The sequence below is a fragment of the Bubalus bubalis genome, chromosome 7 (assembly GCF_019923935.1).
Source record: "Bubalus bubalis isolate 160015118507 breed Murrah chromosome 7, NDDB_SH_1, whole genome shotgun sequence".
Classification (NCBI taxonomy): Eukaryota; Metazoa; Chordata; class Mammalia; order Artiodactyla; family Bovidae; genus Bubalus; species Bubalus bubalis.
In genome coordinates this window covers 15,035,481-15,157,606 of record NC_059163.1, presented here as the reverse complement: position 1 = coordinate 15,157,606, position 122,126 = coordinate 15,035,481, and the positions used below count along the sequence as shown (strand labels likewise).

The following is a 122,126-nucleotide window of genomic DNA, read 5'->3' as shown; positions in this document are numbered from 1 at the left end:
TTTTTGAGACTCACTGTTAACATTGTCCTTCCTTGAGGAAAGGAAAGAGTTGGTATTCCAGGTGTTCTTGGAAGCAGGGAAGAGGAAGGAAAATAACATTGCCTTGTCTCAGTGGACCTATCACCTTCTGGTCTATATATCCATTGGGAAAGTTGCATAGTACTAACACCTATCCACCTGAGGGGGGGACGGTCATAATTCCATCCTCATTCCACTTGGACTATAGGTGGTTCACTTGAAGAAAAGGTGGTTTAGGGAATAGAGGCATGGTTGTTTTCTTCAGATATTTGATAAAGGTATTAGGCTAGAGAACAAAATGAGGGCTAAGATAAATTAACAAAAAAAGGTTTTGTTTTTTTTCCCCCTTGTTTAGTGTCAAAGCTCTTGGTGGTAAACTTTAACTGAACTGACAGGAGGCTCTTTCCCCCTCTGTTTTGCTGAGAAACTTTAGAATGTTTGATTTCAGGTTGTTGCCTCAGACTCCTCGGAAAGAGTTATAAGGTTTATATTCAGTATTAATTTTCTAAAATCCATAAAATCCTGGTCCTTGGGTGTGTAATACGGGACTTGTTTTTGACAAGGTTGTGCTTCACTGAGTGAAGGGTAGGACGATCTTGACCCAGCGTGAAAGAATTTGATTCTGCTTTCACTGTTTGGCAGGAAGAAATTGCTTCTTACTGACACTGAATAGGATTTTCTAAAACAAGCTGCTCACAACATTTCTCAAGAAAGCTTGAGTACTTGTCTGAAGAATGACATTTACTTATGTTTTAATAGTTTTGATGCATCTAAACCGACATTAGTAAAGATTTTAGGTTGTATTAAAAATTGTCTTTAAAGAATAACTAAAGCACATGATCCACATGTTGCATTTTAGAGTTTTCATTGGAACGTTTACAAAGTATGCAAAATGATACAACTACCATACACTGTGGATAGGGTAGAAGTAGGTAATCTTCTCACTGTAAGTATCCAGCACCATCTATAATAGAGAAAAAACTGATTAAAATTTTAGTTTAAGACATTTCTGGAGGAATATCTGCTCCTACAATAGGTGATATTGCCTTCACATTTGCCTTTCTTATATTTTAGATATAAGGAACATTTTTGTTTTTTAGAGACATTTAGTCAAATAAATAGTATGGATACCATTTCTTGAATATCTATGTTATAGCTCTCAATCCTCAAAAGAATCCTGTGAAGTTAGGTGGTATTATTCCCACTTCACAGATGAAAATGAAATTTAGAAAGGTTGCCCCAAGGTTTATTCAGTAAGCAACAGAACTGGGTTTTGCGAGGTCCCAGAAACAATTCTCTGTCTTTTGTGTTCCTTACTAAGGTTGTGAAGCTTTTATTATTTCTTACTTTAAGTTTGTAGTTTGGTAGATTCTTTATTACTTAAGCAATATTCAAGTTATCCATAGCACATTTATGGCTTGTTACTTGAAATTTAAGAGCCACATCTGATTTGGCTAGTGTTACTGAGCTTGTTGGCATAATCATGGCCCACAGACGACTTACTGATAATATCTTAACCTACGGATGAGTGGTTACGCCCAGTGTTTGTCTTGGGAGCAGGTCGTTCTTAAGACTTTAAAGCATTTCAGAAGCAAATAGAAGCAAGATACTAAACCTGCCAAAGAGGGCGCCTAAAATTTCTAACCACTTTCAGAGGCTAAATGCTCCTCTGTCTTACAGTATAAGGACTTACGGTGGTTGCTGTTATTTTCTAAAATATTTGTGAAGTTTTAATAAATATATTGATTTTAAAGTACATCATCTGAAGAAGCATGTGTAATTTTTTTGGTCTTGTTTACATCTATTTTAATCATATTATTAACATCAGTATGGGCACAATCTGAGGCTATTAAACTCTTAGGATAAAAGTATTTAAAATGTATGCTGCTGCTGCTGCTAAGTCACTTCAGTGTGTCCGACTCTGTGTGACCCCTCTGTGTGACTCTGTGTGAGCAATGGACGGCAGCCCACCAGGCTCCCCATCCCTGGGATTCTCCAGGCAAGAACACTGGAGTGAGTTGCCATTTCCTTCTCCAATGCATGAAAGTGAAAAGTGAAAGTGAAGTCGCTCAGTCATGTCTGACTCTTAGCGACCCCATGGACTGCAGCCTACCAGGCTCCTCCGTCCATGGGATTTTCCAGGCAAGAGTATTGGAGCGGGGTGCCATTGCCTTCTCCGATTTAAAATGTATAGTAATGCTTAAAAGATACTTGGAGGGACTTCCTTGGTGGTCCAGTGGCTAAAACTCCATGCTCACAGCACAGGGGACCTGGGTTTGATCCCTGGTCAGGAAACTAGATTCCTCATGCTGCGACTAAGAGTTCACATGCTGCAACTAAAAAAGCACCCTGCAAGCCACAGCGAAGATTAAAGTTTCAAGGGCCACAACTAAGCCCTTATGCAGCCAAATAAATTAATTAAAAACAAAAGATATTTGGAGATTTTACTCACCGTGTAACTTCTGACATAGTAGTAAGAGAATTATTTCTGCCAAAATATACAATACAGATTATAGTTAACTAGGTATTTTTGCCATCATTTTTTTCTTGCCTCCTCCCATGTCTCCCATATTTATTTAACATTGATGGATTAGTATTGGTACAGTCATGTGTGTTGGGAGAAGGAAAATAATGTGGTTCTTTTATACCTAAATGCTGATAAATTGAACCATTAAGTGTCTTTTCTGCAACACAGAGCTTAATTCCTCTCACTTCACCCTTGGTGGCCTGATAAGATCATTTGAAGTGGTAAGAAACATAGAATACGTACTCTGGGGCAATGAAACTTTGTCAGAAGGAAAACTTGGGTGAAATCCAGTTTCTTTCTCAAAATTCAAATTGAGAATATTTTGATTCATCAGTTTCTCTTGAGATAAGTTAAGATAAATGCATACTGTATATAATCTTCAGTTAGTTCAGTTGCTTAGTTGTGTCCGACTCTTTGCGACCCCATGGACTGCAGCACGCCAGGCCTCCCTGTCCAGCACCAGCTCCCAAAGTTTATTCAAACTCGTGTCCATTGAGTTGGTGATGCCATGTAACCATCTCATCCTCTGTAGCCCCCTTCTCCCGCCTTCAATCTTTCCCAGCATCAGGGTCTTTTCCAATGAGTTTGTTCTTCGCATCAGGTGGCCAAAGTATTGGAATTTCAGCTTCAGCATTGGTCCTTTCAATGAATATTCAGGACTGATCTCCTTTAGGATGGACTGGTTGGATCTCCTTGCTGTCCAAGAGACTCTCAAGAGTCTTCTCCAACACCACAGTTCAAAAGCATCAATTTTAATTTTATTTGACATGAATTCAGATATTTAAAAGGAATATACCTTTTTGGTCTCTTTCTCTCTTTTATATATATTTTAAATGAAAGCAAACTTGGGTGAGAATCAGAGTAGAAGTCTCAAAGTTTGCAGAGTTTCCATCAAGAGTGCTGATGCTTTTGTGTTAAGGAGATTTGTTGCCTTGCCTGGAGATGAGAGCATTTCTAGATTTGGTAGTTTCAGAGCGGGTTTTTCTCACTGTTAACTATGAATTGTCCAAAAGACAAAAATAAGCTTGAGGTAAAATTTACTGTTTGAAATTTCTTAACCTAATTTCTGTAAGCTGAAATTTTTTCAAATGCTATGGGCATTATGAAAAGAATACCTTTTAGATCTGCTGAAATTCTGATCTAACGATCTTGGAGGAAAATGAGTTTATAACTCATGAGTTTTACCTTAGGTCGATTACTTGGGTTCCATTCTGCCATAAATTTTTATGGTTCAGTAAGAATTATTCTTACCTTTTCTGAGATTAAATATCACTTGCTTTTATCAGTATAACCATAGCAAAAAAGTCTTACCCAAAGAAGCCCTAAAAAAAAATTATTGGGATAGCTTCAGCCCATTAAGTAGATTTGTAGCTTATAGTAGCTTAAAAATGAATACTTACCCCAAGTTGGTTCAAGATAGAAATTATTAACTGTGGAAGAAAAAAATATCAAAGATCAGTGAAAACAATGGGTTTAACTTTTAGCTTATTTTTAACTTAGTATGTATATAAGCTAAAATATTTTCTATATGAAAATCTTTGTTTTTGCTGAAAAATGAATTCCATTTTGCTGCTTATGTTTTATTTAGGTGATGTAAGATTTTAAAATGAATATGCAAGATTTAGATTTGAGCTCCCTTAATTCATAGAACTGTTTTTTTGTAACTGCCTTGTAATGGTATTCACTATATCTGAAATACAGAAAATTGATGTGAATGGCTGAGAAACTGGCTGTATACACTTATATACAAGTGCTATCTTTCTTAAATTATGTGTGAATTCCCTGTGTGAATGATACTTGAACCAGAATTTTAGGACAGCTATGATTTTGCTTCAAGGGTTTGCTTATACAGGCAGTTTCATATTGCTGTGTAGCTTTCATGTGGCCCTGCTCTAAGAGACTGACAGCTTGCTTGAGGAATTGACCCGTGTGTCAAAAAGGCAAATGCCTCTGTTTATAGTGCTGTCCTTCCCAACATATATGCAAGAATGTGTAAGCTAAACACTGGTCTGCTTATTCTTAGGCAAGAACAATAACCTTAAATAAAGTTCAGAAAAATAAAGTATAGTATTATGAAATCAGATTTGGTAACTTTTGAATAAGTTGTATGTGGAGGAGTCAGTATTTTCACTGGAAGAGACTTTGGCAGCAAATCAATACATCTACCCAAGGTCACACAGCTAATTTAAAGATGAGCTTCGAATCTGGACTTGCCCACCACAGGCCAGTGCTCTTTTAGACATGTTTTGATGTGAAGGTGAACTTGCCGATTTTGGAATCATCAATAATTAATTGTTGACGATAGTTTCCCCAGACATTTTCAGAATATGTATTCATATATATATATGTATATATATAAATTCTAACATGATTAGGAGTATGCTAGAACTTCTATGATTCACAGTTGGAAATGGACTATCATAATGCTTAGAGTGGATTGTAGAAAGAGCACTAATTAAAACTTGGCTTGTGCTCTTATTTAGTTTGACCTTAAAGTTTTTGGAACACTTAAATATTCCTCAAGATGATTGCCTTTAAATAATCTGTGTAGACAAATCCTGAAAGGTTTTACCCCAGGCACACAATAATTTAGGCCTGACTTTCTGCCATTTTTATGAAATACTGCAGGTCTCTAATTCTAAGATGCCATCAACTATAAAGTATACCATTTAGTTAATGATGCGTCTTAAAGAAAAAGATATCCCAGGTTAAACACATCTGCTGTGAGATGTATCTAGATTTCAGAAAATGTTTGTGCACAAAGTATGTGGGAAATGAAATTTTTTAGTTTTCTCTTTTTTAACTCCCAAGTGTTTTACCTGTGTTTTCATAAACTGAAACTCAAAATAACTATATCAATATAGGGCCTCATTAAAAAGTTGAACTTTGTGCAGTTCAGTAAAAAATTATCTATTGGGATTTAAGTTTGATTATAATATGCATTTATGCAAATGCTTCATTAGTGAAGAAATAGTCAAGTCTATTTCATCTCTCCTAAAGTAGTTTCTTCTATAACTCTTAAATCTTTTGACTCTTCACCTTCATCCTCATCGATGATAGAACAGGTTGTTTTGTCAGTTTATAGTTTGGAGAAGATGAATAAGTGAATGTAGAGCTGCTTGCATGCATTGAGATAGTTTTCTGGCTTTGAACTTAACAACTGTGCTTTATTTCATTTCCAAATGAACTGGATTAATAAAGACAGTAATTTGTATGATGAACTGGCTCATCTTAAATGTAATGTGTTGTTGTAGGTGTTGAATGTAGTATTTTTATAAACTTTATAGATTAACAGGGCAGTATTTACCGCTATACCTGGAATAAAGAAGATACAATCAAATAATCAAGAAGTTATAATTCAGCATTTTATCTTTTGTATGTTATATATTTTATAATAACTTGATTAATGAAAACATGCTTTTTGGAATTCTTAGCTTATATAAAAGTACATCAGTAGGATTGACATTCACTAATATTTTAAGGCTTCCCCTCCCCCCACCACACCATGGTACCCACCCAGCCTTCACACCTGCTATCTCTGGAAACATATAGTCCAAATTTTTTATTCTGTGGTTGTTGTTGACTGCAAATGTAGCTGGGATTTCTTGGAAAGATGATGAAACTTACGCTTACAATGTTGGAAAAAAGACTATATTTGGGAATCTTTCTTTTTCTTTTTTTGGGCAAGACTCACAGCTTGCAGAATCTTAGCTCCTTGACCAGGAATGGAACCTTGGCCCATCAGTGAAAGTGCCAAGTCCTAATCACTGGAGACCAGGAAATTCCCAATAACTTCACAACTTTAATAATATAATTTCCTATAATTATAATAGAAGTATTGTTAAAAATTTGGAATTAATATGCTGTGTTATACACTATTTTTTGGTTTGTGACTTTGTCATTCTGTGTAATTTTTCCTCATCCAGTAAAGTCTTGTCAAAAGTAAAATTTACATAATCCTTTTATACCATAACCATAACCTTAAATCTAGTTCAAAGGCTTCACTAAGGGTTCCCACTAATGGTCCCCAAAGGATAATGAGAACCATTATTTTTGGTATCAACTTCCTTTCCAAATGAATCTCAAGAGTTTTCAAGGTTTTTGTACCCATTTAAATACTTTCTTAAAGGAAAACTTTAAGTATAATTACCTGGTTTGGATTATTAGGAAATGGAAAAGGAAGAGGAATTGGAATCTACAAAAAAAAGGGTGGGGGAGGGGAAGTGAGTTGTGAATAAAACAAAGTGGAACATTTTGTTTTAGCTTTTTTTTCCTCATGTGTTCATTGATTACTCGTCAGTCCATCCACCCACCCAAGTATTTATCGAGCAATTATATGCTCTCATGGAGCCCACCTTCTAGTTGGGCTAGAAGGTGGGATCTTCCTGACCCAGGGATTGAACCTGTGTCTCTTAGGTCTCCTGCATTTCCACCTTCTAGTTGGTGGAAATTAGACTCTAGAGTGAACTTCAAGTCATATTTTTCTTTTAAAAAGTATGTTTATTTTGCTTAATTAGTCAAATCTAAAGCCCAGAAATCTGCCTTATGCATTGATAGTTTTGATAGGCCATCTTTGCCTGATTTTTAATACTGTTGTGCCATCTGGTGGAAGGAAGAGCATCTGTTTCAAATACTAGTAATTCTTTTTATCGCCACATGTGTGTGCTAAGTCTCTTTTGTGGTGTCCAACTCTTTACGATCCTATATACTGTAGCCCACCAGGCTCCCTCTGTGCATGGAATTCTCTGGGCAAGATTTACACATAGATTTACATAATTTTAGGCATATGATTTTAGTAGCAATTAATAAATTCAAATTATAAACCAAGACTCCAGGGTTTTGCATCAATTTAAAACAAATCTTACTGGATTTCAGCCAAAAAAAGAGAAAAGAACCAGTGTACCTGACTGGAAACAAATAGCAGTTAGTTATAAATGCAAAAACTTAGAAATTTAGTGTCTTAAGAGTCCATTGCATGCAGGCTAAGTCCTTATGCTTCAGTTGTGTCTGACTCTTTATGACCCTATGGACTGTAGCCTACCAGGCTCCTTTGTCCATGGAATTCTCCAGCCAAGAATATGGGAGGGGGTTGCCATCCTCCAGGGGATCTTCCTGACCCAGGGATTGAACCTGTGTCTTTTAGGTCTCCTGCATTGGCAGGCAGGTTCTTTACCACGAGTGCCACTTGGGAAGCCTAAGAGTCCATTAGGTCATGTGAAAACATTAAAGGGAAAGAATGTTCCACTGAGGACAGTCACTAGTGACAGCTTCCAAAAGCCTACTTAAAGCAGAGAAACAGTTTGAAATTAAATATAAGCAAAGGGAAGGTGTTTTGTTACATTTAAATATGAAAAAAAATTATGCAAAGTTGTGTTTCTACTTTAAAAGTATTTAGATGATAGACAAGCAATTAAACAAGATGCTATTTTAAAATGTGTATAAACTTTTCAAAACAACATTGCCTAGCTATTGTTTATGTTACGTGTCCCAGCCTGTGTTGTAGCCTCATTGTGCTGGTTGTTCCCTGAGTTGCCACGTCCTCAGCACTGACTGTTCCCTGTGCCTGGAGTGCCTCACTCACTCCTCATAACCTGGCTTGGCTGCCTCTCCTCTGTGAATGAACTCTGACGCACAGCCTAAGTCAGTTGGATTTGTATTTCCGTCTAGAAGCACTTAGCAAATTATTGGGTTGGCCAAAAAGTTCATTGGAGTTTTTCCATTAAGATGTTACAGAAAAACCTGAGCAAAACTTTTTGGCCAGCCCAATGCATTTTTTTTTTCCATTTATGAATCTCTTTTCTTTATCAGATTGCAAGCGTACTCATATTTTTTGTTTTTCTAGCGATCACTATAGACCACTTTATCTGGCAGACAGTAAATATTAGCCAAATGAATCCTGTCTGTCCCAATAAAGGTGTTTCTGTTATGTAGTTAGCGTTGTTCTGGCCTTTATTAAACAAGATGTTGTAAGAATTCAGATATTAGAGATTGAAGAGGGTACAAGAAGAGCAAAATAATTATATTGTTTGACCTGTGAGAAAATGTTAGGGGTGGGGGGAAAAACTTGTTAGAGAAGGCAACAAGGTGATTTAAAAGGAGAAAAAGAACAGGTAATATAGACAAAGGTTAGCATTCCCTTCCTGAAAGTATGGAGAAGGCAATGGCACCCCACTCCAGTACTCTTGCCTGGAAAATCCCATGGACGGAGGAGCCTGGTAGGCTGCAGTCCATGGGGTCGCTAAGGGTTGGACATGACTGAGCGACTTCACTTTCACTTTTCACTTTCATGCATTGGAGAAGGAAATGGCAACCCACTCCAGTGTTCTTGCCTGGAGAATCCCAGGGAAGAGGGAGCCTGGTGGGCTGCCGTCTATGGGGTCACACGGAGTTGGACACTACTGAAGCGTAACTAAGCTCATCATGGTCAAGGTAATTCAGTATAACCACCTCTTCGATCGCAAGTGTAGTGAGAAATTGGAAGAAGTCACTGAAGCCCTGGAGAGGCACTTGCTCCCCTGGTCACACTCTGCAAGCTGTGCAGGGAGGGAAGTCTGAATAGCTGCTGCCTGATGGTTTCTTAATGCCTTTTATGTCTGTGTCCAAATCTGCAAAGTGTTATAACCATCATCCGACTAATAACCACTTTTCGTAACTTGAGATTTCCCCAAACCCATGCTTGCCAGGGGCAGTTGTACAGGTGGGGGAAATGGGATCTGAGGGGAAAATGGTGCTCCTTGGGGTGGGTAAATGTTAAATCTCTGTAACAAGAGACATGATGTCAGTCATTTCAAACATTTAAAAACTTAAAATGATGAACGCATCATTTGAAAATACAACCAGAAGGTTACCTGAGCACTGGAACTTCCTCTAGATTGTTCAAGCTTGTAAAAAACAACAGCAACAAGGTAAAACAACATGAGGCAATGCATTATTCATTACAAAGAGATTTGATTCTAAATGAGAACGGGCCTCAAGCCACTATCAAGCATTATACTCATTGGCGATGTACCTTTCCCTCTGGAATAAAAAGCAGTTGAGTCTAATGTATAAACTGTTATATTTAAAATGGATAACCACCAAGGGTCTACTGTGTTGCGCAGGGGACTGTCCTCAGTGTCATGTGGCAGCCTGGCTGGGAGGGGAGTTTGGGTAGAATGGATATATGTATGTATGTATGACTAAATCGCTTTGCTGTCCACCTGAAACTATCATAACATTGTTAATTATACTCCAATATAAAATAAAAAGTCTAAAGAAAAAAAAGCAGTTGAGTCTAATAGAGAAAGATTGAATTAATTTTGTCTAGTAATTTAGACATTGTACTTTTTACCTTTAAACTGATTTCCAAAGAATATTCTTCTATACATTTCATACGATTAGCTACATATTGCATATCTCTTTATCTGCAAATCAGCAGTGTTCTCAATTTAATTCTCAGCACTTAGAAGTTCAAAGTAGAGAGAGTATGGAAATGTAAACTTAAATTTGGTATCCCCAAATAAAAATTTGAAAGCTGCCTCGCTTCTCTGAGAGCTCCTTTGTTAGAAAATGTGCAGGGAGCAGGTGTTCCTGCCTACTATTAATAGCTGTGCTCAGTCAGCTCAGTCCTGTCTGACTCTTTGTGGGCCCCATAGACTGTAACCCACTGGGATTCTCTGTGCGTGAGCTTCTCCAGGCAAAAATACTGGAGTGGGTTGCCATTTCCTATTCCAGGTGATCTTCCCAACCCAGGGCTCGAACCCACGTCTCTTGTGTCTCCTGCATTGGCAGGCAGGTTCTTTACCACTAGTGCCACCTGGGAAATCCTCCTGCTTCCTAGGTGCCCTACATATTCAGATCATAATAAACACAGCTTAAACTCATAGATCTCATTTGTGTAGATGAGGAAGCATGTCTATAGTCAACATGAGACAAGTTGGGGTGAGGATACTGTAAATGAAACAATTTAAACTGCCTAATTAAGACTTAGGTCAGTGTGGAATACTTGCTCTATATTGCAAAGTTCGTTTGAGAGCTTCCTATATTCCAATTAGGACTCTTAAGTGCATTGATGGATTTTTATCATCCTTGCACAGCTCTGAGGTGGTTCTTATAACTCATGAGACAGGCTAGGAAGCCATGGGTTATTTCCTTGCTCAAGGTCATACAGCTTGCAGGACTTCCCTGGTGGGCTGGTGGCTAAGACTTTGTGCCCCTAATGTGGGGGACCCAGGTTCGATCCCTGGTCTGGGAACTAGATCCCATGTTGGAACTAAGAGTTTGCATGCTACAAATAAAATATTCCACATGCCACAGTGAAATCAAAGATCCTGTGTGCCACAACTAAGACCAACTCAACCAAATATATATGTATATATATACATACATATATATTTTAAAAAGGTCATTCGGCTTGCAAATGGCACGCAGAGCTGGGATTTGTACTGGGAAGACCTTTGGACTGAAGAAGAGTGGTAAATTCCTGGTTCTACAATTTTCCTGGGGTCCACTTTCCTCTTCCATGAAATGAAAAGATACAGGAAGTGCTTTCTAGGTACTGTCTCTAGGACAGAAATGGAATGGAAAATTGAGGGCAGTACTCACAGGGATGGGCAAAGCAGTGGCCATAATCAAAAGGCCAGCCAGAAGAAGACATTTCATTCTGAAGAAGGAGTCTGGAATTGAAGGGTTAGGAGATCATTTTTTTAGTTTTTTTCCAAGTCCTATTCCTATTATTAATAGACTGTTTAGTCAGAGGTGTTGAAATAGTGATGAGACTAAATTCTGCCCCTAGATCCAGGTTTTGTAAGCCTACGTCAGTGCTTTAAAAATGGTGTTTAGACAAGACATGCATTTCCTGGTTCATAATGTTACTCTTACCACCCTTCGTTGTAATCTCACAGTTCAACCTGTACTGCTTGGTCCCTGAAGTTATTCAAATTTGTGATCTCTACCCACACATCAAACATCAGTGTCATAGCGTGCTTATTATTGGAGATATAGTACCACTGGCTCAAGTGAGATTTCTTACATATGCAAATAAAGTATACAAATAAATCCACCTTGAGCTTCTACCCCCATGAGATTTGCCAGGTCTTCACATGGTATGGATGCTATTACTGACAATTATAATTTCTCAAGAAGAAAATGATACGGGAAAAGTCTTGAAAGGCATTTTGGATTGGTAGAGAAAATGCACATTATGAATAAAGTCAATAAATCAAGTCAATGTGGTCTTCACTGGCCAGCAGTTTCTGAAAGTAAACTTTTTATGATCTTAATTCACATTTAATTCAGATTAACTTACCTTAGGAGTTTCAAACCAAATCACTGTACTCTGAAATTGAATTTTGGAAGAAAAATCAATTTCATCATATTCCTATTAAGACTTGTCCCCAGCATCTGAAGCAAGTTATATCTCTTGATACGCAAGTCACTCTTCAACTATTTTACCACATATGTACTTGAAACAACTCAGATTTATCTTTGTGCCATTTCACTTTGCCTGAGTTTAGGCAGCCCATCTCCCTTTCCCCTCTTCACGTTTCTTCTTTGTGTTTTTCTTCTTTCTGCATTCAAACCCTCGGCTTTTTTTCTTCCTTTGAAAAGTGGACCTATTCATTAAATTATCCAACACAATAACTTTTACCAAGTGCAATAGGATCAGTCCAAAGTATACTGTGTCTTTTCAATTACCTTCGCTTCAAATGGTCCTTGGGCAACAAATTCAAAGAGCTGTGTGATCTAGAATCTCTATGCCCATCTCATATTTAAGCCATATTGCTAATGCCTTTGTGGTCATGGGTAATATGAGTCACAGAATTTGAAGCTAAATTGAATAATTGGTTCTACACTAGGAACACCAATGTCTAAAGAATTTAAATTACACAGAGATAGGCTTAAAGACTGATTACTGAGAAATAACTTAATCTCCTTGGCTGGGATTAATGTCTTTATCGCAAACAACTCACAATCAAAAATTGTGATTATTAAGGATATTAAAGTGCTTTTACAATATATCATCCAAGGCAGTTATACCTGTGGGAGCCTTAACTAATAACATGTTTTAAAATTCTAAAACTCTCTATCATTAAATAATATTTTTATTTCAAAATGAAAGTTATTTTCAAATAAAACATTTTTAGTGAATATTTAGGTAGTGTCCTTAGCATTAAAATCACTTTCATTATTTAAAAACATTTAAAATACTTAAAACATTAAAAATAGTAAATCAGGTCTTTTAATATTCTGAGCAAGTGCAATTAGAAACTTGGTTTCTAATTAGTTAGGACCTTCCGTGATATTTCTGTGTAGGCACGCATAAATAACATTTTGAATTTGGGGATAATTTCTAAATTTATTTCTGTAGTTGAAAGAAATTATAAACAATGCTTAATTAGATTTTTTAATGTATTCTTAACTGAAGAATAATTACTTTATAATATTATGTTGGCTTCTGCCATACATCAACATGAATCAGCCATAGGTATACATATGTATCCCCTCCCTCTTGAACCTCCCTCCCACCTCCCACCCCATCCCACCTGTCTAGGTTGTCTCAGAGCCCCAGTTTGAGTTCCCTGAGTCATACAGCAAATTCCCACTGGCTAGCTTAATTAGATTTTGATTAATCACAGTGAACTTAATTATTTAGACATGACCTGGTGTGATGTGGTCTGATTAAGAACAAGTGAGTCATTGAACTAAGAAAAGAGATAATAAATATAATTTTGATAAAAAAAAACAACAAAAAACTCTTCTACAAGTATCCTTCAGATAAAACACCCATGGGAATATTCTTTCAGTGACTATTACAAAAAGTCTCTAAATAACAACACATTTTTGATTATTTGAAAAAGACAATTGCGTTGACATTCCATTACAGATGGGAAATGCGGGGAATTCCCTGTGGTCTAGTGGTTAGGACTCTGCACGTCTGCGGCAGGGTGCAGGAGTTCAATTCCTGTTCAGGGAACTAAAATCCCAAATGTCAAGTTGCATGGCCAGAAAAAAAAAAAAAGATAGGATAATACGTAAAAGATATTTTATATTTAAAAAATATATGGTAAGTAGATATTTAACTGGGTGACAGTTTTTTTTTATTGCCTTGTTCCAGCCCTTGTTAAACTTTATTTTGGTATCTTCTTTGTACAATCCGGCTTTTACTGTATTAATAGTTCCCAAAGAAGAGCTCAAATAAAGATACCAGTTTTCTCTTAGGACACATTGTCTTGCTATCAAATGACTAGTGGTGTTCATCTCTGACTACAATGGACATCAAGACTCCTCAGGGCTCTTCACTGTCTGTTCTCTTTACAGTCTCTTTATTTTGAGGACATGAAATGTGGAGAGATTTTGCCGGGCCTCCCTTTTATCAGACACACATGCATACCGGCACAGAAGCTAAAATTAGTTGTATCAAGCAGTGTATAATCATCCTTATTTTAAACTGACTTTGGTGAAGAGTGCTTGACTTTAGTTTTTTTCTGTTTAAACTTAAATTATGACAAAAAACATTGATGAGCAGCTACCATTTAACAACTGAATATTTGTTTGCCATAGGAAACATCCCCCTCAACCACACTCACACTTTTTGTTTTTAATTTATTTATTTTTAATTGGAGGGGAATTGCTTTATAATATTGTGTTGGTTTCTACCATACATCAACGTGAATCAGCCAGAGTTATCATGTGTCCCCTCTCTCTTGAACCTCCCTCCCACTTCCCACCCATCCCACCCCTGGAGGTTGTCTCAGAGCACCAGCTCTGAGTTCCCCGTGTTACACAGCAAATTCCCACTGGCTCTCTGATTTTACGCATGGCGATGTATATGTCTCAATGCTGCTCTCTCAATTTGTCCCACCCTCTCCTTCCCCCAGTGTATTTACAAGTCTCTTCTCTTATGTCTGCATCTCCTTTGCCGTTAGAGTCACTTCTTTTTTTTTTTTTCGTTAGAGTCACTTCTAATGAGGTGGATGAACCTAAAGCCTATTACACAGAGTGAAGTAAATCAGAAAGAGAAAACAAACTAGAAATCTAGAAAAATGGTACTGATGAACTTATTCTCACTTTTTTTTTTAAGTAGTAGGTTTTAGAAAGTGTGATTTGATATGAACTATGAGCCCTGGCTTGGTCATTCATGTATAATTATTTAACTAAATGACTGTAAATAAACTTGAATAAGCGTTGGATGTATATGGATTTTTATTAGGATATTAAGATATTGACAATAACACACACCAGTAACAAAGAGACTTATTTCACTTTTTTGAAGTGCACATGATACTATGGACAAAATGAATGTATTTTTTTAGCTTTATAATCTTTAAGTATATTAAAAATGGATGCAGAGAGTAATGAGTTAAACTCCTGTTCACAGTGTACAATATTTTACATATATTGACTCTTTAAGTTTAAAGTTTTATTTCTAAAGCTAATGGTAAATGCCCGGTGCCTATACTGTTATCAAGCAGTTACTCTCATTGTCTTCTCAGACATGCAAGCGTTTTGCTAAATATAAATCTACAAGTATCACATTGGATATACTTCAGAAGTGGTCAGAACAAAGGAGGAGGCTGGGTATTTTGAGTTCTTTCAAATCTTAATTCAAAACAGGAGATTTTCATCTATGTCTTCTGTAAAAAAACAAACATAAACATGCTTTTAGAAAGTAGTCAGAGCAGTAACATAAACCATGTTAGAACTAGGGCATCAGAGAAGCCATGAATAAGGCAGTACGACAGTGGTTCTCAGTCCTGGAAGGGTGTTAACCCATGAAACTTGAAAAAATACATATCCTTGGGCCTAGCTCCTGGCCTCCTGAATCAGCATCCCTAGGGGTGGACCAATGACATGTATACATTTAGGAAAGCTCTGCAGCTAGTTGTGACTTCCTTGGTGGTTCAGCAGTAAAGAATCTACCTGTAATGTAGGAGACACAGGACACATGTGTTCGATCCCTGGGGCAGGAAGATCCCCTGGAGAAGGAAATGGCAACCCACTCCAGTACTCTTGCCTGGGAAATCCCACGGACAGAGGAGCCTGGTGGGCTACAGTGCATGGGGTTGCAAAGAATTGGACATGACTGTGCAACTGAGCACACGGGTAGTTCTGATGTAGTGTGATAACCAGTGATAGAGCAGGTTGAGGGGAAACCTAGCCAAGAACTGCCAAATAGTAAGTCTCCTACATACGAAGCTTCAAGCTGCGAACTTTCAAGGATGTGAACATGCATTCTTAAGTCCAGTCACATAAGTTCGTTCATATCTGGTATACATTGTCACATGTGTGCACCCTCTACAATTAGCTATGCTTTTGTGTACTTTACAGCACTGTATAGAGTACAGTAGTATAGTATCTTTATTTCAAACCCAGGATGTCCAGAAGCAAGCGTAAGAGCAGTTGTATGTAGCTGATTGTATTAGATGGGTACCTAGGCACACGTTGTTGGACTTAACGAACCAATGGAACGTGCTCTGGGAACGGAACTCATTCGTATGTAGGGGACTTACTGGACTAATCTATAAGGGTTGCTGAGATATAACCCAAATAAATAGAAGTATACATGAGTTTGGACAAGCTCTGGGACTTGGTGATGGACAGGGAGGCCTGGCGTGCTGCAATTCATGGGGTTGCAAAGAGTCGGACACAACTGAGTGACTGAACTGAACTGAAACCTGTCTGGAACACCAGGCAGTTTCCCTGCCTGATGTTAGTCTTCATCTTGCCCCAGAGAGGGGAAGAGTACAGACTTCTGGTGTATTTCTCTTGAGCACTGGCTTCATTTGTAAAGTAGGGATAATAGTCTGCTTACTCATAAATTTACTTATATTTGCACTCATACTTTTTGTCTTCTTTCTGTTGTTTGGATGAGAGATGTTCCTCCTATTGTTTAGTCGCTCAGTTGTGTCTGACTCTTTGTAACCCCATAGACTGCAGCGCACCAGGCTTCCCCCTGTCCATCACCAACTCCCGGAACTTGATGAAATTCATGTCCATTGAGTTGGTGATGCTCTCTAACCCTCTCATCCTCTGCTGCCCCCTTCTCCTTTTGCCTTCAATCTTTCCCAGCATCAGGGTCTTTTCCAATGAGTCATCAGGTGGCCAAAGTATTGGAGCTTCAGCACCTGTCCTTCCAATGAATATTCAGAGTTGATTTCCTTTAGGATTGACTGGTTTGATCTCCTTGCTGTCCAAGGGACTCTCAAGAGTCTTCTCTAGCACCACGCTTCTCTAGTTTGAAAGTATCAATTCTTCCGCACTCAGCCCTCCTGTTGACTTGGAAGCTAATCCTCTGCCTGTGTTCAGGGTCTCTTCACCCCCATTTTCCTCTTTTTTTCTTATATCCACAGTCTTTCCTTTTCCTTCTTTTTTTAACCAGGCCCTTCCCATTAATGTTTAACTATGCTGCATATCCAGCCTTGAGAGCAGTGCCTGGCACTGTGCAGACTGCCAGTAAAGATTTCTTGAAGGAATGAATGAATGAGTGAGAGCTCAAGCCTCTTTTATTCTCAGAAATGCTTCCCTCAACTCTGTATCCCTCTCTAGCTCATTCCTGCCTTCAAACCTCCTCCCTTTAGCCTTTCTCATCACCTCTTCTTTCTTACTGTGTCTGGCTTTCATCTTGACCATTTCACAAAAACAGCTCTTCCAAGGTATCCTTATTTCTACATCCACTGGAAATTCTTTTTAACTTTACTTCTCAGCAGCATGTGGAACTGTGGTCTCTTCCTCCTCTTTGAAACACCTCCAGAGATGTGGCCCTCTCCTCTTTTCTTTTTCCTTGCAGGAGCCTCTTCATTCTCCTTCACGAACTCCGTCCTCCTCTGTCCATTGTCTGGATGTTGCTCCTTGGTACTCAATGCAAGACCCTTTCCCATGTAACTCAGCACCTTTTCCTTAGGGAATTGATTTCCTTCCCTGGTATCTGTTATTTTCTGTATGCTGGCAATCCCCAAATACGTATTTCAACTTCCCAACTCTGTCTTGAAAAGCAGACCCATATATTCAACTATCAACTATATGCTGTCAGGACTTGAAAACTCAATGTGTCCCAAATGGGATTTAACATTTTCCCCAAACCAGCTTCTGTTCTTGTGCTTACTGTTTCAGTGGAAAGTACCTCTCCTTGGTCTGCCCGGCCTGAGCCAGGAACCTGGGCACTGTACCCCTCTTCTTCTCAGGCTCTCAACTGCTGGCTTCCCACCTCCACGTATTTCTTATCAAACATTGTCTTATTATTTCTACACACTATACATATTGAATATGTTTATATTCTCAACTATATCTTGAATATGTTGATATTTAAAAATATATTTAAGGGGACTTCTCTGGCAGTCTAGCGGTTAAGACTCTGTGCTTCCAACACAGGGGCCACGGGTTCAATCCCTGGTAGGGGAACTAAGATCCCACATGCTGCGTGGCCAGGCCAAGAAAATATATAAATAAATAAAAAATAAAATAAATATAGTTGAACTATGTTTACTTGTCTTCCCCCCCACTGCTGCTGCTGCTGCTAAGTCTCTTCAGTCATGTCCGACTCTGTGCGACCCCACTATAACTGCCCTAATTCAAGTTCTCATCAGTTCTTGCCTGGATTTACCACAAGGGTTCTCTGGCTTTTCCACAATGTAACCAGAAGAATCTTTCTTAAATACAAATTCAGTGAAATCACTGCCCTGTTTAAAGCACTTTGGTGATCCTCCAGTACTCTGAGGATAATGTCTTTAACTGGCTTAGTAGGACCTGCATGATGTGACTTGTTTCTCCCGTTAGTCTTACTTGGAAGGTTTTCCTAAAGATTCACGTGGATATGTGTCAGTCCATGGTATGTCATAGGTATTCAATAAATAAGACTCCTCACCTCTGCATTGAATCCCATTTTACACACAAGGAAGATGAGACTTGCCGAGGTTAAGTGGCATGCCCTAATCCACAGAGCTCGTTAATGACAGAGCTGGAATATTTGAGCACATCTAGTTCAGAGCAAAGGGAGTTAAAATTCAGGACAACACTGGCTAACATGTATTTTGCCCTGTGGATTTCTCAGTCCTAAGGGAGTAAAGGGTATGCCTTCAAATCGCCTTTTTTTTTTTTTTCCCTAGCTGCATCCCAAATCAGTACTTGTTTACATGTTCCGACTGAATATTTAATATCTGCTTTATTGGCTTACTCTATGATAAATCTTTCCTTTCTTCTAAATAACATAATCATGGCCAAACCACAGTGAACAAACAAGATCATTAGGGGCTTTGCTAGTAGCTGAATTTGAAGCTCTTTCTACTTCTCCCAGACAACCAGCCAGCACAAGGCCTGAGTGGGCCCACGTGCTGAAGAGCTGCCAGAAGTTTCAAAACGAACAGTGAAGGGCAACTGGGTTCCTGAAATGGCCTCTGTTTAAATTTGCCTTTGGATCTCACCCTTAAAATTAAGAGGGCGTGCATAAATATGTCCTGTCTCAGCTAAATTTTTCTCTTGATTCTGGTGGAGAAGAGGGGGTGGGGAAGCTTGGGTATATTTTGTTTTTTTAACATGGCAATTGGAAAAACTGTGTTAACCCTTTTCAGGGATGTATGTGAGTGTGTAAGATAGATGTTAGCTATCTATGAAAGTGAAAGTAAAGTCACTCAGTCGTGTCCCACCGTTCAAGACCCCATGGACTGTAGGCTACCAGGCTCCTCCGTCCATGAAATTTTCCAGGCAAGAATACTGGAGTGGGTTGCCATTTCCTTCTCCAGGGGATCTTCTCTACTCAGGGATCGAACCCAGGTCTCCCTCATTGCAGGCAGATGCTTTACCTTCCGAGCCACATAGATAACACATATTCTGTGTTTACAGAAGAGATGTTAGAAAGGAAATTGGCATTATTTGCTTGAGTCTCATTCTTAACTTCCCGTTAACTTCTTACTGCTGCTGCTGCTGCTGCTGCTAAGTCACTTCAGTCATGTCCAACTCTGTGCGACCGCATAGACAGCAGCCCGTCAGGCTCCCCGTCCCTGGGATTCTCCAGGCCAAGAATACTGGAGTGGGTTGCCATTTCCTTCTCCAGTGCATGAAGGTGAAAAGTGAAAGTGAAGTCGCTCAGTCGTGCCCGACTCTTAGCGACCCCATGGACTGCAGCCTACCAGGCTCCTCTGTCCATGGGATTTTCCAGGCAAGAGTACTTGGGCAAGAGTACAGGCAAGAGTAAGTGGGTTGCCATTGCCTTCTCTGCCTATTGATGCTAATAGGGGGCAAACAGTATGTGGTCGCCAGTCTCCATGAGGGCCCCAAGTGATTCCCATCTCCTGTGATCTCCTCCCGCACTGTGGCAGGGTTCAACTGTGTGACAAACAGAACATGGCATAAAAATGTCACTTCTGAGATTAGTCCTAAAAGACATTGCGGCTTCTGTCTTGGACTCTCTCTCTCCTTCCATCTCTCTCTGATCACTTGCTCTGGAGGAAACCAGATACCATGTTATGAGCAGCACCGTGGAAAGGACCACATGGTGAGGAACTGAAGGCTCCTGCCGACAGCCATGTAAATGAGCTTAGAGCGGATCCTAAAGCATGGATCCTCAGCGTGGATCCCAAAGCAGATCCATCCAGGTAAACTACCAGGGATTCCTGATCCTCAGAAACTGTGAGAGAGGTTTTAAACTTCTAACCTTAGGGCAATTCGTTGTGCAGAAACACACAACTAATACACAGGGTGAGGTGCTTCTTCATTGTTTGCTCATTACAATTGTGCTTATGTTATCAGGCTTCTCCGGTGGCTCAGACAGTAAAGAATCTGCCTGCAATGCAAGAGACCCGGGTTCAATCCCTGCATCGGGAAGATCCCCTGGAGAAGGGCACGGCAACCCACTCCAGCATTCCTGCCTGGAAAATCCCATGGACACAGGAGCCTGGCGGGCTACAGTCCATCTGTTCTCAAAGAGTCAGATGTGACTGAGCGACTAAGCTTTCACTTTCAGGTGCTTATTCATTCTTGGCTCACTACAGTTCTGTTTATTTCATAGAATAACATTGTACAGAGATGCTTATCTGTTTATCCATAAATGACTAAATCCTCATATTCCAACTCTTTCTTTCCAATGTCAAGGCATCACACATGTGCATGAAGAATATTTTTAAAGGGAAGTTCCCACAGATTCCCTCTTTTGGGGAAACTCTGACCTTTGATGAACTTACTTTTCTTTTACTTTTTGGTTGTATATTCACCCTACATGTATGTATGTTGTGAACATATGGGTCAAACCTCTGCTCTAGAGATTTGATGTTCATTGTTGATTTATATTCTGCAACTAGATTTGATTGCTCATTTTTGACTGTGTTTCATATCTTGATTATTAAAAGCATGGTTGCTCAAAAAAAAAAAATTGACTGTAACTTAGGAAAAGAAAAGGAAGTAGATTAAGACATAGCCTAGCAAAATAAATGTCTAAATTTAAATACCTCCACTGCAGGGGGAATTCCTTTTGGATTAAAGGAGTTATATCTGGGCACAACTGGTGAACATCTTTTGTGTTTGGTAATAAATTCTAAGATTCTTCTGGCATCTCCGATTTTCAGAATCAAGCTTGCTGTTTGATTGACAACACACTGTGGTTGTTCAGTGTTGTTGTTCAACAATCACACTGTTTTTGCTCAGTCACTAAGTTGTGTCCACCTCTGTGATCCCATAGACCGCAGCACACCAGGCTTTCCTGTCCTTCACTATCTCCTGGAGTTTGCTCAAACTCATGTCCATTGAGTTGGTGATGCCATCCAACTATCTCATCCTCTGTCACCCCCTTCACCCTCAATCTTTCCCAGCATCAAGGTATTTTCCAATGAGTTAGCTCTTCGCATCAGGTGGCCAAAGTACTGGAGTTTCAGTTTCACATACAATTTTTAAAGTTAGGCCCAATATTCAAATTAAGGAAGGATATAAAATCCTTCCTTCCTTGCTCAGAAGGGTAGCCTTCTGAGATTTGACTGAGCTTTTGGAGTTCACATCACTTTCTTAGGTTTAACCAATTTCTGAGACCTCAGTGCCTTTATCTCTTAAATATTCACCCTTGCTACCCTTTAGAACAGGTGGCTCAGTGGTTAAAAAAAATCCACCTGCCAGTGCAGGAGATGCAGGAGACCTGGGTTCAATCCTTGGGTCCGAAAGATCTCCTGGGGAAGGGAATGGCAACCCACTCCAGTACTCTTGCCTAGAAAATCCCATGGACAGAGGAGCCTGGCGGGCTACAGTCCAGGGGTTCACAAAGAGTCAGACGTGACTGAGTGACTGAGCACCCTGGCACAGCCTTTGGAACAGATTAAGAAATGACCTTGCAGTGGCAGCGGTTCTGCCGGGGACTCTGCCAGCCTGTGGCTTCTGGGTTGCAGTCTAACACGCAGCAAGCAGGACCTCTCTGGGAACTGCAGGGCTTAGGCTTGCCTGAGGGAAGAGAGCACCCCTCTCCCTGGGCTGATGATCAATTTACCTTCTTTAATTTCAAAGCAGTGGCCCCACTCCTTCAGGGTGATGTGCTTATCCTTGTTGGGGTCACACTCTTCAAAGAAGCGTGTTATGCAGTGTTCCATGGGCACGAGAGATGCTCGCAAAGGCGCGAGCTCAGAGTGGGTCAGGACCCTGCGACGAGACAAATGGCAGCCAGTTAACTGAGTAATTGATGTATGAAAAGTGGACTCTTCAGATCACCAAGGGCTTTTTTCTTTCACAAGGTTACCGAGGATGGCAAATACATAGTATGTTCATGAAAAGCTACAAATGAAATAAACTGTTTATGGGTAAGATGCAGCTTTTTGAGTGTCAATGCATAAGATTTCCTTCTTCACTAGGAACTGTCCTCCCTCCACCCTAAATTTATTGGGATGCACCCCAAGAATCATGTTTATGCAACCTAGCTCTTACCACTGGCCTACCCGATTGTAGGCATCTGACTCAAGTGGGGTCCATCAGAGCATCTTGGAAATTTAGGATCAAGAATGAGAAAGAGGGCTTCCCTGTTGGGTCAGTGGTAAGGAGTCGGACTGTTAGTGCAGAAGACACGTGTTCGATCCCTGATCTGGGAGGATCCCGCATGCCGGGAAGTAGCTAAGACCGTGCACCACAACTATTGAGCCTGTGCTCTAGAGCCCGGGAGCTGCCGCTACTGAGCCCACAAGTCCTAGAACCCGTGGTTTGCAACTAGAGAAGCCACCACAATGAGAAGCCTGTGTATCACAACTGCAGAGTAACCCCCGCTTGCCGCAACTAGAGAAAAGCCCGTACAGCAACAAGACCCAGCACAGCCAAAAATATGAATACGTAAATAATTTGTTTAAAAAAAGAATGAGAACAAGTTGGGACTTCCCTGGTGGTCCAGTGGCTAAGACTTCGAGTTTGCAGTGCAGGGGGCCCAGGTTCAATCCCTGGTCAGGGAACTAGATCCCACATGCTGCAACTAAGACTCAGTGCAGCCAAATAAAGAAATATTTTTTAAAAAATGAGAAAGAGTTGAAAGAGTCTCTGTGGGGGGGCTGGACCCTAACAAGTGAACTAGGGAGCAGAGGCATGGCCATATTCTGTTAGTTTCAAAGCAGCTTTGTATGTAGACTCCTAGCCATATTTGTTTGGCATTTCTGTGTTCTCCAGTGGATAGCGGGAAGTTTCCTAAGTCTGTTTAGAATTCTCTTGGTATAAGCAACCAGCCATTATATCAGGGGCATGACCTAGTGATGGGAAGGTGGACAGCTCTTACCTGTCCCGAGGATGCTGGTCCAGCTCGCTGAACTGCCAGTGCACAGGATACACGTACATGTGGTAGTTTTTCTTAAAGTCTCTTAAGAGAAGGTCGATGGAATGGTCTCCAGCCAAGAGTCTCTTTTCATCCAGGTAAATTTTCTTGACCTTCGAAAGGGAGAGGATCATCAGAGAATCAGACAAGTGTAATGGAATTATCATAATAAACTTTACTTGAAGAGTCATTGTAACATAACAGAGGAAAACAAAACCAGAATGTTATTTGAGAATAAATTACACGCCTTCTAATTAATCAACACTATAGCCTCTCTCCATAGAATAATAGCTAACAGTAAAAAATCCTGTGGTTTTTGAAGAAATTTAAATCTTTTTTTGATCTTTTAACCAAATAATGTCCATCATGTTTCTTAAAACAATGAGAAGGTTTGAATGAAAAGGGCTGAACTGATCTAGGCACTTAGTTGGCAAAAAGTCCTGCTCTTCCCCATTGGCATGCTCCATTCTCAATCCTCTAAGTCAGTGGTCCCCAGACTTCATGGCACCAGGGACTGGTTTCATGGAAAACAGTTTTTCCATAGACCCAGAGGAGGGAAAGGTTTTGGAATGATTGGTGGCTCAGAGGGTAAAGAGTCTGTCTGCAATGTAGGAGACCTGGGTTCGATCCCTGGGTCGGGAAGATCCCCTGGGGAAAGAAATGGCAACCCACTCTAGTATTATTGCCTGGGAAATCCAATAGATGGAAGAGCCTGGTGGGCTACAGTCCATGGGGGTCACAAAGAGTTGTACACGATTGAGAAACTTCACTTCACTTTCGAGCACATTACATTTATTGCACACTTTATTTCTAGTGTCTTTACATCAGCTCCACCTCAGATCATCAGGCATTAGATCCTGGAGGTTGGGGACCCTGGTCTAAGTATTTCCATCCAGTGCCTGTTGCATCTCAGGTTAGTCTTGGTTTGATGCCACGTAGTATCTTCACTGAAATGTCCCTGTTTTGTATCTAATGTTCTTTACCACAAGCACCACCTGGGAAGCCCCATAATTATGTACACATACATGGGCTTCCCAAGGCTTCCCTGGTGGCTCAGAGGTTAAAGCATCTGCCTGCAATGCGGGAGACCTGGGTTCGATCCCTGGGTCGGGAAGATCCCCTGGGGAAGAAAATGGCAACCCACTCCAGTATTCTTGCCTGGAGAATCCCATGGACGGAGGAGCCTGGTGGGCTACAGTCCATGGGGTCACAAAGAGTCAGACATGACTGAGCGAGCAACTTGACTTGACTTGACTTAACATGGGCTTCCCAGCTGGCACTAGTGGTAAAGAACCCACCTGCCTATGTAGGAAATGCTGGAGACAAGGGTTTGATCCCTGGGTCAGGAGGATCCCCTGGAGGAAGGCATGGAAACCCACTCCAGTATTCTTGCCTGGAGAATCCCATGGACAGAGGAGCCTGGCAGGCTATTGTGTGGTCCATGGCGTCACAAAGAGCTGGACACGACTGAAGTGATTTAGCATGCATGTTTATAACTATATATTGTCTCTTTGCTCAGAATATAAGTTCATGATGCCAGAGATTTTTTTTTGTTTGCTTCACTGCTGTATTGCGCATGCTAAGTCGCTTCCGTAGTGTCCGACTCTTTGCGAGCCCATGGACTGTAGCTCGCCAGGCTCCTTTGTCCATGGCAAGAATACTGGAGTGGGTTGCCATGCCCTCCTCCAGGGGTGTCTTCCCTATCCAGGGGTCAAACTTGGGTCTCCTGCGCCTCCTGCATTGCAGGCTTGTTCTTTCCCTCTGAGCCTCCGGGGGGTTCCTCGTTGCTGTATTTCCAGCATGTAAATCAATTCCAGGTACCTGGTATACACTCAGTAACTATCAGATGATAGTTTTCCCCTGGAAACTTCTAGAACCAATATTCTGCCCTTTTTCTTCTTAATATATTACTGACATTGTTAATAATGGATTTATCAGAGGATGAGATGGTTGGATGACATCACCAACTCAATGGACATGAGTCTGAGTAAACTCTGGGAGTTAGTGATGGACAGGGAGGCCTGGTGTGCTGCAGTCCATGGGGTCATAAAGAGTCGGACACGACTGAGTGACTGAACTGAACTGATCTTATATCATAAATCTGTGTCTGGCCTATGAGGGCAAGAAAGAGGTTTAGATTTAAAGAATATGTCTGGGCCTGAAGATATGAACACTGAATTGAGGTCAGTAGAGCTTGCTGTGGGTCTGAGTTCCAGAGCCCTTGCTAAGGCCCCTGCCCTGTGTGTAGAAATGGAGGGGGCGGGGGTTGGTCGTGTCCCAAACTTTGGGGCATGAACAATGACCTCTACTATTGTGTTCTTCCATATGTATCAACCAGGTGTGGTTTTACAGAGGAAGGTAAGCCTTCACCATACCTCCCTCCTGCCCCATACCTTTTTTCCTGGTAGACAGACTGGGTAGCTGACCGTGGATAACTTACTTTATTTCTCTGCTTCTCGTTCAGATATCCAGAGTGCTCAGGGTTAGGTTCATAAAGCTGCATAAGGATATTCTTGAGCCAGTCTCTCATCCTTAGAGGAAACTGGGTCACTTCGAAGTCCGTACAAGCAGGAATAGCTGTTCCAAACAGAAAGTACACCGATTTTAATTTTGAAGTTTTACTCCTGTCCCAGGAAAAGTCTTCATAACAGGATGCTTAACACCTTCCGGTGACTGATAGCAGCCTCACTGGTCCTCCGTCACAACAGTGGTCCTTTATCCTGCTGCCGAAACACAATTGCCAGAAGCATTGTAAAGCCATACCAGATGCCAGCAGCCTTTCAATGATTTGATTGGTCTGGCATGGAGCCTAGGAATCAGGATGCTTTAAAAGCTCTGTAAGTAACTGTGATGTGCAGCCAGGACTGAGAACCACTGCTCTAGAACCAGAGAGTCGGAATTCAGAGGTGGAGGTCACAAGAGTTATTTATTAGGAGAAAAGAGAAAAAGGCAGAAGTCAGCTAATACTGTGATAATAACATTAAATCTCGACTTAAAGGAACATTTTTTTTTTTTTTCAGGTATAATTGACATACCACCCAGTAAGTTTAAGGCGTATAGCATAATGACTTTACATACATATATATTGTGTAATGGATAGCACAGCAAGTTTGGTTAACATTAATAACCTTGTATAGTGACCTCCATTTTTTATTTCCTTCTGGTGAGAACTTTCAGAATCTACTCTCTTGGCAACTTTCAAATATATCAGACAGCAGTGCTGACCGTTATGTTGTGTATCACATCAAGCATTTATTTCTCAGTCCTGCTACATGTCCCATACAAGTTGGCAACTGAGCTCTGCTCATCTCAGTCTCTCTGGGGTTCAGGGTAGGGGAGACACCACCATCTCAACACCAGGTGAAGGGAGCATGGAGAGCCATACACCAGTTCATTTATTTTTTTTTTAAAGTCAGATCAGATCTTTTTTTTTTTTTTTTTTAGAATTTTTGGAGATGTGGTCCATTTTTAAAGTCTTCACTGAATTTGTTATAATATTGCTTCTGTTTTATGCTTTGGTTTTTTGATCAAGAAGCATGTAGGGTCTTAACTTCCCAGTCAGGGACTGAACCCTCACCCCCTGCTTTGGAAGGTGAAGTCTGAACCACTGGACCACCAGGTAAGTCCCCATACACCAGCTCTTGAATGCTCTGCCCAGAGCTCACAGGGATGATTTTTGCCCAGATTTCACTGGACAAAGCAACTCGTGTGGCTGCGTCTAACATCAAGGGGATTGAGAAACGGACTCCTTTCATGTGTCCGGAAGGACAGGAGAGGTTAGTGAGCACTGCTCATGTGGAGAATCATTTAGCGACCAGCAGATGCAAACACAATTGAGAGTATCCTGGGGAAGGAAGACAATTTTTCAAAAAGTCTGGAAGAATAAGTTGTCATTAAACTTCTTGGCAGACTTTAACTTGGGAAGAGGACAACTAATTTAACAAAATTCCAATGATTCATCTCAGTTATTAAGTGGATAACATTATCATAGTGGTTTGGAACCCTGGCTGCACATTAGAATTGTCTAGGTTACTTTGAAAACAAATGAAAGAACAATGCCAAGGTTCCAACTTAGTCCAATTAAATCAGAATCACTTATGGTTAAAGCCTAGGAGTTCTTCTTCTAATTTTTATTTTAAAAATTTATTTTATTTCATTTATTTTGGCTGCGGTGCAAGGCACATGGAATCTTAGTTCCCCAACTGTGGATGGAGCCTGTGTCCCTGGCATTGGAAGCGTGGCGTCCCAACCACTGGGCCACCAGGGAAGTCTCCATTCTTCTAATTAAAAAAAAAAAAAGCCTTCCCAGTTATCTTAATATACAGCCTGAATTCAGAACTACATTAGATTTTGTTGTTCATGTTGTCTGCATATATATGAGTGCTGTGCTGTGCTTAGTTGCTCAGTCATACCCAACTTTTTGAGACCCCATGGACTGTAGCCCACCAGGCTCCTGTGTCCATGAGATTCTCCAGGCAAGAAGTGGGTAGCTATGCCTCCTCAAGGGGATCTTCGCAACCCAGGGATTGAACCAGGGTCTCCTGCATTGCAGGTGGAGTCTTTATCAGCTGAGCTACTAGGGAACCCATATATATATATATATGAATACATATGTATTATATATTTTATTCAGGTTCACCCCAAACTCTTTTGGCAACGGCAGATGGCAGTAGTGATGGACTCTTACATTTGCAGGCTCCAAAGTAATCCAGCTGCAGTTGGTGCCCCTTTTTCGTCCTCTCCATTCTGCACTTAGTAGCAAAGAGATGACAGGAGCTGGCATAGGTCTGATTGTCAGTGCCACAAACCTAGGAAAGATAAGCACAAGAAAAACCTCAAGTTGACGAATGTTCATTGGGAAAATACTCTGCTCTTTAAAGGCTGTTTAACCAACTACTGAGCCAAAAATGTGGTCAGTTAGGGGATGCTATTAAAACCGTAACTATCCCATCTGACGCCCAAAATCAACTAACTTATACCCATGGTGATGATAATTTAGCTGATAAACGCAGAATAAAAATTGCAGATGATTCCAAGGATAGAATGAGTTTTAAAATGAATTCTACATAAATGCCATTATTATTTGAAGGCACAGTTGAAATTCTTTGATTTTGTTGGTATTTGTTTCTCTTGGCTATTATTTAAATATCAGATGATAACCGGGACATTTACTTCTTTTTAAACTTAATTTTTAAATTTTTGACTGTGCTGAGTCTTCATTGCTGCATATGGGCTTCCTCTAGTTGCACGGCGGAGGCTGCTCTCTAGTTGCAGTGGAAGGGCTTCTCACCATGGTGGCTTCTCTTGTTGATGAGTTTAGTTGCTCTATGGCATGGGCATGAGGGATCTTCCCCGTTCAGGGATTGAACCTGTGTCCCCTGCATTGCCAGGTGAATTCTTAACCACTGGACTGCCAGGGAAGTCCCTACATTTTTTTTTTAAACAAAAATTTCAATTGCAAATTACTTCCATTCAAATCAAATCACCCAATTGTTTGATGTTCCTTAAAGACCATTTTGTAAAATACTTACTTGGTCAAGGAGTTTTGTAGGAGGACAAGATGCTGGATCTTGGCAGACACAGTGGGGTTTTCCATGTTGATCAGCCTTGCAGATGTGTCCTCTTTTGCACTGGAAGCTCAGGCAAGAATCTAACAGAAAAATTTGGACAGGAAACATGGACAAAGCTAAATTGAGTACATAAACTCAGATTCACCCAGATAGTTCCATTTTCATGGGTAAGAGAAAATTTGGGGAAACATTAGAAATTAAAAAAATTTTTTTATTAGAGGAGTATAATGATTTTACAATGTTGTGTTAGTTTCTGCTGTACAACAAAGTGAATCAGCTGCATGCTACATATATCTCCTCCCTTGTAATGAATGTGTTGGTTTTCAAGTGGGACTCTCTGGTATGAGGCTATTTTACACAATACGCTAGATTTCTGTACAGTTTGGATTGGGGATTTAAAAAGAACAAACAGTTCTTCTTGGCCAGCCTGTAATGGTCATAGTCTGACACCTATAGTGCCAGGCTGTGCAAATTGGTCAAAAGGTAAATAAGCCACGAGAATTTTATTGGTTGAAATTTAAAATTTTGTGATTGGGGTGTGAGACTGAGATTGAAAGTGTTAGTCACTCAGTTGTGTACGACTCTTTGTGACCCTGTGAACTGTACTTCACTGGAGTCCTCTGTCTATGGAATTCTCCAGCAGGAATACTGGAGTGGGTAGCTATTCTGTTCTCCAGGGGATCTTCCTGACCCAGAGATCAAACCCAGGTCTTCTACATTGCAGGCTGATTCTTTACCATCTGAGCCACCAGGGAAACTCAAAGATTGATATTGCTGCTAAGTTACTTCAGTTGTGTCCGACTCTGTGCGACCCCATAGACGGCAGCCCACCAGGCTTCCCCGTCTCTGGGATTCTCCAGGCAAGAACACTGGAGTGGGTTGCCATGTCCTTCTCCAATGCATGAAAGTGAAAAGTGAAAGTGAAGTCGCTCGGCCGTGTCCGACTCTTAGCGACCCCATGGACCGCAGCCCACCAGGCTCCTCTGTCCATGGGATTTTCCAGGCAAGAGTACTGGAGTGGGGTGCCATCGCCTTCTCCGAAGATTGATATTAGATCTTAATTAAATATGGAATCTAAATTCTTAAGTTATGGGTTTGAGTGTAAATAAGGCAGAATTAATGCTTTTTCAAAGCAAAACGATTTTGAGAAAAAGAATTCTACCAGTAATATTGCAACTGGACTTCCAGTTTGTAAACACAGTTAACCATAGTTGTCTATCAGATATGCACAGGAGAATGTTAGCAATTTATGGGAGTATTTCCTAGGGGAGGAATTGGGAGAGGAAAAATTCTGATGAAGAGGTGGGGATAGCCCAGCATGGCCCGTTCCATCTCTCCCCTGATACAGTCACAGACAGTGGGCTTAGCCCATTCTCACCGACACTGTGCAGCCTCGTGTTGTCTTCAGTTGAACTCTCATCTTCTTTCGGTGAGCTCTCTGCTTTCTTGGCCTGTATAATAACAAAAGCAGAAGTGGAATTATGTTTAGAGGAAAGCTGTGCCATTATTTATAGTTTCACTGTGCATCCCTTCACAGATCTTTTCATACCTCAATCATTTTATTTTACTTCAATTATTATTAAAAATTTTTTTTCTTGGCCACACTGCATGGCATATGAGATCTTACTTCTCTGACCAGGAATGGAACGCATGCCCCTTGCATTGGCAGCACAGAGTGTTAACCACTGGACACCCGGGAAGTCCCTATCCCAATCATTTTAGATCTCAGAGGGAGACACGAGCCACAGGGGTAGAAAGAGACAGTAGCCCTTTGAAAACAGGATTTGTTATCTCTATTAACTGGGCTCAGTGGTGTATGTCTGGGTTTACCCAGTAAAAGTTGGAACCAACACCAGAAGCAAAGTTGGAACCTCCCTGTTTGGTTTGGGAAGACAGTAGAAATGTGGTATTACCATGCAATCCTCTTAAGACACGATTACATCAGTAATCTCTATGAAGCTGTTGGGAAAAGTTTTTTAGCAGGTTTCTCAAATGTAAGAAAACTCTTACCTTAGAATGGCAGCAGAGTTCTCAGGAATCAAAATGACTGTCCACCTTGCCTACCAAAAAGCTATATCAGGTTCTTCTGGTGGGTTCCTGCCAGGGTTTTGCTTGAAAGCTCCAAATGATTAAACAACCAAATAACAATGTGTTTCTTCCTTTCCCCCACCCTGTTGCTGTTCCCTGATTATCATTTTGGTGCATGTCTGCTGAATAAAGTTGTGGCTGAAGTCTTTGTTCGTTGCCTATAAGCTGAGTCAACAAACATTGCTGGATCTATTATGTTAGAGGCATTTTGCAAGATATTGGTGATTCAGCCTGACTGAGCTGGTGTCTGCTCTCAAGGCAAGAAAGCAGCCGTTGTCACAGCTCCCAGCCTCATATCTGTTAGAATTTACCTTTCTAGTTAGCACCAGGAACTTTCTGCTGCCAGTATCTGCGTCCTGGTGCCTGGAAAACCATGATACTCTAGAAGGCCTTCTCAAGGATAGATCAGAAATACTTGGAAATTGACACCTCTCCTAGTAGCTCTCAGCTTATGTAAAAGCCATAGCTCCTTCACTCTCCAAATTCGATAATTCAGAGAAACCTGCATTACATGGTTTTACCGATGTATCACTGATTACCGTCCTTTTCTTTCCTGAATCCCTTCTCCACTCCTCTTTGTCCCTGTACCTCTCAAACACACTGCACTAAAATCCAGGGTCTGCTTCTAGGGGAACCCATATAAAACAGGTATTTTCAGGCTAACGATGGAGATGCAGAGAAAAATACATAATTATCAAATATTTTACTAAGGTACTGAGAGATAAGCACAAGAGATTGCAAGAACACAGAGAAAGGTCATGGCTATTTTTTTGTTGTTGATAAAGCTAACCGCTTTATCAGACAAGCATCATTGAAAATAATCTCACCCGTTGGTTTTCTACAGGTTCACTGGAATATACGTTCTCATTCTCTAGTGCCTTTTCTATTTGCTCCTCATATTCCATGTGATAGTAAATGGACTGAGCTCTTTCATTCTTCAGGAACTCCTCACTTGGGGTGAAGTCGTCCTCACTTGCATCGTATCTGGGCCCATCATCGCTGTCATCCTTAGCCTCATGATTTATGGCCACGTCGTTAACACCATCAGTAGGCTCCACCAATAGAGGTTCAGAAAGGGTCTTTTTATCCATCTCCTCATGGTTGCTGATAACTTCAGGGCCAGGCTTTCCTTCTTGGCTCTGCCATTCTGTATCTTGACTGGGCTTGTCGATTTTTGATGCAGTTTCTTCTTCCGTTTCTGCATTGGTGTTTTCCTCTTCTTGTTCTCGGCTACCCTGTTCAAGTTCCTCTTTCTGCATCTTGCTTTCTTGAGTTGGTTGATAGGACTCTTCCAAAACAGCATCTGATTGGGTACTGTCTTCTTCCTGCTTGTTGTTAGAAGGCTCGTTGGGAAGCTCTGTCTCCCTTTCTTCTTCATCGTTGTGGGTACCCACTTCACCTGGCTCTTTCTCTCCTTCCTCTTCTCCATTTGTGTCCTGATCTTGGTTTCCTTGATCACTTAGGTCTTGACTGTTCAACTGAGGATGGGAGTCATCTACAGGTTGTTCTTGGTTTTCCTCTGTCTTTGTGATGCTTTCTTGTTGGTTAGAATCTACAATGGAACTAACATCATGAGCAAGGAAGCTCTCTGGGAGTTTCTCCTTTTGAGGTTCACTCATGTCTTCTTTTAGGTCCAATGTGCCTTCAGTTGGTGAATACTCCAAATTCTCAGTTAAGTCACTTTCAGTTTTCTCTTGGTCCTGTAATCCCAGATTTTGCTTGTAACTCTCTTTCTGATCTGCTGACTGATCATGGTTTTCCTCCTTTGACTTTAGCAATGAAGATTTTTCAGGCTGAAAAGAAAAAAGTTTATTCTTGAAACAAATGATAATGTTAATCTACATCATATTTGCAATTCATAAGCAACACTGAATAGTCATTATTCTTTTTCTTCAAACAATGTCTTATAAACTTATTTATGATGTTTTTCACATTCAACAACTACGAGTTTAACCTGAATTTGAATTTTGTGAAATATAAGAATTATGTACCACTTCAGCCCAAGAAGTAAAACTCATTAATCCTCACAATTCTTTTAGAGATTGGAAGCAGTTGATATGATCATTATCTTTTTTTAAAAAAGTTTTCATTTTATATTGGCGTACAGCCAATGAACAATGTTGGGATAGTTTCAGGTGGACAGCAAAGGGACTCAGTCATACATATACATGTATTTCTATGATCATCACCTTAAAAAAATTAAACTTAGAGTGAATAAGGTAGTCTGTTTAACCATGCTTTAAAATTGAGGCCTTTGGAGACTTAAAAAATTGTCCTAGTACATCTGTATTCCTTTTACCGTATGTTGGGAATGGTCTTCTATGGATGTTGCAGTTTCCTTTTCATTTTCTGCATCTTCAACCTCTACAAGAGGGATTGCAGTGTGCTCAGATGTTTCAGCCTCTTGGAAGAAACTCAAGGAGTCAGCAGTTGGGTTGGAATGATCAGATAGGAACCTTGCTTGTGTCTGAAAAAAAAATTAAAAACTGACTTGTGTTATTCATGCCTAGATGTTAATGCTTACAATTTCTAGTTATTTTTTCTTGTCATCATTGTTAGTGGTAATATATTTCATTTGTAATCAGCAAAAAGATACTCTCTAGAATTTTTAAAGATATAAGCAAATAGTCAGAATATAATCTTAAGTGATAACAAAATCCCAGTCATGATTAAAGAAGTTATATTGCAGAGACTAGGGGAAAATAGGGCACAATGATCTCAAGAATAGCAACTTTTGACTTTTGGAATTATTTTGAAATTATTTCCAAAATCATTTTTTGGAATTATTTCAAACTTTTACAAAGCATTTAAACTTCACGATTTTGAAAACTCTTTAGCATAAAGTCAGATTGAAGTCAGATTAATCATAGGTTATCATTGCATTGAACATTTTCTTAAGTTAATTTACAAGTGCTCACTGATAATTAGCAGAAAAAGTTATAAGTCCTTTATTCTGTATTTAAATATATTTCCTAACACTATCAGTCTTGTATCCATTGAGAAATCATGTATAATAGTAAAAAATAATTGAATCTTGAACTAATTAATAAACTATATGAAACAGGACACCAGGCCTAGTAGGGTTGAATAGCTATTGAATATTGTTTCCTCTAGAGGAATGGTTCTATTTCTAGCAAGATTGGAGGCATAGATGAAGAGGTGGGCAGTGAGGCTTGATGGGAAAGTCAAACAACTGGACGTAGAGCCAAGAGACCTTGCTTCAAGTTTCGACTGTGCTATTTACTGTCTGTCGGTGGTTTGACAAATTGTTCATCTCTACTTTCTCATCTCTAAAGGTGCAAGGAGAAGAAATATCAAGATAAGGCTAAGTATATAACACATTTTCTGTATTTTAAAGGGATAATCCAAGTGAAATATTACTATAGCCAGTAGTAATATCCTACAGTGGTAATAATATGAACTGTCTGGTATCTTAGGCAGGTATTTATCACAGATTTTTGTTAGAGAGATATTGTGGACACTCAGATGTCAGGCAGGTCCAGCTGTAGGTATAAAACTCAGATTTTATTTGCATTGACTCGTATACTCCATTAGCAAGTCCTGTATTGTTGATTGTATAATATAAAGAAATATATAGTGTATGAGGTTTTTTAAGATGTGGCTTCCTCTCTTGCTTATTCTCTTTTCAACTAAAAGGAATGACCATATTTGAATAAAGTATCCAGAGAAACTTTTTTAAGAAGATCTTTTATGTGGACCAGTTTTTAAAGTCTCTACTAAATTTGTTACAATGTTGCTTCTGTTTTGTGTTTTGGTTTTTTGGCCGCAAGGTATGTGAGTTCTTAGCACCCTGACCAGAAATTGAGCCTGTACCCCCTGCAGTGGAAGGCAAAGTCTTAAACGCGTGGTGCTGGTGATTTAGTTGCAAAGTCGTGTCCAACTCTTGCGACCCCGTGGACTGTAGCCCACCAGGCCCCTCTGTCCGTGGGGTTTTCTCAGGCAAGAATACTGGAGTGGTTGCCATTCCCTTTTCCAGGGGATCTTCCAGACCATGGGATCAAACCCAGGTCTCCTGCATTGCAGGCGGATTCTTTACTGATTGAGCCACCAGGGAAGACCCCTCCAGAAAAGCCCTCAGAGGAATGTGGAGAAAGAACGGTGGCCAGTTCGGCCTGATGGATGACGTAGTGGCTGGGGATCTTGGCTTTGCGGAGAGTTGCTCCCCTGGTCTGTGTCCTGCCTCCCCCACGCCCCCTCAGCAAGCTGGAAGAAATGCATGAAAAACACGACCGCTTATCTTTCAGGAATTTTCAAAGGCAAAATTCTGTTTCATCATTCTGTCCATGTGTACATTTGTAACAACATACCCTCTGGAAATCCGTGTGGAATCTCCTAACCATACAGAACCCACTGATTTCTGGAGAATTCAGGCAGGTGGGAAAAATGATACAATAGTTTTCATAGGTACATCATTTGAAAAGATACTTTGCTTTTTGCCAATGGACCGAATCTGCATTAAAACACGTTTTCCTAATAGGGCAACATGTGGAATATGTCTGTAGACAGGCGTGCCATTCAAACATTCAGTTCAAAGACACTTCTGATGCCTGTTTACATTTGTGGCGACAGCAAGGCAAGGGCAATAAAACAATGGTTCTGTGGGAACTTCCCTCTATGCTGAAAATAGTGCTTCCACTTCTGTAATTTCAGAGGACAGTGTATAATTCCAGCTGGAGTAGCTCCTTGCTACTTAAGCACGGTTCTCAGGGGTGGTCACAAATTCTGTTTTCTAAGAACTATTGGTCTGGGTGGCATGATGTTTATCCCTGCCGACACAGATGGCAACCAGAAGCTATCCAAAAAGCAAGGACAGAATCTTGGATGCAATAGACAGGGAGGGAAGGGGCAAGAGATAAAGTGCTTCACCTGTTTTAAGAAGGTTGATTCCTTCATTTGGTAAAAAGGGAAAAAAGGCACAAATCCCTTAGTTTGACTAAGGATGATATAGATAGATCTCTTGGGAGATAGCCAAATGATCAGCCAAGCTATAATCAAACGAAGAAACAAAGACAGCTTTCAGATATTTTGAGGCTGCTGACACAGTCTCAAACGATCTGCTTTCTGTGTGGCTGATTTATTACAGGGTGAATGCTGGGGCCAGTATATCTGGGTGTGAAGAAAAGAATGTTTTAGTCCTGTCTGCTTTCAGCATGCTTGCTTGGACATATCTCCAAGGATAAATTAGGATCTGATTAATTTATATCATTTTCCTGTGCCTAACCTCTTGGTTCCTGTTTTTATTGTAGACTCAGAATTTCTCAGTCAGGATGTATTGATCTTGCAGAAAATACTACTGAAGAGTGGGTATTTGCTCCAAGATTTCTCAAACTGATTTCTTAGATTTCTCATATTAGTATGGTGAACTTCCATAGGAGAATTTATTTCTTCCTTTTCTCTTTGGTATTTGGTTAATAGACTGTTAGCAAACAGTTTCACTTATATTTATATTTGTAGAGACTGATAGTTCTTGAAGAAATTTATTTTGAGAAAGTGTCTTATTTCATTTTTACTAGTCATTCATTCCCTGCATGGGAAAAATAAAATGATTAAAATTAAAAAAGAATTTTAAACTATTATATAAGAACACTTATTTACTTATTTATTTTTTGGTTGGGGCTGTCCTTGATCTGGAGAAGGCAATGGCACCCCACTCCAGTACTCTTGCCTGGAAAATCCCATGGATGGAGGAGCCTGGTGGGCCACAGTCCATGGGATTGCTAAGAGTCAGACACGACTGAGCGACTTCACTTTCACTTCACACTTTTATGCACTGGAGAAAGAAATGGCAACCCACTCCAGTGTTCTTGCCTGGAGAATCCCAGGGATGGGGGAGCCTGGTGGGCTGCCATCTATGGGGTGGCACAGAGTCGGACACGACTGAAGCGACTTAGCAGCAGAAGCAGCAGTCCTTGATCTGTTTATTTCTTACCAGTTTAGGGCTTTATAAAATCAAGTGATATGATTAACACATTCCTAAGTAAATAGCACAAGCTCAAGAACATTTTTTTTTTTTAATGCAGGATTCCTAAACTGAATGTCAGGAGGGAGAGAACTGAGTAACAACAGAGGAAAGGACAGTTACCGGAATAGCACCTGCAGCTCCCAAAATGCATAGGAAAAAAACCACAGTCTTCATTGTTCTAGACCTGTAAATCAAGAAGATAATTAACAGTCATGGGTAAAAGTTTCTTTGTAAGAAGTTAAAAGATATTCTTCTTAACAAATCCTGAGCTTGATACTGTCCTTTGTGTTTAAAGGCACTTGTCTTTGTGGATTAACGTGTCTGAAAAGACAGATTCATGACAGTTTTTACCCAGTGGTGCCCCAGTGAGACCGCTCCTGGATTTTTTGGCCCAGCTGTGTTTGGCAGAACTTGTCTCTGTTGGTGACTGCGCTTCCTTAATTGGAGGCGTGTGCAGATCTTAGGTCTGAAGGTTTGTAAGTGTTCACAATGAATGTAAAAGTCACAAAGTAAAGTAATATAGTGTGTTAGGTTTGGATTCAACAAACTGCTTCTTGGTATTGGAGAAACTCACGCATTCAGTGCAGAGTTTTAGAAATGCGAGATGACTGTCTTAGATGATTTTCTTACAGTCATAGTTTTATATATAAACGCATCCCTAGAGCTTAAATAATACTTTGATGTTTTAAGGAAAGGGAGCAGTTTCTTCTGTTAGTTACTCATATTTTAAAATAAATGCTTAAGTGAGTATTTAAAAATGTATTAATATTAAACATTATCCAACTGATTTAATACTATATCAGCTATCACTTCACACACACACACATGCACACAACATACATGTACACATATACACAATATTCTTCTCCCTTTTCCCCCTCTTCCTAAAGTAACTGTATCACAATTCCTGTTTAAATCATTATTTAACATTATGACAATGTAAATATTCTTCACAACTGAGCCAAATAGTAATTTCTTGTGTTGAATCATTTTTAAATTTCTTTTCTTGAACAATATTTTGCTTCTGTCTGGATCTAGAAACTGACTCCCTTTTAAAAATAATTTCTCATGTACCCATCACTTACTCTTCCCAAATTTTCAAAGGCAGCTAAAGCTATTAAAATCTTAATCTAGAGTTTTAATATTCACACACTCATTCCGTCAGTATTTATTAAATTTATGGAACTCTAGTCATCTCACATGCTAGTAGAGTAATGCTCAAAATTCTGTAAGCCAGGCTTTAGCAGTACATGAACCATGAACTTCCAGATGTTCAAGCTGGTTTTAGAAAAGGCAGAGGAACCAGAGATCAAATTGCCAACATCTGCTGGATCATCAAAAAAGCAAGAGAGTTCCAGAAAAACATCTATTTCTGCTTTATTGACTATGCCAAAGCCTTTGACTGTGTGGATCACAATAAATTGTGGAAAATTCTGAAAGAGATGGGATTACCAGACCACCTGATCTGCCTCTTGAGAAACCTATATGCAGGTCAGGAAGCAACAGTTAGAACTGGACATGGAACAACAGACTGGTTCCAAATAGGAAAAGGAGTATGTCAAGGCTGTATATTGTCACCCTGCTTATTTAACTTATATGCAGAGTACATCATGAGAAACGCTGGGCTAGAAGAAGCACAAGGTGGAATCAAGATTGCCGGGAGAAATATCAATAACCTCAGATATGCAGATGACACCACCCTTATGGCAGAAAGTGAAGAAGAACTAAAAAGCCTCTTGATGAAAGTGAAAGAGGAGAGTAAAAGAGTTGGCTTAAAGCTGAACATTCAGAAAACGAAGATCATGGCATCTGGCTCCATCACTTCATGGGAAATAGATGGGGAAACAGTGGAAACAGTGTCAGACTTTATTTTGGGGGGCTCCCAAATCACTGCAGATGGTGATTGCAGCCATGAAATTAAAAGATGCTTACTCCATGGGAGGAAAGTTATGACCAACCTAGATAGCATATTCAAAAGCAGAGACATCACTTTGCCAACAAAGGTCTGTCTACTCAAGGCTATAGTTTTTCCAGTGGTCATGTATGTGAAGAAAGCTGAACGCCAAAGAATTGATGCTTTTGAAGTGTGGTGTTGGAGAAGACTCTTGAGAGGCCCTTGGACTGCAAGGAGATCCAACCAGTCCATTCTGAAGGAGATTAGTCCTGGGTGTTCATTGGAAGGACTGATGCTGAAGCTGAAACTCCAATACTTTGGCCACCTCATGCGAAGAGTTGACTCATTGGAAAAGACCCTGATGCTGGGAGGGATTGGGGGCAGGAGGAGAAGGGGACGACAGAGGATGAGATGGCTGGATGGTATCACTGACTCGATGGACACGAGTCTGAGTGAACTCCGGGAGTTGGTGATGGACAGGGAGGCCTGGCGTGCTGCGATTCATGGGGTCACAAAGAGTCAGACACAACTGAGTAACTGAACTGAACTGAATCATTTATGTTTTAGATCAGCATATTATTTTTCTACTGTTTTAGAAAACTGTTAAAATATAAAATAGTATAGTTTAGCACAGGGTGTCTTTATCTTGGCACAATTAACATCTGGGGCGGGATAATTCTTAGTGGTGGAGGCTGTCCTGTGAGTTGTAGGATGTTTGTAGCATTGCTGACTTCTTCTACCCACCACATGTCAGTGGCAAGTCCCCTAAGCCCCACACGTTATGACAATCAACAGTATTTCTAGACATTGCCAAGTCACCCTGGAGGGCAAACTCACCTGATTTGGAACTACTGGCTTAGTAGAAGGAACATGGTGCTTTGGGATTAGAAACACATATGGTTGAACGTGAACCCACACTTGCCATCCATGGAATCTTTGGCAAATTACTTAACCCTCTGAGCCTCAGATTCCTCATCTGAAAATGGGGATAACACCTGTGATGGTTAATTTTATTTTATTTAAAAATTTTTTTATTTTGTATTGTTATATATCCAATTAACAATGTTGTGACAAATTTCAGGTGGACAGCAAAGGGACTCGGCCATATACATACATGTATTCATTCTTCCCCAAACTCTCTTCCATCCACACTGCCACATGACACTGAGCAGAGTTCCCGGTGCTATACAGTAGGTCTTTGTTGGCTATGTGATGGTTAATTTTATGTGGCCACTTGACTGGCCTGTGGGATGCCCAGGTGTCTGGTTAAACATTATTTCTAGGTGCATCTGTGAATGTGTTTCTGAAGAGATTAGCGTTTGACTCAGTCAACTGCATAAAGCTGATTGCCTTTTAGTGTGGGTGGACTTCATCCAATCTGGTGAGGACCTGCATAGAACAAAACATTGGAATAAGTGAGAATTTGCTCCCTCAGCCTCACCGTTTGAGCGGGAACACTGGTCTGGATGGATGCTCTCTGGATGGAACATATACTCATCAGTGTCCCTGGTGCTCAGGCCTTCAGACTAGAGCTGCAGAGTTAACTGGAATCACCATGCTTACTGGGTCTCCAGCTTGCAAAGGCAAATCACAGAACTTTACCAGTGTCTATAATTGAATGAGCCAATTTCTTACACTCAATCATTCTCTCTGTCTGTACACATAAACATATATATCCGCCCCCTCAACCCTGGAGAACCCTAGTACAACACCTAATTCAGTTCTGTGACGATTATCGGTGGGAGGTGGGAGGGAGGCTCAATGGGGAGGGGACTGTGTATGCCTATGGCTGACTCATGTTGAAGTATGTCAGAAACCAACACAGTATTGTGATTATCCTTCAATTAAAAAGAAAGAAAAGAAGAAGAAATAGTATTTGTAAAAATGCCTGATGCCTAAGAAGTGCTCGATTCATCTTTTTGCTTTTTTCCTTTTCTGTTAAAGTCAAATAGCAGTTCTTGGACAACAGTGTAGAGCCTCAGAAAATAATATAATCTAAGTTTTGCCATGAGGTCAGAAGAATTTTCCAGTGGAACATATAAAGTCCTTTTGCCCACACATTGACCAAAGCTCCCTTTAACTCCAGGAGTCTTTCCTACGTTCATCACAAGTAACGATGGAATTGGGCTAAGAGACTGTTAACCACTCTTCTTTAAAATGGTAACAACACAAAAGCAGAATCAATCAGCAAAAATATTGTGGGTTTTAAGGCTAATTTCCATCTGATTTTAGTTTTAATAGCACTGCTGCTAAGTTGCTTCAGTCGTGTCCAACTCTGTGAGACCCCGTAGACAGCAGCCCACCAGGCTCCTCTGCCCCTGGGATTCTCCAGGCAAGAACACTGGAGTGGGCTGCCATTCAATAGCACTATGTATAGGTAATTACATTTGAGAACATATTTCCCTTTGATTTGATCACAGGATCTCACAAATTCCCTTCACTTTCTCAAATCTAATGAAACCAAATGAGTAAAAAAGAAATATGTGTCCAGTTGGCCAGAGCCTGCATTACTCAATCACTCTTTTATCCATTTATTGAGCACTTACTAGACTCTGCCTAAGCACAGGGCCACCTTGTTCCTGTCTGAAGAGTTACAAAGGAGGGAATCAAGTAAATCGATGATTTAGTATAATGTGATGAGTGTGTACATAATGCAGTGGAAATACAGATAAGAAGCATTTACAATTAGGTAGTTATAATGCTAACATTGTTTTCCCAGGTGTCGCTAAGTGGTAAAGACCCCACCTGCCAATGCAAGAGACATAAGAGACACGGGTTTGATCCCTGGGTTGGGGAGATCCCCCGGAGAAGGAAATGGCACCCGACTCCAGTATTCTTGCCTGGAGAATCCCATGGACAGAGGAGCCTGGCAAGCTATAGAGTCAGACAAGACTAAAGTGACTTAGCACACACACACACACACACACACTGCTAACATTTACTGAGTCTTAAGGGCTTAAATTTTAGGTACCGTTCTAAGGGTTTTGCACATACTAACTCTTTGACTCTTTTAAATAATTCTACCAGCTAACACTTGATTTTCATCATTTTATTAGTAAGGAAATTAAGGGTAAGTAATGTGTTCAAGGTTACTCAGCTAAGTGGCAGAACCAATGTTTGAGACCTAGGAATTTGCTTTTGTGTCTGTGTTCTTAACCATTACACTCTACTGCTCCTGTATAGAAAAGGCTTTTAGAAGAGGAAGTTTTTGAACTGAGATTTGGAAAACCAGTCAGTACTCGTTAGCTGTATGAAAGACAGAAGGGCAATGTGAGGATGCAAACAGCGTGGGTGACGGTCCAGAGTCGTAAGACAGTCTATGTTTGTGTTCCTAGGGTGTTAGTGGGTGAAGCAGAGGGAGAGAAGGCTCCAAACAAGGCAAGTCTTTGTGTGTTAAACTAGGAATTTTAAATTCCAGCTGAAAAACTATGGGGCCTCAATGACTGATTGTAAGTGGGGGAGTGATATAATCACATCTGAATGTTAGAAAGGATCCTTGGTACAATGATGTGTGGGACAGATGAGTAGAAAGACTTACCAGGAGGAAATTGCAATATCAAGATGAGAGATGGTCAGAGCCTTAAATTTTGCCTCTGGTCTTCAGAATGGAAAACAAAGAGACAGATCCAGCTTGTCCTGGTTCATGAAAGCCAGTTGCTAACTTTCCAGGAATTTTGTGAGCTGGCTATTAAACAAAGCCATCATTGAAAATTAAATTATATACACATAATTTAATTATGTTAAAACAAAAGAAATACTCAAAAGTCACCCCTTTATACTTATTTTTACTACTTTACCACTTATTCTCTTAAGGTATTTATGCCTGTTGTATCTGTAGGTGGAAATACTATATAATGTGTGGTAATGCACTTCTCTTCCCAAGTCTGTTTAGTGATGTCACATTAGTAGCTTGAAATCAACCAGGGCAGGAGGATTACACCGTGGAAATCTTCAAATGCTACCTAATTCCACCATCTCCCTGCAAAAGCTGGTTGTTAAACATTTGCTGGTATACTGGTGGATAGTTTTGAGAAATATTTAAAGGCAGAACTGCTAAGTCGCTTCAGTCGTGTCCGACTCTGTGCGACCCCATAGACGGCAGCCCACCAGGCCCCACCGTCCCTGGGATTCTCCAGGCAAGAACACTGGAGTGGTTTGCCATTTCCTTCTCCAATGCATGAAAGTGAAAAGTGAAAGTGAAGTTGCTCAGTCGTGTCCGACTTTTAGCGACCCCATGGACTGCAGCCTACCAGGCTCCTCCGTCCATGGATTTTCCAGGCAAGAGTACTGGAGTGGGGTGCCATTGCCTTCTCCAAAAGACAGAACAGGTAGGACTTAATGACAAATTGTATACTGTGGAAAGAAGAGAAGGAAGAGGGTTGGGATATTATATTTCTAATTTGGGCCACTGGGTACATAGTAGTGTTAATACTAAGATAAGGGATTATAAGAGTGTTAGAAGAAAGGTGATGAATTAGTTTTGAACTTGTTGAATTTGAGTAGAGATATACTTAGATAAGCAGCTTCCCTGGTGGCTCAGATGGTAAAGGGATTGCCTGCCACAATGTGGGAGACCTGGGTTTCAGGCCCTGGAGAAGGGAATGGTTACCCACTCCAGTATTCTTGCCTGGAGAATTCCATGGACAGAGGAGCCTGGTGGGCTACAGTCTATGGGGCTGCAAAGAGTCAGACACGATTGAGCAACTGAGACTTCCACATACTTAGATAAACGGGTCTGGAAGTAAGCATGAAAAGCTTACTTTTCATACATTGAATAGAACAGAGGGCAGGAGCCAGCACCCTGGTTAGTGTAGATCATTAGGTGCTGTTGGAGGATGGGAAGACGAAAGATACAAACGATGAGAGACAGGAGAGTCACGTAAGGAAAAGAAAATGTTGAATGTTAGTGAGAGGTCAGAGTAAACACGGCTAAGGATTATCCTTGCCTTTGGAAATGCAGAGGTTAGTGGAGAGTTGAAGAAGAGTAGGTGGTTTTGGTGCGATAGTGTCCGTGGAGGCCAGTCTTCAGTAACTGGGGAGTAAATAGACTGCAGTGGAGTGAAGACAGTGAGTGTAGACCACTCTTAAGATGGTTGGCTGGGAGGGACTTTCCTAGTGGCTAAGATTCTGCTCCCAATGCAGGGGGCCGGGGTTTGATCTCTGGTCAGGTAACTAGATCCCACATGCCTCACCTAAGAGTTCACATCCCACAACTAAAGATCCTGTGTGCCACAAAAAAGACTGAAGATCCCACATATCACAACTAAGACTCAGTGCAGCCAAATCAATCAATAATAATAATAATAATAAAAAGATAGCTGGCTATGAAAGGAAGGAGAGTAAGATGATAGCTAGAGGGGAACGTGCAGTCACAGGAAATGTTTATTTGTATTCTAATATGCTGATCCATATCTCATGTGGCACTAATGGTAAAGAACCCGCCTGCCAATGCAAGAGACATAAAAGATGCGGGTTTGATCCCTGGGTCAGGAAGATCCCCTGGAGGAGGGCATGGCAACCCATTCCAGTATTCTTGCCTGGAGATCCCGTGGAAAACGGAGCCTGGAATGCTACAGTCCATGGGGTCAAAAGAGTCGGACATGACTGAGTGACTAATGCTTTCATGCTCATCCACGGGCTTCCCGGGTAGCGCTAGTAGTAAAGAACCCGCCTGCCAATGCAGGAGATGTAAGAGACACAGGTTTGATCCCTGGGTCAGGAAGATCCCCTGGAGAAGGGCATGGCTACCCACTCCAGTATTCTTGTCTGGAGAATCCCATGGATGGAGGAGATTGGTGGGCTACAGTCCATGGGGTCACAAAGAGTCAGACACCTACGTGGTCATCCAAGCATTTTCTCTGTGGAGGGGAAGGCATAAGTAATGAATGAGAAGGTAGATGGGAAGATAGGAGGTATGGTAAACACCATGACCTCCAGTGAACCACACCTCCTGGGTTACATACACTGCGACTTTGCCCCTGGCCATGTGACTACCTTGGTCAATGAGACATCAGCCAGTATGATGACAGCAGAGGCCTGGGAAGCACTTACACGGTGGGATTTGTCGTCCTGTGGAAGCCATCTGCCATGATGTAAAAAAGCCTGGACTGGAGGCCAGTCCAGACTGCTGACCGGTAAGTGGCCGCATGAAAAAGAACCTGGGGGATGAGAGCCTGTGGGAGGTTCAGCCCCAGCAGAGCTCCCAGCTGGCTGAAGCCTCCTGAGTGACTCCAGACAAAGTCAACAGAGGAACGATACCCAGGTGAGCTCAGGACGGATTGCGGAGTTGTGTAAATGAGGGGATTGGGTTGAAGCCATTTGATTTTGCGGTGGATTGTTATGCAGTAGTAGATAATGAAAATGGGGGAAAAACAGAGAAGCTGCCTCAGTCATTGGGAAGGCAGTATTGCTCAGTGATTAAAAGCATAGGCTCTGAAAGGGGACTTTCTGAGCTTTAGTACTTAATTTGTTTAATCTTGGGTAAATTATTCAGCTTTTTTGAAGCCTCAGTTCTTTATCTGTAAAGTGATGATGGAGATTAAGTAAGATGATAAAATGTCAGTAAGCTCTTGATACATATTTGCTCAGTAATGACAGAGGATAAGATAGTTGGATGGCATCACTGACTCAATGGACATGAATTTGGGTGAACTCCGGGAGTTGGTGATGGACAAGGAGGCCTGGTGTGCTGCAGTCCATGGGGTCACAAAGAGTTGGACACGACTGAGCGACTGAACTGAACTGAAGCCTTTGATACTATTTAGAAGAGGAGAGATTCTTTGTTCTTCCAGACAAAAGGGAGGAAAGCTTAATTGTAGGGATCTGTTGAGGTGAGACCCCTAGAAATATCAGTTCATTAAGTTGGATGTATTTAAACCTTCCTCACATTTATATAGCATTTCATAGCATGTAAAATATTTTCTTGCATACTGTCTCATTTTATCCAATAAGGAAAGGAGAAGAGATAACATTTAACTATAAAGAAACAGAAGCTTGGGAATTCCCTGGCGGTCCAATGGTTAGGACTCTGCACTTCCACTTCAGGGGGCATGGTTTCCATCATTGGTTGGGAAACTAACATCCCACATGCAGCATGGTATGACCAAAAAAAAAAAAAAGAAAAGAAACAGAAGCTTGAATTACCTAACTTATTTGGCTATATATATCCCTGGTGTCTCAAATGGTAAAGAATCTGCCTGCAATTCTGGAGACCCGGGTTCAATCCCTGGGTCAGCAAGATTCCCTGGAGAAGGGAATGGCAACCCACTCCAGTATTCTTGTCTGGAGAATACCAAGGACAGAGGAACCTGGTGGGCTGCAGTCCATGGGGTCACAAAGAATCGGACATGACTGTGTGACTGAGCACACATGTAAAGGCTTAAGTGGTGAGTAAGGACCAGAACATGGCACTCTGGACTCCAAGTCCAGGGTTCTCACATGGTTTCACAGAACAGGCTGCAGAATAGAAATCCAAAGTCTGGCTTTGGGCCCTGGCTCTGCCAAGTACTAAATACTACTTTGAGCAAATTATTGAAACTCGCCAAACTTCATCTACAGAATGGGAATTACAAATCCAATGTCAAAGGGCACCATTGAGGCGGGGAAGCTCTTTGTAAACTCGAAACATACATGTGTAAAACAGTATTATTTCTATTGCTCTGTCTGGTGCTTGTCAACAAGATTATCATTATAGGGACCACTTCCCTGACATCCATGGGCTGAGTCCATGCTCTCAATACAGAGGGCCTGGTTTAATCCATGGTTGGGGAACTAAGATCTCGTATGTCTCAACTAAGTCCCAGAGCCACAGCTACGGAGTTCATGCCCTGCAACAAAAGTCCAGTAAGAGAAAAAAAAAAATCCCATAATAATAGTATCATTATAGCCATTATGTCTTATATTTAGAGTGAAAGTGAAAGTCACTCAAGTAGTATCTGACTCTTTGAGACCCCATGGACTATACAGTCCATGTAATTCTCCAGGCCAGAATACTGAAGTGGGTAGCTATTCCCTTCTCCAGGGGATCTTCCCAACCCAGGGATCAAACCCAGGTCTCCCACATTGTGGGCGGATTCTTTACCAGTTGAGCCACAAAGGAAGCCCAAGAATACTGGAGTGGGTAGCCTATCCCTTCTCCAGGGAATTTTTCCAACCCAGAAATCAAACTGAGGTCTCCAACATTGCAGGTGGATTCTTTACCAGCTGAGCTATCAGGGAAGCCTTATATTTAGTGTGGTACAAGAGAAATCAGCCTTCAGTGTTCCTTACTTTTTCTCCTCCCTCTTTTCAAGTCTTCTTCCCCTTGTGGATTTCAAGCTGCCCAGGAGTCCTAATTCCAGAATATGTTCACATTTAGTTCTCTCAGTAAAACCAAATCACTTGCCTTATATTCCACACATTTAAATTCTAGTTTTGCACATACATCTAATCCATAGGTAGGAGATAAAATTTGCAAGTTAGTGTCTTTCTAGTCTTAGTTAAGAGCTATTTTCACATTTGCCTTATCTCAAATGAACTATAGAATGCTGAGAATCTTGGCATAGCTGTGGAGAAGACATATGAAGACAGGATGAGTTTGTTGTATGAGCTTCAGTGGTCAGCTGTGCAGGCTTTGGGGGAGTCAACCCCAACCTTTCTTGCATGGTCCCTGATTCTTTACTGTGTCCCAGGATGGAACTATTTTTTAGGGGTCTCATGTTTATTTCCACATGAAATTAAAAACAAAATTTAAAGGAAGACTATGGTTATGTCATTTAGAATGATCCAAGCAGGAAAGCACCTTAAGTTTTAATTGTAAAGCAGATGCCTGTGTTGTATTTTTAAAGACAGAGCTTTGTGGAATAGTCCAGTATCTAGAAAGGACTTCCCTAGTGGCTCAGATGGTAAAGTGTCTGCCTACAATGTGGGAGACCTGGGTTTGATCCCTGGGTTGGGAAGATCCTCTGGAGAAGGCAATGGCAACCCACTCCAGTACTCTTGCTTGGAAAATCCCATGGATGGAGAAGGCTGGTAGGCTATGGTCCATGGGGTTGCAAAGAGTTGGACACGACTAAGCGACTTCACTTCACTTCACCAGTATCTAGAAGGCAAAAGGCCTCGAGTTCCCCTGCTGTGTTCCTCTTTGTCCTTCAGACTCGTCGCGGGGCATTTTTGTCTCGCTGAGCTAATTGTATTTGCGACATACTGATCAAAAATAATTTCACAGCCTTTTGCTTCTTATTTTAAGAACTGAACAAATGTACTGATTTGTGTAAATAAGACAGAGTGGAGAACTTTTCTGGGAAATGAGAAATTTTTTAAAACAACTGTAAGACTGGAGACTACAGAAGGTTTAATGAGCTGATGCTTGCAAAATACTTTGAAAATGAAACCTATGATGTTCTTGCTAAGTATGATGAATACCATTTATTCCTGGGTAAGTAAAAAGTCATATATTTTGAGACATTCAAATTTGGTGTGCACTCTACAGAATACAAATTGTAATTTTTGCAGAAAGAGCAAATAAAACTCTGTATAAAAAATGCAGAAGTGAGAAAAAATTTTGAATATAGAGTTATTCTTGAAGACTTAAATAATCAGTGTTTATATGAAATTAGATAAATGTTATTTTGCCCAAATGTATGAAATTATTCAAAGGCAGCAGCATAGCTGAAAGTAAGGAGCCCTGGAATTTAAGCATAGTATGGAATTGGAAGATCTAAGTCTAGACCTGAACTATATAAATTTTTAAAAACATTTATTTATTTTTTTGGCTGTGCTGGGTCTTAGTTGAGACATGTGGGATCTAGTTCCCTGACCAGGGATTGAACCTGGGACCCCAGCATTGGGAGAGCAGTGTCTTAGCCACTGGACCACTATGAAAGTCCCCTGACCTGAACTATATACTTTTTACTAGGCAAGAGACTTTGGTCAAGTCACTGTCTTCTTCATCTACAAACCAGGAAAAACAATAGTAGTTTTCCTATTTAACTCTTAGGGTTGTTTTGAGACTCAAATGTGATCAAATAGGCATTTGACAATTTTACTAACTATAAAAATGAAAAAAGATATCATTTCATTGAAATATTCATAAGGATAAAGATGGCTTAATAACTGTAATAAGTAATAATTCACAGAAGCTTTAATTCATCCTTTTACTTGGAGTTCTTAAATTATTATCATTATTTTTTCTTGGCTGTGCCACCTGACTTGCAGGACCTTAGCTTTCCAACCAAGGATTGAACTTAGGCTCTTTGCAGTGAAACATGGAGTCCTAATCTCTGCACCACCAGGGAATTCCCTTAAGTTATTATTTTCTTCCCTTTGTCCCATTTTTTCCCACCGTGGGAATACAGAGGTTACAGATGAGAGATGGTAGGGAAATTCAAGGAGAGCCTTTTTCATCTCTTAGAAACAAAGTGTCTTATTACCAAATTTGTAAGAGAACTCATCTGGGGTTTTACAAGATGGCTACTAGACTCTGTTTTACAGCTTTTTTGCAGAAGCCCAGGATTTGCAATTTCAAATGCCTGGAGGTCTTCTCAGAGAAGGCAATGGCACCCCACTCCAGTACTCTTGCCTGGAAAATCCCATGGATGGAGGAGCCTGGTGGGCTGCAGTCCATGGGGTCACTAAGAGTCGGACATGACTGAGAGACTTCACTTTCACTTTTCACTTTCCACTTTCCTGCATTGGAGAAGGAAATGGCAACCCACTCCACTATTCTTGCCTGGAGAATCCCAGGGACAGCGGAGCCTGGTGGGCTGCTGTCTATGGGGTCGCACAGAGTCAGACACGACTGAAGTGGCTTAGCAGTTAGCAGGAGGTCTTCTACTGGCTGGCTCATAGGCCACCAGAACAAGTATACATATGAAACATTGATATGGCAGAAACAGGTCTTCCATTAAAAACTAAATACCCACCAATGTCAACTCTATTCTAATTCATGTGAGTAGTTGTCTTGAGACAATTTCTAACATTTTTCATTTAATATGTATAAACATATGGTGTAGTAAAGATGACTGTAAATTTTTTTGCTGCATCTTCCATTGAGAAGTGAAGTCAAATTCTCCTTGCCTTGAATCTGGACTGGCTTTAGTGACTTACTTGACCAAATGATTGAGGTGGAAGTGATGTCCTAGGACTTTGGAGGTTAGCTCATAAGAAGCCTTGGAATTTTGGCCTGAATCTCTCAGAACGTTTTGCTTTGGGAGTTCCAAACCATTTTGTAAGAGACTGTCACCCTACTGTAGACACTGTTCAACGATCCCTGCTGACCCTGGCTTTGAAAGCTTGCAAAGGCACAGTGTGTCTGAGTGGAGCCACTATGGACCCTGCAGAGCGGCTCACCTGCCAACTCAGTATCCCTGAGTGACCTGCCTAGACTCCTGACCCACAAAATCTTGAGAAATTGTGCAATAAGTGTTATTTGAAAGTCACAGTTTGTAAGCAGCAATGAAGAATTGGCATGGGCATTAAATATCTTGAGTGAAATATTCTTTAGAAGTAGAATCACTTATATTCATCAGTGTATTATTTTATTGGAAAAATAGGTTCTCATCCTTGGCTGGTTAATATAGTAACTGATGCAATGGCTTATCTTTTTTGAGATTTTACTATGTGCCAGGTGCTATCGTAAATATTTCACCCATGCATCATTCATGTATTCCCACTTGTCACCTCACTTCTGCTTCATAGAGTATCCATCCATCCACCCATCCATTCAAGGAGAGCTTCCTGCACATCTTTCTGACCACTGTGCCCAGCTGTGACTGAGGAGCATGGAAGCCAAAGGATGCAAGAATTTCCAAAGGGGCGGCTTTGACATTCTCAAGAATCTCTCTCTTTCTAGCTCAGGAGAAATTAGTACATTCTTTCCATCCTGTAATGTGTAATTGAGGGATTACTTCAACTATATTTAGAGGATTCCCCACAGGCTTATCTTAGGCAAGACTGTGCAATAACCCTGTTCTGACATCTCTTCATCATTCCTTTCAGAGTTCCCTATCTTACTGTGCCACCCAGCACTCACTAATTTCGTGTGTGCCTGCTCAGCCACAAAGTTGTGTCTGACTCTGCGACCCCATGGACTGTAGCCTGCTAGGTTCCTCTCTCCATGGGATTTTCCAGGCAAGAATACTGGAGTGGATTGTCACTTCTTCCTCCAGGGGATGTCCCAACCCAAGGATTGAACCTGCATCTCCTGCATTGGCAGGTGGATTCTTGAAACATGGAGCAACCTCGGTCTCATTTCACAGATTCGTATGGGATGGACCCTTGGAGGCAGTGCTCTGTTTCCCTCCTGAGGCATTTGACAGTCCTCTGGAAAATCGCCACCCCTCCCTGCCCTGGGATATAGGGAAGAAATGACTTGGGCCGTATTTATTTTTCTTTCCTCTAATCATATTCTGATATTTGTCAATTTCCTCTTTCTCTGTGAATGTGGGGGTTTCTCAGACTTACATTTATTCATTCCTCTCCCTTTTCTTGCATATCCTTTGAGGCACAGACTTCTGAGTATGGTCAGAGGTGGATGTGCCACAAAGCCAAGAAGCTCAAATTCTAGGGCTCCCTACTTGTGCAGGCTTCTTACAAAACCCTATGCCTACTTTCGATTTTTCTATTTTTAAAAAAGAAGGGCCCACACGTTGTGTCAACTTCTGGTTCACAAGTTCTGAATCCACTCCTGAGTATGGCTCACCTGAAGGCCTGTGGCACTTGTCAATTACAGAATTAATATCTAAGTGATTTGCTTCCTAGGGCTAGTAGCATGATGAGTCACCTTTCAAAGCCAACCTAGCCCCTGAAGTGATCAGTTACATTAGTCCTATTCTTTGCCTGCCTTTAGTTCCTCTCTCAACCCCCTAATTTATTTTGTTCTCAACCTCCTTGGAATGTCTTTTCTCTCAACGCCAGGTTCTTAGCTTTCTCCTTTGACTGCTCTTATTTGAATTTTCCTTATTAGTTAAACTCTACCAGCACATAAAACCTCTTTGGATTCAATGGAAATTGTCTCTACTCTTTTGTTAACAGAGTAAGTCGGTTGTTGAGTTCAGCTAGTTGGGAAAAGAATTTCAAGTGTTTTCGGCTCCGTGAATGTACCAAGACTCATTCACTGGGGTTGTTCTTTTCCAGGATTAAGAAAAACAGCAAGTCATACCTAAGAACAGTTCCAAGTAACCTCATTCTCATGGTGTTGGGGAACAATGATGGGCTTTGAGGAGTAGTTTTGAGAACTGCTAATGAAAGCACTCACTCCAAGCAGAAGTCCCTTCAGAATTCAGTTCATGGTCGCAGTGGCTTGTCACGTGGCCAACATGCTGAATCAGAGAACAACTGCCCACCCCAGTGGTGCTACGTTACTCCTTATCTGCCTTCTGTGAAAGCCGCAGATACAATAAACCCTAATGGATTTCGTGGCTGGGGTTTGGGGAGTTCTTTGAAAATAGGGTGAAAACCCTAGGCTTATTCATGCTGACAGAGGGGATGTTCTAGAAAATTCTTTCAAGCAAGGAGAAGACACAGCTGGTCTACAGCTGTGCATTCTGCTTTTCCCACATTGGGAAGAAATTTTGTTCTTCTGAACATCCACACATCTTAGATTCATTCCACACCCACTCTCCAGCGTTCTTCGTCCTGAGCTGCCCCAGGGCCTGTGTGAACTGCATCAGCAGGTTTTCTTGCATGATAGTTTCTGTTGGGTTCAGCCAGTGGGGTGCATTGTCAGGAGAGATTGGAGGGAAGGAGGAGAGTAAATCAGGGAATATATATTTTCAGCATCCTCTTGGTGACTATGTCCCTCACCTGAAGATCAGTGTCCCTCTCCACACAGCATTTTCTGAGTTCAAAAAGTCTTCCTCTCCCTGCTTCATACAAGTTTAGCTCTTACTAGTCTATTCCTACAACCCCTGTGACTTCGCTATGCTCTGCTCACTCCTTAGTAAATCACCCCTTAATTTCACTCTTCTCAAATTCCCTGGATCTGCTGAAAAATCTCACGGGCAGAGGAACCTGAAAGGCTACAGTCCACGGGGTCGCAGAGAGTCAGACACGACTGAAACACACTCAAGTCCACAAATTCAGTTTTCCTTCCTGGATCCATCATTTCCTTTCTAGGACTTTAAACCACACAGTCTTTGATTCGAATTTAGGATTCATGGGTTTAAATATAATTCAGATCCACTGCCAACAAAACTTCCTCCTGCTCCCCTGTCCTGCCCTGTTTCAAGTCTTTCTATAGTAGCTACAAGGACACACTCAGAATCCTAGAGTTGGTATACAGATTATTAGGATGAAGACATTTGAAATTCAACAGAAGCAAAAAGAAACCTTCTCAGAGCTTCCCTTGCTTAACTAAAAACAGAAAATTTGAGAAGTGAGAACTGTCATATAAATTCCCTCTTCAGTGTGGCTTCTACTCCCAGAAGAGAGACCGAGTGAATCTACCATAAGATCTACTCCCCTTCAAGGGAGTTCTATGACTCTGAAGGAGGCCAAAAAACCACTTGTATCTTTATAGACAAGTATCACAAACTCTTATCTCATTTGTTCTAAAAACTATTTGTCTTTCCTAAAGAAACCTTTTTGCTTTTCCAATGGAAGCTGTTTCTCTCCCTTTTCTTTCTCCCACTGTGTTAGGTAGGTAAGCCTTTAACAGCTTAAGGAAAAAGCAGAGACATTACTTTACCAACAAAGGTCTGTCAAAGCTATGGTCTTTCTAGTAGTCATGTATGGATGTGAGAGTTGGACTATAAAGAAGGCTGAATGCCCAAGAATTGATGCTTTTGAACTGTGGTGCTAGAGAAGACTCTTGGGAGTCCCTTGGACTGCAAGGAGATCCAACCAGTCCATCCTAAAGGTGATCAGTCCTGAGTGTTCATTGGAAGGACTGATGCTGAAACTGAAGCTCCAATACTTTGGCCACCTGATGCGAAGAACTGACTCATTAGCAACGACCCTGATGCTGGGAAAGATTGAAGGCAGGAGGAGAAGGGGACGACAGAGGATGAGATGGTTGGATGTCATCACTGACTCAATGGACATGAGTCTGAGTAAATTCTGGGAGTTGGTGATGGACAGGGAAGGCTGGTGTGCTGCAATCCATGGGGTTGCAAAGAGTTGTACTCGACTGAGTGACTGAACTGAACCTTTGTTGGCTTTTCTATATGTGGGAATAACCCTTTTGTCCTATTAATCTGTATTTGGTCAGTTTAATTTGCAGACCCAATTACTTAACATAAGAGGGTGAGGAAAAAGTTTTTCCTCCCTTATATCTTAGCAAGTGCACATATTTCTCTTTAAATGGAACATATCAGTCCTTATTTTTGGAGACAATAAAAAATTACAAGATATTACGTGTGATTAGCACTCAGTTAAAATGATTTCACACAGGATTTGAAGGTGTTATAGAATAGAAGAATTTTAGAAAGAAATATGGGCAACTAGCTCTGGGAGTGTTTTGAGTTGGAACGTGGCATTTTTCATTTTACTCTTCCATTTCCCTTTTCATGCAGTCTCTAGAATGTCCTGACACCAGGATTAATCTGGAGACTTGGGAAGTAAATGAGTCTCTTTGTTCTTTTCCTTTCCCACACCAAAGGAAACACAACTCATTAGCTTAGGCTGACTGAACATTTCTAAAAAATACTGGTTTTAGACGATTAGTCCCAGAATGGGTAGAAATTTGCCCAATCAAGAGTAATCTACTTAGCCAAATTAAAACAAAATTGTATCTTGGATGAAAAATACTGCACAAGGGAATCTGTTGTTAATTGTTTTTGGACAATGGCTATTTTGGGTTTCATGGCACTGATATGTACACACCGCATTCAATAACTGGCTATGGATCTCTAGAGATATTAACCCCTCTAACAAGATGCTGGGAAGCGTGAGGTGAGTTGGCCACCTCCAGCCATGACCACAATGTCAGACCTTACTGTGGCCACCATCTAAACATAGGATTTGGGAAAGATAAAACAACAAAGAATCAAATTTAGAGGAAGCATGGGCTGGAATTTTGTGTGTCACCTTTTGAGAGAGAAAAGAAGTTAATCATATCCAGATCTCAGGCCGTGGAAATCTCCAACTTTCTACCCAGGTTATTTTTCAAATTATAAGAAAACATTTATTTTTGAAATCAATCACTTTGCATTGTTTTCCTATCACAGGAAGACATCAATCATCTGTTTTTATAGGTGAGCTGATGCTCCACCTCTCTGTCCCCCTATACTTATCTAAAAAGATACTGATGCAAGACCACTGGGCATGCCAAGGTCTATGCCAAAAGCTCTAAGCTCTTGGTTTAAAACAAAAGCTTCCTGTAGTTTTCTCTGCCTATATTTTAGAAATCATTGAAATGTTGTCCTAGAAAGAGCTTAATCTATATCCTCTTAAAAGCCTGCTGTTATGTGTGCTGGAACTGAGAAGCAAGGAAGAAAAAGAGAAGGAAAGAAGGCATTTGGGGTTCAGCATCTGTGTTTTGTTCCTTGTGAATTCCAACGTAATGCTTTGTCAATTTAGAGTTAGTTCAAAGTTGTTTGGTCCCCAGTAAAAGGCTGCAAAATCTACTGAACAAATGGTTTGAGAGTTAAAAATGATTCCACTGTGCTAAGGCAGCATGAGGGACTTTCCTGGTCAAGTATCCACCTGCTAATGCAGGAGACATAGGTTTGATCCCTGGGTCAGGAAAACCCCCTGGAGAAGGAAATGGTAACCCACTTCAGTATTCTTATCTGGGAAATCCCACGGACAGAGCATGCTGGAGGGTTACAGTCCATGGGGTCACAAAGAGGCAGACATGACTTAGCAAATAAATAACAATAAGAAGAGAGGCCGTATGAAGATTTGACCAATCATGATATCTTGAAACCAGCTACAGGTTTTCTTTGATCCATGATCAAGATCAATTCTGACTTCTGTAGATTTTAGGTCATCTTCCCTCTGTGTCTCTATCATTTTATATAGATAATTAGGTAACTCAACTTGAATCAAGTAAAAATACATTACTTTGGGGACTATTGAGGGTCACTCTGGATATTGGATTCTTATCCTTGTTTATTTATTTTTGTTAACTCTTTGGGCATAGCAGTGTTATGAAACTATGGTAAACTTTGTGCTGTGCTTGGTCTTTCAATTGTGTCTGATTCTTTGTGATCCCATGGATGGTAGCCCGCCAGGTTCCTCTGTCCTTGGAGATTCTCCAGGCAAGAATATTGGAATGTGTTGCCATGCCCTGCTCCAGGGGATCTTCCCAACCCAGGGATTAACCCCAGGCCTCCCACAGACGGTTTATTTACTGTCTGAGTCACCAGGGAAGTCCAAGAATATTGGAGTGGGTAGCCTATCCCTTCTCTAGGGAAGCTTCCCTACCCAGGAATTGAACCAGAGTCTCCTGCATTACAGGTGGATTCTTTACCAGCTGAGCTACCCACGAAGCCCATGGTAAAGTTTACCCTATTATATAACAGAACAGAACAAAACAAAAGCATTTTTGTGTTCTTGTTCTGCTCAGATGCAATTAAAAACTTATGAGTTGAGCTTCCCTGGTGGCTCAGTGGTAAAGAATCCACCTGCCAGTGCAGGAGACATGAATTCAATCCTTGGTCTGGGAAGACCCCTCATCCCTTGAAGCAACTAAGCCCATGAGCTACAACTATTGAGCCTGTGCTCTAGAGCCCGGGAGCTGCAACTACTGAAGCCCACATACCCTAGAGCCTGCACCCTGCAACAAGAGAACCCACCGCAATGGGAAGCCCACACACTGCAACAAAGACCCGTCAGAGCCAAAAGTAAATAAATAAATAAGTGACCCCTTGAAAAAAACTTCCTGATGTTCAAGCTGGTTTTAGAAAAGGCAGAGGAACCAGAGATCAAATTGCCAACATCCACTGGATCATGGAAGAAGCAAGAGAGTTCCAGAAAAACATCTATTTCTGCTTTCTTGACTATGCCAAAGCCTTTGACTGTGTGGATCACAATAAACTGTGGAAAATTTGAAAGAGATGGGAATATCAGATCACCTGACCTGCCTCTTGAGAAATCTCTATGCAGGTCAGGAAGCAACAGTTAGAACTGGACATGGAACAACAGACTGGTTCCAAATAGGAAAAGGAGTATGTCAAGGCTGTATGTTGTCACCCTGCTTATTTAACTTCTATGCACAGTACATCATGAGAAACACTGGACTGGAAGAAACACAAGTTGGAATCAAGATTGCCAGAAGAAATATCAATAACCTCAGATATGCAGATGACACCAGCCTTATGGCAGAAAGTGAAGAGGAACTCAAAAGCCTCTTGATGAAAGTGAAAGAGGAGAGTGAAAAAGTTGGCTTAAAGCTCAACATTCAGAAAACAAAGATCATGACATCCGGTCCTATCACTTCATGGGAAATAGGGATGGGGAAACAGTGTCAGACTTTATATTTTTGGGCTCCAAAATCACTGCAGATGGTGACTGCAGCCATGAAATTAAAAGACGCTTACTCCTTGGAAGGAAAGTTATGACCAACCTAGACAGCATATTGAAAAGCAGAGACATTACTTTGCCAACAAAGGTCCATCTAGTCAAGGTTATGGTTTTTCCTGTGGTCATGTATGGATGTGAGAGTTGGACTGTGAAGAAGGCTGAGCACCGAAGAATTGATGTTTTTGAACTGTGGTGTTGGAGAAGACTCTTGAGAGTCCCTTGGACTGCAAGGAGATCCAACCAGTCCATTCTGAAGGAGATCAGCCGTGGGATTTCTTTGGAAGGAATGATGCTGAAGCTGAAACCCCAGTACTTTGACCACCTCATGCGAAGAGTTGACTCATTGGAAAAGACTCTGATGCTGGGAGGGATTGGGGGCAGGAGGGGAAGGGGACGACAGAGGATGAGATGGCTGGATGGCATCACTGACTCGATGGACGTGAGTCTGAGTGAACTCTGGGAGTTGGTGATAGACAGGGAGGCCTGGTGTGCTGCGATTCATGGGGTCACAAAGAGTTGGACACGACTGAGTGACTGAACTGAACTGAACTGAACTGAAAAAAAAACTTGCAAGTTGATTGGATGCTCCTTCTAAAAATATTGCCCATTTTGGGGGCTAGGCTGCAAATCTGTGTCTTACACTTACTTGGTGGACTAGAGTGATTATGTGGTAGCAATAATGATGTGATTGGAATGTGGTTGGTAGTTTCATTGTTTCAACAATTACAGACTTTTGCCAGGTATTTGTAAAATATGTGTTTCCATAAATGACTATCTTGAGAAATGTCTTATTTATCTCAATCAAGTTTTAGGAATTTGGGGTGACCCTTCTTCAAGCAGCATGGCGGTTTCTCATTATCCTCAAGGGAACGATTTGGCTGAAAGGGTGGCACTGGGCATTAAAGATGTTAGGAAAAGGACTTCTCTAGTGGTCCATCCATTGGTTAAGACTCTGAACTCCCAATGCAGGGGCTTCGGGTTCTATCTCTCATCAGGGAACTAGATCCCAAATGCGGCAACTAAGACCTGGAGCAGCCAAATAAAGAAATGAAAATAAATAAATGTTAAAAAAGATGTTAGGAAAAAATTATAGAAAGATATTGACTACAAACTCACCATTTTTTTTTTCTTGTTTGACATGACATTCCACATTCAAAAAGAGCAGTCGTTTTGCAGAATCAAGAATGTGCACGTGGAGGATTTACTTTGCTCAACTAATGGATCCTTGATACAGGAGTTTAGAAACTCCTGGGATCAAATAAGAACATACTTTTCCTTCTTATGGGAATGGGAGTAGTAATAGAATGACCATTGTTCCTAAACAAGGCAGGACAAGGTCATTGCAACCTTTCTGCATAGTTGCTTAAGAGAAAAGACAGGACATAGACACATCCTCAAGTCTGAAACCGCTTTGTTGAGTTTCCTTTTGTATCTAAAGGATTAGCTTTCACGGTGGGAGAGGTTGTAATTGGATTTCACCATGAAAGGAGATTGTAATTAGATTTCTCAGCAGGTCTATGAGTTCTGTCACTGGAAAAAAACAGCAAAGGGTATGAATAATCTTCCCTCTAGCTAGAAGGGTAGTCCAGCCAAGCCTGCAGAGACTGGTCTGAAAGGAACGGGTAGAATGGGCCATGTGAGTGTCAGCCACCCTTGACCTCTGACAGAGTAATCTCAGCTCTGGTCTCCAAGACTAAGTGTGTGGTCCTTCAGGTTGAGGGTAGAAAGCAGTGCAAGTGATAGCTAAATATTGCTTGGCATTTGGTAGGAAACATAGGACATTCCTCCGAATGAAGCCCTCTGACTCTTGGTCTCTCTGTGTCTGGGTTTCCTAAAATTTCTACTTCTTAGAGAAGGCAAGGGCACCTAAAGTTTGGCATATTCTAGAATTTGGCATTCTCCATCTAGATTTAGACAGAATTTACACAAACAACCAGAAAACATTTTGGGCTCTGTGGTTCATTTTGAGTTCTTATTTGTATTGGTTCCATTTCAGTTTCCATAATATTTTCTAGAAGTTTAAATTGGAATAGAATTGGGTCAGAGTAGGTATTGTATTTGATTTATTTTCAGTTCCTATAGATTTTTTCAAAAAGAACATGAGTTTAAATTTACATTTTAAATGTCACATTTTATTTTTAAAGTTCTGCTTGTTGCCTTGCCATATAAATCTACTTACTCCAACCATCTATCTCCATGGGGTACTCCGTATCTTGCTATATCTCTTCTCTCTTCTTATCTCCCTGCTCTTTCTTTTTCTCCTAAGTGTTGACAAGCTGTCTGACCACTGAACTGGAATGGAAACATGGCCTTCCGTGCCTTTAAAGTCAGGAACAGGCTTGGAGTCTACTCTTTTCCATCTCTTGTGTTGGCTACGTCGACTCCTTGGAAATCTTAGTTCTTGGAGTTATCCTTTCAAGATTTTCTAATTGAATTCTCATGTTGACTCGAGTTCCTCAGGCAGCCAGTATATACTCTACCATTGTTGGTTCCTTCATTGGCAGCCTCCACCAAACTTGTAAGTCCTACTCCTTCTCTTTGAGACCTAGGAAACTTCCTTTACCATTTTAGGTTTTCAAGGCAGATGATGACTACTTGATCTGATCATCTGGCCTCAATGGAAGTAAGAAGAACATAACATATGCCCTAGAAAAAAGGAGAGGTTTGCACTGAGCATTTTCCCTGTTACTTCACTTTTCTTCTTACTGTTAGTATCTTGTTTCCCGGCATATGTATGTCCACATTTCCAAATAAGGCCAGGTATCTTTGGTGAAGTTTGTTTATATCAGGGGAAGACTGTAGGCTGCTATTTTTAGTAATTATTACAGCTATGGAAAAATTTCCCTTCAAGGAAATGGAGTGAACAAAATGATTATTATAGATATTTCATAATCAGACTCAAACAGAACATTCTCCTCCACCCTGCCTTTACACATAGCCAAGTTATCAGAGAGCAAATCCCTTAGTCACATTTTGGCTAAGGTATACATGTTGTTACCTGATCCAGAGTTAATTCTGTTGCTTCAGGGCTTTTAAAGTATTAGTGAATCTCCTGGGAGAGCTCTGTATCTGGGTGTTACAGTAATCTGAAGGATTAAGAAAGATGGCTTTCTATTTTGAGATCTCTGCTGAATCACCATTTGATATCAAAGTGTTTCAGACCTTCCAGTGTATGATACACTCAGACTCACAGATGCAGACATTTCTAAGGCTCTGACCTTCACCTGCCTGTCATCTTGAGTAATTGAACCTACATCACTTTGCCAACAAAGGTCCATATATTTAAATCTATGATTTTTCCAGTAGTCATATACAGATGTAAGAATTGGACCTTAAAGAAAGCTGAGCACTGAAGAATTGATGCTTTCAAAATGTGGTGCTGGAGAAGACTCTTGAGAATCCCTTGGACTGCAAGGAGATCAAACCAGTCAATCCTAAAGGAAATCAACCCTGAATATTCATTGGAAGGACTGGTGCTGAAGCTGAAGCTCCAATATTTTGGCCACCTGATGTGAAGAGTCGACTCTTTGGAAAAGACCCTGATGCTGGGAAAGATTGAGGGCAGGAGGAGAAAAGGGCGACAGAGGATGAAATGGTTGGATCTCATCAACTCCTCAAGAACGTGAGTTGGAGCAAGCTCTGGGAGACAGTGAAGGACAGGGAAGCATGGCATTGTGCAGTCCATGGGTCACAAAGAGTTGGACATGACCAAGCGACTGAACAAAAACAACAACTATGGGATTCTAGGCAGGGATAGATACGGTTCATACCCATTGGACCTTCAATTCTAACCAGAATTGAATATTAATCATGACTCAAGCAGAGGATAAATACTTTAAGTGCTTAGGGAAGAGGGTGTTATGGGGACCTGCTTAGGCTTCATGTCTCCCACTGCCTTGCCCCTTCCCCCCATAGGAGCTGGCCTTCTCTCTGTTCCTCAAATATACCATGATCCCTCCTGCTACAGGGTCTTTGCACAAAGTATTGACACACTCAGAATTTTCTTGCCAGCACCCACTTGCCCCAACCACCACTGCCCAGCACACACAGTTCTCATAGAGTTAATCTTTGTTTAGGCTTTGGATCAAGGGAAGCCATCACTGACCTTGAGTGGAGGTCAGGTTCCTTATATACTTTCTTAGAACAAAGGTGCTTTGCCTTCTTAACACTTAGTAATCAGCATATAATTATACACAATTCATGCTCCATGTAATACAAACTCCCCCTGCCCCAAATCAAGCCACAGAAAAGAGGGATTTGCCTTATATTCTAGTACTTCTGATGTCTCCTACATGAAAGGTCATGATCTCGGTTATTTCATTTTCAACAACAAAGTACCATTTCAGGCAAACAGCCTGAAATGATCTCAAGCAAGGCTTATTTTTGATCTTAAGAAGGTCACCTGGGCAAGAAAAAAGGAGATGAAGATATTTAAAGCAGATTTGGTAATTATTCCTGAGGCATGACTTCATTTTTGCAAGTGTTGGAATCACACAGTTTTAGAAAACCACACTTTATAGACTCAGGTGGTTTTAAATAAGCCCTTTAAAGAGCACTGGAAAAAAGTCATAGAGTAGGTAATTAAATGTAGAGATCATAACCAGAGGATGAGAATTTATGCCTGGGGCTCAAATCTGCAGCATCAGCAGATTTCTAAGAAGTGATGTGCAGAAGATGGCTGATGCACTGTTCTCTATTAGATAATTACAGAGTCTATCCAGTGAACACAATGATGCTAAAGATGCACAGAGTTTTAACAATGTCGTTTCATGAAATAGGAGAATGGAAAAAATTATTTTTAGAAGCATAAAATATTTAAAATGATATGAGATTTAAAATAACGTATTTGTAACAATAGAGTAAGTGTCCTAGGTATACATTACAATACATTATCCATCTGTGCACTTAGGCTGGCCAAAGACTTTGGCTGAGGATCTTTTCATTAGAAAAATGAAGGTGACTTTTTGTTTGAGGTCACTTTAGTTCAGAGAAGGCAATGGCACCCCACTCCAGTACTCTTGCCTGGAGAGTCCCATGGACGGAGGAGCCTGGTGGGCTGCAGTCCATGGGGTGGCACAGAGTCGGACACGACTGAGTGACTTCACTTTCACTTTTCACTTTCATGCACTGGAGAAGGAAATGGCAACCCACTCCAGTGTTCTTGCCTGGAGAAACCCAGGGACGGGGGAGCCTGGTGGGCTGCCATCTATGGGGTCGCACAGAGTCGGACACGACTGAAGTGACTTAGCAGCACTTTATGTTTGGGCAAAGATACTTTTTTAAAAAAAAGTATTAAAATCTAGTTGATTTACAATTTTGTGTTAATTTCTGCTATACAGCAAAGTGATTCAATTATACACACACACACACACAGACACACACACACACACACACACACATATATGTTCTTAACAAAAATATATATTTTTCCACTTTTTATTACTGTGATGATTTGATTAATACCTGTCTCCCTAACTACATAGTAGGTGCTACAAGAACACAGTCTTTCTCTGTTTGCACCTGTAGTGTTCCAGGCATTTCACACAGAATTGTGGTTCATTTGCTCAGCTGTGTCCAGCTCTTTGTGATCCTGTGGATGGCAGTACACCAGGCTTCCCTGTCCTTCACTGTCTCCCGGAGTTTGCTCAAACTCACGCTCATTGATTTGGTGATGCCATCATATTAGTCATTTGAGACATAAGATAAAAGTATTATTTGTTTCATGACCTGAAGAAATAAGTAATATTTCAACACTGAGGAAACTAAAATGGATTTTTTTTTTTGGCTGCACCATGTGGCAAGCAGGATCTTAGTTCCCTGACCAGGGATCAAACCAGTGCCCTCTATGGTGGAAGCACAGAGTTTAACCACTGGTCTGCCAGAAACTAAAAAAATAAAAGCATTTTAATGAAAGATAAGATGCTTTGATACCTTTTGCCCTAGCGTTAATTAAGATGAGAAAAATTTTTTTTACTCTTTATAAATGTAAAAATCCTCAATTATTCCCTTTTATTCTCTTAAGACACTCAAGGGTTTGTGCTTATACAGTGACAATTCTGAGGCCTGTTTTCATTACAGTTTACTTACTGGGAGATTCAAGGTTCAAAAAGGTCATTCTTATCAGGGTTAGACCTAATGAGAGGAGTATTAAAAGAGCTACGACTTCTTGAGCACTTCCATCCATTGTTTCAGTGAACCCTACAACAATCTATGAGTTAGCTGTTATTCCCATTTAAGACACAGGGGAAACTGAGGCTTGGTGGGCTTCACAGCCAACCTTTACCACTGGTCAGAATCTTTTATAAGAGTCTTACACACAGTAGCTCATTCAATTCCCATGACAAATTTATGACCACTATTATCTTTCTTTTATATATGGGAGGATGAGGTGAAGAGTGGAGACGATAAAAATCTAGAGAGTCTGAGTGCCAGGATTCCAGGAAACCTGCCCATGTATCCCCTTGATTGGTAACCACTTGGATGAGCTCATGGTGAAGCTGGGAGGCGGTAGTGGGAACTCGGAAAATGGCTCTGTTGTGGGATGTGCAGCCTGTGCTAGAAGTGAGGTCCTTGCTCTTTTTTCCTCCTTGGCCTTCCTGGCGGTTGTTCCCGGCACTCCACAGTAAAATGGTCACCATTTAGTAACTTTCTTGTTCATTGTCTTTACATCCATTCATTGACTTTTTAAAGGAAATGTTTGGCTACTGCCACTGGTGTACATAAGTTGGTTGCATAATAGGAAGGAAAGAAGCCAGGACGGGAGGCTCCATTTCTAAAGAAGGCTTTTTAAAGCCGACTAAGAGTGATTTCACAGAGAGGGTTGTGAAACTCGAGTCTCTCTATACGCTTTCATTGCTATGACGACAGGAGGCTCCTGCTGCATGTAGCCAGAAAAAGCAGCTGACATTTTGGTCCTAGGAACATAGGGGAGAGGTTTACAAAAACAAAAAACAAAACCCAAACCCTGGCGTGTGAATTTCAGTTAGAGAAAGAAAGAAAGAAGAAAAAAAAAACCCCTAAGAGCAAGTCAAAACCCCTATTCTTGCCTTTAGAAAAGATAAGAAAGGAGAAATGTTGGGGCCTTCTCGCCTGTCCAAGTAGCCAATAAAACAGATTTGAGCACAAAACCCTATTTCGTCTCACGCCTCTTAACAGCAATCTGAAACAGAAAGCTCACTTTGGTTTCACTTGACTTGGCCATTATGAAGCAACTAATTGATAAAGCTGTAATACTTTATGTTGAGTTTCTCCACCCCGCCCCCCCCTCCCAACACACACACACAAGGGAATTCACTAGGGTCAGATTTATTTATTTTTCCATTTCTTTGGATCAAAAGAAAATTCAAAGAATATTTCTTTCTTGACCCCAAATTTTACTGCAAGAAAAATTATTCCAAGTGTGTAATCAAACACTTCCTCACTAGATTGGGGTTGACCCATATACAATATTGATATTATGTATAAAACAGACAATTGATGGGAACATACTACATAGCACAAGGAACTCTACTTAGCGCACTGCAGTGACCTAAATAGAAGGAAAATCTAAAAGGAGGGGATATATGTATACATACGGTTAATTGCTTTTGCTATGCAGGAGAAGCTAACACAACATTGCAAAGCAACTATGTTTCAATACAAATGAATTAAAACAAACACAAAAACTTCTTCACTCTGTGTCTAGTATTCTGCGAGGTGCTGCACCTGACATTAAAAAAAAACACCTTATTTAAATCCTACAACGACCCTAGTGGAGGCATTATTATCACTATTTGCTTAACAGATGGGTAAATTCAGTCCAGAAGGTGTGATGTGACCCCTCAAGCTCACATAGCCTGTAAGAGGCAGAAGTCAGGATTTAAACTCAGGCGTGTAAGACACTGAAACCCATGTTCTACCTACTCTTCTAGGCATAGACCTGGCATTGTCATTTTATTTTACAGCAAGTGTGTAACTACAAGGAAGAAATCCTGAGGGGAAACCTAGAATAAATTCCCTTTCTACAGAGTTCCATTCATATTAGTTATGATCGATAGATTGATTCAAATGTATCAGGCATAGCTAATTTCCTCTCAATTCTCACAACAGATCGCTAAGGCAGTAACTAATTTTAAGATCCCAATTTCCACAAATGAGGGCACTGAGGATCAAAGAGTCATTTTCACAAAGTCACAGACCCTGGTAAAGCCCAGATGTAAACCAGATCTGTATGTTTAAAGAGCCCACGATCTTATTCACTTTGTTACACCATCTCCCTACAATCAGTCAAGACCATACCACACACTCTATTCCCCAGACTTCTGACTGTCTTTTAATGCCCAAGATAAACATCAGGCTAGCCTCAGGTGGTACCACCATGGCAAGCACAGCCCTTGGGAGAAGATGCTCTGTGGGCCTTGTGTGAACCACTTCCTAGCCTAATTGGACATCCCTTGGGCACCCAGGCCTACAGGGGAAGTTCCTCTGAATTTTTGGGGCTTCCTTCTCCTTCACTGGAGGTTGTTCCAAAATCATATGTGGAGTCTGAAAAATAATCTTTTATATTCTTGGGGGAAAAAGATTCCCAACACATTCTGGATCTTGTGTTAAACTTAAATAAAATAGCAATGTTTTACATTACAGATCAACTGAATAAAAATAACAAGCAGTTGAGAGGAAATGAAATGAAAAATGTTTGAAACTGTCCAGACACATCATTATTCATTTCATTTCTGTCATCACTATTTATTATTTTTACTTAGTTGATAAGTGAAACTGTGCCTGAGTGCCTATCGGGGATTAAACACCAAAGGATCTGGAAAGGAAAGCCCAGGAATTGAATTGCTAAATGGCTGTACAAAAATTCCCTGAAAGAAAATAAACAAGATTCACTAATAACATGTATATATTCTTTTCCAAAATGTGGAAAGCAGTACTGGATGGTCAGTAGATGAAACAGACTGCTGTGCTTTGCTGGATCTTACTGAATGGACAGAAATATAAACTTAAATATTTCCTGAAAGGGGTGTCCTTTTTTTTTTTTTTAAATAGTCATAGTGAATGATAGTCATAACCATCAGGGTTGAGCTGAATAAGCTGTGAACTGAAAAAGACTGATATCCATGAGAAGGGGGAGAATTAAAAAAAAAGGATTTCTGCTGAGTTGGACCAAGTGACCATTTCTATTCAGTGTACTTAGGCCCTGGGCCAGAGGGGAGCTCAGATATAATGCCAAGGTGACATATTTAACCTCTTTGCAGATTAATGGCAGTTCAAAAGGGATACATTCTCCACAAGACCTCTGGGTTATAGATCAACAGCGTTGATCTGCAGTTGAAAGCACGGCTTTCTCCTGCAGGGTGACCTCTAATTCCCAGGAGGAATGAGGGAGCATGGCTTGCATTATTGTTTTATTTTAGAAGACAGAGTCAGAAATGAAGATACCTTACAATATAGGAGTTATGATAATTTTTTAGTTCTTTGATTCCCCTCCCCCTTTATCTCTTCCTAAATAAGACATTATTAGGAATTAGGAATTTTGTGTATGTGAGTATGCATCCTAAAAAAATAATGGAAGGAGACAAGAGACAATGAGTCAGAAAACTCTAAAAGGGAATCAGGAAAAAAATAGTCACAATAACTAAAGAAATGATCAAAGATGAATATAATACTATAGAAATTTTCTTATCTTTTGGAAAAGCAAAATGTTCCATTTCTACATTGCTATTAGGTAAAAGACTGGGACAGTGGTGATGATTGAATAACTTTAGATAATTTAAACAGGGAAAACACCCAAATTACTTTGATTTGAAAGTTTATTTTTAACAACCACTTTCCTTTTGATTTATTTAATACAGTTAGTCAAGTATTTCTGCAAAACACATTTCAGGATTTCAGACTTCACCAAGATCTGAATGCTAGTCTGGCCAACAATATTTTTCCATTTCTAAGCATCATTTATTAGTATTTGCTCTTTAACCATGGGGGAGAAAAGGAAACATGAATTCTAGTGTTAAAATTCCCTAGTAAGTAGTTTTTCTGTAAATCACGCAAAAGGATTTTTTTTTTCATTGTTGTTGTTAATAAGTGGCTTTGTATTAGGCAAAAATATTAGACCTCTCTGTCTGATCATGCAAACTAGGTTAACAAATACAATTAAGCCAATACAGTAAACTTCTTAAAATTTACCTTCAGGTAAGTGGCTGGACCCAGAGCCTTGGCAGAAAATTGCAGCTGAATCCTGTCTTCGCACACAGCCTGGAAATAAGTTTGACAAATGCCCAATATTCTTTAAATCTCTCTCCTTGTTTAGCTCTGCTTCTTTGCCCAGAAACACATTCAGGTCTATTGGAGTTGAAATTCTGCTGCTCTGTCAACTCGTCAGGGTCTGAGGTGACGGACGAATTCGGAGGTTGGCACTGGGGCGTATTTCAGACTGTCATCGTTTTTTTTTGTTGCAGATTCCCGCAGTTCTCCGGCGGCCCAGCCTCTCCCGAGGAGGGCGAGGGTGGGCTGAGCATCACAGGCAGTGCAGACCCATGGGAAGGAGCTCACTCTGCCCGAGAGAATGGGGTTAACTGTCCTCCCCTCAAGCTCTTGTTCTCAGAGGCTCATAACTTGGCCAGAATATAAGCACTTGGCTCCTTATGCTTTTTTTTTTTTTTTCCCCTTCTCTTTCTCAAACTCTGAAAGGTTTTACAAGCAGGATCTCTTTTTGGGGGTTTTTAAATTTTAAAAGAGACTGAAAAGAGACTCCATGCTGTGGTTTCTTCCTAAAGGAAATTGGAGGGGGGATGGGGGTTAAAGAAGGGGAAAGAATAATCGTAGCAGATGCATTTTTTACATCCTCTGTGCAAAAACTGTTCTCACGAATGCATCTGAATTTATTAATAGCAGGATATTGCAGGTACTTTAACCTTTTCAAAAGATGACCTTCAGAAATTTACATATATATGAAGCACTATTCCTTCATCGTATGTTGATCCAGAAATGTTGCAGTTCATAAACCATTCTTTCTGCAACAGAACTCCCTACCATAACCCCCTGTATAATGATTGATCTGTAAGAAGGAGCTTTCCCATGAAATAGACTTAGCATTTTCGTTACTTCTATATATGTCTCATCTCTTCCACTGCAACTTCTACATTTATTGAACATTTGTTATGTGTCAGACATTGGTTAACAGTTTTTTACACATCCGTCTCAGTTGATCCTGCCCAGTCTACATGAAGTGACCATCACGTCCATTCGATGATAGTGTGGTTTGGTAGGAAAAGTCTGCACGTTTGAGGCCACACTGCGTGGGTTTGCACATTGGTTCCTAACTGTGTATGACCTGGGATGAGTCACATAACGTCTCTATGATTCAGAATCCTTATCTATAAGATGAGGATACAGATAAGGAGATGATAATAGTGTCCATCTCAGGCGGCTGTTCTGCATCCTAAGTAGGTAAATACCTCCTGCCACCCAACAGACCTTCAAATGTTAGTGATTATGCGGGAGCTTGGTGAAGCTGAGTGACTTTTCCAGGGTCTCTAGCTTGTAGAATGTGGAGCAGGATTCCAACCCAGCTACCTTGCTGACTGACGCTACTCAATATCTAGGCTCTACACTTTCTTCTCCGTAAGCTGCGAGGTCCCTGAGGGTGGGAACGTTCCTCTGTTTTCTCCATGTGCCTAGCGCAGTGCTTGGCATAATGTGAACGTTCCATTGACATTAGGTAGGTCAGAGTTTAAAGTAGCTTTAAATTTTACTATGTTTATGCCAAAATCAGCATAAAAGCCAAACAACATTATCAAAAAGAAAGAAAAACCCTACCTGTAATTGTAGGCAAATACGCTCTCAGACAATTGTCTTTAGTCACATTGGCCCTATTTATTTTTCAGATCACTGCAAGAGAAAGGTAATAAGAATTATCTCAGTTTTGCAGTTGGGAAAATTTGGGAGCAGAGGAAACCGGGCAAGTTGCCTAGGAACTGCAAACAAGTCACGGTGCAGCTGGGAACTGTCTCAACGTCTCTGCAATCAGGATCGCTTGTTCCAAACTGCCTTGCCAGGCGCAGGATGAAATGACGTGATGTCCTTTTGCCTCAGACAATGGGATGTTTTTCCTTAGCCAAGGTCCAGGGTGTGAGCAGTCTCCTCAGAGAAGGATCAAAGGGGTGGGCTGTGTTAAACTCTGGTTCTGCTTTGCCTCTGCACACATCTGGGTCTGAGAAGTGTGGGAGACATGGGCACCGTTTCTTCAAAGGCTCTGAGGACCTCAGGTGTGGTGGGACTCTTCCAGGGGACGTGTGTGCGAGCTAAGTCACTTCAGTCGTGTCCAACTCTTGAGACCCCATGGACTGTAGCCCTCCAGGCTCCTCTGTCCATGGGATATCTCTCCAGGCAAGGATACCAGAGTGGATGGCCATTCCATCCTCCAGGGGATCTTTCCAACCCAGGGAAGGAACCATGTCTCTTAAGTCTCCTTCATTGGCAGGCAGGTTCTTTAACACTAGTGCCACTTGGGAAGCCCTACAGGGTACATAGGACAAGCGTTACTGAAGGACAAGCTTTACTGAAGATTTTACCTGGAAAGGCTAGAGGAGATTTTCTCTGGGACCTAAGGTGTTAACTTCTTGTAACAATATTCCCCGTTTGTTTGACATGGCTTCATGAGATTGGTTTCAGGTAATTACATCAATTCAATGAGAATGTAGGGAAAGTTTCAGCTGGAGGGCTGTGGGGAAAAGATTTGACCAAGAAAAGTATTTTTTCTAATACTAAAATTGATATTTTATGTTTTTACAAAATGATCCTAATACAATTTCTTACAGAAATCTGTTAACATAACAAATAACTTGGTTAGAGTAAACTGGATTTATCTCTCAAATGTAAATATGTACCTAAGGAATTTGTAGGTGGCAAAGCTTGAAAATTTTGACTCTCAGTTATACAGGATTTTGCTCTAGGTCTTATTAATCTAAATGATTAAAAAGACCCATTGTATTTCTTACAATTAGATAACAGAGAAAAGAGAGAGTGTGTGTATTTTTTAAAAAAGGACCTTGAATCCACAATATCTAAGTATGACTTTATTTTGGGAACGTTTATGGGCAGATATCCAAACTAATTGTCTCTAAAATTGTTGTTTCTAAAATAGTTTACAGCTCATGAAGTTGAGGACAATAAGCCTACTCCAATACCGCACTAACAGATGGAGCTGTGGAATGGATTTAGACACTTATCCAGTATCTAAATGTGATGGGAGAACTTTGATAAAAAGGAGCTTATTACATTCCTGCATATGAACTGACCCACATCAGCTTCGGTCAGAAGGGTCCAACAAGAGTCAGACCCTGGAAGTGTTTTTTCAAAGTTGGTGGTTTTTCAAGCTTTTAATGCTAGGACTCCATTTTACCCTAGTGAAAGCTGTGGCCAAGCTCCTAAAGTTCATCCATGAACCTCCGCTCCCCCAAGGGATTCCATGAAGTTAAGAACCTTTGATTCAGGTTAAGGGCCAGGGAACACATTCATCAGTCCTCAAGCATCAGATAAGTCCTTTTGTTATACACAGCACAAATCTCTGGGTGATAGGAGACAAAATGTCATAGTTTCTGCATCGTAGGAACCTAAGAGACAAGAGTACATTCATTGTCAGAAGAGGGCATGGTTCCCTTGGACAAGTTGTTGATGAACAATTAATCAGCTGGTCTAAGAAAAAAAAGGAAAATTTTAATAGAGCCAGATTTGAGGATTATAGCCCAGGAAGAACATCTCAGCAAGCTCTGAGACTTGTTCCACCCATTAGAAGTCAAGGCACAATTATATAAGTTTTTTGAGACTGAGGGCTGTACATCAAATGACATAATATTTTTTAAAATTTATTTTATATTGGAATATAGCTGATTTACAATGCTATGTTATATTCAGGTGTACAGCAAAGTGATTTAAGTATGTTTACACATGTATCTTGGAGAAGGCAATGGCACCCCACTCCAGTACTCTTGCCTGGAAAATCCCATGGATGGATGAGCCTGGTGGGCTGCAGTCCATGGGGTCGCTAAGAGTCGGACACGACTGAGCGACTTCACTTTCACTTCTCACTTTCATGCATTGGAGAAGGAAATGGCAACCTACTCCAGTGCTCTTGTTTGGAGAATCCCAGAGAAGGGGGAGCCTGGTGGGCTGCCGTCTGTGGGGTCACACAGAGTCGGACACAACTGAAGTGACTTAGCAAAAGCAACAACACTTGTATCTCCTCTTTTTCAATTTCTTTTCCCATTTAGGTTATTACAGAATACTGAGCAGAGTCCCCTGTGTGATACAATAGGTCCTTGTTGGTTATCCATTTTAAATATAAGCACTCACAGATTTATAGAATGATCAGACGACATTATTACTGACAGTTTACCTACTCCAGATCTGAGTGTCTTCATGGTCGTTCATGCAACCCTGCACAAGATCAAGAAGGAATGCGATTGTTTAAAGAAGTTGTTGTGTTGATGCTAAGAGAACATCGCTCTTTATGGTTGAGCAGGTAATCCTGCTGATGGGGGAGGGCTGGTCCGTGTATAATACAGATACACAATGCACAGGGAGGGAGAGAGGAGAACAAAGGGCAGAGAAGAATTGTTTATGTTTAAATTTTTCTTGTCGTCCCATAAAATAGGAATTTTATTTCACAGAGTGGAAAGTCCCAGGTAGGAAGTGAGTCTGGTTGAAGGGGAGGTGTAGTGACAACAGAGTGTCGACGATTCTATTGGCCAAGACCTAGTCTGTAGGACCTTCTCCTTGCTGATGCCCTGTGTTCATTTTCTAGGGTCACCATAACAAAGTACACACACTGGGAAGCTTTGTCGTTGTTCAGTTGCTAAGTTGTGTCTGACTCTGTGATCCCATGGACTGTAGCTTGTCAGGCTCCTCTGCCTCCACTATGTCTTGGGGTTTGCTCAAATTCATGTCCATTGACTTGGTGATGCTATCTAACCATCTCGTCTTCTGTCACCCCCTTTTCCTTTTACCCTCAATCTTTCCCAGCATCAGGGTCTTTTCCAATGAGTTTGCGCTTCACATCAGGTGGCCAAAGTATTGGAGCTTCAACAACAGTCCTTCCAATGAATGTTCACGGTTGGTTTCCTTTAGGATTGACTGGTTTGATCTCCTTGCTGTCCAAGGGACTCTCATGAGTCTTTCCCAGCACCACAATTCGAAAGCATCAATTCCTTGGTGCTCAGCCTTCTTTATGTTCTGGAGGCTGGAAGTCCAAGACCAAGGTGCTGCCTGGCTGGTTTCTCCTGAGGCTTCTCTCCTTACCTTGTAGATGGCTGTCTTCTCATTGTGTCCTCACTTTATCTTCTTTTTTCTGCTCTCAAACACCCCTGGTGTCCCTTCCGTGTCTTATGAGGGTGCTGGACCTGTTGGATTAGGGTCCCACCCTTTGACTTCATTTCATCTTAGTTGAAATAACCTGTTAAGGCTCTTTCTCCAAATCCAGTCACATTGGGGTTTAGGGCTTCCACATATGAATTTGGGGGGACATAATTCAGCCCATAGCATCCCATGTATTTTTCAGGCTTTTTAATTTATTTCTTTATGGGCCTTACTTCTGAGAACCACACTCATTTCTCAATTCTGGCTTAGTCTCTGGCCTCTTTCTATGGAATTTCCTCCATCCCTCTGCACTACCACCATATCCTGACACCAAACCATTTCAGATCTCTCAGTTCTGTCTTGGTTATCAACTCATTCCGTTAAATTTTCTTTTTCACCTTTATAGTTTTTTATTGAGTTAGAGAATATAGTTTTTCTTTACTTATTCCATCACTATTTTCTATTTTCCTATGGGATCCCTGGTGGCTCAGACGATAAAGAACCCACCTGCAGTGCAGAAGATCCAGGTATGATCCCTGTGTTGGGAAGATTCCCCTGGAGAAGAGACTGGCTACTTACTCCAGTATTCTTGCCTCGAGAATTCCATGGACAGAGGAGCCTGATGGGCTACAGCCTATGGGGTCACAAAGAATCAGATATGATTGAGTGACTAACACTAAACATTCTGTTTTACATTTTATCTTCATAATAGCCCAGTAGATATTAAATGCCTGTTTTAGAAATGAGATGACTGTGCTGAGAGAGGTTGAATTGGTTTTTCTAATGTCTCAGATGTGAGGTCAATTTCTGACTATGGATACTTGCAGAAGTTGCTATAGCCATCCTCCCCTGGCCCAGACCACCTATGGGCTTAGTCATACCCTCTACTAGGTCTTAAGCAGAGGCTTGACTGACAGAAGTTATTAAAAAGTAAGACAGCTGCAGATATGCAAAGTATTTTGCTAAATATCATGTGCTGAATGTGATTAATTGCCATTTTTCTCCTTATAATTCAAAGCAAAAAAAAAAATCTAAAGAGGAATATTGGTTAGAGTTGGGTGAATTTTGTGAGGCTAAGCAATTTGGCTTTTTTATCATTAGGTAAAAAGGAGCTCTGGAAGATTAGAAAGAGCAGGAAGGCAAAACCATAAAATACATCTATCAAGACAGGTTATGCTGAAACAACAAAAGAACTCCAGAAAATCAGGGGCCCAAAACAAAAGTTTTGTTTTCATCCCTGCTCCATGTTTATTGTTCAGTTCAGTTCAGTTGTTCATTTGTGTCCGACTCTTTGAGACCTCATGTACTGCAGCACACCAGGCCACCCTGTCCATCACCAACTCCCGGAGTTTACTCAAACTCATGTCCATTTAGTTGGTGATGCCATCCAACCATCTCATCCTCTGTCATTCCCTTCTCCTCTTGCCCTCAATCTTTCACAGCATTAGGGTCTTTTCCAATGAGTCAGTTCTTTGCATCAGGTGGCCAAAGTATTGGAGCTTCAGTTTCAGCATCAGTCCTTCCAACGGAATATTCAGGACTGATTTCCTTTAGGATGGATTGTTTGGGTCTCCTCGCAGCCCAAGGAACTCTCAAGAGTCTTCAACACCACAGTTCAAAAGCATCAATTCTTCAGCCCTCAGCTTTCTTAATAGTCCAACTCTCACATCCATACATGAATACTGGAAAAATCATAGCTTTGACTAGACAGGCTTTTGTTGGCAAAGTAATGCCTCTGCTTTTTAATATGCTGTCTAGGTTGGTCATAACTTTTCTTCCAAGTGGCAAGCATCTTTTAATTTCATGGCTGAAGTCACCATCTGCAGTGATTTTGGAGCCCCCCAAATAAAGTCCACCGCTGGTTCCACTGTTTCCCCATCTATTTGCTGTGAAGTTTATCGTGCTCTACGGAAATTCTTCTCTGCATTGTTTTTACTCCAGGATTCGGGTTGACCAACACAGAAAGAGGAGCAGCAGCAGTTGTGCTGTACAACAAAGTGGATCAGCTATATGTATATATATATTTCCCTCTTTTTTCTTCCCACCTGGGTCACCACCGAGTAGCAGCAGGTTCTCAGTAGTTACCTATTTTATACATAGGATCAATGATGAAACTCTGCTTAGTTCTTAAGGTTTCTGCCAGGGTGTGACACACATCACTTTTGTCCACATTTCATTGACCAAAGGCTTGAATATATTGAGGCTTGAATATATCTTTAAAAAAAAAAAGTTGGCTGCACAGGCCCAGGCTTTGTTGCAGGGCACAAGCTTAATTTCCCATGGCATGTGGAGTCTTAGTTTATTGACCAGGGATGGAACCTGCATTCCCTGCATTGCAAAGCAGACTCCCAACCACTGAACCACCAGGGAGGTCCTGAATATATCTTTTTGAGGGACACAACTTGACCCGCTACAAGGTGGGTTGCAGATTAACCATAAACTTCCGGTTTAACTGAAGGAATGTGGAAACTGATGAATGGTAAAACTCATAGGGTAAAAAAATTTCAAAAAAACATATAAAGCACTATATAGAGCAGCAAATGGCACCCTTAGAGCATGCTTACAATATCACACTTCTTTACAATATCACACTGTTTCCTAAAACATCCTTAAGGTGGATAGGTAATGGAAAAATGTTAAAGTCTAGTTAAGTAAAAGATTCTGTGAGACAGTAACAATCTGTGATAGTTTGGTTTTTATCCTTCAGTTTTGATATTAGCAAAACTCCAAAAAAAATGTAATTCTTATTTGCAATTAAATTTTGATATCTATTCTCTGGTTCAGTTGGCCCCTAGTTGTATGCACAACTGAAAAATTTGGGCATGCCTGCAGGATGAGTGGGATGGATCCTCTGGGAAGAACTAAGAACTTCGTGGGAAAGACTCATTCTAAGGGAACAGGAAGCCAGGGAGATAAGATTAGCTCCATAATCTAGCCTGTGGAGTGGTGCAATAGTTTATTTCTCTTATATTTGACCCTAAGCCAGTCTTCAGTGGACTCCAGTGCACTCTGGGAAGAGGGGGACACTAGGTTTAAATGGAACAAGCTATTTAATTAAGTCTCTTGATTTGATAAGCAGTCCTCCTTGCATACCACGTGACTCAGTGCCATGCAAGGCATGGCAGGCTCTGGTGTATGGATGACTCTAGAGCACATGGAGCTACTTGGAGCATCTCAATGGCTCCAGCAACAGGGTACAGTGTAGACCGTTGGGGTGATGGCAATAGTGATGTGGACCAGCAGCGACAGTACTGGGCAGAGGCAGAGGGCCTGGTGAGGTTGGTGGCTTAGGCACTAACAGTGGGGCCCAAGAAGGGCACTAAATAGGAACTAAATAGGAGGGGGCAATGGCTGGTGACCCAGTCATGGGTCTCAGAGCAGGACCCACCTCAAGTAGCTTCCCAGACAGTGGATGGCCCCGGATGAGCCATGCAAGAGATTACAAAGTTGGAGATGTGATTACTGAGAATCTGGGAACATGTGAGAAGTCTTTGAAGACATAAGGAAAATAATGATTGTGTGTAACTTTCAGGTGGAGGGCTCAGTTTTTCTTTTCTTGTTTCACTATTGGAGTATAACTGCTTTACAATGTTGTATTGTTTCTGCTATGCAGCAAAGTGAATCAGCTGTGTTGTTGTTGTTCAACTGCTAAGTTGTGTCCGACTCTTTGGGACCCCAGGCAGCACACCAGGACTCCCTGTCCTCCACTATGTCCTGGGGTTTGCTCACGTTCATGTCCTTTAAGTCAATGATGCCATCCAACCATCTCATCTTCTGCTGCCCTCTTCTCCTCCTGCCTTCAATCTTTCCCAGCATCAGGGTCTTTTCCAATGAGTCAGCTCTTTGCATCAGGTGTCCAAAGTATCTTCAGCTTTCCTGTCAGTCCTTGCAATGAATATTCAGGGTTGATCTCCTATCAAGCTGTATGTATACATATATCCCCTCCCTCTTGGACCGCCCCTCCTCTGCTCCATCCCATGCCTCTAGCTCATCACAGAGCATCGAGCTGAGCTCCCTGGGCTTTATAGTAGGTTCCCACTAGCTGTCTATTTTCCATATGGTAGTGTGCATGTGTCAATCTTCATCTCCCAGTTGCTCCCACCCTCCCCTTCCTCACCTTGTGACCACATGTCCATTCTCTATGTCTGTGTCTCTGTTCTAGAGGGCTGAGTTTAAAGAATAAAGTTGAAATTCAAAAAACTGAAGCTGCAATGGCCTGATGAAGGAAACAGGAGAATTTCATACATATTTTTGTCTTCTGTAATTGCCTAAGTTTATTCTCAGCTTAATCAAAATCCACAGCTGTTTTTTATGCCTCCCAGTTCATGATGATATTTTTGCACCTGCATATGAGCAGATGGTTTTCATTTAGTAGTTAAGCGTCTGTCTCCATTTTTGTGTTCTTGAAGTCCTTCATCACAATAGCAAGAAATCTTTTCTCTCCTTTTTTGTCCCCTGAGAAGTTTTAATCACCACTGAAAGATTCCTAAAGGACCCAGTCTGATAGTATTTGACTATAAACATAATTGTTAAATTCGTTACTAAGATGCAAGACCCATGTCTGAGTCCCAGTCTACAAAGTTATCCGTAGATACATAAATCCAGTGATTTGATTCAGAATTGGTAAATTCTAAATTGAAGGACATTAAAAGTTGAGATTCAATGCCTGTCATTTTCTTCTACCTTCAATCTTTTGTGCTGACTTCCCTATCAGATGCCAGATTATCAAAGGACATTAAAAAGGCCTACAGGATATTTCTAATCACTGATGTGATTGAATATCACCAAAAACAAGTTCTACTACCTCTCAATATGATTTATACCAATCCAGCTCTCAGGTGATGGAGCATGTATTGGAAACCCGTCTTCTCCCAGGATGAAGTACAGCAGAGAATTGATGAGTCTGACAGACTTGACTTCAAGTCCTAGCTGCTTGCTAGCTGTGTGACCTTGAGGGAGTTACTTAACCTCTCTGTCTTCAGGTCCTTATCTGTCAAATGAAGATGTTAATAATAATGGGTTGCCCCAAAAGGTAACTCAAGTTTTTCCATAAGATGGTGCAGAAAAACCCCAAAGAACTTTTTGGCCAACCCAATACCTACCTCATAGGGTAATTTTGAGGAAGAGATGATGTCTGCATAATGCTTTGTCTAATGCATGACTGGAATAGGAGCAACAAATTAATAATAATAATAGGAGCAATAAATTAATAATAATAATAAAAAACTGTGGTGGATTTATTTGGGGAATAAATAAATGGTGAAGCCACCAATAAGGACGCTGGATGCTGCTGGAAGTCTCATGGAGCCTTCTGCAGTAGAGATTAGAACGCCCTCTCTTTTCACAAAAACTGCTAATAAACCTTCTGAAGGATAATGGCTTTCAGGCAGAGGGATAAAACACATCCTTTCAGTTAAGCTCTACAAACACAGCAGCTGCTCACATCCATCCGTGGAGGCCTGGATTGTTGTCTTTTCTCAGACAGAGCCCTCATTGAGTTTGGGGGAATCTGGGTGGCCCTGTACTAGCAGTGTGAGCCACGGAGCTGCTCTCATCCTGATCCCACTTTGGGCTAGACACACAACGCAATCTATCAGACATTCGGTGTTTGGATCTCTTGTCCAAGTGAGGTGCAGCTGGACTTCATATTTCTGTGCATTTGACTCACAGGATGTGTCTTGTTCACCAGGACTGAAGTTTATACTCAGGCCATCTCAGGGGTGAGATCATTTTGCTGTTCTTAGCCAAAGGCCGCCCTCCTCTAAATCTGTCTGATGTGTTTTTGGCTGAACTGTCAAGTTCCCAGAGCAAGATGTTTTAGACTAAGAAGTCCGGTTGTGTAATAATTCAATCCTGTTCTGGAAATGTGCTCCAGTGCTTGTGTTTTCTTCTTGGTTTTGAGTAAGTGCATTTGTGTTTTTGTCAACAATTCAGTCGTGGAAGAGCTCTGGGGTGGTTAGAGAGGTGTCACGTGGGTGGGTTGTACATGTGAGCATTGGCAGTGCTACAACTGAGGCTCCATCTCTAGCAAATGATGAGAGAGCCTGATCAGGACTGATCAGAAGGCCTTCCTGGTAGCTCAGATGGTAAAGAATCCACCTGCAATGCAGGGGACCTGGGTTCGATCCCTGGGTTGGGAAGACCCCCTGGAGGAGGGCATGACAACCTACTCCAGTGTTCTTGCCTGGAGAATCTCATGGACAGAGGGGCCTAGCTGGCTACAGTCCGTGGGGTCTCAAAGAATCGGACACGACTGGGCAACTAAGCACAAACAGCGCAGAGTCTGCACTGGCATTAACTGGCTGGCAACTCAAGTGGAGACACAATGGGTGATTTGAACAATGCCTGTTCTTTCTAGTCTAGTAGTTCTCAGAGTTGCTTCTTTACTGTCACTCTCCCAAAGGCCCTTTGAAACTGTTTTCCTGAGTGCCTCTGCTCTTCTCACTTCACGAAATTGTAATACCATAGCTACACTGGACATGCATTTATGTACTCTATCCATACTTGTGTTTTATATACAAAAAAGAATAAGATTTTTTACCTCTCCCAAGAATCAGTTTTGCGCCCTTGACAAAAGAGCCTCAACAATTGACTAAAGCACATCTCATGCTTAAAAACATACAATTTATTGTCGTGTAATCAGTTGACTGAAGCTTCCCAGGTGGTTCAGTTGGTAAAGAATCTGCCTGCAATGCGGGAGACCTGGGTTTGATTCCTGGGTTGGGAAGATCCGCTGGAGAAGGGATAGGGTACCCACTCCACTATTCTTGGGCTTCTCTGGTGGCTCAGCTGGTAGAGAATCTGCCTGCAATGTGAGAGACCTGGGTTCTATCCCTGGGTTGGGAAGATCCCCTGGAGAAGGGAACAGCTGCCCACTCCAGTATTCTGGCCTGGAGAATTCCATGGATTATATAGTCCATGGGGCCGCAAAGAGTCGGACATGACTGAGCGACTTTCACTTTCATCACTTTCCCAAGTGGCACAGTGGTAAAGAATCCACCTGCCAAACAGGATATGTGGGTTCAATCCCTGAGTCAGGAAGATCCCCTAGAGTATGAAATGGCAACCCACTCCAGTATTCTTGCCTGGAAAATTCCATGAACAGAGGAAACTGGCAGGTTGCAATACAGTACACGAGGCTGCAAAGAGTCAGACACGACTTAGCACGTGCACACACACACACACACACACACACACTCAGTTGACTATAATAATTCATGGTTGGAGAGATTGAGTCATTTATGTTTTCCTGTTGAACTCTTTTTAATATATATGAGTGATAGTCAGTCATGTCCATCTCTTTGTGACCCCATGGACTGTAGCCTGCCAGGCTCCTTTATCCATGGAATTCTTCAGGCAAGAGTACTGGAGTGGGTTGCCATTTCCTTCAGGGATCTTCCCAATCCAGGGATTGAACACAGGTTCCCTGCATTGCAGGCAGATTCTTTACTATCTGAGCCACCAGGGAAGCCTACTATTAAGAGACATTTCTAAGTATAAAGATGGGTCAACTTAAAAAGTATCAGCAGGTACATGCTTGATTTTATCTTATAATCTATAGACAATACATTAGAATATGTAATGAATCATACACCTTTTCCAATATCTAACAGCATTCATTACTCTAAAACTTATATAAAGGAACAAGATTAGAAAACTTTCTGAAAACATTATAGTTGCTTTTCTGAAGAAATGTAGTCAAATTTTTCATAATTATAAGTTTTTTGTTCCATTTTGTCAGCTTTTCTTGGGTTATATGTTAATAGTTTGAGATTCAGCAAAAAACAGCAGGAAAAGTATTTTTAGCACATGACCTTCTTCTTCATTCCTGTGGTCACCTTCCTGATGGGAAGGACTGGTCACCTCACAGCCAGCCCTTCTCTCCCTCTGGACTCACATTCACAGGTGTAATTGCCCACAAGGGCCAGGAAGGACACAAGAATGAATAGAGAAGGTCAGAAGCAAGAAAGCAACACTCTCAGGACGATGACGTCTGGCAGCTGACATTGGGCCCTATGTCAGGAAGACAAGAGGAAGTGAAAATGTGATACAGATGCACAACAGAATATTATCCAGCCATAAAGGAAGGGTATTCTGACATACGTGCTGATGTGGATGAACCTTGAGGACATTATGCTTAGTGAAATAAGTCAGTCACAAAAAAACAGTTACCACTGTGCAATTCCATTCATATGAGTTACTTAGCATAGTCAGAATTGTACAGACAGAAAGTAGAATAGTAGTTCCAGGACTCTGAGGGATGAGAAGGATAGGGGGCTATTGTTTAATGGGTAGAGAGTTTCAGTTTTACATGATGGAGAGTTATGGAGATGGATGGCCTAAAAAGTATTGAAAGTGTTAGTCGCTAAGTTTGCGACCCCATGGACTGTAGCCCGCCAGGCTCCTCTGTCCATAGGATTTCCCAGGCAAAAATAGTGGAGTGGGTTGCCATTCCCTTCTCCAAGGGATCTTCGTTTATCTGTGCATCTGTCAATGGACACTTGGGTTATTTTCACATTTTTATTATTGTTTATTTTTACAGCTATAAACATGGATATACAAATATCTCTTTGATCCCTGCTTTGAATTTTTTGGTAATGTAGTCAGAAGTAGAACTGCTGGATGATATGGTAATTCAATTTTATTTATTTATTTTTGAGGACTGGAATGGCCATACTGTTTTCCACAGTAGGTATACCATTTTACATTCCCAACAATAGTGCACAAGGATTCCAATTTACCTACATCCTTGCAAACACTTCCTTTCTTTTTTAAAAAGAGAATTGCAAAATTTAAAATTTAAATGAATTTTAAAATTTATTTACCTGTTTATTTTTGGCTGTGCAACCGTGCATGTGAGATATTCCTTGACCAAGGATCGAACCTGGGCCCCCTGCACTGGGACTGCAGGGTCTTAACCACTGAACCACCAGGGAAGTCTCTGTTATTTTCTTTTTGGATAGCAGCCATCCTAATGGGTGTGGAGTGAATAGCATACTATTTTTGATAAGATGCTTAGAAGATCTGATGCAGAAGAAGTGCTTTGTCCATATTTGTCCTGCACTAGAATGTGTCGGTTCAGGAGATGTAGCATATTACTGTGCCCCTAACACTTCCCATCTCTGGTATTGTCCTGTATCAGAGGGGAAGACAGTATTATTTTTTTTCTTTGGAATCTATCACTTTTCATCAGGCGATACAGTTATATGTATATAAGTCCCTATCTCCCCTGAAAGTGAAAGCAAATTCGCTCAGTTGTGTCCACTGTAACCCTCCAGCTTCCTCCATCCAGGAAGCCCAAATTGAGATAAGCCAAATGTAATTAAGGAAGGGTAATACACAAGGAATGATCAGACCTCTCATGTATTTTCATCAAATCTTCTGCCAGTTTTAACTCAAATGTTGTTTTAAAAAACTGTTAAACATCCTGCCACTTAAAAAAAAATTGGTCTGATGTTCTAGAATGACGGATGGGGTGATTCCAAGATCACCTGACTTGAGAAAAGGAATATGATTTCTCATTTGCCTTGCTGTGCTCCTGTAGTGTACCCGAAAGCCAGTAAACTTGAAAGTGACCACAAGAGGGGAGTATGAACCACTGTCATCTTTCACAAACAAATGAGAGGAACTGAGAAATTCTCCAGCTGAACGCATGCTTCCTTCAGAGCAACAGTCAACTGAATAATCGTACTCCTTCCAGCTGATTGTCAGAGGATGAGTGTGGGTTTGCCCTTTCTATGTTCACAGAGAATATAACCTCCAGCTCTCCGCTGTCTATTTACACTTTAATCCTGACTGCAAGAAATATTTGTGGGAAGAGGACCTGAAGGACAAGCAACCCTCTCTCTCAGTTTCGCTGACGTTATGTTACCTTTGCATTAAGCCAGAACCCTGAGAAACCTGCACTCATAGATCACCTTGTTCTGCTCCCCTTAAGAATTGTTTATATTGACAAATATATGGACATGAAAGGGGGGATGGGGAAGGGTGGGATGAACTGGGAGATTGGGATTGACATATATACACTGCAAGCAAAATGTATAAAATAGGTAATTAATAAGAGCTTACTGTATAGCACAGGGAACTCTACTCAGTGCTCTGTGGTGACCTAAATGGGAAGAAAATTTTAAAAAGAGGGGGTATATATTCTACATGTATGGGGCTTCCTAGGTGGCTCAGTGGGTAGAGAATCCACCTGCAATGCAGGAGATGCAGGCAGATGTGAGTTTGATCCCCAGGTCGGGAGGAGGCATGGAAACACACTCCAGTATTCCTGCCTGGAGAATCCCATGGACAGAGGAGCCTGGCAGACTGTAGCCCATAGGGTCACAAAGAGTTGGACATGACTGAAGCGACTTTGCATGCATGCATAGGCTTATATTTAGGGATACTTTAAGAGACAGCTGTTTAAAATGTATTATTATATCAACATAAAGATATTGCCTGAAAATTTACACAATGCTCTGTTTTTGAGGGCCTATGGGAGAAAATTTATTCAAAACTCTGAACATAGGAAAAGCTGTGTTTTGCCTGAAAAACTTCTTTGTTTTTCCTCACTGACTTTGTAAATGCTTTAATGTATCATCTTTCTTTCTTTCCTTTTCCAGGAGCCTTCTTTGATCCAACAGGTATCTATGAAGCACCCCTTCTGTGCCAGCTGTGATGAGGAGTACAAGTAGAGGATTTCTGTCCTCATGAAGCCTGCAGCTTAGTGGAGGGGACAGATACTCAGTAATCACACAGGTCAGTGTGTAAACTGAAAAGGGCGATGAAGGAAAGGAAGCTTTATAGCACGACGTGTGTAACAGGGGGACTGGACTTAATTTGCAGACGTGCCCTTTGGACCTGTGTATGAGTAGGAATGACCTGAGGTGAGGGGTGGGGTTGGAGGGGTGGGGCACTGGCATTCCTGACCGGAAGGGAGCAGCATCGTGCATCCTGAAAACTGGAAGATAAGTTCCAGGAGGGCTGAAGTGTGGATGCAGGTGGGGAAGGGATGAGGCGGGGCTTGAGAGGACACCGAGGTTTGGCTGGTCTTTCATTTGTGACCAGTCGCTTTAGTCGTGTCTGACTCTGTGACCCTCTGGACTGCAGCCCTCAGGGCTTTTCTGTCCATGGGATTCTCCAGGCAAGAATACCGGAGTGGGTTGCCATGCCCTCCTCCAGGGAAATCTTCCTGACCACACTGGAACGGAACCAGTGTCTCCTGCATCTCCTGTACTGCAGGTGGACTCCCCCCTGGGCTCACCCAGGCTTCTGTTTCACCCTCTATCTCGTGTCTGTGTCATCTTTTCACAACAAAAACGTTTTCGTTTTTGTGGAACAAGATGGGGAATAAATTAAACATCATTATTCCCGTACTTGCATTGCATTACCAACTGCCTCCATCAGACATTATGTGAAAAACAATCTCACACATGTATCACGACTCCATCAGGGGTCACTCGTGTACATGGGGTTTCACTCACAGACACAGGTGTTCAGGCCCCTCTGAGTGAACCCGTGGGCTTGAGAACAGATTGGCTTTGCTCTGATGGCATCCCGAGTGATTCCTCCTTTGCAGCACAGCAGGATCAAGAATTAGAGAGTTCTTCCTAGAAGACAGGTTTATATACAATTTAGAAATAATACCCCTGCCTTCTGGTTTTGTTAAGTGTTACCGTCAGCAGCCTCTTAAAAACACACAGGAACAAACAGACCGAATGAATAAGAAGGTGGTATTCTATAGTTGCTTTTTGATTATAAGCCTTCACTCTGCCAGCTGGGCTGAGGATTAGAAAAGCGTTGGTGAAAGATTCTTAGAGGAAACCCCTGTGGCTCAGTGTTCCTGAATTGGTCACTCCAGTTCTCGGCATTGAATTGAAACAAGACTTTCATGGGAACAAAACAAAACATGTGTCAATGTTGCTACCTTTCTGAACACTTGTATATGTGTGTGTGTGTGTGTGTGTGCATGTGTGTGTTAAGTTGCTTCAGTCCTGTCCAACTCTGTGCAACCCTATGGACTGTATCCTACCAGGCTCCTCTTTCCATGGGATTCTCCAGGCACAATACTGGAGTGGGTTGCCTTGCTCTCCTCCAGGGTCTCTTCCTGACCCAGAGACTGAATCGCTGTCTCTTATGTCTCCTGCACTGGCAAGTGGGTTCTTTACCGCAAGAGCCACCTGGGAAGCCCTTTCTGAGCACTCGCTTATTGTTATAAAACACACTTCATTTAAGCGAGGGCGAAACAAAGGAGAAAAGAGGAAAAGGAATTGGAGAGACCAGTTGAGAGTGGTTAGAAATGGAGTAACTCCCTCATTCTGTTTTAATGAGACTAGTCTCCTTCCTGAGCTTTTAAACACACCTGACACAGTGATGCCACAGGACTTTGGCACTGGCTGCTGCCTCTGCCTGGAATGCTCTTCCTGTCTATGACCAAGTGTCTGACTTGTTCACCTCCTTCTATTTGCTTTTATTTTTAATTGGGGGATAATTGCTTTACACTGTGGTATCGATTTCTGCTGTACAACGTGAATCAGCAGCCAGAAGTATCTATGCATCCCCTCCCTCTTGAGGCTCCTCCCCACCCACCCCACCCCTCTAGGTCGTCACGGAGCACCGAGCTGAGCTCCCTGTGCTATATAGCAGCTTCCCACTAGTTACCTATTTTATGCATGGTACTGTATATATGCCAATGCTATTTTCTCGATTGTCACACCTTCTTCTTCCCCCACTATGTCTGCAAGTCTGTCCTCTACATCCTCATCTCTATTCCTGCCCTGCAAATAGATTCATCACTACCATTTTTTAGATTCCATACTGCGCTGTGTTTAGTCACTCAGTATTATCCGACTCTGCAACCCCATGGACTGTAGCCCACCAGGCTTCTCTGTCCATGGGGATGCTCCAGGCAAGAACACTGGAGTGGGTTGCCATGCCTTCCTCCAGGGGATCTTCCCAACCCAGGGAACCCACATTGCAGGTGGATTCTTTACCATCTGAATCACCAGGGAAGCCCAAGAATACTGGAGTGGATAGCCTATCCCTTCTTCAGGGGATCTTCCAGACCCAGGAAACAAACTGGGACCTCCTGCCTTGCAGGCGGATTCTTTACCAGCTGAGCTATCAGGGAAGCCCTTAGATTCCATTTATATGTGTTAATATATTAATACGATATTTGTTTTTCTCTTTCTGACTTACTTCACTCTGTATAACCGGCTCTAGATTCATCCATCTCACTAGAACTGACTCAAATTCATTCCTTTTTATGGCTGAGTAATCCTTCTAGTGTTTGATAGAATATTACCTTCTTATTGAGCCTCACCTTGATCATCTCATTTTAAATTGATGGCCCTCTTGAACTCCTTGTTCCTTTTACCCTTTTTCAGAAGTCAACAAACTATGACCCCCTGTTTTTGTAAATAAAGTTTTATTGGAATGCAATCAGATTCATTTTTTAATGTCTTGACTATGGCTGATTTTGCCCTACAATGGCAGAGGGAGAAACACTGTGGCCTGAAAAGTACACGGTAAGTCTTCAATAGCTGTTGAATGAATGAATGAGTATAAAGTGTTCCACAAAGATTAGACAGTTAGTTACGATTATCATTATTATTTTCATGCATCTACAACTTTTCAAAAGGGGAGGATATCCATTACACCAGCATATATTCTCAACCTAACATGTAGAAAGTTGTGACTATCACTACTTTCTCACCTGCTGCATGAAGCATGCTCTTATAGGTTTGCCTCTGACCCTTATATACCTGCTTACCTCTGCTAGAACACCTACATGATCTCAAAATAAACACCAGAGGAAAAGTCTTTTATATAAAAGTAAACATCTTTTGCAGCTCGAAGATGTTTGGGTTTTGTTGGGGAAGTACTATTTTCATGTTCAGACAGAGGAATGTCTATTTTTACACTACAGCCAGACAAGACTTAACCATTGAGCCAAATGGGTAGGTGTGTTTTCAAACTATGTCTTTATTTCACTAAAAAGAAGGAAAGGGACAAGCTCACCTTTTGACCAAGCAAAGAAAATATTCAGCCTTCTGGTTCCTTCAGCAATTGATACTTTTTTTTTTACATGAATTACATTTCTTGATCACATCAGCAAACACCAATTTATATAAAATAGTGTCTTTTCTATGCAAAATATCCACATGGTCACTGCAAAGGCATTAATTGGATCCCATCTAAGCAGAATTATGAAATTTCTTTTTTATTTCTGTTGACCTTTTAATCAGTTATAGTTTTCAAAATTACATACATATCATCAGACTCCTTTTTGTTTTTGACTGTTCTTTGAGGGTGAGCATGAGCTAAGAATTATGTATAGTACATAGGGTCACTCTCTGACAACTAGTCAATCCCAAAGGAAATCAACCCTGAATATTCATTGGAAGGACTGAGCTCCAATACTTTGGCCACTTGATGCAAAGAGCTGACTCATTGGAAAAGACCCTGATGCTGGGAAAGATTGAAGGCAAAAGGAGAAGAGGGCAACAGAGGATGAGATTGTTGGATGGCATCACTGACTCAATGGACATGAATCTGAGCAAACTCTGGGAGACAGTGAAGGACAGAGGAGCCTGGCATGCTGCAGTCCATAGAATCCCAAAGAGTTGGACATGACTTAGTGACTGAACAGCAATAACAATAGCAACTAGTCTCCACTGGAGGGATTTTGCATTTAGCAAAGTCTGGAGACATTTTTCATTTTCATGACTGGGAAGGCACTAATAGAAATCTTAGTGCAACTTTGCATCAGCCAGGGATGTTATTAAACATTCTACAATGCCAAAGATAGGATCCCTCTACCCCCAACATCCCAACAAAGGATTTTCCTGTCCAAAATGTTTGTTGTACTGAGGTTGCAAAACCCTGCCCTATAACATGGTTAGCATTTCCCTTTTTCCTTCCCAAGCCATTTGCTTTCTTGTTGCCTTGGTGATGTCATCATATGCAACTTAGGTTAATAACAGGTGCACATCTCTTCCTTCCTTGGGAGGAGATAATGACCATAAAATGACCATTCAAACACTAAAAATCCCTAACAATGAGAATTATTACTCTTTATTAAGAGAGAGAGAATTACATGTCTCCAGATTTTGTGGCTCTATTACTTCAGGACTTCTTAAAAAAGTTTAATTTAAAGACACTTAAACCCTCTATGTCTGCTGTCCCTTTGTGGGGTCACAGAGAGAAGGTCACCGGACACAGAATGCAGAAATCCATGGAAGAAACCCACAGCTAGAGTGCTTGTGCTTCTCGGACTCTCCGTGACTGCTCTGTCCCAGTGTTTTCCTTCCTCTCTGTCCTCATTCCCAGCCCCTTTCTTTCCCTGAAGGATAGCTTTCTTCCAGCCTCTCATCCCTTCTCCCTTAATTCAGTGGTTATTTCATCAACTATCTTCTGTTACTCAAGCATTCCCTTGAGGTCTCAGACTTCACTCAAGAAGCTTGCCGGCACTTTTTCCTGGACAAATATAGTGTCTTTACAAGACAAATTTAGATAAAGAAACTCTTCTTTGTCTTAATGTAAATGTTTCCCCTTGAATGTATATTAATTTGATCCCATCTCATCCTTCCTATTCAAGTGATGGGTAAATAGCAAATTGCACAAAAAATGAAAACCAGACAAAAGAATCTCTTCATCTAAATATCAACTTGGGGCTGAAAAGAGAAGTTTGTGGCTTTAAACCTTATGGCTCAGACAGTAAAGAATCTGCCTGCAATGCAAGAGACCTGGGTTCAATCCCTGGGTCAGGAAGATCCCCTGGAGAAGGGAGTAGCTGTCCACTCCAGTATTTTTGCCTGGAGAATCCCATGGACAGAGGAGCCTGGCAGGCTACAATCCATGGGGTTGCAAAGAGTCAGATACCACTGAGTGACTAACACTTTCACTTTCTAATGTCTATGAAATCTAAATTGTCAAGTTTCTGTTTGAAGAAATCATGTTTGCTTGTTAATCTTTTTTATTCTCTTTCTTTTAATTAAAAAAAATTTTTTTTATTTTTTAAATTTTGGCTGGGCCTTCACAGCAGTGCACAGGATTCTCTAGTTGTGGCATGCAGACAACCCACAGCATGCAGTATCTTAGTTCCCCAACCACGGTTTGAACCTGTGTCCCCTGCATTGAAAGGTGGATTCTTAATCATTGGACCAACAAGGAAGTCCTTGTTTGTTTGTTAATTTTCTAGAGGTCTTAGGTTCATGGGGATGTAGAAAGAGCATGGTAACAGTGGCTTCTACAGGAATGGTGATCCCAATTGGTAAATCTGAAGGGTTGGAACCTTCTAGCTTCAACATACAGAACATCTTCTCAAAGAGTTATGCATACTAAAAGAATATATTTTAGGATTGACTTATGTGCCTTATGTACCAGGCTTCCCTGTAGCTCAGACGATAAACAATCTGCCTGCAAGGCAGGAGATCCAGGTTTGATCCCTGGGTTGGGAAGATCCCCTGGAGAAGGGAATGGCAACCCACTTCAGTATTCTTGCCTAGAGAATTCCATGGACTGAGGGGCCTGGCGGGCTATAGTCCATGGGGTCACAAAGAGTCAGACACGACTGAATGACTAACACTTACACTTATGTGCCTTTCTAGTTAAGTTGCCTAAAAGTTTTTAAGGGGAGATTAGTGACTAGCATCCAGTACAAGGCTCTTTCCTAGCAAACTGAAAACACTTTGGATGTGGAAAATTGGGTTGGTAATGTCATTGGTCCTCCTACTTTGTTATTTTTTAGGTTTTTATATGTTTCCTTGAAAAAGGATGTATGGATATGAGAGTTGAACCATAAAGAAAGCTAAGTGTCAAAGAATTGATGCTTTTGAACTGTGGTGTTGGAGAAGACTCTTGAGAGTCCCTTGGACAGCAAGGAGATCAAATCAGTCCATCCTAAAGGAAATCAGTCTGAATATTCATTGGAAGGACTGATGCTGAAGTTGAAGCTCCAATACTTTGGCCACCTGATGTGAAGAACTGACTCATTGGAAAAGACCCCAATTCTGGCAAAGTTGGAAGACAGAAGGATAAAGGGATGACAGAGGATGAGATGGTTGGATAGCATCAACTCAATGGACATGGGTTTGAACTCACAGAGAGTTGGTGATGGACAGGGAAGCCTGGTGTGCTGCAGTCCATGAGGTTGCAAAGAGCTGGACATGACTGAGTGACTGATCTGAAGTAAACTTGAAAAAGGAGAAATCTTCTGTCTAGATCAATTAAATTCAAGAGGAAATGGGATTTGCTTTCTATTTGCATTCATTTCACATCTAGATTTCTGGTGTTGGTCTTTAAGGTCCAGAGGCTATGATGACCATGGTCTCGTTGACCTCATCTAGGGCTCCTCTCCCCTCACCGGCTCACTCTGCTTTGGAATGCAGGCCTCCTCACTGCTCTTTAAACCCTTCAGACACACTCTGACCCAGGGCCTTTGTACTTTCTCTTTCTCAAGCCTGGAATGTTCTTTTCTTGCTTATCCACTTGGCTCATTCTCTGACAACCTCAAGTCCTTGCTGCAGTTTCTCCTCCAGGAGACCTCTTCTGAATGCTTTATTTAATATCAAAAACCACACCTTTAATTTCACCCCTCAGCTGTCTCAATCCTTCTCTCCTCTCCTGCTCAACATCTGTCCATTTTTACACAACAGTTACAAACTTTTAACAAGCTAAATAATCACTCTTTTTTTTTGGCTGTACCATGCGGCATGTGGGATCTTAGTTCCCCAACCACGATTGAACCCATGCCCCCTGCAGTGGAAGTACGGTGGCATCTTAACCAGTGGACAGCCAGGGAAGCCTAGTAATTTATTTATTTATGATGCAATGTGTTTATTTTCTGTCTGCCTCTGCTGGAATGTAAATTTCTCAAGGGCTGAGATTTTTGTTCTGCTCACTAGTGGGTCTCAAGAGCCTAGATCTGTGCCCAGCTCACAGTAGCTATGTCTTTCATATTTGATGAATAAAAGAGTTGGGTTGGTTAAAATATAGCTAGGTACAGAGTTGTAGTTAGGGCAGGGGCTAATGAGGAACTTCTGAGTGTCAAGAGGGCAGCTCAAAAACACTCTGAAAACAAGGACAGAAGGAAGACAGAGATGGAGCAGAGCAGTGATATATATTGCACTGCATGAATTTTCCAAGGGTTGATTTTGATGGGTATCTGAGATGCAGGAAAATGCTTGGATATTTTTTCAAGAAATTGCAATGGTGTGGCTGAAAAATTTCCTGTCACTCACTGAATCTCTCATACCTTCCACACCTCTACACCCAACCTCCTTGCTCATACCTGCAGCAGGCCATCTGGTTTTATTTTTATCATCAGACAAAGATGACAAACTCAAGATATCCCTGGATATGACCTCAAATTCTCTCAGGCCCACAATGAGACAAAACAACTTCATCTTTACCAGACACAAGACAAAGATGACTCATCAGACCAAACAAATCTAGTGTTACAGACCCACCTGTTCACTCTTGGGAAGCTGTTTGAACTTCATATCCCAGTGTGCGCTGGCTGAATTAGAAGGCAGGAGGGAAAGATTATTGGAAGACAATAAGGTTACATTAGTTTATGCATTCTTCCCCAGGACAGGGGTGCTCCTAGGGAGCACAGCTCTGAGCCTGAGCTCTGGATTAGTCTGGAGGACAGGAATTAGACAGCCAGGGTTTAAATCTTGGATCCATTATTATTAGTGCCATGAGGCATGTGGGATCTTAGTTCTCCAACCAGGGTTCAAACCGGTGCCCCTGCTTTGGAAGCACAGAATCACAACCACTGGACCACCAAAGAAGTCCTTTGGCTCCATTATTTGAGAGCTGTGTGACTTAGGAAAGTTATTAACCTTTTTAATCTCAGTTTTGCCACTGTGAATAATACCAAGAGATTATACAAGGATAGAATGAGCCAATAAATATGCAAAGTATCTATCATGGTGCCTTGATAGAGGGTAGCTCTTAGGTATGTATAATATAGGCAGCCATTAAAATTAAAATTCTGGCTTTGTTACTTACTTGCTATGCAACTTGGGGCAAGATGCTTCACCTTACTTTGCTTCTGCTTCATTTTCAAGAGGCAAATTACTGCAAAGGACTTTTATAAGGATCCAACAAAGTGGCATAGACAAATAAGTTAGGGAAAACCTGACATATAACAAGTGAGCCATAAAAGACATGGTCTCTAATTTGACCCTACAATTACTACTATTACTATTATTGTAACCACTGCATCTACCTTTGTTTTATTACTAGGCAGTGTGACAAGTTTGGAGAAAAGAAAAAACCCATAAACTTTACTCTTAAACAGTCTTCTGCTTATAGTTTTAAAAAACTTTCTTGCTCTTTCCTATCCATATATATATTTTTTTGTTTATCAATGAAGAGCAATCACTTACCAACAGAAATTAGTGAATGTTAGCAAGACGTTAGAGGAAGAGGATGCACTTCATATTCTTGACTCTAGAAGCAGTCTTGAAATGCCTTGGGTTGTCATTTGAATAGCATCTTTGAGGGCAGAAGTTCCTGTTTTCCAGGTCATTTCCTTCGGACTTGGACTTGGTGACATACTGGAAATAATGAAAGGGATGGGGAGCTGGTTATAATTGAGGAATCACTAGTCATTGCAAGAGAGATGATGAGTTGTCTACATATATCTATTCTGCCCCTTTTTCTTTAATATTAAAACTCCTGAGTCATAGCTGAAGACTCTGCTTTTCAGCTGGAGACTCTATTTCCGAAATTCACCTGCAGCTAGCTGTGCCCTTATGACTAAGTTCTTGACAATAGAATGGCAGCAAAAGCGATAGTGTGCTAGTTCCAGGTCATACCCCTTAAAGAAATGGCTATTGCACACTTTGGGCTTCCTTGGTGGCTGAGACGGTAAAGAATGTGCCTGGACGTGACTTAGCGACTGAACAAGAAAGCGAGGAGAGGAGGAAATGCTTTAATTAGAGTAGTTCCACTTTTATCTGTTTATACCTCTGGGAAGATTTCTTATAGAGAGTTTCTGGGATAAAGTTCGAAAGCCACTTCTGAAAGTTTACAGAAATTTCTTGAGACACTAAAAATCAAATCGTGTACAATAATTTAGTTTTTAATAAAATAAGTAGGTATGCTTTATTTAAATTTTTTTTCTTTTTTGGACACCTGGATCAGGGATTAAACCTATGCCCCCAGCAGTGGAAGCTCAGAGTCCTAACTACTAGACTGCTAAGGAATTCCCAGTAGCTGTGCTTTAGATGGCAGTTTGAATTATTATTTATGGTAACAAATGGTTACAACTTCCAAGGGAGGTGATTACAAATAGCCTCATATTTTAGACATGGCATCAGAATTTGTATGTTATGAAATTACAGATGCTGATGGCAACCATAACTAGTATCCTGCTTGTTGCATTGCAGGGAAATAAAACTGTTGGTGGATTCTTCCTCGAAGTTGTTTAAAACCAGCCGATAGCTGGTAGAGCAGTGATTTTTTAATCTGAGATCCGGTTATGCAAGACAAAGCAGCTGCAAAACTACTTAGCTTAACCTAGCACAGGATTTGTTGCCAATACAAACGGCAGTCTCTAAACATTCCAGACATCTTCCTACACGTCCATGAAATGTTGCCCCCACTCACATGTTCTGGACAGCAGGGCAGTCTGAGGTGGTAGTTAGCCGCCGTGTGTAGAAATATTTCTTACAGCATCTATGGGGGATCACTTTACTGATAGGATCTGACCAGGTGCGGTTTGGACCCTTCACCCTCCCCGACCAACATGTCTACGCAGAGCCCAATACGTCTTTGCTTCTGGTGACCGATGCCTGATTACCGCTGTGGTGCTTAGACGGGGCCTCTGAGTAATTACAGAGTTGGCCTGTGGTTGTCTTCCCGGAAATGGCAAGTACCACTTGCCTGGCTGTGTCCTGGCAGACTCCTCTTGGGGACAACAGGAAAGACATGCCATGTAAGGACATCCTGCAGCAGCAGCTGCTTCTCCGTGGACAGCCGGAAGTCAGCCGAGCGTGTGTCCATCAGAGGCTTATCAGGAAGAAAACTGTGCATATATAGTGATCTTCCACCTACGTGAATGTTCACGCCAGAATTTGGGTACTTGCTTTTGACCTTCCTCTATGTACAATGACCCCGAGAATGTTTTTGCAGCTAACGTTTTGAGCTAACTGTTGCCTTAGGGCCAAGTCTCCTGGGAAGGTTCTCAGTTTCTCTGTTTTCATCATTTATTTGGGAGAACAGGAGCTTTATTAATTTGCGGCCCCAAATGGTTTTAAAATACATAAGTCAGTTCCCAAAATTCAACTTAACCAGCTGAAGAAATAAAATGCTCCGAGCTGTTAAACGTAGACTCTTTGCGACCCCATGGTCTATATAGTCCATGGAGTTCTCCAGGCCAGAATACTGGAGTAGGTAGACTTTTTCTTCTCCAGGGATCTTCCCAACCCAGGGATAGAACCCAGGTCTCCCACATTGCAGGCAGATTCTTTAACAGCTGAGCCACAAGGGAAGCCAGTTAAATGTAGTTAGGTAATGTGAAATTGGAGCAGAAGAGGAAGAATGTTGTTTGATGGGGCGGGGGGAGCTCTTCTCAGGTGTCCTCACTGGCTATTGCTCTTGGCTGCTTGGTCCACTCTCCTGCCACAAGAGGAATTTAATACAGTGCTGTCCTGTGAAGGGAGGCCATAGTAGGAAGAGCCTTGGAACCCTGGAGTACTGTGTGGCTCTTAAAAATAATAAATTAGATAAAATTCAAATGATTTCTAGCAATTTCCACAATTTATTTATTTTTGTGTGAACCATTTATTAAGTCTTTATTGAATTTGTTACAATGCTGTTTCTGTCTTATGTTTTGTTTTTTTTTTTGGCCACGAGACATGTGGGATCTTAGTTCCCTATGTACGTGTATGCTAAATTGTTTCAGGTCTAGTCCAACTCTTTGTGACCCTGTGGACCGTAACCCGCCAGGCTCCTCTGTCCATGGGATTCTCCAGGCAAGAATACTAGAATGGGTAGCCATTCCCTTCTCCAGGGGATCTTCCAGACCCAGGGATCGAACCTGTGTCTCTTATATCTCCTGCAATGGCAGATGGGTTCTTTACCACTACTGCCACCTGGGAAGCTCTTAACTCCCCAAACGGGGATCAAACCTGCACTCCCTGCATTGGAATGTGAAGTCTTAACCACTGGACCACCAGGGAAGTCCCAACACAATTTATTGAGTGAGATAAGTGAAAGTGTTAGTTGCTCAACTCTTTGAGACCCTATGGACTGTAACCTCCCAAGCTCCTCTGTCCATGGAATTCTCCAGGCAAGAAAACTGGAGTGGGTAGCCATACCCTGCTGCAGGGGATCTTCCCAACCTGGGGCCTGAACCCAGGTCTCCTGCATTGTAAGCAAGATGCTAAATGGAGCCTTAGTGTTGGTTTCTCCTGCTTGCGGTTTGTACATTTGGCAAGGGCAGTGGCTACGTCAGTCTTAGTGAATAGGACTCTACACTGGGCACATGCATAGCCTTTCTCCCTGACATAAAGCCACTCCACCCACTTGCCCATAGTGCTGGCAGCAGGTGTGGTGGCAGGGAATGACAATCGTTGTGATTGGCCAGGAAATGGCTCAGCATTTTGTCTGCTTGGTTGTTTGAAGCCTCTTCTACGTTGGTGCTATTGGGTGGGTGTTATGAAGCTCTTCATACTTCATGGTTGTTCTCTTATGTCCAGCGATATATCTGTTTCCTGGACTTTCTTTTTCCCTGATAGTCTAATCTTTCTGAGGCTTTGTAGTGGATTTAACAGATTCCCTCAAAAATTCATGTTTACCTAGAGCCTTAGAATGTGATCTTATTTGAAAATAGTATCTTTGTAGATGTAACTAGTTAAAAATCTTGAGATGACACCAGGGTGGGCCCTAAGGCAATGGCTGGTGCTTTTATCAGGAGAGGACACTCAGAGATACATAGAGAAGGTGATGTCATAATAAAGGCAGAAACTGGAGTGATGAGTCTGAAGCCAAAGAATGCCAGAGATTCCTGGCAGTTACCAGAAGCCAGGAGAGAGGCGTGGGATGGTTTCTTCTTCAGAGCCTCCAAAGGAACCGACCCTGATGATACCTTGATTTCAGACTTCTGGCCACCTTAACTATGAAGAAATATGTCTAAAAAAGCCACCCAATTTGTGGCAGTTTGTATGGCAGCTCCAGGAAACTAACATGGTCCCTGACCAGTGGGCCAAGCATCTGCCACTGACCGTGGGTCCTGTATATTCTAACCTTCACTGCTTCTTTCTTCACCGAAAGTGGATGTTCAGGTCTACAGTCTGAAGGGGATTTTCCTTATTATTATCTTTTAAGGCTACCCCTTGAATATTTATAAGAGCAGATTTCTCTCATAAAATAAATTTCACATATTAAACTGAAAATTTTTGTGTATTGAAAGATACCTTTAAGAAAGTGAAAAAGAAAAATAGAAACAAAACAATTGCAACACCTTGGCAAAGAATTGATCGTAAATATATATAAGGGAGGGCTTCCCTGGTGGCTCAGCAGTAAGGAATCTGCCTGCAGTGAAGGCAACTAAGGTTCGATCCCTGGGTTGAGAAGATTCCCTGGAGGAGGAAATGGTAATCTACTCCAGCATTCTTGCCTGGAAAATCCCATAGACAAAGGAGCCTGGTGAGCTACAGTCCGTGGGGTAGCAAAGAGTTGGACACAACTTAGGACTGAGCATGCACCCATATGAAAGGGACATCTACAGCCTAAAAAGAAGACTGCAATGAGATACAATTTTAAACCCAATTCATTTGTAAATTGAAGACATCTAATATCATTTAATATTGGAGAGAATGTGCCTGAATAGCCCAGCTTATACTTTGCTGGTCGGTAGTGTAAATCGGTTCGACTACTTCAGAAAATAATTTGGCATTATCTTTTATTTATTTATTTTTGGCATTATCTTTTAAAAGTTGGAGATTCATATAACCAAAGATGAATAACTTTACTCCCGGATATATACCCCAAAGAAATTCTTGCACATATATTAGGAGACACACTCACAAGAGTGTTCACAGAAGCATTCTATTTGAAATGGCAAATACTAAGGAAAATCTCTATACCCAGTGATATAGAACTGATAATTAGTGGTATGTTCAGACAGTGCAATATTTTACTCCAAAAGAAAGTGAATGCAAATGTATCCGAGGAATATAATTTGAGTAAAAAGTAAACCACTAAAGATTAGATATAACCATAATATCTTGTATTTTTTTAAAAGTTATGACTAGAACTACCCAAAGTTCTTTTAAGAAATATTTGTGTTGTGGTGAAACTGTCCTTCTAAAAGGCTAGGGGAATAATAGAAGTTGCCAGATTGTGACCTGCAGTGCAGAGAGGCAGGGTACAAGAAAGGAAAGAGAACTTAAGTATCTGTTAGAAATGATGAATGCTCTCATTTTCATGTGAGTAGTATTAATACATATGTGTGCTTAGTGCTTAGCTGCTCAGTTGTGTCTGACTCTTTGTGACCCCATGGACTATAGCCTGCCAGGCTCCTTTGTCCATGGGGATTCTCCAGGCAAGAATACTGGAGTGGGTTGCCATGCCCTCCTCCAGGGGATCTTCCCAACCCTGGAATCAAACACAGATCTCCCATATTACAGGTGGATTCTTTACCATCTGAGCCACCAGGGAAGCCCAGGAATACTGGAATGAGTAGCCTATCCCTTCTCCAGGGAATTTTCCCGACCCAGGAATTGAATCTGGGTCTCCTGCATTGCAGGCAGATTCTTCACCAGCTGAGCTACTAGGGAAGCCCATTAATATGTATACAGGCATTTATTGTTTGACAAGCAAACATTTAAGTAAGTTTAAAAAAAAAGGCCTGGTCCAAGTCATGTCCTGTGTCATGGATCAAGGATCACGATTTAACGAGTTTCATGCACCTACTGTTGGAGACACAACAATTGGGCTTTTGAGTGTGCAGAAATGTTCCTGGTTGATCAGTATCAGAAGCAACAAGAGCCTGGGACCTGGAACAAGATGGAGTCTGAAAGAGAAGGGGAAAGAAGTTCCAAGAAAGTCACAAACATGGTCTGAAGAGAAAGTCTTGTGAGAAATTCCCTGTGGGGGATTTCCCAGGAGCTTGGAAACTAGAGATGTTAAGAGGTCCCTTTTAAGCGGTTTCCTGTTCTGAGCTCTGGTGTAGATAACCTCCATTAGCTCAAGTCCACAATAAAATCTGCTATATAGACATGATACATAACAACAGTAGAAGTCCTCATTCACTCACTTATTTATTACACACACATTTATTGAGTTCCTACTGCCTGGCATACAGCATAGGGATATAGCAGCAAACAGAGCAAGTCTCTGTCTTCATGAAGCCACTGTATATAATTTTTAAGCTGATGATAAATTCTAGGATAAAAATGAAGTAAAGAAGAGGAAGAGCTGGCTATGGGGTGATTTTTTTAAAAAATTGGCTGCATTAGGTCTTATTTACTACACATGGGATCTTTGTTGAAGCATGCAGAATTAAATTTTGAAGGTCTTCTAAGCTCATGATAATCAGCTCATGAATGCTGGAAGAAAAGATGATTCACTGCTGTCTGAACTAAAGGGCAGCAGGTTCTTAGTGAAAACAGTCCGGTTGAGTTGATGACTAAGTCTAAATGCCGCATAGAATATGTCCTTTTATTTTTAGGGCCTCCAGGAAACAAAGACATCCAGGTATAAGCACATTATAAGCATCAGTGGGCTTTGCCAGACAGCATCACTTAAGCATTTTATTTTGAGTAGAAAGAACTCAGTCTTTGTGCCTTACAAATGTCACACCGTTCACTTTCCTACCACGTTCTTTCGTCTGCGGTTATTACTTCCTTCTCAAGCACACAGATGGAAACTGTTGCTTACATGGAAGGAAACCTTTCCAAACTCCTATTTCCTTTCCTTACCACTTTGCATAGTAAAACAATAATTTTTTTTTAGTCTCAAGTTTCCTTTCCTCTTTCTACAGCTATTTTAGTATTTCCAGGATTTGAAAACACACACACACACACACACACACACACCCCACAATCATCATCTCTTGGAAAAAAAAATTTTGGGAGCTCATAATTTCTATATCTTGAATTTTCCCCCACAGGTCCAATAATAAAGTTATCCCTAAGATATAAGCAAGGTAGGCTGTTTATAAATAGTTAAACACATAAGAAATGGGTCCTGTGGGGGCAGTGTAGATCCTGTAACTACTGAAACGAAACAGAAGTAACTGAAATCATTAACCTGGTGGTGCAGGCTCACATATTCCATCCTATTAAAACAATGCTGATTGGGACCTGTGGTTGCCAAGGGGGTGGGAAAGGAATAGAACGGGAGTTTGGGGTGAGTAGGTGCATACTATTATAAACAAAGTGGATAAACAATAAGGTCTACTGTATAGCACAGGGAGCTATATTTAATATTCTGTGATAAGCCATATGGAAAAGAATATAAAAAAGAATGTACGTATATGCATAACTGAATCACTTAGGCATACAGCAGAAATTAACACAACATTGTAAATCAACTGTACTTCAATAAAGCAAGCAAAACAGTATAATGTTGAAAATCAGCCAGTTTCCATCTGTTGAGAATATTCTGAATAAGCACTCTAAATTGACCTAATCAATCATGCTGAAATAAAGCTGTTAAAAAATGTTGAGGAAAAAAAAGCCAGCACTGATTGGGATTCACTAAACTGATATCATAGCCCATAATCAGCGATGGCCCACCCTTTGTAAAGTGCCCAAAGCATGACACCCCTGGCCTCACAGGACGGCAACTCTCAACCTGGGCTGAACTACCTCTTGTTGTTATTGTTGTTTAGTCGCTTAGTCATGTCGGACTCTTGTGACCCCAGGGACTGTAGCTCTCCAGGCTTCTCTGTCCATGGGATTCTCCAGGCAAGAACACTGGCGCTAGTTACCATTTCTTTCTCCAGGGGATCTTCCCAACCCAGGGATTGAACCCATGCCTCCTGCATGTCCTGCGTTGCAGGCAGATTCTTTACCGCTGACCCACCAGTGAAGGCCACGTGGTGTGGAGCCTGAAGCTTGTAAAATTTTAGACTTCTTTTTAAGAAAAATAATATAAAATTAGGTAAGAAGTTTTTCTCCACAGAATCAGAAAAGCATAACAAATTTTAAAAAGTTGACAAATCTCACAAACATGAAAAAAGCCATAAAATATGTTTATTAATTATCTTGTGTGGCTCTCTGAAAGTGAAATGAAAAATTTAAATTGCTGTCTGTGTTAGTTTTCCAGGGCTGTCTAACAAAACATCACAGATGGGGTAGCTTAAACAACAGAAATTTATTTTCTCATATTTCTGCAGGCTGTAAGTCCAAGATTAAGGTGTTGGCAGGTTTGGCTTCTCCTGAGGCATTTCCTCTTGGCCTGTAGATGGCTGCCTTCCTGCTGCGTCTTCACAAGGTAGCCCCTTGGTCTTAGTTGTCTGTGTCCTAATTGCCTCTTCTTATTAGGACACCAGGCAGATTGAGTTGCGGCTCTCCCCAGTGACCCTATTTTAACTTAATCACCTCTTTAAAGGCTCTATCTCCAAATATAGTCATATTCTGCAGTAGTGGGTGTTAGGATTTCAACATATTGAGAGGGTAACAGGCAGGAAGGCCAGGGGTCTCCAAACGGAGGAAATAGGCTGCAAGGGTCAGACATTTTTTCTCTCTCCTTAAATGGCAGGAGGAAACAAATTCCAAGTGTCAGATTTTTTTTTTTCCTTCTCTATACAAAATTAAAAGGAGATTTCTCTTAAAATTCTGTGTTGCCATGATGACACCTGTTTCCACCTGAACTTAACTCCTTTCAAACCTTGAGCTAACCAATGCGGTTTTTATTATGGAATTGTTTTTCTTAAGCTATGTTAATGAAACTGTGTATTTGCCTTGGACTTTGCCTTTCTTCAAAATCGTTCCACCTGAGACTAACATTTTTTCTTTTCTCAAACCTTGGGCTGATAATAGTTCAACAAATCAGTATTCATATCAAATGTTTTATGGCTGGGGGATGATACACCTCATGCCATCCTATCTCAAAAATGCATATTGTGGGAGAGGGGCCTGGTGAAACTCTGTCAGCCTTGAGGTGTCTCTCTTATCTGATTAATAGCTTTCTAACAGACAAAACATCTGGCTAAAGACTAGCAGGAGGGCACTCTTTCTGCCCCCTTCTAATGTCCTTGTGAGAAACTTACTCTCTTTTATACTTTAATAAAACTTTATTACACAAAAGCTCTGAGAGATCAAGCCTTGTCACTGGCCCCGGATTGAATTTCTCTCCGCCAGAGGCCAAGAATCCCGGCATCTTTCATGGCTCAGCAACAACCTTTCAATGTGAATTTTGGTGGTAATTAAGTCTTTCATTCGTGTTGACTCTTTTGCGACCCCATGGACTATAGCCCATCAGGTTCCTCTGTCCATGGGATTTTCCAGGTAAGAATACTGGAGTGGGTTTCTGTTTCCTTCTCCAGGGGATCTTCCTGACTCAGGGATTGAACCCACATCTCCATGTCTCCTGTGTTGCAAGTGGATTCTTTATCACTGAGTCACCAGGGAAGTCTTATATGAATTTTAAAAGGACACATTTCAACCTAAAATACTGTCAAATCTAGGAAAACATCTCTCATGTTTCTTTCATTTATGACCATAAAGATTTCAGTTCAAAAATTTGCCTGTGCAGTGATTGATTGTAAATACTCTGAATTGGTGACACATGAATAAGTTTGATGTCCACCTCCTCATTATATTTAGTGTATATCTTTGTAGATGTCAAATCAGCAAAAACAAAATCTAAAACATTCTCCAGTAATTCACCTTTCTTTATTATTTAGATTTTTCATGTAATCTAAACACCTACTAGCTACTTCTATTTGAAATTTATCACTTTCTCTTAATTATTGTTTTTGGTATGATCTGAAAAAGATGTTCGGAGAAGGCAATGGCACCCCACTCCAGTACTCTTGCCTGGAAAATCCCATGGATGGAGGAGCCTGGAAGGCTGAAGTCCATGGGGTCGCTGAGGGTTGGACACGACTGAGCGACTTCACTTTCACTTTTCACTTCCATGCATTGGAGAAGGAAATGGCAACCCACTCCAGTGTTCTTGCCTGGAGAATCCCAGGGATGGGAGAGCCTGGTGGGCTGCCGTCTGTGGGGTCGCACAGAGTAGGACACGACTGACGTGACTCAGCAGCAGCAGAAAAAGATTTTACAGTTAATCTAATCGAAGAGATGGCAAGAATACACAGAAGAACTGTACAAAAAAGATCTTCACGACCCAGATAATCACCATGGTGTGATCACTGACCTAGAGCCAGACATCCTGGAATGTGAAGTCAAGTGGGCCTTAGAAAGCATCACTACGAACAAAGCTAGTGGAGGTGATGGAATTCCCTTTGAGCTATCTCAAATCCTGAAAGATGATGCTGTGAAAGTGCTGCACTCAATATGCCAGCAAATTTGGAAAACTCAGCAGTGGCCACAGGACTGGAAAAGGTCAGTCTTCATTCCAATCCCAAAGAAAGGCAATGCCAAAGACTGCTCAAACTACTGCACAATTGCACTCATCTCACACACTAGTAAAGTAATGCTCAAAATTCTCCAAGCCAGGCTTCAGCAATATGTGAACCGTGAACTTCCAGATGTTCAAGCTGGGTTTAGAAAAGGCAGAGGAACCAGAGATCAAATTGCCAACATCCGCTGGATCATGGAAAAAGCAAGAGAGTTCCAGAAAAGCATCTATTTCTGCTTTATTGACTATGCCAAAACCTTTGACTGTGTGGATCACAATAAACTGTGGAAAATTCTGAAAGAGATGGGATTACCAGACCACCTGATCTGCCTCTTGAGAAGTCTGTATGCAGGTCAGGAAGCAACAGTTAGAACTGGACATGGAACAATAGACTGGTTCCAAATAGGAAAAGGAGTACATCAAGGCTGTATATTGTCACCCTGCTTATTTAACTTCTATGCAGAGTACATCATGAGAAACGCTGGACTGGAAGAAACACAAGGTGGAATCAAGATTGCCGGGAGAAATATCAATCACCTCAGATATGCAGATGACACCACCCTTATGGCAGAAAGTGAAGAGGAACTCAAAAGCTTCTTGATGAAGGTGAAAGAGGAGAGTGAAAAAGTTGGCTTAAAGCTCAACATTCAGAAAACAAAGATCATGACATTCAGTCCCATCACTTCATGGGAAATAGATGGGGAAACAGTGGAAACAGTGTCAGACTTTATTTTTTCGGGCTCCAAAATCACTGCAGATGGTGACTGCAGCCATGAAATTAAAAGACGCTTACTCCTTGGAAGGAAGTTATAACCAACCTAGATAGCATATTGAAAAGCAGAGACATTACTTTGCCAACAAAGATTCGTCTAGTCAAGGCTCTGGTTTTTCCTTTGGTCATATATGGATGTGAGAGTTGGACTGTGAAGGAGGCTGAGCACCGAAGAATTGATGCTTTTGAACTGTGGTGTTGGAGAAGACTCTTGAGAGTCCCTTGGACTGCAAGGAGATCCAACCAGTCCATTCTGAAGGAGATCAGCCCTGGGATTTCTTTGGAAGGAATGATGCTAAAGCTGAAACTCCAGTACTTTGGCCACCTCAGGCGAAGGGCTGACTCATTGGAAAAGACCCTGATGCTGGGAGGGATTGGGGGCAAGAGGAGAAGGGGACGGCAGAGGATGAGATGGCTGGATGGCATCACTGACTCGATGGACGTGAGTCTGAGTGAACTCCGGGAGTTGGTGATGGACAGGGAGGCCTGGCGTGCTGCGATTCATGGGGTTGCAAGGAGTCAGACATGACTGAGGGACTGATCTGATCTGAATCTTGAGGTTAGATTAAGTTCAATTTATTTTATTCTCATCCTAACTGCTTTTGCAAAGAAGTAAACTGTTAACATTTTTATTTATTTATTTATTTTTTAATTATTTCTACATGATCGCACAAATCAATTTTATTTTCTACTTGTAAATGACTTTAAAAACTTCCATTGCATAAACAGTAAGACAGTTGTATCACTTCTGGGCTAGTTCTGCAGTGTTGAGCTGGTCCCCCCATGTCAGTTTCATTAACTGCCACTTGGACACATGCGATGAAGCAGTTTCAAGTGGAAGATGCAGAGAATCGGCAGCACTGTAGGTCTGGATACACACTTGTTTGCAATCCTGCACACATGTTGCAATCCCCTGGGTCTATGGTGACACATGTTGTTCAGTCTCTAAGTAGTTCTGACTCTTTGCAACCCCATGGACTGCAGCACACCAGGCTTTGAGTTTGCTCAAACTCATGTCCATTGAGTTGGTGATGCCATCCAACCATCTCACCCTCTGTCGTCCCCATCTCCTCCTGCCTTCAATCTTTCCCACCATTAGGGTCTTTTCCACTGAGTCAGCTCTTTGCATCATGTGGCCAAATTGTTGGGAGCTTCAGCATCAGTCCTTCCAGTGAATATTCAGGGTTAATTTTCTTTAGGATTGACTGGTTTTATCTCCTCGCAATCCAAGGGACTGCAGTGGCACTAGCGGTAAAGAAATTGCCAGCCAATGCAGGAGACCTAAGAGACAAGGGTTTGATCCCTGGGTCAGGAAGATCCCTTGGAGGAGGACATGGCAACCCACTCCAGTATTATTGCCTGGAAAATTCCATGAACAGAGGAGCCTGGTGGGCTACAGTCCATGGGGTTGCAAAGGGTCGGACACGACTGAAGCAATTTAACGCACATGCACGGGAGCTTTCAAAATTCTGATATTTGGGTGTCAGCCGCAGAGATTCTGATGACACTTATCTGAGCATCAGCAGTCCAGATCCTCTCAGCGATTCTAACATGCAAGTTGGGTTTTGAGAACCATCACCTAAATAGAAATTCACTACGAGATGGGACATGTGACGAGTTCTCATAATGCTTTATCACCAGCCCCAAATTGAAGCCTGTTCCTCCGAGAAAGAGGATCCATATGAACTCTCAGTTCAGTTCAGTTCAGTCGATCAGTTGTGTCCGACTCTCCGTGACCCCATGAATTGCAGCACGCCAGGCTTCCCGGTCCATCACCAACTCCCGGAGTTCACTCAGACTCACGTCCATCGAGTCAGTGATGCCATCCAGCCATCTCATCCTCTGCCGTCCCCTTCTCCTCCTGCCCCCAATCCCTCCCAGCATCAGAGTCTTTTCCAATGAGTCAACTCTTTGCATGAGGTGGCCAAAGTACTGGAGTTTCAGCTTTAGCATCATTCCTTCCAAAGAAATCCCAGGGCTGATCTCCTTCAGAATGGACTGGTTGGATCTCCTTGCAGTCCAAGGGACTCTCAAGAGTCTTCTCCAACACCACAGTTCAAAAGCATCAATTCTTCGGTGCTCAGCCTTCTTCACAGTCCAACTCTCACATCCATACATGACCACAGGAAAAACCGTAGCCTTGACTAGACAGACCTTTGTTGGCAAAGTAATGTCTCTGCTTTTCAATATGCTATCTAGGTTGGTTATAACTTTCCTTCCAAGGAGTAAGCATCTTTTAATTTCATGGCTGCAATCACCATCTGTAGTGATTTTGGAGCCCCCCAAAATAAAGTCTGACACTGTTTCTACTGTTTCCCCATCTATTTCCCATATGAACTCTGGGGTCGAGAGCTCCACTGGAAATCGTGCCCAGGGGCCCCAAAGTGGAGGTGGGACATCCACGGGGCCGAGGTCACAGTGTGTCATCCCCTCTCTGTCTCGAGGGGCGCGCAGCCGCCTTCCAGGGTGCTGAGCAGGGATGCCAAGGGGAGGGTCCATTTTTACTTATTTTAAATTTATATACTTATTTTAACTTTTCTTATCTATTAAACACATTCACAATCACATAAAAGAAGCTATGCTTTATATAAAAATCAAGTCAGGGGTTTGTAATTTCTCACTTAAAACAAAAAACTAAACTTCCTGCCAAGTTGCAGTTGAAATTTAGTATGCCATTTTCATAAAAAAGAAAAAATAATGTCTGATGTGTTTATAATTGTGTATATACTGCATCGCTGAGTATACTATTGACAGAGGTGATCTCCTGCTTTGACAAGGTGTAGATGAGAACTGATTCCTTCACTGCTTTTTTACATGTCTGATGTTGGAATCAATTTTGCAGGCTAACTCTTGTCTCCATAGATTTCAAACCTGTTTCTCATTAACAAACCCACCTGCTTCTGGTGCCAATTGCACTGTGAGAGGTCCATTTCTTGAACTGGCTGCATCCTTCCAACCTCACCATGCCAGGTGAGTTGGCACAGTGCATGTACGGTAAGGGTGGCTCGGGGGTAAAGAATCCACCTGCCAGGGCCTGCCAGTGCAGGAGATGTCGGTTTGATCTCTGGGTAGGGAAGAGCCCCTGGAGAAGGAAATGGCAACCCACCACAGTAGGCTTGCCTGGGAGATCCCATGGACAGAGGAGCCGGCAGGCTGCAAGACATTGGAGTCCGAAGAGCTGGACACAACTTGGCGACTAAACAATAACAACAACGACGATGGTGAGGGTGTCCCAGGAAGCGGTTTCTACACTGGGAGAGCTGGCCGCAACTTCACTGCACATGGAACTGACCGTGAACGGAAGGTATCTTCATTTCACCCCAGAAGTGCCTGTGGCGACAGCATTGAACATAAGGGAGAGTCAGGGAGGAGGAAGACAGAGCTCTTCACTAATTGTGGTGAAACTTTCTTACTTTCATAGATTTCGTAAAATCATGTAACATGTGAATATATTTCAGGGTTCTGGAAGAGGCGGTACACGTGAGGGTCCTGAATCTTCAGCTTCATTGTCCTCATGAAATTCTGATGCTGGTGGAGCATCCAAGGGCTGTACTGTCCCCTCCTAGAGGGAACGTGTCATTTACAATTCCCACCAGTAGAGTGATTCCCCAGTGCTTGTCTTCAAGTCAGTGCTGGTCCATGACAAAGGTTTCAGTAATATAAGGGGAAATGAAAAAGATAAAAGACAATATGATATATGCATATCATATAAAGTTGTCAACTAATCTCTTTTGAGAAAGAAAGATGATCATTTAAAAACATTTATTTGTTTGGCTGCACCGTTTATTGGTTGTAGCATGTGGGATCGAGTACCTTGCCTAGGGATTGATCTTGGGCCCCCTGCATGGGGAGTCTTAGCCACTGGACCACCAGGAAACTCCCAAGATGATAATCTTTAAAGGTAATCTTTCCTATTAATTTGATATTAAAATATCCTTCCTTATTTGAAATAATGGTAACAGTAGAGAGTAAAATATAAAGTTTGAAACCTTATGTCAGGCCCTCTACTTTCTGGCTATGCTATTATGGCTTCCTTCATTTTTAGCATGTATGGAGAGGGGACAGAGAAAATGGAAGATTGCAGGGGACAATTATGGCCAAGTTGGAAGTCATAATTTGTCTCTTCTACCCACGTTCTTTTAACCAGAACTTAGTCCTATGGTTCAATATACCTGAACATCTGGGAAATCTCAGAAAAGAATGAATCCAGGGACTGTAGGATTTTCTCGACTCTATCATCTAATCCTGAATTCTGATAAAGTTTTCAACAGTAGGAATAGGGTATAATCATATTTTTAGGCCATTACTTTTACCAAGATTGAGGGCAGGAGAAGGGTGCAACAGAAGATGAGATGGTTGGATGGCATCACTGACTCAATGGACATGAGTTTGAGTAAACTCCAGGAGACAGTGAAGGACAGGGAAGCCTGGTGTGCTGCAGTCCACAGGGCTGCAAGGAGTCAGACACAATTGAATGACTGAACAACTCGTGTGTAGTACCAGGGGCAAAAGTCCCAAGGGCCAAAATTTGGCATGCCATAGTAGGAGCATCCCACAGCAATAGCCTTCCTTCTCGTTTTAGTTATTTTCCAAATACATGAGGTCCCAAGAGACCTCCCATGCATTGCTAGCCTAGCAGCCTGAGGTACTGAGTGGCATCAGATTTTCTCTTGTGCCCAATTACAGATGCACCCTGGCTGAGTGGGTGGAGAGGGAGCTGGAGGAGTAAGCAGGCACTGTAAATGGTGACTGGACCCCTCTGTGCTTGATTCTTCCCTAATTTAAAAAGCAAGCACATTTTGCTCTGGAACTGACTCATTTTCAGTTCTGCTCTCACCCTTATCCTAACTTACGGGACTCTGAAATTAAATAAAACATCTAAAAATTTTGCTGCTAATACTAGAAAAGATTATTTCAGAAATTATTTTCTAACTTTTGATTTATGTTGGAGTAGCAATTAACAATGCTGTGACAGTTTCCGGTGGACAGAAAGAGACTTGGTCATACATGTACCTGTATGCATTCTCCTGGAAACTCCCCTCCCATCCAGACTGCCAAATAACATTGAGCAGAGTTCCCTGTGCTACACAGTAGGTCCTTGTTGTTATCCCTTTTAAATATAGCACATATCAATCCCAAACTCCCTAACTTTCTCTTTGCTTCACTCTCCCCACCCTGGCAACCATAAGTTCATTCTCTAAGTCTGTGAGTCTGCTTCTGTTTTGTAAATAAATTCATCTGCATAATCTCTTTTTAGAATATGTAAATAAGGGATGTCGTATCATATTTCTCCTTCTCTGTCTGACTTAACGTTACTCAGTATGCCCATCTTTAGGTTCATCCACGTTGCTGCAAATGGCATTATTTCATTCTTTTTAATGATTAAGTAATAGGATTTTTTTTTTAAACACTCATGTCCTATACGCATTCAGACTCCAGGAGAGCTCCAGTAACTTGCAAACCTCACAGTCCAAGTTTTTAAATATCACTGGTCTTTCTGCTCAGCCCAAGTCCACAAGATACACATTTCTGGCACATTTCGAGGCAGTCTGATGAATGACCTTACAGAGCTCACAGACAAGAATAACGTGTTACGTGCCTTCTTTGTAAGTCTCCAGGAGTTATCCAAGTTACTATGATTATATTAGCAATTTACTGACTTCTTGTTGCATGAAGGGATAAATAAATACATGAATGACAAAAACTTGATAAAGTGTGGCTCCGCCATTACAATATTTTAAGCCAATAAAATAGGAAAATACATCATGTAATGAAACCAGCACATCTAAGAAAAGTTATCGATGTCAGCAGAAACAGCAGGTTCATATTGTGTATTTTAGCAGTGGTTTCACTTGTTATGTCTAAACTCCACAGTGACTTCTTATAAAAGGGTCTTTTTGCTGTTCTGTCACCAGTGTGTATGTTTTAAATGGCGTCATACGGACTGCTTCCCATAAAACAGCATTTTCACAGAAAGCAGTGTTGCCATAGGCAGATAATTATAATTTTTACGTTGTCTTTCAAAGCTAGACACACAAATTGACTCAAAGGTAGAGACTGATGTCAAGAGGTAAACACACAAAACTAAATCTAACCTGCCTGTTCCTTTCTGTGGCAAGGAGTAGGTGTCTTTGCACCAGGGATCACTTCCGTAGAAAGACGGGACCAATGATCCTACACACAAGGAAGCAAAGGAGACACAGATGTAAAAACAGGCTTTTGGACTCAATGGGAGAAGGTGAGGGAGGGGTGATTTGCGAGAATAGCATTGAAACACGTGCGTTACCATATGTAAAACAGATGACTAGTGCAAGTGATGCATGAAACAGGACACCCAAAGCCTGTGCTCTGGGACAACCCAGAGGGATAGGGTGGAGGGAGGTGGGAGAGGGATTCAGGATAGGGAGGACACATATATACCTGTGGCCAATTCATGCTGATGTATGGCAAAAACCATCACAATATTGTAATTATCCTCCAATTAAAATACATTAATTAATTTTTTTTTAAAGAAAAACAGTTAAAATAGTGTGTGTGGCAGTATAATCCTTTGAGTTGTTTGCTTTTCATGAAATAGTCTTAAGATTCTATCAATACAATGAAGATATCTTTAAAAATTCAGTTATATTATTGCTTAACAATCTTAAACTTACAGGAGAGCTGCCAGAACAGGTAAAAGAATTGCTCTACCTCTTTCACCCAGATTCCTCAAACGTTAGCATTTTTCTGGGCTTGCTGCAAGGTCAATTGTCATTAATCTGGTTTTGAAATGCTTGGAGAGCCAGTTGCAGAAATGATATCCCAACAACCCCAGATCCTCCAGTGTGTATTTCATAAAAACAAGGACACATCTAAAAGGAACCCACAGGTCTCCAAATAAACTGTCAACACTGGTACAATACAACTGTCTAATTCCTAGGCTCCATCCAACTTTTGCCAGATCTCTCCCTCTTTCTCTCTCTTTTTTGATTCAGGATCCTATCCTGGAAAACATGTATTTTGCTGTCTTGCCTGTTAAGACACTTTCGATTTGGAACAGTTTCTCCTCTTTATCTGCCTTTCAACTACTTGATGGTTTTAAAAGAGTAGGAGCCTTAGCTTCCTGTAGGAGAGTTTTCAGTGGAGTCCATGTGACATATTCTCATGACTAGACTCAGGCCATGAGCTGTTGACAGTGATACCACTGAAGACGCAGTGCCCTCCTTAGTACCTCACATGAGGGAGACATGATGTTCACCCATCCTTCCACAGGTGGTGTAAACCTTGACCACTTGGCATGTTGCTCCCTACCAGATTGCTCCACCTGAAAGCTATCATTTCCCACTTTACAATTAGTTTGTATTTTGGTTTTATATGATGGGGAGTTATTTTAATATTGTGCTAATATCCTTTACCTCATTCAGTCTCTGCCCACCAGCCTCAGCATCCATTGATAGTGCCTGTCTCAATCAGCCTTTTTTTGTGTGTGATGGTTGAAAAATGGCTATTCTCTGTTTTCTACATTGAGTGGTTGACATTTTGCAGGAAAAAAATTCTCTTCTATTCCACTTATTCCTTTTTTCTTATATCTGTAGGTTCTCATGGATTCCTATTTTACTGTGGGTTGTAATCTGTTACTATCATTATTTGTTTTGATGTTCAAACTGTTCCCACTGTGGCCACTGGGATCCCCTTCACGCTGGCTCCTGTGCCTCTTTGATAGTCCTCATCCTTTTTTGAATATTTACATACTTTCTGATTTTAAAAGACACACCAGGCTCATCTTGTACTTTATTTGATGCAGTATTTATTTTCCAAGAAGCTTTGATTCCTTTAGAGGAGAATGGTATTTAGAAACCAAGATCTGAGGGCTTTTTTTTTTTCCATCCTCATAAAAATGGGAGAAATAATCCCATGCCAACCAGTAATAATAGCTAGACTTCATAGAGAATTTATGTGCTAAACACCAAGCGCCACATGAATTGAATGGATTAACTATTGAATTCTCACAACAGTCCCATGAGGTTGACTTTTCTTTTTATCTCAATTGCACAAGAGAAAAATGAGACACAAGGAGGTTAAAAGCCTTGTCCAGGACCTGATGTAGTGAATAGTGGAGTCAAGATCCAACCCAGGCAGAACGAGTAAGGAAACCTAGAGTCGAAAGTCTAAAGAAGTCATCGAAGTCATCACTCAGTCAAGAAGTCTACAAGATGCTCTTTTGTATCCCTAATTTTTTGTTTCATTTGATGTTCCTAACCTTGCTTTTTCTTTCTTTTATCAAATACTTTCAATATCTTGATTATATGCTCCCTCCATTCTTTCTCCTTAATCAAGATACTAATTAGGACTTTATTGTTATCTTTGATTAATCATAAGCATCACTATCCACAATATGAAACATACATTTGTTCAGGATATTCTGAACCCTATCTGAAAAATATCAAAATTTAATCAATGGGAATTGAAATTTGGCCAGATTGGTACCATGCAACATGTCATTAAATGAATGGAAAAGACAACGTCTTGCCCCTTTGCCTTCTCTTTCTCAAAGTGGAGAAGCCAGAAAGGTGGCTGAAGATATTAAGGCAGCAAAGTATTTGAGGATTCCATGCAGAGGCCCAGGCTAGCAGGTTTATTGGCCAAATAACTGGGCTTCCCTGGTGGCTCAGCTGGTAAAGAATCTGCCTACAGTGCGGGAGGCCTGGGTCCAATCCCTGGGTTGGGAAGATCCCCTGGAGAGGGGAACAGCTACCCACTCCAGTATTCTGGCCTGGAGAATTTCATGGACAGACCGCAGGGTCAAAAAGAGTTGGACACTACTGAGTGACTAACACACACATTATGTATTCAATTTATAAATTATATATGTATCATAGGTTATATATTTAATATGTGTTCTCTAGTTGGCTCAGTGTCACTGGAGCTACTAGATTAGACTAGTAGCTAGTAGCTCTACACAGCACTTTTGTGTTAATAAAGAAAACGTGCCCTTGTTCAGACCTCCTTCAGTGAAGTCATCATTCCTTAGGGCAGGGGAGGGAGGTGCTGAGACTTATGAGTAAATGTGGTCAAAGGGCACACTTTCTGGGGATATATGTATATAAGTTGACCATAGTTAACTGTGCAGTATTACATATTTGAAAGTTGTGGAAGGAATTCCCTGATGGTCCATTGACTAGGTCAGGACTCCATGCTTTCACTGCCGCTGGTCTGGTTGGGAAACTAAGATCCCACAAAGCTTCAGTGGCATGGCCAAAAACAATAATAATAAACTTTTTAAAAAGTGGTAAAGAAAAAAATATCTTGTTCACTTACTGCAAACATGAGCACATTTGCAGCCCTCATGTCACCCCTCTCCTAGTCCTGGGTGGATATTGCTGATTGTGAGAAACATTTGCTTCCTTGAAATCAGGACTCAAAGCAGCCTCCGTGCGTGCACTGCAGCCGTCCACGACTGATCAACCACACTTGGCACCACAAAGAATCCTAAGTCTGCCCAAGATCTACTATTGTATCGAAGTTCACATCTTGGTTGAGATATTGTACTACAGGCAGCACAGGAGACGCGGTTTCTATCCCTGGCTTGGGAAGATCACCTGGAGAACGAAACGGCAACCCACCCCGGTATTCTGGCCTGGAGAATCCCCATGGACAGAGGAGCCTGGCGGGCTACAGTTCTTGGGGTTGCAAAGAGTTGGAGACGACTGAAGCGACTTAGCATGCACTACAGTTTTGTAAGATATTACCACTGGGGAAAACTGGGTGAAGGGTACCCCAGAGCTATTTGTACTCACAAAACATCTGACATCAAACATATCAGAATTTCCCCTACAGCAACCTATTCTACACCAGCTGGGTGCTGCAATTCAATTCAGTTTTGACACCATCTCCCTGAGGTTAGAGTCACACTCCACAAGCTCAGGGCTCAGTCTCATGAGACTGCCCCCACTTCAGAAGCCAGTCGCAACTCTCAGGCCTCCCATCACTTTTGGCTGACCCTGTATACATCAGGGGTTACCATGACCCCCTCCTCAGATTTGATACTTTGCTAGATAGAACTGCTCACAGAACTTAGAAAGGCACCACACTGGTTCCCAGGTGGCACAGCTGGTAAAGAACTGATAAAGAATCTGCTTGCAGTGCAGGAGACCAGGGTTCAATCCCTGGGTTGGGAAGACCCCTGGAGAAGAAAATGGCAACCCATACTTGCCTGGAGTATCCCATAGACAGAGGAGCCTGGTGGACTACAGTCCACGGGGTCACAAATAGTCGGGCAAGACTGAACACGTGAACACACATGGGCTTATTGTAAAGGATAGAACTCGGAAATAGCCAAATGGAAAAAATGGTTAGAGCAAGGTGTGGGAAGAAGGGGTGAAGGGAGCTTCCATGCCCTTTCTGGGTGTACCACCCTCCCAGCACTTTGATATTTCACTGCCTGAAAACCTCTCTGGATTCTGTCATTTAGGTATTTCTGGAGATTCCATTATGTAGGAATGATTGATGAAGCCATTAGCCATTGGTGATTGACTCCGACTTCACCCCTCTCCCTTCCCTTGAGGGCAGGGAGGTAAGGTTGAAAGCTCCCGCCTTCTAATCATGGCTTCTGGTGGCTGATCTCCATTCTGAAACTATACAGGAGCCCCCAGCCCCCAGTCATCTCCTTGGCGCACAAAAGACACCCACTTCACTGAGAGAGAGAGAGAGAGAGAGAGAGAGAGAGAGAGAGAGAGAGAGAAAGAGAGTGTGTGTGTGTGTGTGCACACTGCATGCTCAGTGACTTAGTTGTGTCAGAGGCTTTGCAACCCCATGCACTATAGCCCATCAGGTTCTTCTGTCCATGGGATTTCTCAGGCAAGAATACTGGAGTGAGTGCCATTTCCTAGAATACTGGAGTGGTTACTATGTCCTTCTCCAGGGGATTTTCCTGACTCAGGGATTGAACCCGTGTCTCTTGTGTCTCCTGCATGGCAGGCAGATTCTTTATCACTAGTGCCACCTGGGAAACCTCCAACTCACAGGGCTGATACCAAAGGCTTTAGGAGCTGTGTGCCGGGAATCAGGGACAAAGACTGTGTACTATTTCTTATCACAGGTACACAGAATTTTCTGTTTTATTTCTTACAACTGCCTATGGATCTAGTTACCTCAAAACAAAAAGATAAATTTTTTAAAAATCTATTGGGATTTGCAATAATTTCCAAGAGAATCTCTCTAATGTGATACTAGCATGACCATTTTAATTAAACCAGAAGCAAGCAAGGTGCTAGTTCATCTAGGTCAGTTCTCTTTCTTCAGAAGGAAGACACAGAGGCCAAAGGAAATTAAAGGACTGTTGCTATGATGCCAGAATCTGTTATATACAGAATCCCTGAAGTGCATAGAAGAAGGAAACTGACATTTATTAGGTGACTGTTTATGACGGGCAGTGTCCTAGAGAAGTTTATATGAATGATCCCATTTAACTTCCCAGAATTCTCATAGGTATTATTCCCATTTTACAACCGAGGAAATTGAAGAAGTCATAAAATTAGCAAGTGATGGGCCTGTATTCAAAGTCCCTAGAATCTAGAGCACTTAGTTTTCTACCATCCTTTTTAAAACTTTTCCAAATTTTCCTGGCTGTCCAGTGGTTAAGAATCCATCTGCCAGTGCGGGGGACACAGGTTCAATCCCTGGTCCAGGATGATCCCACATGCCATAGAGCAACTAAGCCTGTGTGCCTGTGCTGTAGAGCCTGTGCTCCATAGCAAGAGAAGCCACTGACTGTAGTGAGAAGTCCGCAGACTACAATGGAGAGTAGACCTCACTTGCCACAACTAGAGAAAGTCCGAGTGCAGCAATGAAGACCCAGTGCAGCCAAAAATTAAAAAAAACAGACTAAGCCCTTAATTAAAACAGTCTTTTCCCACTATAGTCATTATAAAAAATAAACATTTCATAACATTTTAATTATGTAAAAGATCAAACCAGTCAATCCTAAAGGAAACCAACCCTGAATACTCATTGGAAGGACTGATGCTGAAGCTGAAGGTCCAATACTTTGGCCACCTGATGCATAGAGGTGACTCATTGGACAAGATGAGGCTGCTGGGAAAGACTGAGGGCAGGAGGAGAAAAGGGTGACAGAGGATGAGACGGTTGGATGGCACCACCAACTCAATGACATGAGGTTGAACAAACTCCTGGAGACAATGAAGGACAGGGATGCCTGGTGTGCCACCATGGGGTCACAAAGAGTTGGACACAACTTAGCCACTGAACAGCAACAATTACACGAAAGTCCATTATAAAAACAAATAAATTCATTATAATGAATAAATATCAGTTGTAACCCAAATGCACATACACACTGAGAATCATTTTTTCAAATATTCATATAGGTAAGATGCCTAGGAAGCATCACTAGTGGAGGTGATGGAATTCCAGTTGACCTATTTCAAATCCTGAAAGATGATGCTGTGAAAGTGCTGCACTCAATATGCCAGCAAATTTGGAAAAGGCAGCAGTGGCCACAGGACTGGAAAAGGTCCGTTTTCATTCCAATCTCAAAGACAGGCAATGCCAAAGACTGCTCAAACTACCGCACAATTGCACTCATCTCACATGCTAGGAAAGTAATGCTCAAAATTCTCCAAGCCAGGCTTCAGCAATACATGAACCGTGAACTTCCAGATGTTCAAGCTGGGTTTAGAAAAGGCAGAGGAACCAGAGATCAAATTGCCAACATCCACTGGATCATGGAAAAAGCAAGAGAGTTCCAGAAAAACATCTACTTCTGCTTTATTGACTATGCCAAAGCCTTTGACTGTGTGGATCACAATAAACTGTGGGAAATTCTGAAAGAGATGGGAATACCAGACCACCTGAACTTCCTCTTGAGAAACCTGTATGCAGGTCAGGAAGCAACAGTTAGAACTGGACATGGAACAACAGACTGGTTCCAAATAGGAAAAGGAGTATGTCAAGGCTGTATATTGTCACCCTGCTTATTTAACTTCTCTGCAGAGTACATCATGAGAAACGCTGGGCTGGAAGAAGCACAAGCTGGAATCAAGATTGCCGGGAGAAATATCAATAACCTCAGATATGCAGATGACACCACCCTTATGGCAGAAAGTGAAGAGGAACTGAAAAGCCTTTTGATGAAAGTGAAAGAGGAGAGTGGAAAAGTTGGCTTAAAGCTCAACATTCAGAAAACAAAGATCATGGCATCTGGTCCCATCACTTCATGGGAAATAGATGTGGAAACAGTGGAAACAGTGTCAGACTTTATTTTTTGGGGCTCCAAAATCACTACAGATGTTGACTGCAGCCATGAAATTAAAAGACACTTACTCCTTGGAAGGGAAGTTATGACCAACCTAGATAGCTCATTGAAAAGCAGAGACATTACTTTGCCAACAAAGGTCCGTCTAGTCAAGGCTATGGTTTTTCCAGTGGTCATGTATGGATGTGAGAGTTGGACTGTGAAGAAATGAGCGCTGAAGAATTGATACTTTTGAACTGTGGTGTTGGAGAAGACTCTTGAGAGTCCCTTGGACTTCAAGGATATCCTACGAGTCCATCCTAAAGGAGATCATCCTGGGTGTTCATTGGAAGGACTGATGCTGAAGCTGAGTCTCCAATACTTTGGCCACCTCATGTGAAGATTTGACTCATTGGAAATGACCTTGATTCTGGGAGGGATTCGGGGCAGGAGGAGAAGGGGACGACAGAGGATGAGATGGCTAGATGGCATCACCGACTTGATGGACATGAGTTTGAGTGAACTCCGGGAGTTAGTGATGGACAGGGAGGCCTGGTGTGCTGCGATTCATGGGGTTGCAAAGAGTCAGACACGACTGAGTGACTGAACTGAAATGATGATGCCTTATTCTATTCTTTCATTAAAAATACACTAAAATTGATTTTAGGACCCATTAGTGGGGCTTGTGACCTACAGTTTGAAATACACAGTATGCTATTTTCCCTTTCCTGTGACCATTCTGATAATATTGTGGAAAAAAATCTTTCTTTTCCATGCTAAGAACAGTCTTCTTTTTAGCTTTGCTCAGATCTTACATACCAAAATTAAAGGGGGACGTTGTCTTAGTTTGCCTTTACTCACTTAAATTCATAGTAGTTCATGCAAAGTGTATTGTAGCATAATTCTTCCTGTGGCTTTAGGCATTTTTAACACCCGACCCCCCCCACCCCCCACCACTAACATTTCTCTGTCTCTCTTCCTGACCACATCCCTCTGAGGGGGCAGACAGACCCATTCAAATTGAACCCTATCATTTTCCCAACTGATGGGTGGTTTGTTGTTTAAGGAGACTCCAAGGCCATGTCTATAAGAGGCAAATGTAGGCAAGTTATCCACTGATTTACATTTGGCTTAAAAGCTTCTCTGAGTGGGTGTGTTGGGTGGTAGTGTTGGGCAGAGTTGGGTTGTGTATCATTTACCCTGGCACTACTCCACAGGACAGGGTGTGCTTGGGTGGCCTAGCATTCCCAGCTCGTTTCCTGGTGGAAGCCATGGTGCACCCACTGGGGACACCTATGTCACCCATTCATGGCCCTTCTTTGAGTAATGATATATCAGGGCCTTCAATTTCCTGGCCCGCTGTGGGATTCCTTTTAGGGCCCAACAATACTATAGGTCTGTCGGTGGTTGTGTTAGATGTTGATAATTGCTGGTATTGATTTAGCTTCCTGGATGTCAGGGACTGAGTTAAGCAAGTCATACACATTATCTTCTCGAATCCTCAGAGCAACCTGTGATGATGATGTTATTTACACAATTTCATGTAAGCAAAAAGGCTAGGTAGACTGGTGGCTTTTGTTCAGTCAGCAAGGAAGGGTTGAAAATGTAATGGGAAAGGAAGTTGTAGAGATGAGATTTATACGCACACACACACAAACACACACATCCAAAATAGATTTTTGAGGAGTTTTGGAGTCCAAGTTAAGCCTGTCCTTCTTTCTTCCTTTTCTGGCCTTGATCGTCTGGGCTCTGTCATCATCTGTTTCAGCCAACATGATAACAATTTAAATCCTAGAATTTTCTATCCTTGGCTTTTCTCATTTAGAAAAGAAGATTGAAATTGGCTGTTAGATCTGAGCTTATTTTGTAATCACAGGCAGACTTTGCTTTCAAGTGGAAGATACTTTGGCCTTCCTATTGTCAGTGGTTCTCAAATACTAGTGCACATAAGAATAACCTAAGAAGCACCTCAACATGCAGGTTTCTGAGCTTTGCCTAGTTAGATTCTAATTCAATAGGTCCGAGCTGGTTCCTTGAAAACTGCATATTAAACAAATTTATATTTAACCATTTGAATCAAGTTGATTCAGATTCAATTTGCCGAGGAGCCACATTATGAAAAATGTTAGTTCAAGGTCTTATGAGATGAATGTAGGAGTAATTGGCACTGTGAGCTTGCCTCCTTATTATTCATTGGGAAGACTGGTGCTGAAACTGAAACTCCAATATTTTGGCCACCTGATGTGAAGACCTGACTCACTGGAAAAGACCCTAATGCTGGGAAAGATTGAAGGCAAAAGGAAAAGAGCAGCAGAGAATGAGATGGTTGGATGGTGTCATCCGCTCAATGGACATAAATTTGAGCAAACTCCAGGAGACAGTGGAGGACAGAGTAGCCTGACATGCTGTAGTCCGTGGGGTCACAAAGAGTTGGACAAGACTTAGCAACTGAACAACAATAACAACTATACTTGGAAGTCATTTTAAACAGCAAAATCACCAACAAAAAGCACAAAATACAAAAATGTGGCACTAAATAGACCACAAAAGTATACATTTACAGTATAAGAGTTGAAACAAGAAAGCTAAGTGCTACCTTATTTGACCTCAGCTAGGAATGTGCATATAAAACAACTCAATTTTTTTTTGCTCTGTTCATGCACATGTCCTTGGTTGACCATAAAATGACAGTAACTATTGACTTCAGAGTTACAAATAAATGTTAGCAAGCTGCTAACTTAGCAAATATGGAACCCTTGAATAATCAGGATTGACTATCAAAGCTGTTGGATATTAAGAGATGGCCACAATTAAAAGCAGAATGATCTATAAATAAATTTATATAAATAAATATATGTAAAATGATGAAAGTGAAAGAGGAGAGTGAAAAAGTTGGCTTAAAGCTCAACATTCAGAAAACTAAGATTATGGCATCCAGTCCCATCACTTCATGGCAAATAGATGGGGAGGGAAACAGTGGAAACAGTGAGAGACTTTATTTTTGGGGGCTCTAAAATCACTTCAGATGGTGATTGCAGCCATGAAATTAAAAGACACTTACTCCTTGGAAGGAAAGTTATGACCAACTTAGACAATGTGTTAGAAAGCAGAGACATTACTTTGCCAACAAAGGTCCCTCTAGTCAAGGCTATGGTTTTTCCAGTGGTCATGTATGGATGTGAGAGTTGAACTATAAAGAAAGCTGAGTGCCAAAGAACTGATGCTTTTGAATTGTGGTGTTAAAGGAGACAATTGAGAGTCCCTTGGACTGCAAGGAGATCCAACCAGTGCATCCTAAAGGAAATCGGTCCTGAGTGTTCATTAGAAGGACTGATGTTGAAGCTGAAACTCCAATACTTTGGCCACCTGATGTGAAGAGCTGACTCATTGGAAAAGACCCTGATGCTGGGAAAGATTGAAGGTGGGAAGATAAGGGGACAACAGAGGATGAGATGGTTGGATGGCATCACCAACTCAATGGACATGAATTTGGGGTAAACTCCAGGAGTTGGTGATGGACAGGGAGGCCTGGTGTGCTGCAGTCCATGGGGTTGCAAAGAGTCGGACATGACTGAGTGACCAAACTGAACTGATATATATATAAATACTACATAAATAGTATTAAAAGATACTATAGATGAGACCTGCAAATTCTGCCACATAATAGGTAATTAGCAGAAATGCCACTGATGGTTCAAAGAATGGAGCTTCCGTAATGGCAGATTATGAGAGTCCTTCATGGAGTCTAGTCCAGTACCTTTCTCTACAAGTCTGCTGACTAAATGATTGGTAGCCAAAGGTGTACAACTGGTCTTAGATGAGTTCTATTACAGCCAGGAGTAGCTGCTCAGATTGAGAGAAGATTCAGTCATGGCAGCTCTGTCTAAACACTTCTATAGTCTGCGTGCGTGTGTGCGTGCTAAGTTGTTTCAGCTGTGTCCCTCTCTTTTTAATCCTATGAACCGTAGCCCATGATGCTCCTCTGTCCATGGGATTCTCCAGCAAGAATATTGAATTGGGTTGCCATGCCCTCTTCCAGGGGATCTTCCTGATCCAGGGATCAACCTTGCATCTCTTATGCCTGTTGCATTGGCAGATGGGTAGGTTCTTTACTAGTCGTATCACCTTGGAACACATTCCAGTATTCTTGCCTGGAAAATTCTATGGACAGAGGAGCCTACTGGGAGACAGACCAGGGTTTGCAAAGAATTGAACACACCTGAGTGGCTAACACTTTCTACGGTCTAGTCCTAGTCTTTTCCCACAGAATTGGCCTGGGAGGTAGTAAGATATGAGATTGGGGATCCCTTGTAGCCCGGTCAGTCTACTGAATGCTTGTACCAGAGTGTGAGATTATTGACACCCTGCAGATATCTGATTGCCTCTCCTGCAAAGGAAAAAAATGAAATCACAAGATGACCACAGGAAGCAACCTTACACCTGTTGATAGAATCCAACTGAGGGTCACCAGATTGAGCAAATGAAAATACAAAATGTCCAGTTAAATTTGAGTGATTTCTAATTATCTATGCTTATGTATATTGAGATAAAAGAGAAGTATTGCCCATGCGTGCTCAGGCATGTCTGATTCTGTGACTCAAAGGACTGTAGCCCACCAGGCTCCTCTGTCCATAGGATTTTCCATGCAAGAATGCTGAGTGGGTTGCCATTTCCTTCTCCAAGGGATCTTCCTGACCCAGGGATGGAATCCATGTCTCCTGCACCTCCTGCATTGCAGGCGGATTCTTTACCACTGACTGAGTCACCTGGGAAGCCCCCAAATATTGCATCAGTCAGTCAGTCAGTTCAGTCACTCAGTCATGTCTGACTCTTTGTGACCCCATGAATCACAGCACGCCAGGCCTCCCTGTCCATCACCAACTCCCGGAGTTCACCCAAACTCATGTGCCTCAAATCGGTGATGCCATCCAGCCAGCTCATCCTCTGTCATCCCCTTCTCCTCCTGCCCCCAATCCCTCCCAGCATCAGAGTCTTTTCTAGTGAGTCAACTCTTCACGTGAGGTGGCCAAAGTATTGGAGCTTCAGCTTCAAAATCAGTCCTTACAATGAACACCCAGGATGATCTCCTTGAGGATGGACTGGTTGGATCTCCTTGCAGTCCAAGGGACTCTCAAGAGTCTTCTCCAACACCACAGTTCAAAAGCATCAATTCTTCGACGCTCAGCTTTCTTCTTAGTCCAACTTTCACATCAATACATGACCACTGGAAAAACCATAGCCTTGACTAGACAGACTTTGTTGGCAAAGTAATGTCTCTGCTTTTTAATATTCTGTCTATTGCATAGGACACGCTTATACTAAAGTATTTGCTGTTTATCTGAAATAAGTATAAAAATATCTAAATTTCATTCTTCTTTTAAAAATTATATTTCCTTTATGTTGTTTGCAGTTATTTATTTCACAAGATTTACTTAGATTCCCTGGAGCAGGGAATGGCAACTCACTTGCCAATGGCAAGTATTCTTGTCTGGAGAGTCCATGGACAGAGAAGCCTATCAGGCTACAGTCCATGGGGGTGCAAAGAGTCAGACACGACTGAGTGACTAACATACACACACACGCACTTGCATAAACTCTTAAGAATCAGTCTTGAAATCTGGTTTATTGAAGCACAAAATACCATCTTTCAATGCATAACATACTTTTCCATTTTTCAGGATTATATTTCATCCCTTGATTAGTGATTTTTAAAAATGCTGCCTACTTACAAAAGCATTGTTGTTGTTTATTCCTTTCTTTCATTTGTTCTACTTGTTCACATGCTGGAAGAGTATTTAGAAATATCTGTAGATTAAAAAAATAAAACTCTTCAAGGGATAAAGTCATTTTACAAGCCGTCATGACAAGTATCATAATAATTATTCACTGCAAGTTGGGATTTTTTTCCTTTGCATAAGTGTAAGTGTTATTCACTCAGTCATATCCAACTCTTTGTGACCCCATAGACTGTAGCCCGCCAGGCCCCTCAGT

The 122,126-nt window shown here is 41.4% G+C and overlaps 1 protein-coding gene and 3 long non-coding RNA genes across 6 annotated transcripts; all 4 read right to left on the bottom strand.

Annotated features, from left to right (window-relative positions):
- Positions 1–866: 866 nt before the first annotated feature.
- Positions 867–3,024, bottom strand: LOC123334391. Its single transcript, XR_006552145.2, has 2 exons — positions 2,471–3,024; positions 867–982 (listed from the first exon to the last, which is right to left on the bottom strand). It is a non-coding gene; the product is annotated as an uncharacterized LOC123334391 (long non-coding RNA).
- Positions 3,025–3,372: 348 nt separating this feature from the next.
- Positions 3,373–6,820, bottom strand: LOC123465988. Its single transcript, XR_006641258.1, has 2 exons — positions 6,696–6,820; positions 3,373–3,975 (listed from the first exon to the last, which is right to left on the bottom strand). It is a non-coding gene; the product is annotated as an uncharacterized LOC123465988 (long non-coding RNA).
- A 7,890-nt stretch (positions 6,821–14,710) lies between these two features.
- Positions 14,711–67,840, bottom strand: SPARCL1 (SPARC like 1). The gene is made up of 11 exons (XM_006045961.4): positions 67,426–67,840; positions 37,041–37,104; positions 33,237–33,404; positions 31,765–32,730; positions 30,228–30,300; positions 28,811–28,929; positions 27,967–28,087; positions 25,720–25,856; positions 23,244–23,392; positions 21,984–22,132; positions 14,711–15,159 (listed from the first exon to the last, which is right to left on the bottom strand). The coding sequence occupies exons 2-11, from the start codon at positions 37,092–37,094 to the stop codon at positions 15,131–15,133; spliced, it is 1,965 nt and encodes a 654-aa protein (XP_006046023.3). The 5' UTR covers positions 37,095–37,104; positions 67,426–67,840; the 3' UTR covers positions 14,711–15,130.
- Positions 67,841–73,174: 5,334 nt separating this feature from the next.
- On the bottom strand, positions 73,175–93,369 carry LOC102400381. Of its 3 annotated transcripts, none has more exons than XR_006552144.2 (5): positions 93,202–93,369; positions 91,977–92,147; positions 91,050–91,099; positions 84,063–84,188; positions 73,175–73,228 (listed from the first exon to the last, which is right to left on the bottom strand). It is a non-coding gene; the product is annotated as an uncharacterized LOC102400381 (long non-coding RNA). The 3 variants fall into 3 exon arrangements; XR_006552143.2 differs by lacking the exon at positions 93,202–93,369 and adding an exon at positions 92,326–92,546; XR_326440.4 differs by lacking the exon at positions 93,202–93,369 and having other exon boundaries at positions 91,977–92,463.
- Between the last annotated feature and the right edge of the window lie 28,757 nt (positions 93,370–122,126).

Bases quoted from the DNA above. Each gene is read 5' to 3' on its own strand.
- SPARCL1 (XM_006045961.4), bottom strand. From the start codon at position 37,094: ATGAAGACTGTGGTTTTTTTCCTATGCATTTTGGGAGCTGCAGGTGCT. The intron at 33,405-37,040 runs GTAACTGTCCTT...TTTTTTTTTCAG, and splicing joins GAGCTGCAGGTGCTATTCCG to ACACAAGCAAGGTTCCTATC. The intron at 25,857-27,966 runs GTAAGAGTCCAT...TGTTTGGAACAG, and splicing joins TTACTTTGGAGCCTGCAAAT to CTATTCCTGCTTGTACGGAC.